At 41.4% G+C, this 133,244-nt stretch overlaps 9 protein-coding genes and 2 non-coding genes across 19 annotated transcripts in view; 8 read left to right on the top strand and 3 right to left on the bottom strand.

Annotated features, from left to right (window-relative positions):
* LOC113018686 (claudin domain-containing protein 1-like) overlaps positions 1-2,693 on the top strand; it is a 5,133-nt gene extending 2,440 nt beyond the window's left edge. The window contains exon 4 of the mRNA XM_026161988.1: positions 460-2,693. Coding sequence (XP_026017773.1) covers positions 460-680 — 221 coding nt within the window. The 3' untranslated portion in view covers positions 681-2,693. The remainder of the gene's footprint in view (positions 1-459) is intronic.
* A 2,099-nt stretch (positions 2,694-4,792) lies between these two features.
* On the bottom strand, positions 4,793-8,979 carry LOC113012274 (N-acyl-aromatic-L-amino acid amidohydrolase (carboxylate-forming) B-like). Its single transcript, XM_026152380.1, has 7 exons — positions 8,828-8,979; positions 8,215-8,513; positions 7,931-8,126; positions 7,760-7,853; positions 7,565-7,672; positions 7,363-7,475; positions 4,793-6,231 (listed from the first exon to the last, which is right to left on the bottom strand). Exons 2-7 carry the CDS (start codon positions 8,472-8,474, stop codon positions 5,986-5,988), a joined length of 1,017 nt encoding a protein of 338 aa, XP_026008165.1. The 5' UTR covers positions 8,475-8,513; positions 8,828-8,979; the 3' UTR covers positions 4,793-5,985.
* Positions 8,980-12,730: 3,751 nt separating this feature from the next.
* Positions 12,731-24,698, bottom strand: LOC113018687 (oxysterol-binding protein 1-like). Its single transcript, XM_026161989.1, has 17 exons — positions 24,313-24,698; positions 22,884-23,056; positions 22,573-22,781; positions 21,315-21,477; positions 20,958-21,069; positions 20,634-20,817; positions 19,348-19,465; positions 18,950-19,007; positions 18,592-18,756; positions 16,942-17,187; positions 16,301-16,421; positions 15,971-16,074; positions 14,442-14,537; positions 14,085-14,272; positions 13,663-13,898; positions 13,501-13,539; positions 12,731-13,320 (listed from the first exon to the last, which is right to left on the bottom strand). Exons 2-17 carry the CDS (start codon positions 23,018-23,020, stop codon positions 13,178-13,180), a joined length of 2,319 nt encoding a protein of 772 aa, XP_026017774.1. The 5' UTR covers positions 23,021-23,056; positions 24,313-24,698; the 3' UTR covers positions 12,731-13,177.
* A 289-nt stretch (positions 24,699-24,987) lies between these two features.
* On the bottom strand, positions 24,988-25,075 carry trnar-ucu (transfer RNA arginine (anticodon UCU)). The gene is given in 2 exon segments: positions 24,988-25,023; positions 25,039-25,075. It is a non-coding gene; the product is annotated as a tRNA-Arg (tRNA).
* Positions 25,076-28,962: 3,887 nt separating this feature from the next.
* On the top strand, positions 28,963-39,823 carry coro1b (coronin, actin binding protein, 1B). The gene is made up of 12 exons (XM_026161990.1): positions 28,963-29,168; positions 29,298-29,448; positions 31,258-31,463; positions 31,659-31,781; positions 33,453-33,582; positions 36,748-36,929; positions 37,040-37,159; positions 37,295-37,399; positions 37,504-37,649; positions 37,787-37,844; positions 37,929-38,267; positions 38,360-39,823. Exons 3-12 carry the CDS (start codon positions 31,260-31,262, stop codon positions 38,480-38,482), a joined length of 1,530 nt encoding a protein of 509 aa, XP_026017775.1. The 5' UTR covers positions 28,963-29,168; positions 29,298-29,448; positions 31,258-31,259; the 3' UTR covers positions 38,483-39,823.
* A 2,694-nt stretch (positions 39,824-42,517) lies between these two features.
* Positions 42,518-46,161, top strand: LOC113018690 (glutamic acid-rich protein-like). Its single transcript, XM_026161993.1, has 3 exons — positions 42,518-42,978; positions 43,300-43,460; positions 44,966-46,161. The coding sequence occupies exon 3, from the start codon at positions 44,968-44,970 to the stop codon at positions 45,589-45,591; it is 624 nt and encodes a 207-aa protein (XP_026017778.1). The 5' UTR covers positions 42,518-42,978; positions 43,300-43,460; positions 44,966-44,967; the 3' UTR covers positions 45,592-46,161.
* Positions 46,162-46,467: 306 nt separating this feature from the next.
* trnaa-cgc (transfer RNA alanine (anticodon CGC)) lies at positions 46,468-46,539 on the top strand. The gene has a single exon. It is a non-coding gene; the product is annotated as a tRNA-Ala (tRNA).
* Positions 46,540-47,067: 528 nt separating this feature from the next.
* On the top strand, positions 47,068-61,559 carry dtx4a (deltex 4, E3 ubiquitin ligase a). Of its 2 annotated transcripts, XM_026161991.1 has the most exons (9): positions 47,120-47,387; positions 47,622-47,836; positions 49,251-50,445; positions 57,965-58,026; positions 58,168-58,329; positions 58,415-58,476; positions 59,261-59,581; positions 59,668-59,757; positions 59,844-61,559. In XM_026161991.1, the coding sequence occupies exons 2-9, from the start codon at positions 47,629-47,631 to the stop codon at positions 60,072-60,074; spliced, it is 2,331 nt and encodes a 776-aa protein (XP_026017776.1). In that variant the 5' UTR covers positions 47,120-47,387; positions 47,622-47,628; the 3' UTR covers positions 60,075-61,559. The 2 variants fall into 2 exon arrangements, with proteins under 2 accessions (XP_026017777.1, XP_026017776.1); XM_026161992.1 differs by having other exon boundaries at positions 47,068-47,836.
* Positions 61,560-62,736: 1,177 nt separating this feature from the next.
* Positions 62,737-68,143, top strand: msantd1 (Myb/SANT-like DNA-binding domain containing 1). Its single transcript, XM_026161994.1, has 3 exons — positions 62,737-64,945; positions 65,068-65,361; positions 67,516-68,143. Exons 1-3 carry the CDS (start codon positions 64,692-64,694, stop codon positions 67,805-67,807), a joined length of 840 nt encoding a protein of 279 aa, XP_026017779.1. The 5' UTR covers positions 62,737-64,691; the 3' UTR covers positions 67,808-68,143.
* Positions 68,144-69,208: 1,065 nt separating this feature from the next.
* LOC113018693 (regulator of G-protein signaling 12-like) lies at positions 69,209-113,379 on the top strand. 4 transcript variants are annotated; one of them, XM_026161995.1, is made up of 18 exons: positions 69,209-69,448; positions 70,210-72,061; positions 73,867-73,959; positions 92,659-92,680; positions 95,175-95,344; positions 96,192-96,284; positions 97,959-98,102; positions 98,724-98,906; positions 98,998-99,145; positions 99,871-99,968; positions 100,189-100,380; positions 103,484-103,557; positions 103,673-103,799; positions 104,231-104,327; positions 104,594-104,649; positions 105,113-105,224; positions 105,462-106,013; positions 112,207-113,379. In XM_026161995.1, the coding sequence occupies exons 2-18, from the start codon at positions 70,274-70,276 to the stop codon at positions 112,488-112,490; spliced, it is 4,233 nt and encodes a 1,410-aa protein (XP_026017780.1). In that variant the 5' UTR covers positions 69,209-69,448; positions 70,210-70,273; the 3' UTR covers positions 112,491-113,379. The 4 variants fall into 4 exon arrangements, with proteins under 4 accessions (XP_026017780.1, XP_026017781.1, XP_026017783.1 ...); XM_026161996.1 differs by lacking the exon at positions 69,209-69,448 and adding an exon at positions 69,563-69,686; XM_026161998.1 differs by lacking the exons at positions 69,209-69,448; positions 70,210-72,061; positions 73,867-73,959 and adding an exon at positions 78,075-78,348.
* Positions 113,380-114,867: 1,488 nt separating this feature from the next.
* Positions 114,868-131,354, top strand: hgfac (HGF activator). 5 transcript variants are annotated; one of them, XM_026162000.1, is made up of 15 exons: positions 114,868-115,492; positions 115,599-115,650; positions 115,991-116,084; positions 119,093-119,166; positions 119,275-119,418; positions 121,168-121,299; positions 123,343-123,453; positions 123,939-124,113; positions 124,847-124,944; positions 125,802-125,843; positions 126,002-126,266; positions 128,196-128,335; positions 128,647-128,787; positions 129,189-129,331; positions 131,007-131,354. In XM_026162000.1, exons 1-15 carry the CDS (start codon positions 115,430-115,432, stop codon positions 131,199-131,201), a joined length of 1,869 nt encoding a protein of 622 aa, XP_026017785.1. In that variant the 5' UTR covers positions 114,868-115,429; the 3' UTR covers positions 131,202-131,354. The 5 variants fall into 5 exon arrangements, with proteins under 5 accessions (XP_026017785.1, XP_026017786.1, XP_026017787.1 ...); XM_026162001.1 differs by lacking the exon at positions 125,802-125,843 and having other exon boundaries at positions 114,869-115,492; XM_026162002.1 differs by lacking the exon at positions 121,168-121,299 and having other exon boundaries at positions 114,869-115,492.
* The last annotated feature ends 1,890 nt before the right edge of the window (positions 131,355-133,244 follow it).

Here is a 133,244-nt window from a genome sequence, read left to right on the forward strand (position 1 = left end):
ACTGGGAACCAAGCAGATCTGTTGGCAAAGTGGACCTATCATGCACATTTTCAGCTTTTATTCTTGGTAACTAAAAGAAACTTGATGAAACATTGAAAATAATCTTTATTTTTCAGTTCAACCACCGTCTGAAACACACTGTTTGCATTAAATTTAACAAGCAGAGTGTTTCAAGCAGTCTGGAGCTCAAGCTTTTAGCTCACAGCGAATACTTTTCCATACGAGAAGAAGGTTTCCATTAATATTATTTCCTAATAGTCGAGCTTTTTCCACATTAACCAATCTAATGTGAAACAAGCAGTGATGCTGCAAAATGATAAATATACTATCTGGACGCTTAGCATTTGACTTATTACGAAGTGAATACCAAACTATAAGCACAAAAATTTCTACCTAAACATAAATTTGAAATCTGATAAGTGATTAAACCCTAACTAAGTGTGTCTGTACGCCATCCAGGTCTCTGCACCTTAGCCACAGTGTGCTGCTACCTGGCGGGGATGGACCTGCTCCACAGGGTGTCGATGCTACCCGACAAAGTGGACGGCTCTCTCGGCTGGTCGCTGTACCTGGTCCTCATTTCTTCACCTCTCCACATGATGGCTGCCGCCCTGCTAGTGTGGGCGGCGCGCAGCCATAGTCAGAACTACTACCGCATGACTGCCTACCGGGTGGCATAAACTGAGATTTAGCTCTGGATCTTAAGCCCTGTTTAGAGTCTGACACCAAGATTCGTTTTCTTAATGAGTTGTGGGGTTTTTTTCCTCTACGTGTTTTTGTCTCTCAAGGATTAAGAATTTTTGCATGTCCTGTACACTAATGACCCTTCTTGCTGCGTTAACAGATTTGATTTTTATCTCCTGGGGGATGGAAATGGTTTGCAAATCAGATTTACCAGAACAATATGTAGTATACGTGTGCTTCAGACTAACTTGAAACGAAGTAGAGAAGCATTAGCAGTGCCCTACTTTCATACAACATAAATTTTATCAAAATCTCCAAAGTGCAGGTCAGTCACATCGGAAAAGTAGATATATTGCGATTTATTTTCATAGTTTAGTTCTTTGGAGGCAGTGATAAGAAGGCATGACCCCATGAACTGCATACCTGGTATCAGAGTGCCAGATAAATTTAAAAAAAAAATCTTGTTTGGAAGAAAAGTAAAAGCAAGTTCTTAAATGACAGTTTACACAGGTTTCATGTGTACTGACTTCAGTTTTCCTTCCTTCTCATCCCATCTTATCAGATTACAGAGATTTTGTGATATTGCTGTTCTTCCTGTTTGTCATAAGGGCACATGCGTACTGCACATTTTTAAACATCTTTGATCTGTTGAAAATTGAACAGGATTTAATTTTATCTTTTAAAAACGTCACAGTTGTTGTCATAGTTTTCTTCAGTCCAATATAAATCTTCCATTGTAAAAATATAATCAAGTCAACTGACGTATAATGGAAAATATTTTAACTTGCGCAATTTTTGTTGATTTTGTTGATGACGTATTTCGCAAAGGAAGTCAAATTTGTAGGGTTTTTTTTAATTTAACCAAAAAAAAGCTGCACACTGACTACTGTTCCTTGATATGTGTGATTTTTATCATTTAAATGGCGATGACAGAAGGCACTTTAGTGATAAGTAAGCACACTTAGTAATAAAAGAAGTACTAGAGTCTGGGAAAAGTGTGTATTTACAGACCTCTGCTGGTGAAATTTTCTAGTCTGCCACACGTGATTGCAGCTGAATGTGATGACGTTCCTGTTCGTTGCACTTGAAGAATGTGGCCACAGGTTTGTTGTATTTACACAATGTTCCCATGACTAGAATTTAATTTACAATTCTGTTTCAAATCCTCTGTTGTTGTTGTTTTTTTACTTAAGTTTATTTATTTATTTATTTATTGTTTATGGTAGTTATTATGTTCAGACTGTGTGTATAATTTGTTTACTACACGATGTATGTATTGCATTGCTTTGTTTGCTTTTTGATCACATCATGTTGTGACTGATTTTTGTAGAAAAAAGTGAAAACCACAGTAGTGCTCATTTACTTTTTTTTTTTTTAGTTGAGCACATACATTCATGAAAGTAATTTTCTTAGTTCATATTTGGGTGTGTTTTGTTGTTTATTTGATCGATGTATGTCCCTCAGCTGACGGATTAATGTGCTGAAAAACAAACAAACTGTTTTAGTCTCATTTCCCTGGTTGGCACTATGAATGTACTTTAAAGGCCATATTATGATAAGCTACAGCATTTCTTTGCACCTAAATTAATTTCAAACATATTCTGACCATTGCTGTAGTAATCAGTAGTGAATTTCTATATTTTTGAAATGTAAATATTAAAATAATTACATTTGGAGAGAAAAAATACCACTATTACCCACAAATTCATGATATCTGTTTGTGAAATATCACTGCTGATAAAGATTTATGAGCTTCATGAATATCTGAAATGATGCACTGTTCGTCTCATTATGAAACACATTGTATTTTACACATTCACCCTTTAAATACTGGAAACTCAATCCCTGAATGCACACTACCATGTGTTGTTTGTGAAAGAGTGCTTAATCCCCCTGTTATGAGCTGCAGCAGTTGATAACTATGTATTTAAATATCGTGTGTGAGTGTGAACAAGCATAACACATGTCACCATTTCAATAAAAAGTTTTGTAAAAACTGAATTCAGTCATCAGTCTCAGGTGGTTAACATCTTTTGATGCAAATTCCTGCTCATCAGCTTGTTGCTCCTGCTCTGCCTGCACTCGGATTGCAGGAATCATCACCGTAGCCCAACTGTCGCAGAGTGAGTCACTGAGTACATCCTGGACGCGGCGCCAGCCTCTTGCACGGCTTCCTTTTTTCTTTTATATTTTGACTTTGCTTGTACAGCCAGTTTCTCCTCAGGAAATAGAAAATACACCGAGATTTTAAAAAAACGACAGCAACGTTTGAAATGAATGTAATTCATACAGTAAATGGAGTTTAATGTGCTTAAACACTGAAATAACTGATCTCTTGTAGGTGCCAAGATGGTGCTGGAGTGTCGAAGTTTCACTCTACTTCAACAGTTTACTCCAAAGTACAAAGAACCAGGGAACCACAACAGCGGGGAGGACATGCTGCACATATGTAACTTCAGCTATACTAGTACATTAATTACATGTGATGTTGAATAATTACCCCAGTCTATGCAGAAGTTTGTGACATGCAGAGGAAGGTACTTAAATGCCTCATTTACTAATAATCTCACATCTCCCTCTCTCTGTATGCGCAGACCTATGGAGGTGCCAGTTTCTGAGCAGGTCTGACTGGATTCTGACTTAGAATAGCAGTGGTTCATCTGCTTTCTGGTAAGCGCAATATTCAAATGTCAACAGACTATATTAGTAAACAGTTTACTAAGGCTTCAGGAATGTGACCTAGTACATCTAAAACAATGTTCCCTCTAATTTTTCATGTGTCTGAGCGAACACACAAACTCCCTGAGCGATCCCTTGGACCACTGTGAGCAACAGCAGACGTGTGCACTGTGGTCACGCCAGCATCAAATCCATCCAAGTTACATGGTTTATTAAAATAATCAAATTACAGCATTTACATTTATGTTAGACTACTTTTAATTAAGTGCTTTAGCCCACTTACAATGAAAAAAAATCTTGTTCATGAACTGTGTAGTATGTTAACACTATTGGAAGTAAAAATATCTTGAACTCCAATTTTGAAAACACAACTTTCTTTTTTTTTCTTCCTATAAAGCTGTGACTTGTATTATGAGTTTGTGGTCTGGGAGAGAGTCCTGTAACTCTCTGTCTGCATAATACAGAATATAATGACCTATGTTGGGCAATTAATTATATAGTTGCTTCTTCAAAAAAGTAACTGAGTTTTGCAAACAACGACGTTTATTTGCAGCTGTTTAACCTAAAAATGCAGCCAAGGCGTTTTTCTAGAATTTACAGCACAATCAGCTGTTCTGCATCAAATCTGATGCCACACAAATTATCTGTGTCACTCCAAAAAATACTTTCTGTCCACTATGAGATGAAGGAGAACAACAGCCTGATACCTGCAGGCCTGACAACAGGAGATGTATCACTCCTGTAACACCTGTAACATTCAGCAGTCACCTCATTGTTCTGACACACACAACAAAACTATTGACTACACTACACACTAACTACACAAGATTTGTGCTAAACGTCGCAAGTCACAAGTCTCTCACATCTCTAAACACTCCTAAACTTACCCCCTTCCTAAACATCTAAATGCCATGTTTAGGAAACCAAAGTAATTTTTTGATTTTGGTTTGGTTTGGTTTTACGTGGCCTATCAACACAATTTAAAAACTGGTGTAAAGTCCACACTTTTTCCGTCAATTGTTCCGTCTGTTCTGCTCACATCTCCAATGGTTGTTCATGTTGTCATTAATGTGGCTTCACTCCACATCAGCCACGCTGCTTTGCTAGCTAAAACACCGGTGTCGGCACATAAGGACGCTGTCATAGCCTGTCAGCGACGTTGATTAGCTGCGAATGTGAATCGCATTATTGGCTGGACTATGGAATAAGGTGGCATCATTCTAATCCCATACGGGAGCAGCCAGTCACTGACTAACACTGCAAAACAGAATTGTTAGAGTATTTATTTTAATTTCAGTTCAGGTGCAGCTTAGAGGGAACATTGATCTAAAATTAGGTTATTTATGTAAATGTAATTTCAGTTTGACAAATACTTTCAAAGTAATTATAACATTGCAAATTATAATTATATTTTGCTTTATACCTGTTTTTTGGGGCAAACAAAATACCCAGCCTATTTTATGTCACAGTGAATTATAGATTTGCCATGCTAACCGTGGCAGCTAACAATATCAATAGTCAAATGTCCATAGCTCCACAGAGTATGGTTCAGTCTGTTGATTTGTTTTACTTTTTAAAACAAAATGTCAAATGGTCTGAAAACTATAATGACATAGCATGGTCACAGTGTCCATCTTTTATATACAGTTTGTGGTTGTACAGCATGTCACGATAGACGGGGAACAGAGCAGAGCCATTTTGAAAGTGGACCTATTGTACACATTTCAGCTTGTAGTAGCCATCTGTAAAAGAATATCTTGGCATGATTCACAGTTGAAACTAATCCTTATTTATTTAGTTCATCCACTTTCAGCTACTGGGCACACCCCGAGTATAACAAAAACGCACATGCTTTTTGTCAGCTGGGCCAGTTGTTTCGTAATGGGTTTTTTTTTTACGTAGCTTCTTTGGAACAGACTGAAAGAATTTGGCCTCGGGAAGAACAAAAGAACAAAGGCAGTGACACTGATTACTGTCATTGCAGTATGTTCCCATGATTTCAGGGGAACATACTTTGCATACATTTCCGTAATTGTTTCACTCAAGTTATATTTACTCATTTAGAATTTATGCTAGTTTTTAGGTTCAGATTGTGGTATAATTTTACCCAGTGTACTTTTTTTGATCATATTTATCATCTTGTCACGGATTTTGTAGAAAAGGAGGCAAATACAGTAGTGCTCATTCACTAATTTGTTTTGCTGACCGCTTACATTCAAAAAGTAATTTTCTTGTGAATTGGTTTTTAATCTGGTGTTTATGTTGTTTATTTGATCTATATATGTTCCTCAGTTGACTTATTAATTTCAAGGAACCTGAAACAGTACAGTGACTGTACTTTAAAGGTCATGTTATTACAAGCTTCTTTGCACTTCATTTTGAACATATCCTGATCATCGCTGTAGTAATCGGTAGTGAATTTCTATTTTTTTAATTTAAATATTTAAAATAATTAAATTGCCTATGAATTCATGCCATCTGTTTTTACACATTCAATTCTTACTAGAAACTTAATTCTTGAATGCACAGTGGCATGTCTGTGAAAGATAACGCATGCCATCATTTCAATGAAAGCTTTTGTAAAAATTTAATTCAGCCATCACTCTCGTGTTGGAAACGTCTTCACTCCTCTTCTTCTGATGCAAATCCCTGCTCATTAGCTTGTTGCTCCTGCTCCGTCTGCACCCGGATTGCAGGAATCGTGATGCGCCTCTTTCTTGCCAGGGAGAGAGCGATGCCCTTCTCGTAGTAAGCGCATTCGTTGATGAAGAAAGGATAGAGAGGTTCAGTGCCTTTATACCTCACTGTTTCTCCTGAGAACGTCTGGAACAGGGGGTCTTCAGGGTGGAGCAGGCAGAAGTCTCGGTCCTGTGAGGACAAGCAGATGGTTTAGGTGCTGAGCAACACCTGTCGGATTTAACAGGATTAACCATAAATACATAAAAGTGCCATAACAAAGCTCCAGTGGCTTAAAGTGCAATATCATTAAGTGATGCTAGGTGCTTATTTTTAAATGCAAATAAAAAATCATATGTCATATGTCAGGCGCTAAATTTAAGAAGTGCAGAACAGTTTAAAAATACAATATACCAGACTGATAGTTATGCAACCATCCTATTCTCAGTAAACATCTCTACCAAAGCCTCCTCAGGTTGGTTGTGTTGACAAATTTAACGAAACTCCCAGACATTTCCAGCACATTTTTATTTTTACTTCAGCTTTTTTCTTATTTCAGTTTTCACTAAAGTTTCCTCAGTTGACTAAAGCTTAAAGCAGTTTAATCTATGTCGTCCACATTACACATTTCCCTTAAAAACCACAGTGTAAAGTATAATGGATAAAGACATTTATTTATTGCGTCTGCCTGTACAGCTGCTTCTGACATTTAGCGGTGTTAATCTTAAATAAATTGAACTGACTTGTTGTTTTTTTACTATCGAGGTTGGCATTGACCCAGTCAGCCTGCCTTTTAGCCACATGAATTAACTTAAAGGTGTTAATTTTTAATCCGGTCACCTTTGGCCATCCTTTTCCGTTTGGATTCCAAATAGGTGAAACAAAGATTTCAACTTAACACAAACCCTTGACAGGTATCATCTCTGGGACAAAGCTCCTTTAATAAAAAAGGCCTCACCTTGTGTTGTAATTGTTTATACTTTACAGTAAAAGAAAACGCACACTGACTGAATGAATCACTTCTGGACAGCAGGTGTGGCGACAGGCTAAATATAAAACTTGATTCATTCTTGCACAAACAGCTTTTGAGTTCAGACTGTGATTATTTTTCTTGGGACAAAGGGCCTTTCTTCTTCTTCTTTGTTTGTGTTTTGTACATGTCTCGTACTTTATTGTTATAAAGTTTGTTTCTGATGTCATGTGCGCCTCTTCATACTTTACAGCCTCCCTGGTTATGTCTAACTTACATAATTGCTTGGCAGTAATTCAGTGTTTTGTTCCGAGGAGTTTTTTGCTTTTAAGTGAAGGTATCTCAGGCCGTACCTGGAGACAAGGATGAATGGCTGCTGTGATATTGCGGGTCTCGCTGTCTCTCGGGTAGTCGATGTGTTTAACCATGGTGAACACGTCCACAAATCCTCCCTCAAACACATTACCTGGTAATAAACAGAGAAGGTGGTTGAAACTGAGAGCCTCAAAGATGCATTGTTTCAGCTCAGCCCGTAATATGTCTATAAAAATGTACCTGAGTTAAAGAGGCGGACCCAGTCAAGCATGTGCTGGACACCCACTTTCATTGCTGTATAGATGTTTGACCTCACCACGCCGTGAGGCTGAGGGCCGATCTCCATGGCTGCAGATCAAGGATTTAAATTGAGAGTTATCACGCACTAATGCCACTTTTGACTAGACTAGATTTATAAAAGCTGTAAAAACTTACCAAAGCCATGTTTTCCCAGTGAATCAAGGGAATAGGACTCTTTGTTGGACACATCAAAATGTAGGAATCTCATTGGTGTATCTGGCATCTCCCTCTAAAAAAACTCAAATTTTAGCTCACAAACATGCAGGGCGCAAAGATTTCACTAAACTAAGAAGCTGGTTTACTCACTTGCAGGTGTCTAAATATGTGCAGGCAGATCCAGTCACAGTCAGAGTATCCGATGAAGCACAGGCCCATGTTGGCAGTGGTGTTGTGGAGGTCGCAGACCAGATCCACTGCCTCCGGACTGCCCTTGGGTCCTAGCAGGGCGTTCAGCTCTCGGGACCTGATGATCTCATAGGGGGCCATGTCTGAGAAGGGACCACTGCGGGATAAAGAAAAATACAAAATAGCAGCACGCTCTTTGATTTTACAACTGACACCATGAGTGTTATCTCTGATTGTTGCCTTACTTGAGGGTGGCGTGGGTAAAGCAGCGGTTCAGATCAGTGTCTACGTATCGGCGACAATGCTGCATTGCCCGCGGGTTTGACAGCACCAGCAGCACCAACGCAGGCTTCGAGTCCTCCTCTTGCTCTTTCTTCATAACTTCTCTCTGCAGTTTCAGCAGCTCTCGCACCAAATACACACCGGACAGCTCATTGCCATGGGTACCTCCACACACGGCGACCCGGGGCAACCTTGGCAAAGGCACCATCTGGTCTACCTCCATCTGACTGAGAGCTGAGAGACTTTCCTGACTTATTGAACACTGTAAAGGGACAATTCCAGCTTAAAGGCACTGTACTGTAAATCAGCACTGAGATGCAAGACTCTTAAGGAGAAGCTTGATGTAAATCAGGGTGAACTGCCAGCTCAATATTCACAAATTATAGATGAATGAACGACAAGGAATAACACTGTACATTTTACCCAGTCTACCCCTCGCTGTTACCTTTCTCTTCCCTCTCCCCCTGCCGTTTACCCTCTTCCACCCTCTCCCAGGCTTTCATGCATTTTCACTGATTCAGCATTCCCATCCCTCCCTCTGTTCAGGCAGTTGCTGCCTGTTATACAAACTCTCACCGTTTCTCAACCACCTCCTGTCCACTGCACTGCACTGTACCACACTGTGTGGTAGGAAAGGGTGTGTCCCGAGTGTGATGGAGTGTGTCGGTCGCTTCCTGTAGTCACAGCATCAGTCAGGTTAGATGAGCTGAAAAGCCCCTCCCCAGCTTTCCCCGTATTCCCTGTTTCTCTTTGCCCCGTGTATAGGATGGTAGGTTCCAGTCTGCCTTTCAAAAAAAAAAAAACTGGCTAAAAATAAATCTGCTGGCATGACACAGCAAAGAGAGGTGCCTGTGATGTGTACAATAGAAGAAGCAACTCCTTTGGAAGCAAGCAGGAGATTTAAAGGGAACACACAGGGAGGCGGACTATTTATAGACAAGTACATATAAGAAGTCAAATAGATTTTCTATTATCGTCAGGTGACTTTTCAAATACATATTTTCTGTATTTCTTTCTATTTTGTAATAGTTTTTACTAATTGTAAAAGTAGCTCAATCAGAACTGCGCTTCAAAGTGTTTCGATCAATCAAATGGGAAGGGACAGATAATTGTCACGCTATAAATGTAATGGATAAATTTAAAGAAAAGACCTTTTGTTGGTGAAAGGTGATGAAAAGTGTAAGAAGTGTACATGAAAACTCCAAAAGCAGGAAAAGCCCCACAGGAGGCTTGTTTTTACCCCCTCTCACCAGCGCTACTATGAAAATATACCAGTTTTGTTAAGTGGTTCATTTAGTTTATTTTCTCAGAGGGCATTTAAAGTCCAGTAACACACATCCATTCTGAGGCAGGAAACGCCATCCTGTGGCTCATTTTGTGGTGAGTAGCACCCTCTAGTGGACAAACTATATAACAGCATGCCTGTACAAAGCACAATTTTTCCATTCAAACATGATATTTATCAGATAATATACTCAGTGTTGACCTGTGAAATACACTAATCTGCTCCTATGACTTTAATTTTGAACCTTTACGTGTAATTTGCGTTGCCATTGTGTAGTATACATTGTGACTGAAATCCAGACTTTGAGCTTTAATTCAAGGGGTTTAGCAAAGTTTTCTTGTTTAGGAATTACAGCCTTACATATAAAACACAAAACGTTATATAGTAACCTGGTCAACCGACTGGCCAGCGATTTCATGGCCCAATGAAGTCTATTCCTGTATTATTTCTTTACAAATTAAACACATAAAAGATTTGGAGCTAAGTCCAAGTATTGAACTAGTGCTGGGTAGCTGTTCACTGGAACTTTAAATACACTGAACAAAAATATAAACGCAACACTTTTGTTACTGCTCCCATTCCCCATGGGATGGACGTAGAGACCTAAAATTCATTCCAGATACACAATATAACCATCCCTCCCAAACAGTGGTCACAAATCAGTCCAAATGTGTGGTAGTGGGCACATCTGCTATATTGAGATAATCCATCCCACCTCACAGGTGTGCCACATCAGGATGCTGATCTGACATCATGAGTAGCGCACAGGTGTACCTCAGACTGCCCACAACAAAAGGCCACCCTGGAATGTGCAGTTTTGTCTCACAGCAAAATGCCACAGATGCCACAAGCAATGAGGGAGCGTGCAATTGGCATGCTGACAGCAGGAATGTCAACCAGATCTGTCGCCCGTGCATTGAATGTTCATTTCTCAACCATAAGCCGTCTCCACAGGCGTTTCAGAGAATATGGCAGCACATCCAACCGGCCTCACAACCGCAGACCTCGTGTAACCACACCAGCCCAGGACCTCCACATCCAGCAGGTTCACCTCCAAGATCGTCTGAGACCAGCCACCCAGACAGCTGCTGGAACAATTGGTTTGCACAACCAAACAATTTCTGCACAAACTGTCAGAAACCGTCTCAGGGACGCTCAACTGCATGCCCGTCGTCCTCATCGGGGTCTTGACCTGACTCCAGCTCGTCGCCGTAACAGACTTGTGTGGGCAAATGCTCACATTCGATGGCGTCTGGCACGTTGGAGAGGTGTGCGCTTCACGGATGAATCATGGTTCACATTGTTCAGGGCAGATGGCAGCTGAGAATGTCCCAGTTCTTGCATGGCCAGCATACTCACCGGACATGTCACCCATTGAGCATGTTCGGGATGTGCTTGACCGGCGTATACGACAGCGTGTACCAGTTCCCACGAATATCCAACAACCTCGCACAGCCATTGAAGTGGAGTGGACCAACATTCCACAGGCCACAATTGACAATCTGATAGACTCCATGCGACGATGTGTTGCACTGCATGAGGCAAATGGTGGTCACACCAGATACTGACCGGTTCTGGGTCCCCAGACCCCCAATAGTGCAAAAAACTGCACATTCCAGGGTGGCCTTTTGTTGTGGGCAGTCTGAGGTACACCTGTGCACTACTCATGATGTCAGATCAGCATCCTGATGTGGCACACCTGTGAGGTGGGATGGATTATCTCAATATGGCAGATGTGCCCACTACCACACATTTGGACTGATTTGTGACCACTGTTTGGGAGGGATGGTTATATTGTGTATCTGGAATGAATTTTAGGTCTCTACGTCCATCCCATGGGGAATGGGAGCAGTAACAAAGGTGTTGCGTTTATATTTTTGTTCAGTGTAGAAAGTTCAAAGAGATGCAAGTGGAAGAAGCGTCATTGGACTGAAAAACCCGAATAAACAAAAACACCTTCAGGATCAGCCAAAGCTTACACTGTGCACTTCAGTCACTTCCCCTTTCATTTAAAACCCACTGTGATAATGTACATTTAAAAATTACCAAAAAAAAATTAAACTATGTATCAATGTGTTTTAAAAACTAATTTAGTGAACCTTAAGAATGAAAACCTGGAAATGCAGATTAAAGAAAAACAGTATAACAGGTGCTGTTTGACATTAGAGCATTTATTTCAGTTTTTCTCTTTGTTAATACAAAATACTGAACAATGCCACGTCCCTCGCCCATCTGAGTCAAGTACTGAAACTCCCTTTTTTTGGAAAATGAAGCCTACCAATATTATGAGGAACCAAAAATACAAGGGAAAAAAAAGTCTACCTTACTACTACAATATGAATTTCTATACATTTATAAAATCAGTTATTTGCAATGATTTTCAATTCTTTATTCTTCACTTTTTAAGTACACTTACAATCAAAATTATGAAATGCACGCACACACACACACACGCACACACACATACATATATCCTGTGTTTTTGGTGTCAACATGTAGTTGCATATGTATGAACATGTTTTTTTTTTTTTTATGTTTTCTTCACTCATTTGTCTGTTTTACAGTCAATACAAGAGCACAGCAAGTATCCTGCACTATTTAAAACCATTTTTTTGTTTTGTTTTTTGTTTTGTTTTTTTTTACAGTAAATTTGGTTACCGTTCACTTGATTAACAAAAATGTCAAAATATTATTCCAGCATTGTGGGGAAAAAAAAGGGGGTAGTTTTATTATTTATTATTAAGGTAAACAGTTATATGAGACAATTTGCAACAACAAGTGCAGGTTCTTCATTTCTAAGCCAAAGAAAGGTTTTGTTTTTTTTTAGGCCTTGCCACACTACAATTTTCACTGTCATACTTCCCACTAGGCCTTGGTAAAGAAAAATAACCTAATTATAAACGTGATAGTGTGAAAGGTCATCTTTTTTTAAAGCACACTGCACAGTGGCCCTGTTGTAAAGTGATGGAAGAGCAGATAAGCAGTCATACATACGAGCACGCTACAACTTTCACTTCATTACGTTAAGACACTAAATCAGAGATTAACAAAAGAAAACTTGCTAATGTCTTGAAGGCCACCAGTTGACAGTTTAATGAAAATTACTTTTAATCATACCTGTATATAAATGTATATATTAATCAGGTTTTATCCCCCCCCCCCCTTTATTTTTTTTCTAGAGTTATTACCAAAGCAGATAATGCTATGGGTGACAACAGGAAAAACAAGAAACAAAAAATAAAACCCGAATCACCTCAATCAAACACTCTTGATCTGAAAAGACTGAGCAAACTTGATTTGGAAGCACTGCTCGTTTCACATCCTCCCACTCATGCTCAGCGGGACAAAAGAAAAAACAAACAAAAAAAAAAAAACTCAAAAAAAAAAAAACAAAACACAAAAGCACCCAAACAGCAAAGAAATTTTCATTCCAGTCCTCTCAGATATGTGACAGCAACGAGGGGGAAACCAAATATGGGACGAGGGAGAGAAAACCCTGCTCTCCCTGTGGATCAGACAGCAGTGACCGTCCTGGAGATCTCTTAGAACAGAGAGCAACTGGAGGGGAGCAGCCGTCAGAGAAGGGGAACAGCAGGCCTTTGATGGTGTCTCTTCACGGCACTTTGCAGTCAATGCCAAGATCAAAAGATGTTGGGACAGCTCTCCCAGCTCCCGCGCTCCTTAGCTTCCCAGTAGCCTCCCTTATAGATGTGAATCTCCTCACCTGTGATTGGGTCCTCGCAGCGCTCGAACCAAAGTGCAAGATAGCTGTCATGAGGTGCGCCTGAAAGAGAGGGAAGGACAGAGGGGGGGAAAGAAAAAAAAAAAAAAAAAAAAGATCCCCAGAAAGTTAATGAGCTGCTCACTAGAGCAACATGAATTTAAACATGAAATGGAGACAGTTTAATCGATTTTTATCTAAAAAAGAAAAGAAAAGAAAAAAAAAAAAAAAAGGAATACTTGCCTTTCAAGGAGGGATCGGTAACCGAGTCCTCATCGACAGCTTTGGAAGACAAAAGGGGATCACAGAGAATCGTTTTACCCCTTTGTTCCATGATTTTCCCCATGCAGAGAGGAGAGGAGTACGGTAAAGAAAAAGTGAAGCACAAACAAGTTCGATTCTAACCTTCTTCTGATTGACTCGAGGTGCGTTGGCTTGCGGCCTCCCTCTCTCTCTCACGGCGGGCGGTGCGCTGCTTCTCCTCCAGCCGCTGCTTCTCAGCATTGGCCTCGTCCCAGCGACCTTCCTCCATTAAGCGCTGGTCAGGCCGCCGTCGGCTGTCTGTGGGAGCCACGCCCTCTTCAGGCTCGTTCAGGGTCAAGGCCAAGGCAGTAAAGTAGTACATGGTTTCTGCTCCATCGCTGAGGAGGATGACGGAGCACAGCACAGCAGCGCTTTCAGTCACACAAAACTACACCCTGATACTGGCATTGATGCCATCCATGTTTAGGTCTAATGTTTATTTCTGCTTCAGAAAGCTATGTGCGCACCTCTAAATCGTAACTAATGCAGCACAGCCCGGTTTTACTTTTTAGAACAGCACTTACGGTAAAGGGTTTCTTCTCCACAACTCTCTGGCTTTAAGGGTCTGATAGACTGTCTTCTGTTTGCCCTCAGTGCCGTTCTCGCCTCCTCGGCTGCTCTGCATCACCTTGGAGAACTCCATCTTCTCGTCCCATGTGCCCGACAGCACGTAGTGTGCCTTTCCATCTTTATCCATTACCACACCTGTAACCTAAAAACAGAAGAGAGGGGAGGTTACCACAATACCACAATATACCGCCTGTATATTAAAATTTGTCTGTTGGTTCAAACTTGATGCACCTACTGTGTGTGAGTTTTCTTTCATAGCAAGTCAGAGAAAAACAGACTACATTTATTCAGGTCTTCTGCATCTTTCTCACCTTTCTGGCTACATCTCTGGAGAAGTAGCTGTAAGGAGCAAACTTTAAGTGGCAGCGGTCTCCGGTGGTGTGGTTTACTACGTCTATCTCACCAGACTGGAAGGGAAACACAGGGATACACAGTGAGGAGGGAAAAAAAAAAAAAAAAAAAAAAAAAAAAAAAATCACAAGTGGGGATGATATCGACTAGATAAAAATTTTACTTCACACTCAAGTTAAAATGCTGCAACGCAATGCTCTTACTCTACTTTTTATCTGTAGAGTAAAAATTAGAACTGGAAGCAAAGAAATGGGGTATTTTAATGCTATGTGATGGCAACCAGCCATGGCAAATTCATTTATATAGCACATTTCATTACATGTGAACTCTTTGCGATTAACCAATAAAAAAAACAAATCAGACTTTGCAAAGGAATAAAATACACTGTAACACATACAAACACACAGAGTAAAATCCCGAGTCTGTCTGTGAAGGCAGGCATAGTTGCAACTGACCTTTAGGTCAGCAGGCAGCTTGTTTCAAAGAACAGGCGAGCACTAACAGAAAGCTCCCTTAGCACACTCGAATCTAAATCTGAGAGGAGTGAGAAGAGCTGCCCCTGATGACCTGAGAGGTTTGACCTTGTTATAGACACTAAGTCAGAGGTGTACCGGGAGGCCTAAAGACAGAAAGCTATATTAACAAAAAGAAGGACTAAAAGGTAATTCTGTACTGAACTGTAAGTGAACTAAGTGACCGCAGTACAGATTCCTGGGTTGCTTGTTGTGTTTTAGAAAACTAGTCTCTGACAACAAATATCTTCAACACCTCTCTGTTAAATTACAAAAGTTTTTAGACATCCAGTCTAATCAATCATTAGTGTGCATAAGAATGATATTTCGATTCTTTAAGATGGGACCAAGCAGGAATACGTAAAGGTTAAAGAGTAATGGACCAAGGACAGAGCCCTGAGGAACCCCAGATGCTACCAAGTGAAACTTGAAAACTTCTAAATTTTAGATATGAGAACCAATCGAGAACCTGACCTGTTAAAGTGAGTTAAAGCTGTTAAACAAACTGCCAAATAAATGGGAGGGCAGTAGTGGGAAGGGCACCCTGCGTAAAAATCTGCACAGAATGAGTTATGCAGATCTCTGATGACTAACATGTACACGTGTACGTGCAGGAGATCAGATAAGTGTACGGATGTGCTGAAGTACACCCTTTCAAAAGTTTTCTTTGTGCGTTTTCTTTTTGGTATCCACCCTGCATATTAATGTCATTGTGAATCACTGAAGTGATTAAAGGCGTCAGTAACTCTAACAAAGAAGTGACATTTGAATAATGTTACTAGCATGAGAACTTGTTATTGTCTCTCCATAAAAGACATCATGTCAATCATATCGTGGCAAAGCTGGTTGTAAAAGATAAACCCATGTTTATTTTTCCTTGTTAGGAGCGTCATAACAGATCCTTTCTTGCTCTTCATTCCTGCCTCCTCTGCAGATCAGGCCCTGTGGCCCTGCAACGACGTGTCCGAGCGTCTCACCTGATCGATCCAAAGTTTTCCGACAATGATGTTGTGCACCGTGGTGTTAACTTTCTTCCATGTGTAGTGATTATTGCTCTTCTCAAAGACTGCATGAATTGTGCCTGTGACGAAGAAAAGAAATATGAAACAAACTAAAAAAAAAACAAAAAGCAAAGCAAAACCTTTGTTCATTAGTAATTACCGTTTTATGGTTCAACTAAAGAAAGGTGTGGGCTGGTACACTCTTTAGTCACTTATAAATTCTGATGATAGTTGTGTGTACATCTTTTGTCCTTGACACTATGGAAGAATGGTATGCTTTGTTTTCTAACCTAGCTTGCCTCTTACCCAAAGGCATAATGGAGAGGTATTTCCCCCTGAACTTGCTCGCAACTGTGATTTCTTGTCTCAACGTCCAGCCACGATCAGAGATAGCATGATGTGCAGCAGCAGGTGGGTGGTGACTCACCTGGAAAGAGAAAATGTTTTTCTGATGCAACAAAACATCAAGTCCTATTCTTCGTGAGTCTGAGTCATCCCCAATAGATGTGACTCACATTTAGTCTCATAAATCTGACATGTGACATGACAGCTTTTACACACACACACACACACACACACACACACCCTCCATTTGATTTCCTCCTCTACAAATAATCTATTCAGGATCAACCAGTAACTTTAGATTGTTTTAGGTTGGTGTATTTTATGACAAGAAGGGGCAGAAATATGACACTTTTTGATTTTTTTTTTTTAAAAAGTCGCCACTTCATGTCTCCATATTAAAAAAAATAATAATAATAATAATAATTCTGGTTCCCTGCCAGCATGTTCAACCCCAACTGCGCAGAAAAAGGAAGCAAGATTCTCTCTTAATGCCAAGTCAGTGGGATTTTTTTTAATTCCTCCTTTCTGACATTCAATCTCTCTCTTGGGTTACAGTTCTCGGTTGGAAAACTTCCATTCTCTTGGTTTTTTTCCTCCCTCACCTGCTCACATAGAGAGCGGTAGCCACTTTCTCTCTTGCGGTCCAGCTCATACGTTTCTCCCAGCAGAGGGTTGAAAGGCTTTCCCGTGCGGTAGACTGTGGTGGAGTAGGCAGACACTGCGAAGGCGGCCACGTAGCACATCTGCTCCAAAGAGTTCTGACACTTTGCGGCCTTATCCAGCAACTCGTGGTACTCGAGGTCCTCAGACAACCGCTGCAGCATGGAGATGGGCTCATTGAAATTAACCTAGAAAGCAAAATGTTTGAAATTTACTTTTATATTTGTGTTATGTATTAATTCCAGCAACAAATCTCACACATGGCTAAGACGTGGATCTGAACCTGATTCAAAAAGCTAGACTGGGTAGAAGTGACCACAGGCTGATCTGTTCAATTCGGTTCTATACTGTCCTGTGTGCATCTGCAGCAGTGCACTGCTTCCTTCTGGGAGAGCTTTGTTAGCACAGAGGAAGCTAATAGCAAAGAGTCAGCAGTTTTTGAGCAATTTCACACTTGCTGCAGTAGTTTGTGACTTAACCACAAACTGTGGTCAGGTTTGTGTTCCCTCTTCACTTCTTGGAAAGTTTTTATTACGCTTTCGGTGACCTTAAGAGTTGTTGTCAGCATATGCATCTGTCTCCACTCTGCTACACTCAATGTGAGCGAGGCCCATCACACACACACTGACACTTGCTATGTAGTGTCACTTCAGTAAAAGTATATATGTGTAGATTGTTAGATAGGTACAGGTATGGTTTGGGTAACGTCTTCTGTTTGGAAAGACCAAATAGAAAAGCTTTTAACAGAAAACCTGTATTGCCAGTTTCTGAAAATCTGCTAATTTAGCCTTTTGCTTAAGCAAAGCCCAAGCCATTTTCTAAACCACAACCATAGATGGGTCAGCAGTGACCTGGCGGGTAGTGTTGCTAAGCTACAGGAAGTCGACATGTGTCAATGTCAAAGTATCTCTGTAATGTGGCAGAGACAAAACTCTTTATTGTTAGAGTGGGGGCAGGGCGACACAATGGCAGTGATAAGTTGACAGAACAAAGCCAAATCAAACACGTGACCATTTATCTCAGCAGTGATCAGTCTGACAAATCAGTTTGTCTGGACTCCTATAAAAAGCCGTGATGGTAGCTCATTTTAGACAACTCTGCTGACCCACATCCTACAAGTGACCTACAGTCGATTTCACAAATAAACAAAATCTGGGCAGATTTGCCGATAAACATCTTCAAAAGCTCTCGCAGAATGCTGACAACCCTTACAGCGGAAAAAGGACAGGGATCAGTATCTACGCTCCAATTTCGTCACACTGAACTGACTGCTGCCACATTCTGAAGGCACTGCGGTGGCATTTAATGATGAGCTTATCATAGATTTTGTATTTTTACTGTAAACGCACACAAACCATATTTCCAATGTGGTTTTAACTTGGGGTAGGAGGGGTGTTAAAAGGCACCCAAATCTTTCATTAATTGAATATTATGAGTAAGACACAAATATTTTAACACTCAAACTCTTTGAGTCTGACTGTCCAAAATGAAGCTGATCAGACATCTTTTTCAACAGGTGAACAACGAAGCACACATGGAAGAACAACAAGCTTTCAGTAACTCTGACTGGACGTTCAGTAAGAAATCCTTACAGGCATCGGGATCTTAGACAGCTCTTTGCCGATGCAGTTTTTCATGATGCTCCAAAGGTTGAGGGAGTAGTTTGGTTTGTCTGGGATGCGTGTCCGCCTCTTCTTTAAGGGTACCAGCTCCTGGGAGGGGGACTCCTGGTTCATCGCAAGAGGCTCCTCGTTAAGCTAAGAAGCAGAAACGTTTATCAATATAAAACGGAAATGTTTTTGATTTATTACCATAGCAACAAAATCATGTTTAAAGAATATCCATACAACACCCGTCCTACTGCAGCTTTTCATTCAGACTGTGTTATTTTAAAAGATGGGATACAGCATTATAATAAGATTTCAATGATTCGGACAGAATGAGGCCTACCGACTGATCATCTGCACACAATTCACTATTGAGGCCGCTGATATTACTGCTTGACCTTCTGTAAGAGATCAAAAAAAAGCAAATAGATTCTGTTAGTGACGTGAACGTTACTAGTTAATCAGGTATTTTCACATATGAGAAAAGAGAGGCTTAAAAAAAAAGACCTGATACACACACACACACACACACACACACACACACACACACACACACACACACACACCAATCTGTCATTACACAATTTGATTGACTTAAGATAAATACATACTGGAATGTGATACAAGGAAGTGGTCTAAATATATAAAAACAAAGACAAGCCACACACAAAGTCTTGGGGAAAACCCCCAATTAACTCCATCTGTCAATCTGTACCGACGGGTAAAGGGAAAGATACCGACTTGTGAAACTGGGGGTCCGCAGGTACAGTGATAAACTCGGGGGCTTCTTCCATGGCATCAAAGAACTCATTGTCATCATCCTCATCACTGGCCTCACCTTTTCCAGGCCCAGCAGCACCTTAACACAAACAAACATCTAAGTTTTCCCTATACAGAAGCTTAAAGATGATTCTCCAGGTATCACAAAAACAATAAAACAACATGTAATATAGAGCAGGTGTGTCGAACTCCAGGCCCCGGGGGTCTGTGTCCTGCAGGTTTTAGATGTGTCCTTGATCCAACACAGCTGATTTTAATGACTAAATTACCTCCTCAACATGTCTTGAAGTTCTCCAGAAGTCTGGTAATGAACTGATCATTTGATTGAAGTTTTAGATCTCACCCAGGGTGAGATCTAAAACCTACAGGACGCCGGCCCTCAAGGCCTGGAGTTTGACACCTCTGATTCAGAGCATTTAAAGTGTTAAAACAAAAATTTAAAACAAACAAACAAAACAGGAAGTTGCAATTCCTCACATCTGGTTACATGGAATCAGAATCAGGTAATCACAGGTACTGCTACTTGTAAAACTTGACTTCACATTTACCTGATAATTGCCAAGGGGATTTCAAATGGGGGTTTAGTCAATAACGGAGTAATTAAAAAGTTTGATGAGACTGAAACTGATAATGTTCTTTTAGTTTCACATCTTGATTCTATTTTTCTTGCTAAGTGCTTGATCACAAGGACTCTCGTATGTCAGCCACAGAAAATCTTGGTCACCCAGGAGTTAGCATCTCCCTGGTTCCCCTGATAAAAAGCCAATGAAATTTTTCGCAGGCTCTTGGATTACCACTGAAAAATATCTCTGTGGGAAATGAGGTTTAATGAGTTTTGTTCAGAAATCGAAGTCGAATGCAAACAGTTGGTGGCCCCACATCTTTGATTTCGAAAGAGTTGTACGCCACATGTACCTGATAAGAGTTATAATAGTTTAGTATTTTATTTTCATTTCACTTTGACTTTTGGTTTTGAATTCAGTTTAATTTCATTTAGTTTTCAGAATCGATTTTCATATTTCAGTTTAGTTTTTGTTGTTTGAAAAATTAGTTTTAGTTTAGTTTTTATTATTTTCAGGGTTAGTTTACTCTTTTTACTTATTGTATGGAGGTCAGAAGTAAGATTTACAAAATAAGTGCTGGTATTACAATAAAAACTTTCTGAAAACATTAACTCACACTCTTGTAGAATGTCAATGGACATGTGCATCATCCTTCATTGTTATCTTGTCAGAATCACAACTTACCTTTATTGTCTGGACTAGCATTAGCCTGTGCGGCTCCTCTGAATGCTCGCTCGAGGTGATTGTGCTGTTTGGCCAGTTGCTCTAAAGTCTCCTCCAGCCGCACTCTCTGCTCCCGCTCAGCCTGCAGGGCCTTTTGCCATCGCTTGCTGTGAGTTTGTGCCAGCGTCAAGAAGTCTCGGCACGCCTGAGAAGCATAACATTGAAACACTTTTCAATGTGTTTCATTGAAAAGCTGCGCAGTAATACGTAGACAAGGTCTTCTCTGGTATATATACATTATATATTAAAAACTCAGAGATCAACACACAAGGATGTCAGACTTACATTGATCATGGCGTTAGAGGTGATGCGGAACAGAGTGGCTCTTTCTGTGACTTGGCGAATCTTATCCCCAGCCTCTCCAGTCAGACGTAAACCATCCAGTTCTGCTAATGACCTGAAAAAAATATGAACTTTGGATGTTTGGACAATATGTAGTCAATTTACACATCAATGATTTTATAACAGGACTCTTCTGCAAATGGTACAAAACATCTGAATATGGCACTGAATTACCAAACCTACAGAATTATAACTTCAAATTATAGCTCACATAGTAGACTAGTAGAGACATGAGGCATAAATGAGACTGTTGCCTGAAGATTAAAGCAAAGAGCAAGGCAAAATGGGTTTAAGTCTGACCTCTGGAGGGCAGAGCCATGCTTTGAGATCAGATCGTTGCAGGTGCTCAGATCCTCCACTTTGTTGCTCAGGGTTCTGAGAGCAGACTGGACTTCTGAATTTTGTGACCCACCACCTTGTGTGATGCGTGGTGACGATGAAGGGAAGTCATCGCCCGAGTCATCTGTTAGGAAATCAAACAAAAGGAAAGGAAAATTAAATAAATAAATAAATAAATAAATACACTTGCTAGCCACTTTCTAAGGTACACTGTTGAACTGCTTGTTAATATCAAATATCTAATCAGCCAATCACATGGCAGCAACTGAGTGCATTTAGGATTGGTCAATGCGACCTGCTGAAGTTCAAACTGTGCATCAGAAAGGGGAAGAAGTGTGATTTAAGAGACTCTTAAAGTGTCATGGCTGTTGAGAAGATATTCAGTGAGCAGCTGTTCTCTGGACAAAAAAATGCCTTTCTGATGTCAGAGGTCAGAGGACAGAGGACAGTCAGACTGCTTCATCTGACAGGAAAGCAACAGTAACTGAAATAACTACTCTTTACAAGCCAAGGTGTGCAGAAGAGCTTTTCTGAAGGAACAACACGTCCAACATCACATACAAATGGACTCCAGCAGCACAAGATCAGGCCGGGTGCAACTTCTGTCAGCTAAGAGCAGGAAACTGAGGCTCCAATTCACACTGGCTAATCAAAGATTGGGACAAACATTGACCTGATGAGACTTGATTTCTGCTGCAACATTCAATGTTTCAGGCCGCTGCTGGTGTTTTTACTAAAGGTCCCAGAGTGTGTCCACTCCATAGTACCAACTGAGCATCATTCAAACACCACAGTCTACTTGAGTATTGCTGCTGGCTATGTCCAGCTCTTTATGACCACAGTGTACCCATCTAGTACACTGCCTGGCAGGATAACACAGCATGTCACAAAGCTCAAAACATCTCAAACTGTTTTCTTGAACACGACAATGAGTTCGCTGTGTTCAAATGAACTCCAATCACCAGATCTCAAGCCAATAGAGCACCTTTAGGGTGTGGTTAAACATCATGAATGTGCAGCCAACAAATCTGCAGCAACTGTGTGATGCTATAATGAAAATACAGACTAAATTTTCTGAGGAATGTTTGCAGCACCTTGTTGAATCTTGTTGAAAGGAAAAGGGCGTCCAGCCCAGTAGACACAAGGTGTACCTAACAAAGTGGACATGCGTGTAAATATGTACAGAAGCACTAAATAATTCCCCTGAAGTCTGTTTTACCTGACTCTGCCTGCATGCGGACAGCCTTGGCTTTGGCCAGCTCCAGGGCAGTGATCCATCGCTGACGTTCCACCTCACAGCTGGCCTTGAGGTGATATGTTTGTGCCCCTCCATTGGAGATGACAAAGTTGCAGGCATCATCCACAGTGATAGTAGCTGTAGCCAAGTTGATGGTGCCCCGACACGTGTGACCCATCTCTGCCTGGGTCCTAATAATCAGAAGAGCCTCATTTGACTTTGGGAATAAAAAGTAACTAAAAAGAAAAGAGAAATATCCTTAAACTATACCAGTGTTCTACAGAAAGGTGTACCTGTAGTATGACAGCAGCCCATTGCTCAGCACAAACCACCTCCGCTGATAACCTTTGATATAATTTGTCCACTTGAACACCCATCCTTTGTATGTGTCTCCAGGAGGGGTGGGAGTGGGGGTCTTGGCTTCTGACATCACACCCCCTAAACTTAAGCTACAGACTGGAGGGACCTTGAGGGGGAAGATGGAAAGTTGTATCATTTACATAACAAGACTGGCTGATACAGTGATTCGGTGAATCAATTAGGAGCCAGTTCCTTGAATTCTCAGGTGTGACCATTCTCGGCGTTCCCCAGGCGAGGCTTTAATTTAACTGAAATTGCTTTTGCAATGTGGGTGCACTGGGTTTGGAACAATCTGGTTAAGGACTAAGGTTGCAAAAACAGCATCTTGCTTTAAATCACATGCTTTCATCCTGTTTTTTTAGGCCCGCATGTGAAGCCTTCTGGTTAAGATGTTTGCATTTCATTCACCTTCTGATTACCTTCCCCCCCCCAGCTCTCAATGTCATTTGTCAACCTCTGCTTTCAAAGGTGCTATATAAATACAGTCTTAGTATTGTGACTTGTTTCATCAGCACAACAATGGACAGAACACGTTTTTTTTTTTTTTATAAAAAGTTCCACAAATGTAATTCACTGAGCTCTTACAAAGTAAATTTTAACAGTTGTTATATAACCTGAATATATAAAACACCTGAATATCTCTGGATTTTAAACCAATGGTCCAAATTTAATGTTAGTTTGAACTGTGTGAAGTCAAATTCACATTTTCTGACATTCTTAAACACAAACAATTTCACTTCTTTTCATTGACTACAACCCTACTTCCAAGCTGAAAGTCTTTAATATTGATTATTAATGAGTGTCAACACTGATCTTTGAGTGTGCAATGACAGGTCAAAGGTCGGCCGAGAGATCAATACATACCGACTACTCGTGACACGTTTTACCAAAATTAATTATTATTTTCGCCTGATGAAGAGATTAATAAAAACTTTTAGTGTTATTTTGTCTTCTTACTGATAAATAGTCCAAATATTAACAGTTTTGAGTCAGATTTGAGTCTAATTCAGTCCAATTCTCTTTTAGGGAAAATTACTGTAATTTAAGGGGCAAACAGAACAACAACAACAACAGGTTTTAACAACAGTAACTGGATAAATAAATCAGATAAATCTGAACATACTGACGAACTTGACAACAGAGGTTAGCCTACATTAGCCCCAGTTAAGATAAATGACAGTGTCGGTAACAACAATTCATCGCTGATAGGAGCTTAAAGTGAATAAACTCAATCTGACACGATTGTTCCAAGTTATTTAGCTAGTGTCTGCATATTTAAAAAGCATTGCGAAGAAGAGCAAATGCTAAACATTGGCTTCATCACTAGCTAGCTTTCAAACTCGCCGATGGCTAAATGTTTACCTTGACGTGTCCAAAATGAAAGATCAGGCAACCAGCAGCCGGGTGAAGTCACTGCTAACTCTGATACCCATACGACACTGGCTAGCTGAGGAGGCTAACAAACCAACACAAGGCAGCTAATGGGGCAAACAAACAGACCGAAGACGTCGACGGCAACAACAGTGCAACTTTAAAACGAAGTGACAGCAACACGTTTTATTGCTGCCCCTCAATATTTGCGTGTATAAGGTTCATTCTACAGCTGCGTACACCCACAAATATCTATAGCTAGCTAGCTACATCTAACTAGCCTAATGTTAGCTCGCTGGTTACACCCGGTGCAGCAGTGCTGGGTCTCCGTGTGGAAACACGCAGCTATGGCTAACTACGTTTAGCATTAAGCCAAACTACACATCTTGACACATTTAATTCATTTATAAAGCAACAGTCGCTACACTGTTCACAGTTAAGGTAACTACGGTTAATACTTTATTCCACCAACAATGACTTTACATGTTAGTGTAACGCAACTGAGAGGAAAAAAATAGACATTTACCCGTGAGGCAATAAAACATTGCGATTTTTTAATAATTACAATCACTGTTTTGTAATCGCTTGACACTCGTGACATGTAGTGGTATGTAATACAGGTGACTATAAACATGGCCGAAGTTTTCCAGAAGAAGTACAAAAATGCGACTCCGGTGGGACTCGAACCCACAACCTTTGAATGTCTGCATCTATGCCTAGAAGTCCAATGCGCTATCCATTGCGCCACGGAGCCACCTGTTGCACATGTTGAACACTATGGTATTTATAGTGTAAATAGGTCGAACTCAGGGGTGATATTGTCAAAGGTTTTAGATTGTGATTTCTGGGGTTGTGAATATTGTAATATAGCGTACATTGTGTATAAATAATGTGAAACTGAGCCCTTACTTCAGAATTGAAACATCCTTTCAGACAATACCAAGCAATAAACGTTCATTTTCACCCTATCGTTTTAGAGAGGGCTTTCTTTTTTCATATTTTATCATGTTTTTAGATTTGTATGCCTTCTCTGCATGTGGGGAACCTAGGGAAACACCTGGGATTTTTAAAAAGAAAATGATCTCTGTGCGTCAATATGGTATATCAAACACTGGATGGCGCTACAATGCTGCATTAACCTGAATAACCCTCAAAAACCACCACAATTTCTGGTGACAATGAGAAGCCACTGGATTTTAACCAAATTTACTTTGACAAACACAAATAAAAATCTCTGTACTTTATTTGCAAATAATGACAAGATCTGTTAAATGCAATCTCTAATTCTACTAAAGTACGGCTTCACCAAAAGATAGATTCTGTTCATCTGGACGTAGCGTTTTCAGTGGGAGAAATGTTTCCTCACTCATCCAAGTGACTTCTTCAGTCTCAGCTGACTGCAGATTTCCCCAATTTTATAAACAGTGCATTTGCACAATTACTGAAACTAGCACCACTGAAGGAACAGTGGGCTTGGAGGTCAGTTCCTTGATCATTAATATGCAGATTCTCATGACCATTGATCAACAACTACTGATCAAAGACCACTGATCAATGGCCATGAGTACCATTCACAGATTTGGGGAATGGCTGCAATCACAGCATTGGAAGATGGTGAAAGATGCCCGCCTCCTCGATTCAGAGATGGCTTTCCATTTTCACATAAATGCTCTCCTTGATTCCCCACTCAAACCAGCGTTCCTCCCTGTCCAGGATGTGTACATCCTCATCATTGAAAGAGTGTCCACTGGCCTGTAGGTGTAAATAGACTGCAGAGTCCTGGTCTGACAAGGTAGCTCTTCTGTGTTGTGATATTGGCTTCGCTAGAGGTTGTTTGGTTTCCCAGATAAATAAATCATGGCAATCCTCTTGGCACTTAATACTATATTACTCTGTTTGTGTCTGGGGCCCGATCCTTGGGCAATAGGCTCGGAGGTCAGCCCATTGTTCCTTCAGTGGGCTGGTTTCAGTCATTATGCAAATGTAGATTGGGGAAACCTGCAGTCAGCTGAGACTAAAGAAGTCACTTGGATGAGTGAGGAAACATTTCTCCCACTAAAAACTTTACATCCAGATGAACAGAATCAACCTTTTGGGGATTTACTTACCTGGATAATTGAGCGTGCATCAAGAAGATAAAATACCCCAACAATCAGATGAGTCGTTATCAGCAAGCACCTCCTGACAGGGGGAAGGAAAAACTCCCTTTTAACAGGAAGACACCTCTGGAAGAACCAGGCTGAGATAGGTGCAGCTCTTTGCCTGACTGGTTGGGGGTGAAAGGAGGGAGAATGGACAAGGACACGCTGTGAAGCCAGAGATGAATAATAACTAACGATTAAATTGAGAAATTGGTTTATAAACACATAATGAGTGAAAAAGGGTTAATGAAGAAGAAACAATGCATCATGGGAAGCCCCAGAAGGCTACACCTATTGCAGTGTAACTAAGGGAGGATTCAGGGTCCCCTGATCCAGCCCTAATTATATGCTTTATCACCAAGGAAATTTCAAGACTGATCTTGAAAGCAGAGAGGGTGTCTGTCTCCAGACTAGGAGCTGGTTCCACAGAAGAGGGGCCTGAAAGCGAACACTTTACCTACCATTCTACTTTTAAATAGTGTAGGAATTACGAGTAAACCAGCACTCTGAGAGCAAAGTGCTCTGCTGGGGTGATATGGTACTATGAGGTCTTTGAGATGATATGAGGCCTGATTATTTAAGATTGTTTGGGGGCTTTAAAAAAAAAATTTTATTATTTCAACAATTTTAGAGTGCAATGTTTACAAATTAAAGCCATATTTTCAAATGCATTTTTAAAATACTTATTAAAACATATAAATTATTCCGTGTTTTTTTTTTAACTAATGGGCCCCGGGGTTGGACATGAATTCCTTTGGAGTGTCTACAGGAACGGCATCTGGCGTAAAACTCTGATAAATATGTGGAATTCGTTGTGGCAAACCTTTGTAATTAAGAGAACAGCCGAAAGTTTTGTGTTCGTTTGTTTGTGTAACAAGTCTGACCTGGCAGTTTGCTGCTTTTGCTGGATATGATGTTGTGCAGCGACGGTTAGAAATGCAAAGGGTTCAGAGAGATTTGAATTCCTCTGATAAATGATAAAGTGGAACAGATGTTTACAGAAGAGGGAGATGGTGATTCTGTGGTGTTAAAGGAAGGGATGTCAAGTCTCACAGATGAGAGTGTGCCCCATTTGGATTCTTATGGGGACCAAGAACATGAGGTGGGTGTAGCCAACTTGGCTCGATAAGGAAGACTGCTGGACAGCATTCAAACCCATTTAAATGGCCACAATAGACTATAAATAAATAAAATTTCAAGTGTGTTCCCTTTTCAACTCATTGTCGGGTCAATAATCGATAATCTTGTTTGTGTTTTGCAGCTGTTGTTGTGCTGCTTCTGCTGTCCTTTTGTTGTTCTTTTGGTTGATTTGTAACTTTGTATTGGTTAGTCCGTCCAGCCGTAAGGGCTGTTATGAATGATTGAGAGTGAGTCTTGTAAGGACGAACTAACCTCTCTCTTTTTCTTTTTTTCCGTTTATTTGTTTGTGCCACTTCCTTTATAAACCCAGGTTGCAGGTCATAGCGCTGCTTCCCAGCTGTGCAGAGGTCCAAATTGTTTGCAGTGCATGCCCATAGGTAAATTGATTGCAGTATCTCTAGATTGGGTTTGCAGTGTAGCGCTATTTGCTCACACCTTTGGTGTGATAGGTCTCATGTGCAGCTTGGATGTTAGTAGAATGTGTTATAAGTCCTGTCTGGGAATGAGTGGGAAAATGTATATTTAATTGATGGAACAAATAAATCATGAATTTATTTCTTTGACATTTTATTCAACACCTTAGTGCTCCTTACATTTGTTTTAATTGACTTAAGACATTATACTTTAATTATACTCCAATAATCTTTTAAATATATCTTTCTGAATAATGTTCAGCTAAAAATACAAATAAAATAATATTAATAAGCCAAGAATAAGCGGAATACAATAAGTGTATTCCAGTATGTACAGTATATATGTGTATAATGGGCAATTGCAATGTAAAGGGGGGGGTTAGGATGAATAAATAAATGCACATTTCCTTTAAAACTTCAAGTTCTTACTCTCTCATTTTTCTGTACATTAGCCCTTACACTTTAAATTTAGAATAATGACAAAGATTTGGAAATTACGCCATATTGTATTACAATTGCACTGTATTATAAGGTGCTACCACAACACGAGACACAGCTCTGAGTAGTGAGCACAAAGACTATTTAAAAAAAACCCTCTGCGTATAACGATTTTTTAAAAGACCGGATGTCAGCAAAAGGTTTTAAAATTGTTAATTGTCATCATTATCATTTCAAATCATCTTCATCTAAATTTGAGTTCAGATATCAGTTTGGGAACACGCATAAATCCTCCGAGAAACAGTCGATTAGGTTTTGAAACCCCAAAATTGATATATTACTCCACATTTAAAGCCCTAATTAAAAGTTAAGTGCTTAAATGCTAATGGCTTCAATTGAGGTTTGCTGATAGTTTGAGCTAACAGCGTACCCGTAATAGCGGTCTGTTTTCCGTTTTTAGGTCTATGTAGTACACATCCGGTCTGGCCGACGGGAATGTAGACGTAGACGGAGGATATCTCTCTTTACTCCTGCGTGTCTTTGACACATCCTGCCTTGAGCGGAAGTGTCTGGGATTCTGCTCGAGTCGTCGCTTCAAAACAGTCGTTTGTAAAGGGAGACGGGGACAAGCGGTGTCCGCATCTCTCCCTCCACCATCACCGGCAGCCGGGCTCTTTTTAGCGTGGCTTTATGAGCGCGGGACATGCTCTGTCAGGTTAGACCTCTGCCACAGCAGACAGGCGCAATTCCTAGCAAACTAACGAGAAGACAGCTGAGAATTGGGTTAATAAATAAATAAATAAATCGGATTTGCCCCCCTCTAATGAGCACGTTTTTGTTATAGGTCTGCGCAATCTACGTGAACGCTTGTCTGGACACAGGAGAGGATTAAGTTACTGCTGTTGGCGGCGGATTATTTTATTGGCCTCTTCTTGTCACGCCCGAGTCTTTGGTGATCCTTCTTCCAATTAAGAGAGGTCTCTCAAAAACCGCAGGTATGTGCGCTTTTGGACTGGAAAATAATAACGCGAGATGTGTCATTGTGGGACTATCTAAAACGGGTCCTTTGTTGCTCATGTCTGCATTTGTTTCTTTGCAAAAAAAGAAGAAAAAAACAACTGCTGTCTCCTCACCTCCTATTGTGAGCAGACAATGGGAACACATAGAGAAATGGTGCAAGGATGCAGCATATTTACTAAATGGGTATATATAGAAATGAACATTATCGTGCAGTAAGATCGCGCTGTTTAATAACACAGGTTTAAACGCAGACTGGACGTAGTGGAAACCAGCGAACTGGATTTGGGGCGGTTTTATCCTCACGCTGGAGCCCTCTGTAGGCTTCATACCTGCTGATATGCCGTTTGCTTTGACCATTGGTATATGGCATATAGAGTTACTGCCTCCTCTCACAGCAGCTATGACTGCCCAACCCCCTTCTCCTCCCTGCACGGCATGTTTTGGTTTCAGGCAGATCATGCCCTTTTGTCCACTGAAGCCTGACTGTACTTTTCAGGGCAGGCTCCCAGTATGAAAGAATTTGTCCACTGTCCTGGCTGCCCCTTCTTTTTGTTTGCTTGTTTTTTTCACTGACCATATGAAGATGGTGAGGATTTACTAAACCAGCTGTACAGCAACATTAGCAGCATTAGTGCAGAGTTTGGGGATTCAAAAGACTAAGACTACAGTTTTAATAAAGCATGCATACTCAGCCAGTTTTTATTTCTATGCAATTCCAAATATTTTCCCCATCCCAAGTGGGAAAGTGTAACTAAGTGTTTCTTGGTAACTCATAAAAACAAAAAGAATCTGTTTTGTTATGTGACACTCAACTTAAAAGAACAGGATCTTTATTTTTAAGTTTTAACACTTTATTGTCATTGCACATTCATTAGTTGTAGTACTTGTCCCACATTTGTGCAAAAAGAGAGCCAAGCAGATGACAGTAAATAAATACCATATATACAGAATAAAATATATATGATATATGCAGACAATTAAATATGCATATAACAGCATTATATTTTCGGAGGTATACAGTGGGGTGTTATAATTGTCCATTTAATTGTCCTAAATATGGCAAATTCTTATTATTTTCACTGGAGCTTAATTATATATTGCTGAGAGCTGATATCAGATATTTGCTGATATATCAGTATCAACATTTATATCAGGCCATAAATGAAAATTTAAAAAGTAAAGAAGAGATGAGAGAAACACCCTTCAACTGTGCTATGAGTGCTGATGTTGCCTATTTTGTCCACCAGTGGGCACTCTACAGCTTAACTAGAAGTGAAAACACAAAAACGGTAAAGTACTTACTGACTATATACAAAAGAATATTTTTAAACTATCGTGAACTTATCAAGGACCAATAATATTATCGGTATGTGTATCGTTCTTAAAAATCCTGTAACAGTCAAGGTCTATTTTCCGTCATGAAATATACTGAAAAATGGAGATCTGAGTAGATAAAGAAGACATGTATTGTTGCTTGTTTTAGTTAACATGCATTTTAAATAAGATATAGTCCATTTTAAAAGGTTACAATATTTCATTTTAGCCATATTTTACTGGGGAAAATATCTTTTTTTTTCACAGTCCAAATGATTAAACCAGAATTTATTTTTCAAGCTTATTGGCTGTTTGGTTAATAATTATCCTGCTTATTTGATTACTGTTTGCTGACAGAAGCTTTTTACTTTTCAGCTGATGAGTTAATAATTTACTGTCATTCAGCAGCATCTGTCCATTTAAGGTTGCTGAATTGTAACTGTTCCTCTGTGTAATCTTAATCTCCTCAGGTATGTCTTTCCGGCGAGGTGTGGTCAGGCAGAGCAAATTCCGCCATGTTTTCGCCCAGGCGTGGAAAGCCGAGCACTGCATCGATGATGTCAGAGTGTCCCGGGTGACGTGGGACAGTCCACTCTGTGCAGTCAACCCCAAATTCATTGCTGTTATCATTGAAGCGGGTGGAGGAGGGGCCTTCCTCGTGGTTCCAGTCAGCAAGGTTCAGTCTCCTACATTACAGAGTATCAGATAAACAGTAGATCGATGTTTCTTCCACTCTCCTACTAAAAGCATTATGTCACCAACTTTTTAACAGCCTGCTGCATGCCTGACTAAAGTACTTTCTACACTTACGAGACCATTAGCAGGACTGGATAATGCATTAATGGTTGAAACACTCTGTTTTTCTCTACAGAGTGGAAGAATCGACCAGTCCTGTCCCACAGTCTGTGGTCATGCAGCACCAGTGTTGGACATCCAGTGGAGTCCTCATGATGACAATGTCATTGCAAGTGCCTCAGAAGATTGCACGGTGAAGGTAAAATTTTCAAACCTTGTAGAAGTTCTGTGCTGGTGGTTTGTGGTCAAGTTATCTGTAATCTGACGTCCGTAGGCATCAAACCCGCCACAACCTTAACCCACTAAAGCTGTGTTGGTCCTTCTTCTGCTGCTAATGAAAACACATCAGACTTCAGGGTGCAGACCTTGAGTGTGCTTCAAACTACTATAATAATTAACATTGTGTATTTAACACTTTCTTTATCATATTGTATGACTTAATTTTACTTATAATTGTAAAATTATGTCAGTAGAATTCAGTTGAGAGGTCTTTGGTGCCCTGGGTCCGTCCATAATGCCAGTGCTGGTGTGAATACAAAACATATGAGGGTTTCCTGTAGTGTGTGGTGTGGGGACAGAGGTCGTGTCATTTCTGAGGTTAGGTTGGAGCCTGGATCAACACTTTAGGTGCTTTGTCAAGTCATCCAAGAAATTCCAGAGCTTTTTTTTTTTTTAAACAGTGATTGTTCAGCTGAAGGAGACGACTGCCAGGGGTGCGTGCTTGGTTTGCAGCATTTTTTAGGTGTAGGTAATATTGTTTCTCTGATCACAGCTGTGTAAACTTACGGCGAGGTCTCTGTGAAACAAGTTGGCATTCCTCAGCTGTTAGACACGGCTGGGCGAGGAGGGGGGTTAAAAGAATGTCACTGATTCCAGATAAATGATTGACGAGCACCCATAGTCTTTTCTTCAGGCACACCTTACCATTTTTTAACAGAAAGTAAATCACTTTTGATACTACTAAAAAGCTATACTGGGATATAGATACTGTTTTAAAAAAATACAAATATATATTAACTAATAAAAATCTGAAATGTTGAAAGAGAACCTAAATGCATATTTAGTTGATATCGATAATTGGGTAGTAGCTAGGCTAGCTCTGACCAAACGTAGCAAATTAAGCTATGGAGCTACTTCAAAGGTCACTTCCTAAAATGTCAGCGCTTTTTTAATCTTTTAAAAGGTGTATTGTGCAGGACTAGCTTAGCTGGCTGTTTTTTTTCCTTCTAACAGCCTTACTATTAAACAAAGCCAATCATGTCTTGGCTGTAGCTTTATATTTAACAGGTAAAAATAAATGTGGTATTGAGTAAATTTGGATGAAGAAATGATGATGTACTCCAAGTGCTGTCTGCGTTATTCTTGTTAAAATGACATTAGCGAGTTAGCGCGGATTGCCGTGTGCGTGGGGCTGCATGGCGTCAACACGTTAGCACGGCTAGATTGTTAACGTGTTAGCGCCATGCAGCCCAATGCACTCGCTAACAGAGATTTGCCTCGTTATTGCGGTTGTGACGTTACAGTCATTTTAACGAGATTAACGCTGACAGCACTAATCTATCTATCTATCTATCTATCTATCTATCTATCTGTCTGTCTGTCTGTCTGTCTATATATACACATACATATATGTATAAACTGGCAATAAAATAACCAATCTAAATCTTATATACAGAAAATGCAGGATTGCAGAAATGATACCACAGAGTGTGCATAAATTGCTGTTGCTGTCTAGCAGTGTGACAGTTCAACTGTTTAGGAGGGAGATGGTGAGGGGAATGAAGGCTCTGATAGCAGTAAAGTTAATAATATGTCAGGAAAACTGTAAAAATTATACGACACACATATATATGTCTGCTTTATGTTGAAGGTGTGGCAGATCCCAGATGGTGGGCTCACAAGTCCAATGACTGATGCCACTGTGACCCTTGAGGGACACAGTAAACGAGTGGGACTCCTGGCTTGGCACCCAACTGCCTTCAATATCCTCCTAACTGCAGGTAGGACCATCTGTAGCATTGTAGTGCTCCCATTGTTCTCCTATAACCAAACATGGTTCACATCTGTGGAAAATAACAGTGATAACTGGCTATGACTGGTGTGTTTTTTAAGTGTGTTGTGTAGAGAACATGGTCTAAACATTAAACTGCGCCACTGTGGAAGCAGGCTGGTGTAGTTTGTATGTTGCTTTACATATATTTCCATAAAAAAGTGAACTAAAACAAAGGGCTTGTGTTTGCACACTGGAAATGTATTGTACTTGAGTTTTATATGGTGAATTAAGGTAACCTTTGCCTTGTAATAAACATCCAGGGATCATTTTACCTTTTAACAAACTCCAAATATGGTGACAGTGAAACTCGAGGCGTAGCTTCCCCGTGCTAAACATTCCTCATTATCCAGATAAAAGTGACATACACCCGTCCATTTGTAAACAGTGAGAGTTGAGGAGCAGCTCCTGTCTTACTATGTTGGTGTTCAGTGACAGCCAGTTCAAATACTGCTGCATAATACAAGTATGGAGTAGGATTTCCCTCCTAGGCAACTCACAGCATGTGATTAACCTGAAAAATAATTACACTTTGCTGAAAAGCTGCCAGAGCTGGTTTCCATTGGAAATGTAGCCTACGCAAAGGAGGCACTACTATACGCACAAGCACATAAAGTAATGTTTGGCCTGCGGGATCCTCATGGCAGTGTAAGAATGTAAGCTGCCCACTTATGTTAATGCATACTGAGAAGAGTGCATATTGTTCACGCTGCATTATTTTACCACCAGCTTTTTTAAGCAGCTCTGCAGGCGTTGTTGCTCCTCAGTATAAGTTAGCGTTAGCGAGGAGAAAGGCAACACAACAACACAGTTATACTGTGCTAAATTTCCATAATGGAGTGAGATTAGAATTGTATTCAATTATATAACACTTTCAAATCACTCACATTAACTGCTGGTATCGTGATATAGCATCAAATACAGTGTATTATGTTATCTGTGTACAGTTATCATAATTATTTGATTCTTGATCGTGTCAGTGAAGTGGCTCTGTTAATTGTTCACTTTGTCATATTCCTTTTGGGATCCACTGCAAGGACTCAATCAGTTGAATAACATTGATAGGGGAAACATGTTTAAGTGCAACTGCTTGTTTAAATGAACATCAATATTTGCTACCAGGCTATCATTAATTGTACTGTAAAGGGGAATGAATCAAAAAAGAATATTGAGGTACTGACATCATGTCACAGATCGACTCCCAGCAAACAGCTCCACTGCTCTCACTCCATTTCAATTAAAATATTGGCCTGAAGTGCAAGGAATCGACTCGTCTTTCCACTCTAGCTACATCTTCTTTAAACTAACAACACAAATAAATGAATCTTTTATGTGAAAGATCAACAACAATGACTTGTTCAAAATTAGGCAGGAAATGATGTGATTGTTTGTGACATTGCCACTGATGGAGAAAAGTAACTACACCAGCAAGACGGATTCAACCATTTATAGGACACACTCCATGTACGACACATGTAATTAGAAGTTGAGACTTGATGCAGAACATATCAGGGAGAAGGCAGAAAAGCCCAGTTTGGAATCACAGAGCGAGCCGTGATACAATACGCTGAAAACGACACAGATGGTGTTTCGATTAAGCAACTTTAAACTATCAGGGAATTCCTTTAAAGATGCAAAAGGGATTTGTTCACTGTATTGTGCTATTGTGTGTGTATTGTCATTATTATTCAGTTTTAATGTGTCAGATCAGTTAATACTTTGCTTCTTTGCTTGTCTCACCGCGAGTTCACTTTACCAATATTTACTTTGATAAAGTTAATGACATACTGAGGTAGTGTGTGTAGGTAGTATCTGTCACAGGGCTAACACAGAGACAGACATCCATTCACACTGTTGTTCAATTTAGCATCGCCCTAACCTGTTGTTATTATATATTGATATATGGTGTCATAATTAGAGATGGGTATCGTTTAGGTTTTATCCGATACCGGTGCCAAACTGGTACTTTTGAAACGGTGCCGGTGCTTAAACGGTGCTCGAACCGGTGCTTAAAGAATGGAGAACACAAAATTGGTCCAAAAACCTCTCATGTTCAGCTGTTTTTTTTGTAAAAAGATAACAATGTTAGCCTTTTCTGCAGCTATGGGGCATATATGGTATCACTCTTGGCTGGAAGCAGTGCTTAAACAATGGAAAAAACACAAACTTTGTCCAAAAACCTCTCATGTTTAGCTGTTTCCCTCTTTTTCTTTGGTCATTTTAGCCTTTTTGGCCAGGGTGAAGGGAATATCTGCCATCAAACAAGAAGACAGCTGCATGTAACTACGACGGTGTTTGCTAGTTCACCTTACATGCATTAATGTAATAACGTGGTTAGCCTACTCAACGTAAATTACACACAAACAACGTTAAGTTACTCACGCAGAGAAGAACGGCTGCTGCTGCCATCATCATCCGTCATCATTTCTGCTACACTGGCAGGGCTAGGGGCCAGGACTCTCCTCTTCGGGTTTTTGGGGGATGTTGCTCCGGGTCCGATAACAGGCACCAAACCCGCAGTAGATGTGCTCGGTGTGAGGTCTCGCAGCAAGCTATCAAATACGGCGCATTTCTCGGCTTTTAAAAAAACCGCTATGCGTCACCAGGTGTTTCATCAGATTTGAGGTGTTACCTCCTTTGACAGTATCACAGTATCAGCTTGAAGCACTTGTTGCAGGCTGCTGAGTTTGCATCTTTTGCTGTGAAGTACAGCCAGACTTTTGACCGCTTCGCCTTGGACATTTTTAATCTGTAGCTCTGCTCTAAAAGAACGTACGTACCTGGGCCCGCCTACTATTCTCGGAAACGTAAAATGATTGGCTAGAAGTGTATCACAGCTCAGGAAATAAAGCACCGAAATGTGCGCTGCTTTTCGGTCTGGTTACTACCGTTTATGTCAGATGATGGCACCAGATACCGGTACCCATCCCTAGTCATAATGCATTCATAATACACCTGCACCGATAACCTGTCACTTTCTCAAGACGAACAAGAAAAGCAAATGAATTTATAGGAACATCGGCAACATCTGCATCTGTTTATCCTCACATCCTTGCCCTGTACAATTTCAGGCTTCACACCCTCTTCCTTGGATGTTGTCTTTCCCTCTCTGTAGGCTGTGATAATGTGATCTGCGTGTGGAACGTGGGCACGGGGGAGCTAGTGTACCAGCTTGATGACGCCCACCCAGACTTGATCTACAATGTCAGCTGGAACAAGGACGGCAGTGCGATATGTACCGTCTGCAAGGACAAAGCCCTCCGAGTCATCGATCCGCGAAGAGGCGCCGTCCTCAAGGTGATTTCACATTCATGCTGTCCGTGAAGATGTGAGCAAAGCGTGGAGCACGGCTCGGCTCTCATTTCTGGTATAACGCGTCAGTGATCAGCTTGTGACTGCTTTCCTAGGTCAGAGAGAAAGTCCATGATGGTACCAGGCCCATGAGAGCCGTGTTCCTCTCTGATGGAAAAATCCTGACGACAGGCTTCAGCCGTATGAGCGAGAGGCAGCTGGCTTTGTGGGATACTGTAAGTTTCTTGTTAGACATGTGGTATAATGCAGGTGAACTGAATTTTACACATGGAAAAGGTTTGAGACACAAAAAACATGTGTGATTGTTAAAGTAGGCATTCTAGTGATGTGAAAATGCTTTTATCTTACAGAAAGACCTCTCAGAGCCAATGGTAATACAGGAAATGGATACGAGTAATGGAGTTCTGCTGCCCTTTTATGACCCCGACACAAACATGGTCTACCTGTGTGGGAAGGTGAAGCCTTGGCATCATGTGGCAAATAGAAATTTAGCTTGTTCTATGCAGCGTCAATCATCGTGATTGTTTTGTTTTTTTGTTGTTAATCTCATGGCTTTCAGGGGGACTGCACCATCCGATACTTTGAAGTGACTGATGAATCACCGTACGTTCACTTCCTCAGCTTATACAGCAGCAAAGAGCCTCAGAGGGGTGCAGGCTTTCAGAGTAAAAGAGGTGTGGATGTCAATAAGTGTGAAATTGCCAGGTAAGAACAGTATGCGTACCCGTAACTAGTAAAAACTACAATACACAGCTACTTCAGGAACTGACCAGTCTCCTAAAAGTGGGAAAGAATAATGCAGAATAACGTCAGACGGGACTTTGTCCTTGCTTTTTCGGCAGGTTTTATAAGCTTCATGAGAGGAAGGTGGAACCCATTTCTATGACTGTACCAAGAAAGGTAAGGCACACACATACTTTAAAAGTGGACTTTATAAACTGCTTTTTTTTAATAGCTAATGAAGTTTCCATATTTCCTCTCCAGTCAGATCTGTTCCAGGGAGACCTTTACCCAGACACAGCCGGCCTGGAGCCAGCCCTCCTGGCTGACGAGTGGATCGCGGGGCAGGACGCGCCACCGCTGCTGGTCTCCCTGAGTGGTGGCTACACAGCTCCTCCATCCAAATACAGAGACACTCTCAGAAGCAAGCCCAAGCTCGTCTCTCAGGACTCTGGGACCGGGGCCGTCCCACCTTCCGCAGGGAACGTAGCAGCTCCCACGTCCACACCTACCTCTGCCGCCAAGGAGACAGAAGAAGAGACGCCACAGCCGACAGCGGCCACGAGGGAGACGGATGGAAACGGCGATAGGCCAAAGAGAGAGGTCGGTCAGCAGCAAGTGAGATGCTGATTTAAGATTTTTTGAAGCTATTTTTGACTTGCTTTTTCTCTCTCTCTCTCTCTCTCTTCTTTCAGGATGACGTGTTGAGCGAGCTGTTAGCAGAAATGAAAGCTCTGCGGGCCGTCGTGCTTGCTCAGAATCAGAGAATTGAGTTGCTGGAGAGACAGCTAGCACGGATTGAAGATGGGGATGTATGAGCAAGCGGAAGATTCACTACATTCAGATGGCTTTTTTTTTTTCCCCTTAAATCCATAGACCATAGCCTTACTAGAGTCAACAGTACCTTAAGCAGTGTGGGCTGAAGAATGTAGTGTAGAGCAGCAACTAATTGTGAATAAATAGGAGCTTACAGCTATTGTTTCCAAGACCACAATATGTGGGTGACAACTGGGTAAAGGATATCGTTGCCGCTGTGTGACGGTGCATATAATGCAGTTTTGATCTTTAATTTCGAAGCACCCTAAAGGAGTTGCATCGGCACAGTTGCCTCAATTTGACGCACAAAGTTGTGTTGAAAAGGATTATATTGGAGCTAACGAAGGCTGACAGTCTATAGCAAAGCTATTAAGTACCTCCTGTACGTTTTTCTCTCTGACGCACTAACAAATGTAACCATTAGGGCTATTTAATCAGGTAGATTAAGCTGCTAAACTGTGATTTCATATCAAACCCCCGGTTGTTATCTCACTGCGTGACTCGTGCTTTGTTTTACTACTCCATAATAGAACACCACGTGTAAAGTTAACTGTCCTCGGCAGCGAGAGCTGTGTGAATGATGGCCGATGAGAGCGTAGCTGAATATTTATGTGTATTCGTAGCTGTGTGTAGTGTTTGCAATCAGTGAGAAGGTGACACTTGTGATTTTGTACCTCATGTTGTCAGACGAGAACAGCGTAAAGATAACACTATGTTACACTGTAACCTGTCATAAACACAACACAGAATTTCTTTTTTTCTTTTCTTTTTTAAGCACGCGGAAATGCCGCAGTGTCACACGACCACTCGAGAACCAATCAGGATCTGAGCAGCAAATGTCACATTTTGTAGTTGTTGCTTCCAATGATATGAAAGACCTGCAGACTGGGCATGGGACGGGAACCTTTTTTTTCTTCTTTTAAATATTCAACCTTACACTACAGTGACCGTGCAGCTAAGTCTGACTAAACTGTTCCAAATCTACTCCGGATTGCAGACCAGATTTGGTAGCAGCAAGAAAAAGGTTCAAGTGTAGAGGCTTTTCTACGTTTTTGCGCTTGTATTTGTGTTGATGAAAAAGCACTTTTAGATTCGTGTAGTTTTGTGTTTTTTGCTATTACATTTGACATTTACATTTAGAGGCATTGATCTGTTATTAATCTGTTCTTCTTACAAATGTAGAATAACATTGGTACATTCCACATAAAGACTACCCCTTTATTACTTTATATATTTCTTTATGCACTGATGTAACATTGACTGTAAAAAAAAAAGAAAAAAAAAAGTAGCAGTTTTAATCAGACTACATTGTGAAAGTTCAATAAACATTAATTCTTACTTTATGTGAATTGGCCTTTTTCATATGAAGTAGTCAGATCACGGTGTGTATGTGTGATCACATTCTACCAACAGAGAGTGGTCTGAAAATGAGAAAATACTGAGTGAGCAGCAGTTCTGTGGGTGAAAATGTCAGAGGAGAATGGCCAGACAGTAGCTCAAATTACTATTCATTGCAACCAAAGTGTGCAGGAGAGCGTCTCTGAATGCACAACACATGGGGGTTATAGTAGCAGAAGACCACACTGAGTGACACTTCCTGTCAGCTAAGAACAGGAAACTGAGGCTTACAGCTTACACAGACCAAAGTTGGACAGAAGACTGGAAAAATGTTGCCGGATATTATGAGTCTCGATTTCTACTGCAGCATTCAGATGCTAGTCTTTTAGCATAAACAGCGTGACAGCTCCCTTGTTTCAACAGTTCTGTGTGGGATATTTTCTTACCACACTTTGGGTTCCTTAGCACCAACCAGGCATTGTTACAGTGCACCCATCTTCTGCCTAGTACACTATCCCTAGTGGGATAACGCACTATTTCACAAAGCTCAAATGACCTCAGACTGGTTTCTTGAACATGACAGTGAGTTCAGTGTACTCAGATGGCTTCCACAGTCTTTAAATCTCAATTCAACAGAACACCTTTGAGATGTGTTCTCAAAGGTTTCAAGGTGGCATGTTCCACCCTAAACTGATCCCTTGCCACCCTAGTTTTGCATATGACAGTGTTGTTTATTAAAATAAGACAGCATTAACACTTTGAGCCTAGCTACAGTTAACCCTGAAATACACATTCTAAAACTGAATATATTGCATAGTGTTACCCCCCTCCCACCCACTGTTAACAAATGGTTCAACCCATAGCACAGACCGGCTTTTTTTTCTTGTTGTCAGTAGCAAGTGATGTGCCAAAGCACATTTTAAATCAACACCATAGTCATTTCAGATTTTATGTGTGAAACTTAAGTTAGACTTGTGTTTGTGAATGAGCCACCCCATGGTGTGTATACTTCATCCATTTGAATCATTTCAACCATATGTAACACCTGCGTGCGTGTGTGTGTGTGTGTGTGTGTGTGTGTGTGTGTGTGTGTGTGTTTTTGCCACCCCATTTGATTTTCATGCCATCCTAAGAAGGTTTCTCTAGATCCACCCCTGACACAAGATGAACATCAAGGACCAAAATCTGTGAGGAATGTTTCCAGCACCTTGATGAATATGTGCCATGAAGAATTAAAGCAGTTCGCAATGCAAAAAGGGGATCCAATCCAGTATTAGCGACGTGTACCTAATAAATGGCCAAGAGACTATGGTATTTGGGTTTGGTAACCGTGCCATCGCCTGCTGCTTTGTGCATTTAAGCAGATGCACAAAACACAAACAAAACAGTTTAACGTGTTGTACTTGACTGCTCGTCAGATCAATTAAAATTCCTCACACCCAGCAAAGGCCATTTTATCTGATTTGTACTAGAAAGCAGCTGGAGGCTTGTTAGAAAGGCTTATAACAACAATAAAAAGAATAACAGAACAACCTGTGATCTTTTTAGAATGAAAATCAAACCCAATCAACCATGCAAAAGCCTAAAAAGAGGCCACCCAGTTCCTCCTCTCAAGTCAGCGTAAAAGTAACAATGTGGAGCTTTAGTACCATTCTGAAACACAACAGCTCAAAGTGTTAATAACCCAAGGTTAGAACAGTAGATCACTGAATTATGTAAACAACACAAGAGTGCTTAACCTCCCCCTCAAAAAACCCAAAACAACAGAGTTATGATTAGAGTTGTATAGATATGGATTTTCAGGGTTAACGGCCAAAAAATATCAGGTGCATAATAAGATAGAAAGATAATAGAAAAGTGAAATAGGAAACAGATGTAGGCTGGCTTTAGAGTGTAGTACAGTGCAGTATTACTGTACAGATTTGGTTTAGCTGTCTTTGTTGGGTGTAGGGGCTGTGGAAGGCAGGCCGGTGGAGCAAAAACAGGATGTGGCAAAGTGGTTTCATATTCAGCACAGCTTTTTGAACATGATGCACTCTTTTGATAGGTTCAGATATCACTGTTGTAATATGTAATTAAGTCCTTCGTTTGGGGGTTGATTAAAAAGAAATATAGATCAGGGTTTAGCTCTTAGGCTGCCTTCGGGTTCATGTACACCACCAGACTTGTTTTGTTGGTTTATATGTCCAATAAAGCAAAACCAAACCAAATTAACAAACTTCCAACTGAAAAAAAAATGAAAACTATATATATAAGTTCATTCACAGACCTGTGCAACAAGTAATGAGACATGCATGTTCTGCACGTGTACTTCACAGACTTCACACCTGCAGTTTCCAAGTGACTTGTCAACCTCGCAAGGAACAAATTCAAATTTGCACCTTCCTCTTTCCATAAATAATTGTGTGTTTCCTTATCTGTGCTCATCACCACACCCCGTCAAAGTCTCTCTTTAATCTCTGCTCTCACCACCTCCTCGGAGGGCTTCAGCGAGCACTTTCTGCATCACATGTCATGCATCACCCCCCTGCTGTCTCTCTCTCTCACTTTTTTTCTTCTTCTTCTTTTTCTACGCACTCGTTCTAACACACCCTAAATGACACAAGTCAGCCTCTTTGCCATTCTTCGCTCTCCAGCAACACAAACAGTATCTCTCACTCACAACTTTGGTAAGTTTTTCGGGTTTTTTAAAAAAAATGTCTTTCCTGTTTTTCTCTTAAGCTCATTTTTGCTGCGCACATCTTTTACACTGAAACTGCTTTGTCTGCTTTTCCCCTGTTGTGATTTTTAATACTTTGGATTTTGAAGTACTTGAAGCATTTATTTAATCTATGCTAAGCTACATTTGAGGTACAATTACAGCACCTCAGGCAATAATTTGCAACTTAGATCAGTTATTCTGATCCATTTTGGCTTTAATTGCTCTTTGTAAGTGGACCTGCTTTAGTTCTTGATTAATTTTGCAATAGTTGATGTCGGCTCTCGGTCTGATGAACTCCGAGTGAAAAAGTTTCCACCCATGGCGGGCTGACTGATGCTGTTCAGTTATCATTTTGACAGGAAACCAGCAAACGCTCTGAGCGGTCTGCAAAGCTTCCTGTCATCCTAGTGAACACAATTTAGAGTTTAACAAGGGCAGACTTCCTGTAACATCTCCAGTGTGAGTATGTATATAACTATAACCTGTGAGCCTGTGTTATGTTTTGGTAAAGATTGATTTAAAAAAAAACTTTCTAAATTTTAATGTGCAAAGAACACATTTGTATATGGAGAAAAAGTTTCAGGTTAACGCTGAGCAATGCATCAATGTTTCCTCTCGATTTAGAAAGCTACAATTAGTGATGCTTCATCATAAATCGTGCAATATTGTGCACTTGCTGTTCAGATGATAGGTCATTTCAGTAGTACCACTGCCGTTTTTGTGCAGTGTTGTGCATGCCTTAACTTTGTCAATTTACCTCTTTTTTAATTTCATGTTTAGATCCTGAGTATAAAATTCACCAATGGATCTCCTGATGACAAGTTCACAGCTGCTTTGAAAGCACCAGGAGTTTGTGACTGTAAAGTTCAGCCTGTAACTGAGACTCCAAACCATCCAGGAATTTTTTTTCTTTAATTCAACTGTAACTTCTTCCTAAGGAGGTAATGCACATTTTTAATTACATTTAATTGTAGCAAAGTCAGATTTGTGTCATTGCAACGAGTTAAAAGTGGACTGACAATGAGTTCAGAAGCCCTACACAAAGTCTGTGGCAGACTCTCAGTTTCCATTGTTTAAAAGTGCAAAGAGAGAAACAGCTTTCTGCTTTTGTGTTCCCTCAAGTGCACACACTGCATTGTTTTAAGTGATAAGGCACACCCTTGCTAAAATAAACAGTGAAAGCTGCTCTTAAAGCTAAAAATGTACCTATTTTTAGAAGTGCTTGTTTTGTGTGTGTGTGTGATAAACAGTGTTAATGACTTTCTTGCCAAGAGTTTGATAAAAAAAAAAAAAATCATATTACTGTCATATGTAGAAATATGAAGATGATGCAGACAGTTAGCTTTGCTAAGCAGTGTTAGAAAAAAACACACAGCTTTTGTGTTTGAAAAAAGGCCTAAAGCAGCTGTAAATCTTGCTTGCTTGCTATTTCTTTTTTTAATTTGCACCACAACGCAACTGTCAGATTTAGTTTGTTGTGTCAGAATGATTCTTAGCTGGTGTTCTTGGGACCAAAGCAAACTGTAATGCAGCAAACGACTGAAACAAACTTTCAAAAGTGGATATAAGTGCCAAAAATTGCGTGTTTGTCACTCTAGAATTTTGAAAATTTCTAATTTATGCAATTTGATCATCATTTTCGGCCATTTCACTGCAGAATTTCAACTGGTGGATAAAGTTCACAGGTTTGTCTCTTTTTGACTATAAGAGAGTCAAATTTATGAGTTAAAAAATGTCTTCGGAGCGCCTTTGTAAAATGAAATAATTGCAATGACACATGTTCATCCAACTTTAAACCACCAGCTAACCTGACAAGCAGTTTTGCCCAGACCCAGAACTTGCTTACTGTGAGGTGATTAATGCGCAGCTATCCGTTACAATGGGTCTCTCATTTAACAAATCAAGCTAGACTATGAAAGGGACAAGGTTAGTTAGTACTTGACCACGGTTTGCTCCTGCTAGACCGAGCAGTCTTTCCACTGAAAGCTCCACCCACAGACACATTTTAATGCTCACATACAAATCCAGATAAATATATATCACACCTCACACCCTGTTGGCAAGTTATTGGTTGAATGCATATGATTTCACATTAAGATCATTCAAAGAGACAAGGCTTGCTTGAAAGAGAGTTATCTTCAAATGCCTAATGGGTTTTATGAAGAAAAAAAATCATATAGGAATTTATACATCAGCTTTGCCCCTTGTGTCCACCTGTGACTGATTTCCTTGTACTGCACCCTTCGTATTTCGCTACTCTATCAGATTTCAGGCTTCAATTAAATGAAACGAGAATAATGTAAAATGTCATTTTTCTAATCTAACTCGGCAAGAATGTAAACATGTGTTTTCTTAAATCCTACATCACCAAAACATTTATGAAAATGAACTGATTCCCCATGTGTGTTCATACTAATTCTGAACCTCTTCTCTGTCCTTCCTTCAGGGATGGGGGATTCTGAACAAAACAGCACTCCATTGGTGCTGGGCCTTTTGTTCATCCTATTATTCCTCCTTGTTGTGCTCTTTGTACTGTACAAGAAGCTGAACAGGGAGGCTGAAGGGGAATATACAGTCCGACGCATCGTCTACAAGGAAGGAGGTCTCAGGGACCAGGCGAGAAGTGCAGCGTTAGCTGTGGGGGCACGTCTTGGGGTCCAGCTGTGGCCTGGAAGTGATGAAGAAGAGGAAGGGGAGGAAATGCAGGAAGTCCAAGATGAAGAAGAACAGGTGGATAGTGGTGGTAGTCAGGAGAGTGACACAGAGGGAGATGAAGAGGAGGAGGACAACGACACTGGTAATGCTAAGGAGAAAGAAAGTAATACTTCAAATGATGACTCAAGTATTGGGAGTTCAGAGGCAGGAGAGCAAACCAAACTTAACGATGAGTCTGAGCCAGAGGGAGAGACGGAAGATAAAAGTGAAGAAAAGGAGGAGAAAGTGGGAGAAGAGCAGAGTAAAGCTGAGGCAAGTGGAGGGCCGGGATTGCTGATAGATCTAAAGCAGTTCTCTGGAAGTGCGATCTGGTCTGAAGAAGGTGGTGAGGGTAAAGGTGACGTGACGGCGTTGTGAGAATCAGAAATAATGAATAAGACTGAGGAAACTGCCAAATCAGGATTTCACAAACATCAGCTTCATCCCCTAAATGTCTCCCCACTGCAAATTCCTTCTATTAGTCTAAAAAAATAAAATAAAATAAAAGATACATGCACCCACCCATTAAACCCAAAGAGCTTTAATCTTTCATGACCTCACTGACCTTGCTTTCCTCTGGTCAAATTTTTTTGATGAATAAAGCAGTTATATAAACATACAGGGGTACTCTAGATTGTAACTGTAAAGTGTAAAAAAAAAAACCAATACTTGTCTATACTTTTTTGCTTTAAATGTTTATTTTAATCTACATAAGAAATTGAAAACTGGAAACTTTTTTTAGTGTTTTCTGCTCTGTTTTTTGTTGTTCTTTATGCCGTTTGTAGAAATAAAAAAAGAGTAGTAATTAAATATAGTGAGAACAAAATAATGCGTTATTTGTTTTATTGAAAACAAGTGAATGTAACCGATCAAACTTTAAGTCAACATACATTTTATATGGTGTGTAAATGGTTGAAAATTTAATAAACCACATACTGAAAATACGAATGAATTGTATACTTTAAAAATATATAAAACATGCAGTAATGCTATCAGCGGAAGCATGTGTACATAACGTGATCATAGCATGACGAAGCTAAAATTCTTCCGTGTTTTACGTTTTTAGGGTTTTAGAGAAAAAACATGCTAGCGGTACGCCACAAGTTTCCTGTTGTATGCATTAACCGGAGCAAATACATATGAATAACAATATAACTTTCAATATTAAAGTCGTAATTACACCAAAATCAGCCACAATAGCGGTACAGCCATGAGTTACAGATAAATCCTCTCCTTGTTGATCATTCAGCCAATGGGGATGTAGCTCAGTGGTAGAGCGCATGCTTCGCATGTATGAGGTCCCGGGTTCAATCCCCGGCATCTCCAAAGATTTTTTTTTCAACTTTTATTTCCGTATAAGTTGTAAATGTTATAAAGTGCAATATTGTCACAGAAGTCACAGAAGAAGAGGTAAAAAATTTTAAAGCAATACGGCATAACTATATAGCAAACACCGTCACCTCAATGTGTGCGCGAGGTGAGGTAGGTTTGCGATTGGCCCAAAGCAGCCCGTGCTCGAATGTGATTGGACGGTGGATGCCTTGGAGGCGTGGGGGTGTTCATACACGCGAGCCTCAAAGATTTATTTTCACCCGTCCAGTACCTGATAGTTAAGTGAGAGCTGGTCGATGGAGGCATTTTGGATGAGCCAATAAGTAAAGCTAACTCCAAACGTAGTGTTCCGAAAATTTATTAGAGCGATTATGTAACACGGACACGGGATTTTACCTCATTCTTACAGTTATATTGGTGGATCAATACTAAACAAACTACTCTACAAAGCAGTGTTGTTGTTTGTTTGTTTTTACAGGAGGAGACGATTTAACGGGGTAAATATTAAAAATCTATTTTTAAAAAAAATCCTCCGTTTTTTGTCTGATTATATATATTTTTTTAAATCTTACAGTTTACTATGAAAGTCGGTTCATGACAGTAACCTAGTTCACCACCGCCGCACCACCGTGAGCATCCAAGTTGCATTTTCTCCTCTCACCCAAACTTGACTGTGGCTGAGAATTGATTTCGGTAGACGTCACTCATCTGCATAGGGAGTAAAATGCAACCATCCTGGAAGGCTTCTGTTCTGTCTTTGCTTCCACGAAACGCTCTGTATCTCCCCCGTGCAATAAAAGGACCTAATAATTGCTGCACCTCCGAAACTACAAACATGGAAGGTACGGATTGCATGTGCTGTCATCCCGAAAGATGCACTTAGAAGCACAGATAGCACTGAAAACACATCTGGGTTGCAAACTGTCCAAGATGGATGCAGCGCCGCTGTGCGCAGGGCTGCGCGGCGGAGAGGCATCAGCGGGGTACCTTTAAACACCCGTCGCCCCGGCTTCTCCTTCATTTGTGCCTCGGTATTGTCATTTTTTGTTTTTGTTTTTGTTTTTCTGTCTTTTCAGGAGTAGGATGTTACTAGCATCCGCCGTAGTGGTATGGGAATGGCTGAACGAGCACGGACGCTGGCGGCCCTACAGCCCGGCTGTCTGTCATCACATCGAGGCAGTCATCCGGAGCGACCCGCGCTGTGGTAGTGTCGTCCTCGGCCAGGTGGACTCTCGCCTCTCGCCCTACATCATCGATTTGCATTCCATGCACCAGTTCCGACAGGACACAGGTGAGAAACGGGAGGGGGGAGAGGGGCGAGAGGGAGGGTGTGTTTGAGAGAGAGAGAGAGAGAGAGAGAGCGGTGGTGGTGGTGGTGGGGGGGTGTAATGCTGAAGCTGAGCCTGAGGTGGAGGCCTTTTTTTCTTTTTTTTATGCTGGCGGGTTGTTATTGATAATCATCATGCAGAAGCTGATGGGTTTAGTGGTCTAAAGATCTCACTCAGTGACATAAATTGAATCATTTTCATCTTAAAATCTCAAATCATTGAATTGCCATCTTCACCAGTTCAGTGACACCCCCCTCCACACGGCCCCTAGATTTGTGCACTCCAGCATTGAAGAGGTTGGATTTTGAAAGGTGTCAGCTCTGAAGTGAGTCATTCCTGGCAGGAAGTGTGTGCTTGCCCATGCATGGGAAGGTTTTCATTGCAAAACACGGCCCTCGGTATTGTCTTCCAGGAGACACAAGCGGTGATCTGCCACAACTTCACCGAGCAGGCCAGGCAGGGTGGTATAAGACAAAGAAGGGGATTGTCAGACCCCCCCCCCCCTTTTTTTTTCCCCTCTTTTTGGCAGACACCCCAACATTGGCCTTTTCTCAGCGCTGGCTGATAAAAGCTTTTGTCTGGTTTATTTTCTAAACCCGAAACCAGGCTGAAATGAGGGAGACAGGCAGGGTGCCCCAGTCTGAGGAAGAAAAGCAGTAGCAGCAAGAGAGGAGGAGAGGAATTTCAGGAGTGCGAGGACACTGAAAAAATGGGGTTGACAGGAGCAGAATTCGTGAACGAGCCCATATTATTATGCGTCTGTGCGTGGCAGGCCTCATGTGCTCAACAGTGCTTTATGTTTTGTGTGTTCATTAGTAGTGTGCAATGTTAAAGCTCCAGAGTCACAGTTGCGAAAAGTGTTATTTCACAGAATTTGTACGGTTTTCTGTTTTTCCCTGTTATTATTGCCAGTGAAGAGGCTCAAGTGTGAAGCATCCTTCTTAACGCAACGTATGCAGTGCTATCGGAAGCCGGGATTTGATGTGGGGAGCTTTTACAGTATAGAGACTCTGTGGAGTTTCTCTAGACACCCAGGGAAAGCAAACACAGTCAGCTTTGGGTCGGATCAAGGCTGCCAGCCAATCGGAATTCAGAACACCATGTGCTGTTACCAGGGGCAACCTGTTTGCCCAAATTCTTAGCAAGCAAACACAGACATGTAGAATTTGTTATGGTTGTAATCTACTTTTCCGCAGCAAATTGTAGTGCAGTCGCATTCCTCGTCTCGCGTCTACTTCTCATCGCCTGGCGTCATGTTGAGCAGACTCAGTGAAAAGTCGCTACAGAACTTCATATTCACAGTACAAGTCTTCTTTTTAATGTATACTAATATAGTTTACTGTTCAGTAATTCAGTCCATTGTGGCGTGTTCTTCAGGTACCCTAAGACCGGTGCGACGCAGCTTCTACGACCCCACATCAGCGCCAGGCCAGGGCTGGTTGTGGGAGTGGGAGAACGACGCTGGCAGCTGGACGGCATACGACACTGAGGTGGGCATTGCAATCCAGGCAGCGCGCGACCGTCAGCAGCCCTGGCTGGACCTGGCGCCGCTGGGTTTCTGCTACCTCATTGACTTCGAAAGTATGACCCAAATCAATGGGCAAACGCAGCGCTGCAGACGCATCCAGCGCCGTTCTGATCTGGCTTACCCGCTGGTATCTGGGCCACTACCCAAGTCTCACCATGCCTGGGGGCCAACGTCCATGCCTGGACACGGAGGACTTCTAAGTGTTGATGTATCTGGAGTGGGCATGGGGATCCGGATGAGCAGCAGTGGGACTGGAAACGGGAGTGCGTACCCCAGCGGGGCGCTCCCGGCTTCAGCCATCACTTCCTTGGGACAGCCATGCGCCTGTCAGCAGTGTATGCTGGTGCTAAGTGTCAAAGCAGGCACTATGTCGACCGCTCACACTCTCGGTCGAAGACCACCACAGACTAAACCACCAAGTCCCAAACTAAGCAGCCTCCCCATCCCAGGAGGCTCTTATTCACTAACCCTCCCTCGGCCTCCAACCCTGTCGAGGTCGCTTTCCCCCCACAGGACATCCATGGTTGGGGCGACAGGTGGATTCAACATAGGTGGTATGGGAGGTGCAGGAGGTATGAGCATGGTTGGTGCTAGCAGCGTTGGCACTACGAGCCTTGGCTACGGAGGAGGCTTCACCCATTCTCTTTCCCTTCTTGGGTCAGCCACAGCTGGTCTCTCCATCTCCTCCACAAGGCCCCCACCTCCTCCTCTCCCACCACCGCTGCCACCGCCCCCCCCGCCCTCCACTACGCTATCATCTTCCACCACCTCCACCCCTCACCCTTCCACCTCTGTCTCCTCTCTCTCCATTTCCTGTTCTGCCCCCGCAGCACCTGCCTCAGGGCCACCTCTCATCTCCACAGCTACATCCACCTGCACCCCATCACCTTCTGCCCGTGTCCTGGGTCCGGTGTCTTCATCCGGCGCTGCCGCGGCTGCTGCCTGCGCGGCGCCCCTGCCACCTCGGTCTAGCCTCGCAGGGCTGAGCCGTCCGGCGCTGCAGCGTATCGCCATGGCTCAGTCGCGTGCCCTTATCGCCTCTGGGTGAGTAGAAATACGCTGTAATGTTTCAGCACCTGTCTCTGTACGCAGAACCTGCTCGTATCCTGCAAAACCTATCAATGATGAGAACCCTCTCACTCACTCCACACTTCAACACGTCAGCTGTGAAATTAAACACGCCTTCCACACTTCTGAATGACAGGCTTATGTGTTTTTCTGAGCTTCTCTGTCATATGCTCTGTCAGCAAAACAAAGGTTGTAAAGTTCCTGTAAACCATGTTTTCAGTACATGGAAATTTAACAAATAACTTTCTAAGGCACTTGTATTTTTGTCACAACAATTTCACATCCGTTTTTTCACAGCCTGCAGTTCCTTGGTGTATTTTGCCTCGCATGCTCTCCTGGTATATCATGTGAATTGTTTCCAGATAGACCAGCAGTATAAAAATGCTCATATGATATGAAAGGTACCTACAAATCATGATCCAAGCACTAACACTATGTAATACTAAATACATGAAATGTTTCTGGGCATAAGATCCCATGCCAGTTCACTTTACACAAAAAAGCCCAATCAGGCATCAAGACATGTAAAAAGAAAACATTTTTAGACAGCAATTTCCTATTTGTTTGGGGCTGTCATTACACCGTGACAGCCCCAAACAACCATGTCTGACATCGATGCTCATTAGTATTTCTGAGCCTTTAATCTTTGTGACAAAGTCCACCAGGCTCAATTACTTTCACGGAAATACAATGAAGGGCATTCATAGAGAACAAAGTGAGCTCTCTCAAGTGTTTGCACATTCCAGAGATTAATCACGCAAACAGCAAATGGTGGTAAAGCTCTACAAACACACAGTAGCACAAGTGTCATCTTAAATCAAAGTAAAGTGAGGATGTTGTCAAAACAGCGTCATGAATAGTTCGTATCTGTCACTTAAATAGAAGAACTCTGGTATTCGTTGCTAGTCTTTCAATGAATGATGACCTGATCCAGCTTTTTTTCCTCGTTATGTGTAAAGAAACATCAGGCTCAACTTAAACAGCTTTTAAAACTTTGTAACATAAAATTTAAGAAATCCAGAATTTACTGAAATGTTGTCGCTGAGGACAGTTGTTGACTCTGGCTATATGGCTGAGCTTGTTTTAAATGTACAGAGTGAATGTAGGACCAGGAACCTGCCTGGATGTACTCATGATGGATAAAAACTTAGTTTGCAAGTACTTAACTCTAAGAGATGGGTTGGTAAGATTTACTGAATTGTCTGGGTAACTTGGTTAAAAAAAACCCTTTGGTACAATTAAATATAAAAAATGTGGATGTGGTGTAATGTGATGTAAAGATACTCAAAGATGCATCAAGAAACATTTTGAATGCTTGTAAAACAAGTCAGGGATGTCCAAAACGTGTCACTGAAAATCTTGATAAGAATTTAGAAATTTCCACTAAGGAACATTTTAGTGTACAGACATCAGCTGTGTAGCTGCTAAAGTTGTAATTTTTAAATTATTGTAAAAACAAATTTCTATAGTAAAAAATGAAAGTAACGTTTTGTCAAGTCACTCTACTGCCTGTAACTGTGCATCAGACAACATCATGGTGACCAAAGTAATTATGGTAGCTAGCAGCCACAGTTATCATTAAAATAAAGGCCCTTGTATTTTGACTGAAGACAAGGAGCTCCCAACTGCTGATTGCACTCCTGTTTAAAATTAAACAAAATAAATAGATATATACATACAACCAAATGTTTTCCTGTAATATACTAAAATCCATGAATCTACAGCAATTTCTATACATGTCATCTGGAACTTTTTGCATGGTGTTAGCTGTAACTTAAACTAAAAATGCCATGCAGTGGGAATTTATCTAAATATTTGCTAATGAATGCAATATATCAGGAGGATTAATGGCATAAAAACTAGGATTTAAAAATAGGCGTTCATGTTGCTTTTACTGCATATTCTGCAGCACCAGTCAGCAAAGAGTATACATATAATTAACAGTAACATGCTGTAATTCATATACAACAAAACTATAAAGTGTAACATTATATACTTCATTTTGCAGTCATCCATCACATTCATCCAGTTCCTGCCATGTGATTGCTGTGATTTGAGTTGGAATACGAGATGTTCTTACCTGCTATAACCTACAAAAAGATCTCCTTTTATTAGGGAGAAGGGTTTGATGTAACAGAGAATTTTGAAACTCTTTATCAGAGTGTCGCTTTATGACCGCGTGATCTTCCGGTGTTGACGAACTGAGTGCATGAGGATTAATGAAGGAAGTCGCAGTATCCACGTGTCGGAGCCAGAAGGCGCTGGTTAGTTGGATGTCTGGTCATGGTCAGGTGGAGGTGCACTGTTCTTGCTGTGTAACTAGAATTTTTTTTTTTTTTTAAAAACACAGTTGTTGTGTTTAGTTTGCAGCTGGAGTTGTTTGTGGCGTTCACTGTGACTGAGGTAGCTGTTTTATATATAAAACTGCAGACATGCAGAGAAAATGCATGCGTGCATACTGCTCTGCATAGACCTAGTTTCTAGTTCCAAACATTAGACACATAACCATACACTGAAAAATAATTTCCATGTCACCTAATCCATTCGTGCCCCAGCACGGTGACCCAACTGTCTGAATCCTGGCATTAACTGAAACAACCTCAGTGAAACACCAGTTTTTACACCAGCTAAGCCTCAGATTAACACCAATCACAGCAGGATTAATATTTCTGCCTCGTTAATCTCCTCATTTTGTGTCAGGTGAGCTGCATGACAGAGCAATTCTTTAAACATATCAGGTGAGAGTCCAGCAGATGGTCACACCTGCTGCTGCGGTAAAACCACCGACGTCACCGATTCAGAATCGCTCTGATCCTGCCAGCCTGCTCACTGCTTTATCCCCATATCCATGCAACACAAGCGCGGTCACATCCAAACTGTTTTAAACCCGCTGAAACCAGTCATTATTTAAATCCATTGAAATGTGTGGATAATTAAGTTCACCCTTTTTAAAAAGTAAGTAATTAAGAAAGTACAACAATCAGGAGTTATTGCCCCTGTGAGGCATTTAACATCATTGAATTGCTGCTTCACCTTCCAGTGGGACCTTTCACCTGCTGTGCAATGATGTTATTCACAGAAGGAAATTACATGTAATTATTTTTAGCAAAATGAATTCTGCTGGGGGATTAGGGTAAAGCCTTAACAGAAATTACTTCAAATTGTAATTTTTCTTATCATTCAAAACCTTAAACTGTTACTGTTTGACACTACTCGGCGCTACGGTCCTCAGTTAATTTTAAGGTTGCATTCATTGTATAGAGTAAACTGTCAACCAGGCTGTATATGAAACATGGGCTTATAGTAGTAAATTATCAGTCACAGAGTAACCACACTCTAAATCATGCCCATGTACAAAATGATAATGATAATAAAATCATGTAAGAGGATATTTTCCAGACTTGTATATAGTCAGACTTCCAGTTTTGAAGTCTTAATTGTAGCGTGTTGGCCCCAGCAATAATGTTTTCCTTTATTCTTATTTTTCTTTTTGTGGCAATGGATGGTGAGCTAAATTATCCACTGATGTTAGCAAGCTGCATCCAAAAACTGTAAAGGTGTAATGCACAGAAACAGATAGCCTGCTAAATAGTAATGAGTTAGTAATAAGATAGAAGTTCACTTATTAAGACTTGACTACAGACTTACTGGAATTTCTGTTAGTATGATTAGCTACTATTTTCAGATAACTGCATTAAATTTTCTCTACAAATGCACTTGAGATACCAGTTCAGTGACTCAGTTTAGCTGAAATGACGATTAGCAAAAAGCTGCCAGTGTCACCATCCATCTGTTGCACTTATACAGTTTAGTGGTTAGTGACACAGACCTAGCGACCAGTCAGTGAGCGCCTTGGCAACTTTTGGCCGCTAGGGAAAAATATGTATTGAAAAATGTGACTGGTTACTGAATGCTTGCTGCATGAAACAGTTGTAATGAGTGTGTTGCACCAAAACCATCCTTGCAGTTGCATTGGTTGCAAGCAGATTGCCACGGTCACTTATAGTTTGCATCTAAGACACCAAATTCATTGACTGAAAGATGTTGACTGCAGCTGAAACCAGCACCTTTCCAAAGGCACATTTTTCCATTTCTGGTTTGCATTGCACTCTTCAACCAATTTCACTGAGTGACAATGAGCAACCTGCAGCAATCCCCCACCAGCTGGTTGGCCAATACATTTTCCCTAGTGACAGATATGACTGGGGCCTTCTGAGAGTGTGTTATTAAGAGGAAGATTAAATCGAGTTGCCCAAACAATTTCTTTGTACCAACTAGTAAACATTCCTGTTCTAAAGCTGGTAAAACATTAACATGGAAGTCTCTGGGCTGTTCTCCCTTTTGGAGCCAGCGTGAAAAGGTATGTGGGTTATCACTACACTGATGACTTTTTGCCTTGCACATATCCTCTTTTGCTGTCAATGGGTCCAAAATATTTATGTGTTGAGCTTTAATTATTCAAATCTACAGAAGAATTCAAGCTGCAGTGAATTTAACCAAGCAGCTCGCTTTTCCTTTCTGGAGAGGATCAAGTAGAATTTCTTTAAGACCACAAAAGATGAGCACATGCTGCAGTAGCAAAGGAAGCACAAGACACATGTACATACAAACTGTAGCAAGAAAACATGATGACAAATTGAGGAAGTGTGGTACCAGAAGATGTTAAAGAACTCTCATACTGGATTTAAACAGTCTGCTGAAAAAACAAAAATATTGTAGCATTTATGCGGTTTAGTTAAAAAATAGTACTATGTAAGTTTGTTATGTAAAAGAATTTCCTTTAGTAGATGGATTGATGAGCTGTTGTTGAGAGTTTGCCTGCAGTGAAATTGAGCAGATGGTTTGTAAGTGAGGCGTTAGCGTGTCGGGGGTCTTCAGCGTCACAGATGCATCACAGTGACGAGAGTTTCCATTGGTCGGCGCACCTGCTTTTTCTGCACTGCCTATGCTTGTCTCCATAAAAAGTAACCCGTCATCATTCGAGCCCGATGACTGGATTTACTTCTGCTTCAAGTTTTAATCAACCAATTTGTTTATTAGATTTGATTCAGGGTGTGAGCTTGTGTTGCCATATGCGGTGGCTTGTGCGTTTCCATCATCCAGCGCTCCAGATGGACTCCGCTCTAATGCCGATAGCTTAACCGAGATCAGAGAAACGTGACTGGCCGACACGCCCCGGCTTGTTTTCTTAACCTTTCTCCACTTTTCTTCCACCTCATACTGCTCACTTATTCCCGCCGGACACACAAATAAAATGCCAGTCAACATTTACCCGTTAGAGATCGAGTCGGTCGGCTGAACGTTTTCTTAGTCACGTAAGGAGCATGCTCAGACGGAGTTAATACCACAGCTAGGACACTTTGTTGGTAAACAAACAAATATAGAGCCACAGCACCGTGTAATCAGGTTGACCAGTACAGGAACCTGAACAGTCTAGTAATTCCTTACTGTGAGGTTTTCCATGCCATCGTCACATCATTTACTTAGAGAGGGAAATTACAGGGTTTTTTCTTGTCTTTTTTCTTTCTTTTTTACATTTTATTATGTATTCTATTAACTGTAGAATAGTCTGAGCTCTTCTAGTCACACAGGAGTCACTGTTCCTCAAAAGCTCAATTTTTCTTTAGTGACTTCAAGATAAGCAGGTTCAATTCTGCATATGTTAAAATGACTCCCAGATTTGTCATCGCATCTATTTAAAGCTCTGTCCAAAGCTAAGTCACGATCACAAATAAGACATTATATGAATCTATAATAAGTGAAGAAAGTATCAGTCATTTATCTTCAGCTCTAGAAATGCATTTTGAATTTGATGACTACCAAAAACACAATCAACTTATACAAAGAGAAATAAAAGTACTCTCAGTTTTTCTACGTGATAAAGGAGTATAATTACAGAAAACGTTCTGCCCAGACTGTCCTGTATTTATAAAACAACGTTTTTGTTGATTGAAAAAAAAAATCTTTGAAATCTCTAATAGATGAAATAGATGATGAGAAACAGGAACTTGTCTGTCACTTGATTGTTTACACTCACTTAACTACTTTGGTGTAGTATGAATGGCTGTGGGGGAGGTTTTTTATCAGCAGGAAAAGCTTTAAAACTTAAAAGTACAGTTAAAAATCCAAAATGCATGCCCTCCTTCATATATCCAGCCGGCCGGATTGGGGTCTTTACTAGGCCAATTCTAGAACCAGGGCCTTATGTTTGCTTTTGTAGTCTTACTCGAAACACTTTAGACTAGAAACCACATTTTCAGTCATACATAGAGTCCTTTATTTTACACTCTATATCTGCTGTGTTTACCCCACATGTAAACCAGTCACCCTAACATGCATGTCTATTTTGCTGTGGTCGAAGCGACCTGCTGAACTTCAAACTGAGCGTCAGAATCAGGAGGAAAGATAATTTAAGTGACTTTGATCATGGTGTGGTAGTTGGTGCCGGACAGGCTGGTCTCAGTTATGTTTGTGATTTTCAGATTTAGTACATGTTGATTCACTAACGACATCAGAGTACTAAATCAGCTTTTTAAAGTCAGAGGGATTCTTTTGTATCGCCATATTGTAACTCGTACAGTCACCAACCTGGTGCTGCCTTATGACAGCCTGGCAGTGTGATGTAGCATCTGACAGGTAATCCCTGCTGTAACGAATCTCTGGCCTACAACCAGAGTTTAGCCACCAGATGGAAACAGGTGGATTAGGCCTATAAAAGAGGAGAGCGATCTAACACCGGCACACAGGCAGAGGAAGAGGGAGACGGGGGCAGACACACTGACACACTAAAGAACAGAAGAGTGAGAAACCAGTGGAGAGGAAGCTTAAAAAACGTATCATCTGCATATCGCTGCTGGAATATTTTTGACTCGTATCTGTGGTTTTTGGCACTTTCGAGCAAGAGCGATGACTGTTATCAAAAGTGGCAGACCGTAAGTACGCTCGTCTGATGGGTCAGACACAGCCGTGACTCTCCCTGTGTGCTATACACATTACAGCTGTGCTTAAAGTTACTGTAGCATTTCAATATGTTCATAACAAATTTGACATACTAAACAGCATTTTTAAATATCTTGAACAAAAACTGGAGGTTAAAATGAACAATCATGTCACCTCCTTGTATAAAAATCAAAGCTGCTTTTGTTGGAGTTGATGGATTTTAGCTTAAAGTGTTTATAATTTTGTGATCACCGACCCTGGGATATTACAAGTATTGTTACTGAGAAAATAAAGCAGCCAAGGCTCTGGTGCTGCCATTTAATCCCAAACATATGTGGCAATTATAGGGCAGCATGTCAATCCGTGTTTGTTTCTCCACTTGACTCGGAAAAAGCTCCTTAACCTGCTGACTCTAAGTAAGGTGGAGGCGAGCATCTGCTGTATCTAACTGCACCTGTTCACAGGTGACTCGTCAGATTTCTTCAGTCTGCGTGGAGGTGACCTGGCCTGTGTCAGCCATCAGTAGATTCATACAGCTTTGTTTTCCTTGTTGCAGAGTGCCAACAGTTCCAGTGAAGAACCTGAATGGATCCAGTCCTGTACATCCTGCACTGGCAGGTAACCTATGCTAACTACCTGAATCAATCCAAATGATTTAGACTGGATCATTCTCATAACACAAGAGCTCATCCAGCTTTGTGTATGCAATAGGAATGTATGAGTAGTATGTCTCATGCCCCCTCTTCTGGCTATATTCAGGTATAACAGGCATCTTGATGAGCGCAGCAGGGCTTCCTGTCTGCCTGACCCGCCCTCCCAAGCTGGTGCTTCATCCTCCACCTGTCAGCAAGAGCGACCTCAAACCTGTCCCGGGGTTGGGCCACTGCTGTCGCAAGACCACAAAGAAACAGGCCCGGAAAGGTGAGCTAGTTGTGATTTGAAGAAGAGCAAATGTGCTTTGTGACTATAATGAAATTCTCACTGAATTTTGTGTTTCTGTCTGTAGGCAAGACTCCAGAGGAAGTGGTGAAGCGCTACCTCCAGAAGGTGCGAAACCCCCCAGAGGAGGTGAGTTCTCTCCCTATGGAGGGCATTTATCTAGCAAGTCTATTTATGATGGAGACGTCATAGCTTCCAGCAACATCTCTTAGAAATCTAACGTATAAAACAGAGCCCGTGTTTGGGACAATAATGACCAGTAAAATGATGTTGGACTTTGATGGGATTCATTCTTAATAACTTTTAAAATACTTTCAGAGCAAAATACAGCAAAAACGTAAAATATTGGGCCAAATTTCTCTCTTTGAGGCTCAGGACTTATACTCCTGATTATATAACTGAAAAAGGTGGGAGGGAAAATAACCACATCTGCACTATTCTCAGTTTCAGGAGCAAATTACATAGTAGAATTGTTTTGGTGTCCATATTTTTACGTGGTAGAAGTGTAGAAGGTGTACTAATGCTGCTCAAAGCCATGACACGTGCTGAAAGTTGTTGGGAGGTGATCAAACATTAAAAAAGAGCTGCACAGTGTAGCCTCAACAATGTGTCGTGATATTTTAGGGAAATTTGTGACAACGATATTTCTGATGACATAGGGAAAGATACCTGAATAACATTTTACCTTTAATTGCAGCTTGCAGGGAGCAGCATTTATTGTAGTGCAGTAGTAGTGACACAGCGCAAGTCAAATGTAAGCACTCCAATGTCTGGAGTCGCTGGATTACAGATATCTGATAACATAAAATACCGGTATTATCTCAAACAGCATGATGTGGCACGTGCTGATAATTTGAAAATCTCTTTTCTGCAGTGGACAGAACTCAAACTGTCCTTTATCTTTCTATGTCAGGATTGCACCATCTGTATGGAGGCCTTGCCCGGACCATCGGGCTACAAAGGTCCTGGTGTGGGTGGCATCTCCAGGGCCGAGTCGGTGGGTCGTCTGGCACAATGCGGTCACCAGTACCACCTGCAGTGCCTCGTTGCTATGTACAATAACGGCAACAAGGACGGCAGCCTGCAGTGTCCCACCTGCAAGACCATTTACGGAGTAAAGACTGGCAACCAGCCACCCGGCAAGATGGAGTACCATGTCATCCCGCACTCCCTGCCTGGCCACCCAGACTGCAAAACCATCCGGATCATATACAACATCCCTCCTGGCATCCAGGTACATTCAGTATATCGGTGTTTATGTGGTGCTAGCAGCGTCTCTTTTTGAATGAAGTGACAAACTGTTCTTCTTCTGGTCTTCAGGGCCCAGAGCACCCAAATCCAGGCAAACCCTTCACTGCACGTGGGTTCCCCAGACACTGCTACCTTCCTGACAGCGAGAAGGGACGCAAGGTATACATAGAAATGTCTCTTCTTTTGAATTTCAGATGGGCAAGATGGTCATATATTAACACGTGTTCTTTATTAACCCTTTGCAGGTTCTGAGGCTGCTTCTGGTAGCGTGGGATCGTAGGCTCATTTTTTCTGTGGGTACGTCGAGCACTACAGGTGAGAGCGACACGGTCATCTGGAACGAGGTGCATCACAAGACCGAGTTCGGCTCCAACCTCACGGGCCACGGGTACCCCGACCCCGGCCACCTGGACAATGTCCTCGAAGAGCTCAAAGCTCAGGGCATCACCGAGGAGGAGTGTCTACCCAGAGACTGAGCAGAGACATTCACAGCACTGAAGACACTAGAAGATACCAGGCGTGAGTCTTTAAACACAATCCTGGGACGGGGATCCGCAGCTAGACGGACCAGTTCTTTTCAAAGTGTGACGAAACGAACAGAGGAAACTTTTACACCAGATGATGGAGAAGGACTATAAAACAAAAGCCCCAACTGAAATAGCTTCAGCAGAATTTGCTGCGACTCAATTTTTTTTTTCTCTTACGACTGCATGAGTCAGTTTTGATACGTACGTGGGGAATCATTTTCTTTCCTGATGCAGTAATGGTGTCAAGGTTGCCGATGTTACTCAGTGAGACATTTGAGACCACTGTGCACATACGAGTCATTGTTAGTTTGTGGGGGGGGAACAAAAACTGTCATTTATACTGTCAGACTTCATATCAAGAATGTAACTAACTGATTTTGTTTTTCTTAAGTGATGAAGTGTTTACCACTCCTGCTGCTGCTGAACCGAATGGAAGTGAAATTTAAGAAATTAATGTGGGTTCGTTTTTAAAGTGTTAGTCCACAAGCAGAAGCATATAAATCCTCCAAATGTTTGACTGGATATCTGAGCATGGATATTTGCTGACCTCTAGTGGTACTTTTCCAGAACTACATTCCTTTTTAGGTTTGATTTTTAACTTGTGTTCTTGTATGTTATGAATACTTCATATATTATATGATATCGGTTCCATTAATCCATGTTTTTTATACTATAATTTCACATTTTGTTTAATATGCTGTGTTCCATTGTATTGTTTTTGGGTTTGGCTTGACAGACAAAGACATGGGAGGGAAGTTTAGATAAGCTGTTGGTGTACCAGAGTTTGCCTGATACTTTATATGCCATTTACCAGCCCCTTTCTTTAAAAACAATCATTTTTTTTAGTATTTTTCTATTTAAGAAATAAGCTGACATTCCTGAATCCTTTGGCCCTGAGAGCATGGGTGTATTTAACAGCTTTCTATGTCTTCTTGTATCTGCATTAATGTTAATGACTGATAGAAGAAACCCTATCGTGGATTAATCCATTACCCCCCTAGGAGGCGTAAATTCCCCAAAAGCTAGGATTGGACCTCCTGCCTGAGCTCAGATTTGCACAGTGTTTTTTACTTAGTGTCAAAAGGAAACAGCTTGTATCTACTGTATTTTTTTCCTTTTATTGTGTAGGATACACACCAGCCTCAAATGCTCTAATCACACTACAGAATGTGGTCAGCGGTTGTATTTGTCATGTTTTGTTTTTTGCCATGCGCTGTCTAAAAGACTATCTTGATGTGGGTCCAGCTTGGGCCAAAGTGGTCCACTGTGGACCAGGTTGTTATGTTAAAGAGAAATGCAGCAGTATGTGTCAACATACTAATGTAGGCCAACATCAAAAGCATTTTTACTTTATGATATTTTATGTATGCACTGTATTCTATGTATATGTTTTATGTGCATAAATTTGCATTAAACATTTTTCTAAGGTTCAAAGAGAAAGCCTGAAGCCTCAACTTTTTTATTTTTTTTTATTTTTAAGAAGTGATGATCAAGTCTGACTATTTGACTTTCTTGGAAGGTAGCTCTTTAAACTTTTGTTTTGCTAAGATAAAAACTTATTAAAAACAGGTATATTCAAAACAAAACAAAACAAAACAAAAAAGCAAATGATATCGGGGTTAAATTTTAGTGGCTTTTGATAAGAAGCAGTCCCGGTGTGTGACCAAGCACAGTAGTAATGTCTGTGTTGAGTCTGCTAACATTAGCAGTGAGTTGTAGCACTGACGCTATTAAAAAGTTAGCTAGATATTACAGCTTTACTTATTAAATAAAGTAACTTGTTATTATAGTTATTTTTGTGATAAGAAAAATTAACACCATATTTCAAACATTTGTTATATTGCTCAGGGGAATTTAGCTTACTGTAAGTCTGCTTCGGGATGCGTTGACTTTAGCTAATTTTACAGCTAGTTGATATTGGAAGCATTTATCAACTTTCCCACAAGATTTGGTGCCAAACAATTGTAAGTGAACTAAAAGTTATCCTAGCATTAGCACCATTCTCCTCCTTGATGTGTCATGAAGGTTGTAGAGCTGTGTTTAGCTAGCAGGTATGTCTGCTCTTTGCAGCTAACAGGTACTTTCCACTCCGGTACAATTTACATGATGCTTTTTTTCAATGCTACCAATAGCAGGCCACATGATATCACTTAAGACAAAAAGTAATCTGAGCACTTCAGTAAATTACCTGTTCCACCACATCCCTGAGTTCCTCTGTTGGATTGAGAGCTGGTGACCGTGAGTACATTTGAGTATAGAGAACTCATTGTTATGTTCAAGAAATCAGTTAAGGGTGATGTGAGCTTTGTGTTCCTGCTGGAAGCAGATATCAGAAGATAGTTACACTGCAGTCATAAAGGAATGGACAGGGTAAGCAACAACACTCAGGTATGCTGTGGTGTTTAAATCCCTGCACCATTAAACCACTGGCAGCCTGAACTATTAAGGCAAGACCATCTGAATGCAGCAGAAATCAAGGCTCATTAGAACAGGCCATTTACCATTTACAGAGTGCATGAAAAATAAGCAGCATGCTTATTAAGGAGACTGCATGTATTAGATTTTAAGTTGTTCAGTTTCTCCTGAAAACCTTTGTTAAATCGGCTGATAGGACATTTTAATCCAACAGTTGATCATTTCTGAAATGCTTTGTGTGAATACAAACTACACTGTGAGTGAGGTGAAATTAGAAATGAAAGATTCCTTAACGAGATCTCCGAGTATGCGTTGTTTACATATATACAATTTATTTATTTATTTCTACCAAGTGGCTCTATTTTACTGATCACTCACAACGGTGACTTCTGCCTGCAGACGTGAGCAGTGCATCAAACAGTTTATCCGCAGATTAGTCTGGCTCCTGGATTACTAGTCTGGATTACCTCCACCTTATTGAATGAAAAAATGCACAACGGTAACTAAAATGCAATCCTAAAGGACCGCAGAGAAAAGACAGAGAGGAGGGGGCGGGGCGTGATGCTGAAATAAGCCGAAGTGACAGATTATTTTTAATATTTTGAGACTCAGTCAAAAAACGATCAACTGTTTAATCCGGAGCAAAAACGCGACGTGGTAACGATCGCAACCCTTTCAAAAAAATCTTTTTAAGTGTCAGTCACATTTCTTCAAGCACACCGAGAACCTTTCACGTCAACTTTCGTTTGCGTTTCCATTTCTGCAACGGCAGAGATTTATTTTAAGTGACAGATGTGATGGATCGGGCAAAGCTGCCAATTAGCGGTATGAACATGCAGCGCCCGCCTGTCAGGTTAGTGGGGAGCAGATGGGTTAAAGATCTAATCAGCCTGCAACTGAGTTAAGCTGGACGCAATGCAGCTAATGGCACTAATGCACCTAAAGTGAGAATACATGATGGTTATTGCTGCATTGCCAGTTTTAAGGTGGCAAAAGTAAAAGAAATTTAAAAAAAATGTGGGAGACAAAGCAGGGGCTGAATTGCTGCCAACTCGCTGTCTGTGTGTGAACGACGGTGGGGCTTCAGTGCGTAAATGCTACTGAGAGAAACATGAGACCAGGGGAGGTAGAGGGAAAGGAAAGAAATATGCACATAAACTGGTTAATGCGCACAGGGGCAGGGGAGAGCCGCCCTTTGCAGAGACTGGAATGGGGGTGGGGGGAGGGAGTCCCCAAATGGTCAGAGAAACCCTTTCTGCAGGGGTCCATTGTCTGCTGACCATGACTATGAAAAGAAAGCTGATTACAGGAGACAGCGTGTTGTGTTGCTTCAACGGTTGCCTGCAGTTGATCACTACACGTTGCCGTTTCGTCTGATGTCTCCCTTTTGTTATCCCCACCTAAAAAAAAAAAGAGCTTCACAGCTTTGCGGTGCGATGCCTGGGCTTGCTTTCTCAGGTCTGAATTGCAGGCTGCGAGTGTTTCTGCTCTCTTTTTCCCCGCATCCTGCCAGATAAAGCAAATCCTCCCTCTCCTCATCTCAAAATGACTTGTGTATTATTAAAAGCTTTTAAATGGAGCAGAGTGCTGGCTGACTACCAAATCCACTGCCTTGTTGCCAGGGAAACACATACCCATGGTCTCCACTCCTCCTCCTTCTCAGTGCTTTTTTTCCCCCTCCCACCCCTCCTCCCCTCCCCGGAGGCTCATATTTCAAAACCATCAGCAGTCTTGTGCGCTCACACTGCTGCCTTTCAACTAAAAGCTTTTTGTGCTTCCAGTGAAGCAGAATGGAGGGGAGAGAGAGCAGATGGGAGTGGTTAGAGGAGAGGGGAGGGAAAATAAAGGGCCTCCCTCACCGTTGCCAGGGCAACTTGATGTCACGGTGACATCACGCACCACTAAAAGCTTTTAACCGGATTCCTCTCCTGCCTTAGGCCCCATTTTGAGTCCTCTTTCAGCTAGACTAGGGGGAAAGGCACAGGCAGGGTGGTGGTGTGTGTGTGTGCCTTCCTGCTTCTATCCCTCCATTACTGGAGACTCAACACGGCTCTTTAGCGAAGTAAAAGGCTTTCAAAACCAACCTCTAAAGCTCTGCAAACAGAACCAGCACAGGTCAAGAGAGTCATTTAAAAAAATTTAAAAAAAAAAATGGCATCAGAGGATGGTTTCAGCTACCTGATGCCAGGCCACAGTGAGAAACACAGACGGGCCCCGAACTGGACCGATGGCGAAATGAAAGCCCTCCTGTACGTGTGGGAGGAACACCACAACGAGCTGAAAATGAGCAAGAGGAACGCTAAGGTTTACGAGAAGATGTCCCAGAGGTTCTTTCAGCTGACAGGAGAGCAGCGCTTCAAGGAAGAAATCAAGATGAAAATCACCAATATGTCTTTTCAGTACAGGCAAGTGCAAAACCCCGGTCCAAAGTCGTGGCTCCAGCTGCTGCATGACCAACCCCCCCCCCCCACCACCACCACCACCCATTTTTTTTTGTTTTTGTTTTACATTTTCTCTGCTTTAACAGGCGACTGAAAGCTACAGTTGGCGAAGGCAGCGAGGCGCCGGATTGGCCGTACTACAAGGCCATAGAGAAGATCCTCTCCAAGCCGCTGGAGAACGGCAGGGTGAACTCTTTGGAGTTTCAGGCCTCTGCAGCGGGTCCCTCCACTTCCTCCCAGTCGACAGACAACCTGGTGCCACAGTCAGACGAGGGGCTGATGGGATTCCTGCCAGAGTACACAGGCTCCTCGGACGAGATGGAGATCAAACAAGAGCTGGACTCGCTGAGCTCTGATAGTGAGCACACACAGGGCTCCAGGTAACAGGAAATAGAGGAGACACACAGTGCATGTGTGTGTCATAGTGAATATGTGCACTTTTGAAACACTCATAAAGATAATAATAGATGAACTGACCTTTGTATGCTATTGTTTCAGAGAAGCAACCCACCAGATATACAGTTTTATGCAGTTTTCAGCTTGCCAGCTATAACTGAAAGTGACTACCTTTCCTCAGCTGGGTTACTTGTTGCTATGCTTTATTTAAACCTTGAATGCTAAAATTACATACACGATTGCTTTTTTCTCTCTGCGTTTTAACAGTTTTGTTAGTTTCTGTAAAGTATACTTACTTTACTTACTTACTAATAATCTGTGTAGGTCTGTCTGTTCCTCTGATCCACTCCAGACTTGGTGAGTCTGTCGCTGGGGACTCTGGCAAGGGCAGTGCTCAATTTTGAGGTTGTTTAGATGAGCGGTTCTCTTTTTTTTTTGGGGGGGGGGGGGCTAAACGTAGTTCCTTGTTAAAAGTGTTTCCACACTGACAGACACACACACTATCTTTCTGGGGACATTCATGCAATCCCAAGCCTCTTAACTCTACGTTTAGCCATAACAGCTAAGTGCTAAAGTCTTAAATTCACCCTAATTCTTTAACCCTAAAACCAAGCCTTAGCCCTCAAATCAACTTTTAATGGGCTGAAAAATGAGTCAAAAAGTTCTGGCTTTAAAAAAAACCCCTCATCACTCTGATGCACTAAAATTCAATCTGGATGTGTTTTCTTGTCATTATTGTTGTTGTTGGCATTAGTTTCCTGTGGCACACCACAGCAAACGCTCACTCATGCTTAGGGATGGGTATCGAAAACCGGTTCTTGCTGAGAACCGGTTCCCTCTGTTTCAATTCCTTGGAATTGTTTGCCATTTTTGCAAACGATTCCCTTATCGATTCCCGTCGCCATGAATTACGTCATTTACCTGGCAGGAAACATGGCGGCTCAAACGCTCAAAAGTTTGGTTATACTTTACGAGAACGGATGACAACAGGGTAACTTGCAATACTTGAAAAGTAGATATTTCATTTCAGGGAGGAAACACTACGAATATGCAAAAGCATTTGCTCACAAAACACACGATAACCTTAAATGAATGTCGTGTTTTTAATTCCGCTCCAGACTCGTTAATCTCAACCCAGCAGCAGCGGTAACGTTTGTACGTCCTCTCCCGTTAATCAACTAACAGTGCATATTATGTTAGCGCGATCTGCCTTATTACAAAACCTGCCATTACTGTGCATTTAGGTGACCATGATGAGACAGACAGACAGAGTCTGGCTCAGATGCTGCCAGTTCTCGCTGCAGTCTACTGGTAGCGTCTCCTTTCAGGCCAGGATAGACTAATGTCACAGAGCAGTGTCTAAGTTTGTGGTTTACACCCATTTGCCACAGCAGATGTGTTTAATTGTAGGCAGGGACATTACTGGATATTCTTGTGTAATTGTAATTATTGCTACAGAAGAATATTTATTTTATTATTTTACATTTACAATTTTTTTCCTGGGGACCCTGTGACACCCCATTGAAGAGCCGTAGGCTGTGTATCTCTTAAGATCTCACTGTTGGGTTTGTAAGGCCATGTTACTCCTAAATTTCTATCTTGTTCAAAGAGAAGATATAAAACAAAGTTCTAAGCTAATCGACCTTAGTGTTCTCCTTTTTTAAAAAGAATCGATAAAGAATCGAATCGTTAAACAGAATCAAAATTGGATCGGAATCGTGAAAATCTTATCAATACCCATCCCTACTCATGCTGCTTCTCCAGAAAGCTGCAGCCCACAATCTGCCTGTACTGGTTAGGCAAAATCAGAAACATGCATCCAGCTGATGTGTCCTCAGGGCTGTCTTCTTATTAAAACTGTGCCTCTCAATTGTCTGTCTTAATTGTCAGAAAAATCTGTAGATTGTAGCTACCAGTAATAAGCCATGTTTCACTCCCTTTAAATGCCGTCCATAGCATTGTAAAACACTTGCAATGATTTACTTCTATGATTTCTGCCTTCGGCGCGAGGAGCCGATGCACACAAACCAATGTTATGTTGAAGGTCGTGGAACTAACCTGTGAAAATGCGAACCCAGTGTGATCTCTTTTTACTAGGCACTGCCTGCTCTGAAAGGTTCCCCTCTCTGCTCCCCCAGCTCACATCCTATCTCGGCCAGGAAGAGGAAGGCCAGCAAGCACCTGTCCTTGAAGCGGAAGAAACTGCGAGTCTTGCAGGCTATGCTGCAGCAACAGAAGAAGTCGAGCCGGGCCATGGAGGAGACGTGCAGGGAGGTGCGTCGAGCCGTGCACCAACAGAACCTCCTCCAGGTCCAGTGCCTGCAGCTGCAGGAGCGCATGATGAACCTCCTGGAGAAGATGATCCAGCTTCCCGCCACTGCATCAGCCACATGGGGTCAGAGCGGTGTGAAGGATCCGGGAAAACCATAAAGTGTATATTTTTTGTTTTGTTTTTTATTGGGGGGCATTGCCTCACCTATAACCTTGTTGAATACAAAAAAATGATGTATTTTATTTTGGCATTCCAGGTTTATCCTATTGTGAGTAAAGCTCTGTGTAGAAATGGTAGAGACAGGCATGAATACAGGCTTTTACCATTTCTGGAGGAGTATCATTTGTAGAAGATAAACATGTTATTGCATTTGTTAGCACTTTAGCATCAACATTAAGTCAGGCTCCACTGTACATTTTCATTTTAGGAACAGTTGTATAAGATTTCTTGATAATTTGCCAAGTACCCTAATAAAAATCACTGTGGGAACAACAGCCATCACTTTTTATTCTTTGCCAGGATAATTACATGTTACATGGGAGGTCTGATGCCAAAACAGGGCAATTTGATATATATGGAAGCTTTCATTCAAGGCAGAAACCCGCAGATTTGTTTCTTGAGAACTGACAACTATGCAAAGATAACCTGCTGCTGTCTTTCACTCTAACATCCCCCATCTCCGTGACTCTACGGTACAATTATTGGGATGCAAAATACACAGAGGGTGGAGGCTGACGTTAGCTGAAATATTAAGGTCTTTGCCTTTCAGCCCATTTTAAGAGGATTTAGAGAAATAGGGGGGATTAGGCTAGTTCCATCACACATTACACCAGCTCAAAGGAAGTCACTCCTTCATGAAAATGAGAAAGCAACATCATTTGTTTCCTTATAACACACTGAACTGTGTGGCCTGTGTTTGCATAGTATGCTCATTGCTCACAGCCGTAATAAATAAATCATAAAGTGCAACGTCATTGCATTAGACTTCTAATCCTGTTGTTATATAGTGGTTTGTCAAAACGGCTGTCAGCTTCTTGCAAATGAGTAAGCTACACCGCACATGAGTAGTAAGGCCAGGGGTGAGGCAACCGTTGCAGCCCTTTGACCAGAGTTAGTGTTTACACACCATCCGCCGTAAAGAGCCGCAGTCGAGTGGAGGGGAAGGAGTTAACCAGAGGCAAAGTGGATGAGACATACTGCAGTAACCGCAGTCATATGGGTAAGACCTTTTTTATTTTTACTTTTTGGTTTTTAAGTGATCAACTTATCACCATTGCATGGGCAGTGCCTTTTAAATTTCATTATATTCCTCCTTTTAGACATATGTCAGGGGTGATTACAGAGTCTCCAGAGAACTTTCTGTGCTCTCACTTGTATACTTAAGCAGAGTTATTTATTAAAAATATCATATATAAAAAAAATAAATATATACATACTTTACTTTACTTAAGGGAAAAATGAAGCTTGTCAACTGCCATCATTGTCAGCCAATAGCGTCACTCCCACTGTTTGAATATTGAACGCAAAGGAGATGCTGATTGGCCAGTGGGAGGAGTCACATGTTCCGGAGACGTTACGCTGTCATGGTTACAGTGAAAGACGCTTTGTGTTTTCCGTGATGAGTGAATGGATGGAGGTGGTGCCCTCGAGCTCTGCCATATGGAATACCGAATCACTGCAGGGAGAGAATAGAGAAAAAAAATGGACGCGTGAAGCGGAAAATGTAAACGTGGTAGACTCGTGTTAACGTAAACGTAAAACCCGTGGGCTTTTTTTTTCTGGCACAACTTTAAAAGCAGGTACTGTTAATTTTTTTTTTCCCGATAAGGCCTTAATTGTTGTCAAAGTTTCGAGCTACGTTAACATTTTTTGTCGCTTTAAAGTTGCCAAAACTCTAAAAAAAAGTAAAGCAGGAGCTAGCTTTCGCTATTTTTGTTTCGGTTTTTTTGCCCTCATAAAATGACTCGGGCGGTGACTTAAGTGTTGGAACATTTAAAAACTGGCTTACCGACACCAGAGTCCTTCATTAAAGTGGTGGTGAGCAGGGAGCCAGCTGGCGGTGTGTTTTGGGGAGTGGGTGGAGGGGTGACTGGGAGTAATATGCGAGCCGTGTTTGCACATAAAAGCTGCCTCTGTTTTAGCTCTGACAGATAATTGCAGATATAAGATTGATGTGGGTTGCGTTACTTGGTTATTAAATGAAACTGATTAAATTAAATTAATTTGTTGACTAGGTGAGAGCAAAGAAAGCTAGAAAAACACCCTGCTTTTTCTAACACTGCTTAAAAAATGTTATTCTGTTTTCAGTATATGGTCTTTACATTATTTATTAGCAGTATTCATCAATAAAATAACCATTTAATGTAATTAATAAAATGTGCTGTAGAACTTCTCATTAGTTTTCACAAAGAACTTTAGAGCTGTCGTTTATTTGCAAGTATTTTTGACATTTTAATGCATGAGTTGTAATTTATTAAGTCTTTGAACAATTTGATGTGGTGGAAAAACATGTCGTCTTCTTTACTTTTTGTCCTTGTGTTTTGCTTTGTGTTACCATAAGACGACAACAACACAATAGTGTTGGCAACGGACAAGTGTTACAGTTCCCACATGCGGCAACAAAGATGAGGATACAGGGACAGCCTGAGGGCGCGAGGAGGCGTCTGGATATGAATGCATCCGGTGAGTTCAAGAGCGTGGAGGTCATCCGTGGTCGGGCTGGATATGGCTTTACTATTTCAGGACAGAGGCCGTGCATGTTGAGCGGCATCCTGGAAGGAAGCCCGGCATACTTGGTGGGGCTCAGACAAGGAGATTGCATCATGGTCATCAATGGAAGTGACGTGTCTACTGCTTCTCATGAGGCTGTGGTGCAGCTGATTGGCAGCTGCAAAGGACCCCTGTGCTTGGTGGTGCAGGCTGAAGGCCGAGTGTTGGGAAACCCAATCCTTAATGATGTGAAATTTGGGTTTCCTCAGAAAAGTGGCGTTTTCCAAAAGGCAAGTGTTTTCCGCACAGTCTCAGATGACTCAAGCAACTCCTCCTTTAACGCGAGTTGTTCGGTTGCCGCCAAACAGAGGCCGGTTTCAGAGCCGGATATGTCACAGTGGTCACAGCAGTGGAGTGCTTTAGCTGAGCAGCCAAGGGAGGAGACTTCCACGTCTGGGGATGCAGACTCTGTTATTACAGACGAAGCCAATCCAGACTGGGGTGTTTTGAACATGACTTTGGTGGTTGGCTACCTGAGCTCCACAGAGCTGATTTTGAACACTAGTGAATCAGAGGACTGTTCAAAGGCCATTCTGGAGAGAATCCGACAGCTGGGCACTGAGCAGGACACCCATACCCTTGTGATGATGAAGATCATGTTTGACTGCATTCGTCTTTGTGACGACGCTGGAGCTGTTTTGGCAGCTTTCCCTGCTGAGAACCTGGTCTTGGGGGCTGTGTGTACTGAAGACCCACGTTTTTTTTGCCTGGTCACCACAGGGCATATTATTAATGGCCGTGTGCCAGAAGACAGTCCTCTGCGTGCCTCCTGCCATGTTTTTTTCATTGACCCAGATCTGGGAAATCACAAGGATCACACTGGGATTGCTGGCCGTTTTGGTTTCAACTGCACTCCAGATCCAGATGCCTCGGGCTGCCTGGAATTCCCACAGACTCCCCCGGATGTTCTTAACTTTGTAACAGTACTTTACAGCGACATGGGGGAAGCTGTGGAAAGACTAAGAGTGAAACTGGACGCAGAAGCCCAGGAGCATGCCAAGGAGAACGTCAGCACTGCCAAACGTGGCAGTGCAAGCAGCAATGGGGACAGTGGTATTGGAAATGTTTCTCCCCCTGAGGAGAGAGCGGACAGGGATTTCCCTTCGGTGATCCAAAACCATCCTGGGGCCCACCTCCCCAGCTGTCCATGGGATTATCCTCCGGCTGAGGGCCTCACCCCAATAACCCTCTCCAAGAATGGCCAAAAACTTAATCCAGAGAACACTACCAGCACAGATTCCCTTTCAGAGTCATTACCTGGCCCAGATTCTTTAGTTAGCTTTTATGGAGGACCCCCACCCAGACTACAGTTCCAGTTCAAGCCCCCACCACCTCTTATGCGTTTGGATAAAAAAACAAACTTCTCTGGAGATCCTCTCAGAGGGAGCCAACGGTGGTTCTCAAAGCCAAAGTGGCCAAAAGTCCTGAGTAGTGATCCAGCACTATGTGAAACATCCAACAACAACTGGCCCTCACACAATAGTCTTAGTGCCAGCACCAATAACCTGCCACCTCCAATGAGCCAGATACCCTCGGAAAGATACCAGTCAGCTGAAGTCATGATGCTGCCTCCCAGGGAGGAATGGACCAGAAAGTTTGTAGAACAGAGACAGAAGCAGCAAAAGGATGGCAGCACTAGAAATGTAAGTAAGACACTCTTTCTTGTTTTCTATTTTTTTTTTACTTTAAAGCTGCAATCTAAAGAATTTAAAAATAAACATTTCTTATGCTGCCATTGAAGTAGTTAATGAGGTTTATGAGTATGTATAAATAACCTGTGATCTGAAATACAGGTTTCAGGCATTTAACTTCCACAAGAGTCAAATATGAAAAATCATATATTTATCATGTTTTTGAACCCAAAAGGTTAAAATTTCTTGATAGTTATTTACAAAAAAGGGCAAAAATGTTAGAAAATATTTTTTTAATTTCACTTGTGAGGGAGCCATTATATGCTTCCCCCCCCCCCCCCCCCCCCCCCCGTTTTTATCTCATATGTACTTTTAAAATTGCAGATGCTCAAATTAAAAATGGCACACAGCAGCCCAACTACCTGCTCTTTGTATGCTGCAGCATATCCAAGAAAGTAGTTTTAAAGGGGAGGATGTAAAATAGTTTATTTCAGACTGAGCAACTGCACCAAGGCCCATCATCAAATTAATAAGGATTATTTTGAGGTGTGAGTCATGCAAAGCTCTAGCAAGCTAGAATACAAGTCAGAAATGACGTCCCTGTAATAGGTCCTTAATATGTCCTCTTGAAGTACCTGGTGATGTTTATAGGATCTTTATAGGTGTCCTGACAGAGACATTTTATGTGATCAGCAACAAGCATGAGGTGTCCTGTCTTTCACAAACTCTTTAAAACTTTTTTTTTGTATTCTTGTTGAATTAAATGCTTTTACTTAAGTGCTGTGCAGGTTTCTTTGCTAAAATGTAAAGTTTATTATTCCTGTCACCTTGAGGCAAGAGCATCTGCTTCTGTGCTTATAGTGGCTCTTGAACTATTAAATGCTCAGAAAGAATTGAATTTCCCGACATCAAGGGGGTGTTAGTAAGTCTGTTTTTGGTGGCACCTAACATGAAATAAAACACCACTGCTCAACGCTCAGTTGGTGCAGTGTGTCAATTGAGCTCAGAAAACACCTGCTGAAAGTTAATGTGCAACTCTATAAAGAGGTTTGTTTTACTGTTGGTTTCCTCTTTGTCCACAAGATGTCCCTGTGTATCCATGAGCTCCAAGAACCACAATTACACGTCTAAAGTATCTCTGAAGTCGGCTTTTTCACTAAGCAACAGACTCGAATTAGTCAGCATGTAGGCGAGCTTGTGTTTGTAAATAACTTTGTAATCAGGGACACGTGCAGCGGGCTTTAGATTAAGTTTGGCTACAGAATAATCTCATGTGATATATTTTTTTTAAGTTTATTTCTTTAAGAGAAGCATTGCCCTGTGTTTCCAAGTCAGAGCTTGATTGCATCTTTTCCCAGCAGCTTGCATTAGATCAGAAAAAAAGACTATCTTGAACAGGAAGCCAGACAAATTACAGGGTAGAGCCCATGTCATGCAGCAGTAATTATCTGCAAGCAATAGACACAAAACCTCTCCAGTCACAAGAGTATGCGGTGGCTGGTTAGAATGCAGTATCTTTAAGATATTAGCGATTGTGTTTCCATCTGCAGTCCGAGAGACTGTGACATTAGTGTGCAATTATATCTGAATGTAGAGGCACCAGGAGAGAAATCTGTCAGATCTCGCGGATCATTTTAGATTCCCAGAAAGATGTGTTTGAACAAACTCATTTTAAATTCAATTCTCACTTTGCTTATACTGTTACATTTTCATTTTCTCCTATCCGCGAGTAACTCCATTATCTTTGACTCTCCGGGCAAAAACGTGTCACAAACACTTCAGTTCTCTGAAAATTATGACATTACTCTTGCCTTCAGGGTTCCAGGTTTTGGGGTATAGGCGCTATTCGTGCGTCTAAACGTCGTTCTGCCAAACGTCTCAGCCTGGCGCGATCGCTGGATGACCTTGACGTAAGTTCTTTTTCCTTCCTCACCCTTTATGCTATGAATTTGAAACATGGAAAGTGTTTTTTCATTTTAATGCTCGGATGCTCTTCTGTCCTTCCCATTCTGGTTGGCCTGTATGTACAAAAATTACCTCATTAATGTGGACGTTTGAACCATACCCCCTCCCTTTTACACTTCAGCTTTTTTTCTCTTCTTTTTTTTAACCTCACATTTCCGTTGCCTTGAACTCTGTGTTTGCAAGGGATGGCTCACAAAGTGGTCTTTGTGTAAGCTAGAGGCATGTTCCTGTTTGTTTGGTGTCACTAATGAGCGCTGCTGCACGATGGAATATCATGCTCACATTTTCTCATATTAATGTTTCTGAGGAACCCTCTTTCTGCAGTGGGTCTGTGCATGCACGTATTACTTAGGCACACTGATTCTGATTCATATTCACAAAACTACACACACACGTGCTCTTATGTCTTGTAATTGTTCCGAATGCACACAAACAGGCGCAAAAATGATCCAGAAAGTGGCAGACTGTATTGTGGGTCCACATAGGAGCACACTTGCAGGATCCACATTGCACTCAAAACATCACACCACAAATCTGCTTCTCAGGAATGTCTCAACACACACTAAAGAGCACTGTTAATAATAATAAAATGTTTACCCCAAGATGTCTTAAGCTACTTTCTTAATCAGCTATAGATTATAATACCCCCACCTCCCACTTCATCTCCTAATCCTCACTGTATGTTCACATGTACGAATCTGAGTAGCTTTTGTTTTTAAGCGAGGTTACAAACTTTTACCAGTAAAAAAAAAATTGAAAAAATTAAAAAGTGTATTTTTATTTTGTTTCATAACTTCTTGTTGGCTCGTGTGCAAAGATTTCCTCACTGTGCGTGGGTCTAACGGTGTGTTTCATTGTTTACTTTTTATGACTTACCAGAAATAGCTAATTACTTTGCATCAATCAAGAGTAAAATTGCCTCTGAGTATGCCATCACCCCTAGCAACTAAGACATCTCTTCTCTAGTGCTGTTATGAGGTGTCTATTCCTGCCTGCTGTTAAATTTAAAAGGGGATGTTTTGAGCTGTCATATACTCTGCTTGTACAAAATAACATTGGCTGAATAGAAAGGTAGGTGTTCTCATGCTTGAAGCAGTCTGTGAAATTATCTAATCTCTTCCCCCCCTTGTCTCTCAGCGTTAGTTTGATCTGTTACATTGTTTTGTAGATCTTTGATATCTTTGTTTTATCATCTCTATGCTGGTGGGACCTGCAGTGGCACAAACAAAGAGAGGCAGGCTTAGGCTAGTCTCAGTTGGCTCAGTTAAATACAGCATATGTTTTGATACTAAGTGTTGATTATCTACAGACAAGAGTACTACATGACTTCTGTTAGTAATTACATGCTATCTAAAAGATAACTATAGCTTCATTGTCTGAAAAATGAAGCCATTGTAAAAGAGCTTTTAAACTTGCATTCAAAACAGACAGCGGGCCTATTTGCTTAAATGCTAGTTTCAGGAGATTTCAAATAAAACAAGGTTTCATTTTGTAAATTAAGAGTCAGACTAACAGCTTTTCAGTCTCAAGTAGTTAGTTTTTCTCAGTTTTGCACTCACATTTACGTGCCCATTACTCCTGGTTTCAAAACACCAGCAGTGCCACAGTGAAAATAATGAGTTGTGAGTATCACAATGAGATTTCACTAATTAATGGGTAATCTTATGGTGGCTGTGTCCATGTTTTATATATAATCTATGTAGGAACACTATAAAATGACAGAAAAATGGAATACAATGAAATGAAAAAATGTAACTTTGCTTGTTTTGAAATATAGGGCTCATTTTTTGTGCTGTGCAACAATATAAAACAAAATGGACAGTTTAACGATTCTTTTAACATCAGTGTGAGTATTTCCAACTGACGACACTAACGCCTGTAGCTTAAAGAAAAATATTGCTCATCCTTGCTTAAATTAGAGCTGAGCTTCATAACAGGTTGATGTATTGTGGGTTTGTTTGTCTTTGTTTCATAATGTGCTACATAATGTGTTTTCAGCAGGTGGCAGTTTAAGACCCAGACTCTGTTTTACAGAGCTGTGCTTCTACATGTAGAATGCGGTTTGCATAGGCCCTCCTTTAATAAGATGTCTATATGATGATATATAGCTGCATATATTGTTCAGCATTAATGGTGCCTTCACAAATGTGTATTTTACCCATGCCACATGCACTAATGCACTTCCACAGATCGAGCCGTATGATATCACTATTCTTTAGTCAGTATGATGTGGTGTGTGTGATTTCCAAAAATCCCAAATTCAAATTTTCAGTGATAAAATCTGTTTTTAATCTGCAGTATTAAGTCACGGTACTGCTATACATTCCAAATAATAAGAGTTTAGGGAATTTATGATTTTCAGAGACTTTTCAGTGTGCACCTCGGGCTCTGCTCTGGATTTTAATTTCACAAGCTTTCATCTTGCAGTCATGGCCAGATATCAGGTTTTCTATAAGCAACTCTGTTCTCCCATAGCAAATTAAAGCCATCCAATGGCACCAATTTGGTTCTTATAGACTTACACATATGCAGAATTGGGTGGTGCCTCTTAAGCACCAGATTTGGAGAATGACCTGTTCAGGAAATGATTTTTAGCATGGGAATCTTTGAAGAATGAAGTGAAATTTAAGGACTTGTTTCCCCCCTACTTTGAAGGTTGTGGTCCCCTTCAGAGCAAAAATAAGTGACAAATGATGGACACAGCAAGCTGATGCACTGTAGTAAACTCTTTACCTCAGAAGACTCTTTAACCTCCTAAGATCCGAGCTCTTCTACGGCATGCATTTTTAATTTCTCTTTGATATTTGGGCATATTGGGGCCCGATGAATTTAAAAACAAAGAATTACCAGATTTTTTTTTTTTTGCCTTATTTTTGTTTTTATGAAAAATTAGAGCCACATATGAGGATATTTGTTTAAAATCTTGATAGAACAGTAGCAGTATAATGTCTTCATAAGTGGAAATAAGGCCTTTGTAGAGCAAAATTGAGTATTTTGGTCTAAATGACCCAAAATGTGATGTCCAGGTTAATACAGGGAGAAACTCCTGTCCAAGTGTTTGGTTTCTGCAGGATTTTCTGACTTGTGTATAGTTGTGAAGGACTGTTCTCATAACAAGCCTTTTCAGAAAACACACGATAAGCTCTCATTCAGTGCATCTGGACTCACAAGGACACTGTGAGGCTCTTTACGAGTTCCCCCTCATGGATAACTTCTGTATGCGTTCTTGTAGCATTTTGTGTCCATAACAATCTGAAACTATGGGTGACACAGTGGCCAGAAATGAGCATACTTCTGGAATCTTTCCTCACACGGCTCTGACATGTCATAGTAGTAGTAGTATTGTTGCTTTTCAGTGTTTGCCTTCCTTCTTCACCAGAAGAAGAAACTGCTATATAACCCTGTGCTTGTGTATGTAGTAATTCATTTTTTTTGCCCCTGCTGCTTTTCCCTCAGAGAGTACTCCGATGCTAAGCTTTTCTTCGTGCTGAAGAGCGTCCTGTTTTGTACATCCTTGTATTATTTCTCATTCAGAGCCCCACTGCAAACCCCCACCACCCCACACACCCACACACAGCCCCCCACATCCCACTGCCCCGGTGCTGTAAGCCTGTGTCTCACTCATCACACACTCAGCTGCAAACAGATGCTTTGCGCCCTCCACGCTCAGCAGACGACAGTGTGTTCAACTTTGCAAAGATGACACCATTAGCTGGCTGCTGCGACTGTGCTCAATCTGACTATGTTCGGAGGTGTTGCGGCATTTGAGAACATCTGTTCCTGCGAGCCGTTAATGGTTAATGCGTGCCGTTTGATTCGGGTAAATTTGCTGGGGAAATTTTTTGCCTCTTTGCTCCGTGCCTGAAGTTTCTCCCTCTCCTTTCCTTTTAGGTGTGGAAACATTAGCGGCTTTTGTTTACATGATTGTGGGTAAGAGATGTATGCTGTGGGCGTAGCAGAAACCCAGACAGGGCATGAAGACACAGACGGAGAGGGAGGTAAATAGAGAAGGAATGAGGAGGAATTCACAGCAAAGAGAGCGAGAGAGGGAGGGAGAGAGAAAAGGAGGGGAGGGATATTGATAGAGAGAGAGAGAAAAGAGAGAGGAAGAGAGGGGGAGCTTTTGAACTCTCAGTGGCTGTCAGGATTTTCGGCTCCTCTGCACGCTCTCTCCTCCCTCGCTCAGCTCTGCCTCTCTGCACTGCAAACACAGACACGCACCGCGCGAGATCCAGCGGATGGACTCTCTTACACACACCAGGCGTGTGGAGTAGCGCTGAAGACGGGCAAAGCACACAGCGCCATACATGGAGCAAACTTTAACGCTCAACTCCGTAAGTCACAAAAATCCTGCCACGCGTGCTCTTTTTTGCCCATTTGGTGATGGCACCTTCATCTTTCACACTAGGGATGTCTTGGCTGCCACACTGTTACTTCTTCTTTGGGCTCTTTGTAGCTCCTGTTGTAGCTTTCTGAGCAGCATACAGTGGTTAGCTTGTGTGGTCTGTCAGAGGAATGTTTTGACCAGTGCCAGCTGAGACTCCCATGTGCTGTGTGACACACACTACACTGCTGTATGCAGGAAAATGTGGCATTGCGTCTAGATCAGGATGCACGACGACTTTAAATTAGATGTCGTACTGAAAGAGTTTTGTTAAGTGACCCGGAGGCTTGTTATTGTAAACTGCATGGGGCCTTTTCAATGAAGCGCGCTCTGTTGCACTTGCCCCGAGAAATGACCCTTTCCGCAGCGAGTCGGCAGCACCGGGAGAAGTTCGATTAGCTGAAGCGACGTTGAGATCCGGCGTCGTCGCTGTCGGATGGTATTAAATCGGTATTGAATTCTCTGTAGCTTTTTATTCTGAGGGAGTCATCTAACAACCACAGTTTAGTCTGAACTTGAAATGGTTGCCTGTGGTTTTACCTTGCCCTTATTTGCTTTGTGCAGGCATGTCTTCGTGTTTGATTCACCAGCCATCTCTATAACATATCTTTCCTAACACATTTCACAACTACTTTCTTTGGTAATGTGGAATCATACATGAAACTAAGCTTTAATGACTAGTGATTTAGTCATAGATGCCATACTTCATTATGTAAATTTGTGCCCTATTTTTTTGGTTATTATTTTTTAATGCGGATGTTGGGACTTGAGAAGATGAGCAGGTATCGAATCTTCCTGTGAATTAGCAGTAGTGTAAGGAGAACACGACACACTTTTATGTCTCTGACATCACATGGCCAGCTCTGTTAGAGTGGGTGGACAGCTGTGCTCACGATATTTGTCCTTAGGCTACACACACACACACACACACACACACACACACACACACACACACACACACACACACACACACACACACACACACACACACAAAGCCACAATAAACACAATAAAAGTTATTTTGCTGTCCAGCTGCTCTGTGTTGGAATATGCAGCGGCCTTTAACCAGCTGAACAGATGTGGCTGCGGTTGCTGACTTTGCTGTTTGACCCAACTGTAACCACGGAAAATACCCGCTGCCTCACCATCTCTAAATGCAGGCGTACTGCTGCTCCACTCTTGGCTGTTGTCATACCAACATCACTTAGCGACATTTGAGACTATGGGAGTTTTAAAAAATTGTTTTTTTTAGTTAACCACACAGCCCTTCATCAATGCCTGTTGATTTTGTATGCGTGAATCAGAACGCTCTGAAGCTCATACATTCCCCTCTCTCTGTTTACCTCGCTCACTATTACTATTATTATACTTATCTGCTTCACTGAAAAGGAACCTACTGCCAAGGGTGTGGAGGTTATTCAATGAGGAACGACTCTAGAGCTGCCAGACTTTTTTTAACCTCCTTGGTAACAGTTGAAACATGTCTGGTGTACAGTGGACTGCTCGTTGTGTTCAGCTTTTTACCTCTCGCATGAAGCTCAGATAATGCCGGGGCATGTTTACTTCCCGTATGAGACGTTGAGCAAGGCTGCAGACAGGCTTGGAAAGTTAATATTGTTGGCATCTTTTTGGCCTTGTGTTGGCGCAAGATGATGCAGAACCAGGCCAAGGTCTTGTCGATATTACACTGTGGGAGTCATAAACATGGCCCACTGGTGAAGCCTAAACACTGACTTTACCTCTTAAACATTTTTTTAACATCATCTTTCTCTGGTCAACATCAAATGTGGTATTTCCAAAGCCTGGTTATTGCCTGATCTTGTTATTTTTGGCTGTGTAAAATACCACTTATTACTCAGTTTGCAACCTACATGTGTTAGGATGTTTCAAAGAAAAGGTTAGCCAAATTATGTAGTGCTAGATCATTCTCATATTGTGTAGTAAAGTTGACTTACTGTACCCTTTCTCAGTGTTTTCCTTTTTAAAATGTGTATATTGTTGCAGTGGTGGATGCCCAAGTTAAATATGGCCAGAGTATTGAATAATTAGGTCAGGGTACATACAAGTAACCTCGGTGAGTCAAAAGCTCAGGCTTCAGGCCTCTATAAAATGCCCAGTTTGAGAAAGTTTTTCAACTCTTGGCTCTCACTGATGTCACAGAGAGGGGAAAATCCCTAATATAGTCATCTTCAGAGCACAGCTTTTCTAGTTAGGAGGGGCAGCCAATCAGAAGAAAGTCTTCCAATGATGTCTGCATCAAGGCCCAGTATAATATAAATAAGGATTATTTTGAACTGGCAGTCATGCAAAGCTGCTCCAGTAGATGCTGCAGTTAAATGATGATGGTGATTGTTTTTATAGGTCACCTTTAAACAGAAGCTGACTGATTGTTTTCAAAACAGAAATAACTGTCTGACCTATTTGTAATTTTACATTGTGAGCTTTACCATACATCCTTACAATCTACAGGACATCTTAGGCCTGAGTGATAAACATTGGACCAACTTGCCTTCACTTCTTTCCCATTTCACTAAAGTGGCTTTGGGTTCCCAGCATGACCAAAGGGATTAGACAGAGGGGTTTAAGGTCAGTAGGACTTAAAGAGGAAGTAAAGAATTATGCTACTTCTTGTATTCTGCAACATATGGCCTTGTTACATTTCCAGATGGCAAATAGTATTAGTATAATCTTATCGTCATAAAACAAATGTAGCCATACACCCAGACTTTTCAGAAAACTTTAAAAAAAAAATTCGTTTGGTAAAAAACTGAAGGGACTGTGAGCTAATTATAGGTGTCTGGTTTCAGGTTGGAAAGTCCATTTCTGGTGGTTTTTCTTTCTTTCTTTCTTTTTGTGGAAAAGAAAGGGAGCAGCAGGAGGGTGTGGTCGCGTCTTATGTGGTTTACTCACCTCCAGCCCTCCAGGCTCATGTGTACACAGCCCTTTCACTGTGATAATAAACTGCTGTGGGAAAGGTCCTGATCACTGGTTTTGGTTGCCTTCTCTGAAGTTGTTCTGTTTTTGTGGAGTTCAGCTGTGAATTATAAATCGAAAGGCTTCTCATTTGTTGCTTATTTTGTATGCGGCCCTGCTTTAACACTGTGTTACTTTACAACAAATAGAGTTGAAGTCATGTTTTCATGTATGCTTTTAGGCTTGGTGGTCAGACCATTTTCACACATGATGGCAACCTGTGTAATTAATTTTATTACATTTTCATCATTACACAGTAGCTCTGAATATGAGAATGCAATGTCATGCATGGAACTGTATTTATCTCGAGTATAAGCCAGTTGATGATCTAATGGTTAAGGATAAAACAGGTCATTGCTTTCATTGCAATTGTGTGTCTGTTTGGTTTAAAGGCCTCGTGTCTAAATCAAACAGTAATTTCAGTAGTGAGAACTGATCTGACAACACAATTCTGACCATCCAATGAGTAAAGCAAAAGCAAAGCAGTAGAGTAAACACATCAATTTATAGGAATGCTAGAAGTACCTTTCAGCTTTTTAAAAAATAGCAACAAGCGCACAAGCACACGAGTCGCACCACACAAATCATACAAATGCCAGTTTAATCCAGACAGAAGCAGAGCTTTACCCATCTGCTCTGACTAACCTGTAATTATTGAGGAACAGGCAATAGATTACTGCTGATCATTGGGATTAAGAGATGAAAGGCAGCGTACTGACGGTCTCTTCCATGTAAATCACTCATACAAGTCTTTGAAGAGATAATTTGTTTACTAAATGGAAACTAAGTGGACCCTTCATGTGGCTAATAGCCAAAGGCCAGACATGTGACATTTCAGCAGCATTATACTGTTATGGATTGTTATCTGTTTAAATAAGAAATCGTTTCACTTAAACTTCCCAGAGGTCAGTAGCACAATGGAAATGTTGGCTTCCTACTCACGCTGGAGGATGAAGTGATCTTTGTATGCATGAATAACACAACAAGCTTAGATCAAAATTTCTAAATGACATTTACAGTATCTTCAGCAAGTTTTTTTTCCATGTATGTTTTTGTTTTGTGTTTTAATCTAAATTATTTCTGTGGAATAAGCAGATGGCGAGATGAGATAACAGTCTTGATCAAAAAGACGATGCTTTTATTCTTTTCCACTCCTCTGTCAGTATAATGGAATAATTACACATTAACAGAGACCTTTTGCTGTAATGGTTTTGCCAAGTTTATATCTAGAAATAGTGGGGAGGAAAACCAAAAAACATTTTATTTTTGTCAAATTCAAATGCTGAATGGTTTGAGCAGTGTTTTTTTTTAGCGATGTCACATGCCTTCTAACGTCATGCAAGAATCAACAAGTTTCAAAACTGTCACCGTAAAATCAAAACTAACCAAGAACATGTGAAGCTCAGTTGGATCACAAGTCCAGCCTTCATTTCTGGGCCTATTATGGCAAACAGCATTACTCAACAGTGCATGACATTAAGTCACAAATATGACTGTTTGCTCTGTACAAGTCATCAAATATCTTCTTCTCCGAAGGGTCTGAGTGTGGTTTCACAATCCTTGAACCACAGACATAACAGCGATACCAGATCTTACGAGACGGTCATTGTGTTCGTGTTTTTCCCATTCCTGCCCCTTTTGCATCACATAACCATGCTGACCTCATCAGATCCTCGCTAATTTGATAGGACGGCCTTGCAGATTTGTCGTGACAAATAAGATTATCACAGTAAAAACATTGGATCCTCTAAAAATCAAACACAGTGTTGCCTGTCAGGAGTTTCATAATTTTCCAAATCAGTCCCCTTTCCTACACTCCTTGCATGTTTGGAAAAGAGATGTGTCTTCCCTCTTATCAGCTGCCGCACCCTCAACCTCCCTCCCTCAAAAGGAAGTTGCCTTCATGCAAGGCGCTTTCTGATGTTATTTTCAGGGAATAGTTTGTCGGCAGCCACAGATAGCAGGCCTAGATTATTTTCCGTCTTGGGTCAGGATTGGTTGTTTGAGAACTTACCATGCAATTAGTCTTGTGACAAGCAGCACTTATTGCTGTTGTAAAGCCTGTCTAGAAATCTTTCGTGTGTTGATTGAATTAAGTAGAGGCTCAGCACTCACACAAAACCTATTCACTTTGTGGCAGCAGACGGCTTCTTCAGCTGTGAATGCTGAAGCAAAGAACAGAAAAAAGCTCTTTCTCAAGGCATTTTAACATGCTTTGCTCTTGTTGTGTGCTGAGACGTGCTCACCTGGACGCAGAAGGTTTTCCGCCCGAGGGAGGTCAAAGGGCAGGAGTAGACTTAAAGGGCTGAGGAGGGCTGTTCTGTGTCCTTTGTGACAGGAGCTATGGATGACTCAGCTCTGCACCAAAAATAGCTTCTAATTACTGCATGACAGATTTTATCCTTGCTTTAAAATAGAGTCCCACTTATATTGTTTTTTTTCATGCCACTGCTGATTTCTAGGGAGCAAAAAAGTTCCTGATATCTCTCTATGTGCAGATATTCTTGTACTCTTATACTGTATTTGCTCTCACGACAATGAGAGAATCTGGTGGCTCTGTTAAGTTCTTGTCCACTTAGATGAAAATGCAAAATGAGTGATCAACTTCATCCTATGTTGAAACATTGTGGTCTCTTCTAGAACCATAATGATATATTGACATGCCAATATAGTGGTCGATATTAGCCGTTTTGTAATATGTGTAATTGTTGTCTGTTGTGGTTGTATTGAGAGTGTCCATGTGAGGATAGATAAATGACGACTGCAGAACAAATCTACCTATGGGTACAAAAAAGGAACCTGAAACTGTTTGGCGATAGATGGGTATCTGTATTTATGATGGACAAATTCTAAAGTTAAAAATGTAAAAAAAAAGAGATGGGAGACGCACCCTTTAACCAGATTATGAGTATTGACATTCCATTTGTACACCAGAGAACACTCTATGGCTTGCTGTAATAACAAAGCAAGATTATGTTTAGACCATATTATAAGGATTCCTAACTAGCTACACATACCAAATGTTTAAATCGGATTTTGTATTTGTTAAGTAGTTTGTTGTTTGGGGTTTCACTTGCCCAATAATGTACATTTATTTAAGAAGAATGGAAGTTCATACATTTCAGTCAAATAAGGCAACAACTAGGGCAGCCTCATGTCACACCATAAATTTCTAGGTAATATAAAAATCTCATATCATGACATCAATGATAAATCAATGTCACGCATTTATGTTTGCTAGTGCCCACAACAATGAGACAAGCCCAGACATGTCTGAGAATGAGAGGCCTTTGTCAGCCTCCGGTGACAATTTAGGACTGAAAAAAAGGCAGCTTAAATAACCTTAAATAATAAACTATACTCTGCAAAAAGTAAACTGTAAAATGTTTTCACCAGCTGAGTCAAAAACACAATGTCGACTCAAATCCGGCTATGAAGGCACATGATGAGGAGAGATGCTAGTAGCTGGTGATGTTACTCAAATGTTCAGTATTTGTTTTTGTTTGTAAATGTATGTAAATGTCATATGTCATCATTTCTTTGAGACATTGCAATCTAATGTCCCACTGCTAGTAACGATGAATGAGGGAAGGCGCTATAAGCATTATTTATACTGGCTAGCAAAGGTTGACTCACTTAGTTTATGGTTTCAATCGCTACTTTTAAGATTTCCTGAATACAGAATGAAACTTATAGTTTTGGGTGATTTTATGTTATCCAGCACTTGCTTGGTTTAAAACAGCAGCCAGAATACCAAACTCAAGACATTAAAAAAAAGTCCGATAAACCATTTTCACGCTGCCTACGTCCATATTATACAGTTTCTAGTTCTATCCTTCCAAAAACAAACAAAAAATAAGAGTAAATTTAAAGTAAGATGAACTGACAAAGAGTTGTAAAAACAATGCCAGAACACTTCATACAGATGGCACTTTTATGTTGGTTTCTAAATTCATCAAACAGCTCTGCAGGATAAAATGTGTAATACCACAATTTTTACATTATGTTTTGTAAAACTAAAGAGCAAGCACAAATGCTGACATCAGTAAGATAGACAAACCCTCTCCAGCTGACATATCAGCGTGGCTTTACATGAAAGCGTACACATTGAGCCTTTTAGTTCTGCGCTACAGTGTAAAGTACAAGAAGGTACTTTCATCTGCTCTGTTATTTCCCGTGGGGTTACCATAGCGGATGGATCCGCATATTTGATTTGGCTCAGTTTTTTACACCAGATGCCCTTCCTGACGAAAGCCTTCCATTTATCCGGATTTGGGACCGACACAAGGACACAAGGACTACACTAGCTTGTGATATCCTGAGGTTGGGTTTTGTGTCCCCACCATCATGGCACTGAAGTATACAGAGAGATTATTGTGCTCAAAACTTACAGCCCAAATCTTAGTTGTTTGAGACGTTCCTGGAGCTATGTCAGCCCAGTCTAAAATCATAACAATTTTCACCTGTGAGCGGCTTGTCTTATACAGCTCCCTTTTTTCTTTAAATTTCTGGATAAAAGCAAGCTCTAGTAAACAGATTTATTAAATTACGGGCAGACACTGTTGCAAGATTTATTTATTTTTTGTGCAGAATCCTTTCAAAAGATCCAGTCTAAAGCACAGTTTGTTTGTTTCTTTGGGAAGTGTGAAGTGCACACCAGATGATGTAAGGCTTTGTTCAGACCAGTAAATGTAGTTCCCACATTCACTTCAGGAAGACAACTTCATTAATGCAGAGGGCTTTACGTAGCAAGCTCTGGCAGGAAAAAAAGGACCATATTTACAAAAAACTTAACTAAATGACATTACGTGTAAGTGTTTTGCTACAACTTACAGCGAGAGGGTGTTTCTCTTAGATAAATGAAGAGATAAATGAAGGTGCGAATTCCTTGTGGATTAGTTTGGAGCAAATTGGTAGGTCTTGGAGGCATGCACTGCGTGGGTGTTTTTCTGCTGCATCGGTTCACAGTACCAGGTGCTAAAAGCCTGGGTGAAACGGGATATAAATTGTAGGGTTTGTGATTAAATAAATTCACTCTAAGCCTGTTAAGGCAGTGACTGCTTTGAAACAACAACTCAACAAATGGATACACAGATTTTCCGGGATTTGCACTTTAAACACAATGAAACGCAGGATTGATAATAACATACCAGCCTGGTGCGTGTGGCACTGAATGGGGTAAATGGGGTAGTTTCATTTGCATTTGAGTTAATAAACGCAGCTGAAGATGTGCATGATCTCAAAGCAGATTCATCAACATGTGCTGCTTTTTATTTCCTGCCTCAAGATGCCTGAAAAAGATTTAAAATGCAGAAGAAGGAGCTTTTTGCACAGCATAAAGCAGCTATGGGCAACAGGTACTGCTATGTTGTTGTTGTTTTTTCTCGTAGCAGACTGTCACATTGAGTAGGTTTGCTTTAGTCTGAACATCTACTAAGACGGCCTTAAGCTCCCTGTCTGACAGCATGTCAAACCTGAGTTTGACTACTTCTGAAACTTTTAAAAAAAAAACATGCCGGGTGTGTGCAGGTTAAAACGCACAACTCAGGTTTTGATACTACAGGAAGTGATATATGTGTATATATGTGAGAGCCTGCAAGGAGAAACTGTCCAAAGATGTGCATTCTAGTGTATTTGAAACAATACTCGGCAATTTCTTTCCCTCATTTCTATTTGTTTTTAAATGCATTTACATACATGAGCGCACACCCACTCCAGATAGCCACAAAAATTCCACTACCACCCCTAACCCCACCCCCAAATAATCAGCACAGCCATTCAAATGAGATGTTTAACTTCCAAAGCGATCGAGCATGCGGAGATTTAATAAATAGGAGAAATCTACCATGCAAACCAAGCTGTTAATTTTGCTGAAATGAGTGGATGAGATACAGTGTCTATTAAGTCCGACGAATGCTTGGTCATTTGCCACAGGAAAACCTCAGAATGAGCAACCCCTGCTTTAAGAATAATAGCGGGTCTAAAAACAGTCGACATGTTGATTGTAGAGATTTGCCAGTTATGTGGAGGCACAGTGTTGCAGCAGAGCAGAGAGGAGTGATGCCAGATTTGAAAGGGGAAAAAAAAATCTTTTTCTGGTACATGAGCTTTAATAGCCAGCAGAAAAACGCCAGTTGACACGGCTGCCATTTGGAGTTTATGAATAGCGCTCTGTGACAGCGGATAATGAAGCTCAGGATTTGGCTTGTGGACTACAAACTTTTATTTAGATTAAACAAAATTCATATGGTCTCAATTTTAGCTGACTGGGTCATTCTTGTCTCTCTCTCTCTCTTTTTTTTTTCTTGAGTGAATTGAGAGAGGGAGCGAGAGGGAGCGAGAGGGAGTAGTGCCCCAGCTGGAAACAAAAGAGGGGGGAAGGCCGGTGTGGTTTTCACATAGCGAGCGCGCGTTTTTGCAAGGGGAATAAAAGGGGGTTAATTCATCTGATTCCTTCATGCCACTGTGGCAGAGGCTGTATGTATTGTCAAGCGGGTTGCCGTAGCAACAGCTGCAGAGTAAGGAAATCTTTCTTTCCTCTTTTTGCACCCCCCCCCCCCCCCCCCCCCCACACCTTCTTTCTCTCGCTTTCTCTCTCTCTCCCTCCCTCCAGTACCTTGTCAGATTTCTTCCTCATCCTCCCTCCCTTATTCCCTCTTCCCAACTTGTACAAACATGCTTTGCAAAGTTTTGGGTGGGGAATGTTCAGGTATGCGTTCACACACACACACACACACACACACACATATTTTGTCTGCGTGCCGCTGGTGTTGCAGACTAGGGAACAATGAGTCTCAAAAAGAGACTTTCCTTCAAGAGGACTTGGAACTTCAACACTGTAAGTAAACAGTGGCTTGCCGGCTGAATCTCCTCTTCCTCTCCTCTTCCTCTCCTGTGTGAAATGAGGAGACTACTTGTGTTCACTCAGCTGTTTTTGTCATTAATCTCCCTCTTTGTCACTCTTCTCACTCTCTCAGTCAGAACAGCTGTTTGAAGCGGCAGGGACTTGTCGGCTGTTTTGTTTTGTGGAGTGCTGGAATCGGCCATTATTTGTGTTAAAGTTTAGACCAGGCTTTTTGTACAGAAGTGTGAGGGATTTCTGGAAAGGCAACGTCTCGACCTAACTTTTTGAGGGCAGAGACGTGCCTAAACAAGCTCAAAAGATAAAAGAAGTCACTTTTTAAACATGTGAAACACACTCTGTGAGAGGTGATAGCGAGTGTGATTAACTAGGTGTTAATGGAGTTGGTCCTTCAACCATTTCACACTGATAAAAGTTTCAGTTGTGGTAGATCACAAACAAAGATCTGTCGGTGTGATCCTCTACGTTCCTTCAGCATGTGGTGTCTTGAGATGCCAGACTGTATGGCGTGGGGGGCTGTACCCGAGTAAAGCTGAAAGAGTGGTTTCCAGCTGGAGAGCCAGATCGTGCTTTGTTTAGAGCCAGCAAGCTCGCCATGACTTCAGTTGTGATATTGGCCATTTGGTTGACAGACTTGCAGCTTTTTAGGGGAATTCCATTTGGGAAATGGGGTATTTTCACTTTTGACTCTATAAAAGGGATCAAAGAGGGCCTGCAGTGCTACTGCGCCACCCACAGTGCTCTTGCTTGTCACCAGAGGTGTCAACAGAGGAAGGAGGTGTTACTGACTAGAGGTGCCAGGGTCATCACTTTGGCCTCATTGTTAGAGACTTGTGGGCAAGGAAGCAATAATGAGTTGGAAAAACACAACACACTGACATGTGTGCTTGTGTGTGGTCTAACTCCAGCAGCAGATATCATTTTGGCTTCTTATCTTGCCAACTTTTAGAAGTACACATTTGTACATGTGTCTTTGTATTTGACAAAAAGCTTTTAGATAATAAGTTAGTTTATTCATGTATGGAACCACTTCTGCAGAAATCATTATATTTAAAAAGAGGAACAAGCTGAACAGCCACATATTTGGTGAACCCATGGATGAGATTACAACTCCACTGAAGAGATTGAGAAAAAATATCTTTCAATCGTGTTATACATAGTTGCATAGTCTGCCCACCAGAGAACACTCTGCACCTTCCCTGTTAAAAGAATGCTGCAAAAACCCATGATCTGAGGTGAGTTGAGCAGAGAGTGTATATAAGTAATCAGCTAAACATCCAAATTTTGGGAAAATCCTTTGATGTTTCAAGTGTCTGAAAGAAAAACAAATATCAGCCAGTATATAGCAGTTTTAAACCACCAAATATCGGTATGTGTCTTAAAAATTCTATATCAGTCAGGCTCTAGATGACATGAAAATTGATGACATGAGCTTCCGAGTCTGTAAAATGAGACCAGTGCAAACCTTCATAAGTTCTAATGGCCAGCAGGGGGGTGACTCTTCAGCTTGCAATAAGAAGTGCAGTTGTATAAAAATTGGAAATACATGTGTGGAAAAATGACACAATTGCTTGCATATGTGTAACATCAGTAAGCACTTTCCTGAACAGTTTATGTTGTCAATAATTAGTTGCCACTCATAGCACATTAACACTAAGCTGTATCAAGTAAAGTGCACTCCTATTTACAATAAAACTGAGCGTAAAGCAGAGTATGCTGTAGGGTGGAACTGCTGTGTGATTAAAAGGGGTAGGACAGTAAATTGACAGGGACCCATTTATGTCTTTGTTATACTTTAAGTGACCACAAGTCCGATTTGGTCTGTTTGGGTCCGAGTGACACAAACTTCGTCATCACACTGTGAGCCTGAGGTTCCTGTGGATGTCCGTTTGACCACGTGGACTTTACATTACAATGCTTCGACCTCAAAGACTTATAATAAGTATGACTAATCAGGTTGTGGTGTCTGTTCGTGCCAGCAACAGCGTATAATCAAGACTTAACATACAGGCATGCATGCAAAAATAATTGCTATCTCGGTTTAAAGTTCGCTGTCTGGGACCTTTCGACCTCGTGAGCCACAGCTAACCCCCAAATCACCGATGTAAGAACTGCGTAAAGAACAGAGAGTCCGTCGACTTCTCAGTGAGTTACTCTCCTCCTCGCTCGTCACATCCGGTTTTCAGACGATCAAAATGTGGCTAAATGTTCAACTTTGCTGATGAACGTTTGGTGGTTGAAGGTGGTTATGGCACAGTGATGCAGTCTGTGTATTTTTGGGACGATCGCATAGACAAAACAAGACATTTGAACCCACTGCCTTGGGCCTTGGAAACGTCTTTATTTTGATAACTCGCTGTTCCATTTCAAAATATGACATGAATTTTAATTAAATTGGATAATAATTTATCATGTGGCTGTTAGTCGGATAAGATCAAATAATTAGGGTTTTGCAACATTTGAGTTTATTTGGGTGCTTTAAGACATTTAAGACTTTTCTGTCACTAGGATAAATCTGTCATGATTGTGGTTGGAACCAGGAGATTGCAACAAATGTCACAAGCGAGTGATTTATCGCTGCTCTCCCACTTTTTGTGTAATTTCTGCTCTTGCACAACATGGATAGTTATCTAATTTGTCATCCATATAGATGTGAGTATTGAAGCACCGAGAATAGCTAAAATGCTCTTTTCAGTATTTAACCTTTTGTTTGGTCCAAACCAAAATTCACGTCACAGTTTTTTTGGGGGGGTTTTCCCACCTTTTTTTCTTAAACTGGACTCCAGCTGTGGTGCACTATATATTTAAGGTTTGAGGTTTAGCTGTTTTTAGACCCATAGGAACAGACAGATGGAGTGGGTGTTCTCTCTTTTCTCTCTTTCTTCTGTTTTGGCTTCACGTTGGTCCTCATCCTACCCACCCATGATTACTGTACACATGCAAGCCACCACAGAAGGGGTGGCTTTTTTGGGTGTTGACGATATAGGGGTTGGACTCAGCAGCAGCAGAGTTGTAAAGAAGGCTGTGATGGACAATTAGTGGTTTAGCGGTCTATGTCTGATAGAGCTTTTACATGTGGTCATTCCCAAAATGGAAACAAGCCGTCACGTCGGTGAGCATGACCGATCCCCCTAGTCTTTGTGCATAAAGTGAATAGGCTGCCATCTGAGGTTGTGCTGAAGCTGACTGATTTAAAGCTCCTAATTGAAAAATAAGAGTTTATATAATGAGTAAAATCAGAGCGGGGGGACAAAAACAGTCGATGTTCATTGTTTTCGTTGTTTATGTCATTCCTCTTATGATATTACAGCTCCACAATACAGAATTACGTGAGTGTACCAAAGCACAAAGTCTATTTGCTGCTGAAACCAAAGCTGGAGCGTGGCAATGAGAGCCTTGTTTAGTCGTATTTATCAGCTCTGAGTATTCACACTTTGAAGTGGCAGCTCAGAAAACACTCCTCTGGAAATAGTGCCTCCTTTTCAGATGAATCCTCCAACGCACACTTTTTTTCCTTCTTTTTTTGGAGTTTTCTTGGACAAAGCCCTAAGATTCTGCCTCTCATATCCTCCCCTGCATGTAAATATATATTTATGCTGTGGCTCTCCAGTTTGCACGTTAAATCTTTCTTTATTAGTGGGGTTTACACAAGCCTAACGCTGAGGCAGTGATTTTAAATTGAAGTATTGCCAAGTTAATATTCACTTATCCATGTTAAGCTCAGACATGGGTGGTGTTTTTATTGAGCCTTATTCTCTGGCTGTAATTACACTCCAATTAGGGCTCTGAGTACAAATGATTTCCATTGTGAATTAATCCACATATTATTTATCCCAATCAATTCATCTTGCTTTGTCTCAGCTGAAAATGTGAAGATAGTCAGTCAAACCAGTAATCAGCTGGGGATTCCTAATGATAATTTCTCTCAGTCTGTTTTCAGTGTATGGGTTAATTCCTGCAGCTCTACATAAACTTCTAAAAAGACGTCCGTGCCCAGTAGGGGAGCTCATGTCATTTGCCTTTCTTAGGGACATCTACACATGCATAAAACTGCAACTCTCCGAATTAACAAGTGAAAAGCTCATCGTTAACTAGTCTGCCTTGATGACTCCTGATCCTGTGACTTCAGTTAGCAGGAATGCGCACGTTAGTTCAGAGCTGTGGGTGGGGTACCAGTGTGGAGGTGTGAACAGCTGTCCATGGTACGGGTCGAGAGCCACCCACATAAAGTAATTGTGTAAGCCCCCCCCAAGGTCCAACCCTTTCCAAGCAGCACACTCAGTTTTACTTACAAACCAGGAGGACACACAGCTCACAGGGATGCCTGAATGGACAGTGCTACCAGCACAGCATTCAGCCTCTTGTGTCTGCGCAGGAGGTCACGAGGGCAACTCCTCACTCATGTCTCTCTTTGTTCTCTTCCAGTCTGCTGCTTCATCAGATGGTGGTAAGTGCAACTCTTTTTTTTTTTTTTTATGAGAGTGTGGAGAGGAATTCAATCTGTGTGCTTATGAATATTTACAATCTTAAAACTGAAGTCTTTTCAGCATTCATCGTTTGGTTCATTTTTGTTGCTTTTTTATTTCTCATTTTATATTCCGCCCTCAACACAGAACTTTGTAGCTGCTCAATAAAGTGACCTAATAAAAAGTCTTTTAGCAAGCATGATGTATTCGCTGTAGGCAGCATGCCTCGTTAACAAATGTTGTTTACCCAGCGTGGTTGGGTTGCTTTCATGGCTAAGCTTGGATGCTGTCTGGTCTTCCCTTTCATAGCAGTTTTAACAGCGCTTGCTAACAGGCTGACCGAGGCTGTGTTGAGGAGTGCAGCTCCGCTTCTTTCACAGTTGATGTGGATCAGACATGCACGGCTGTTTGCTTTCTAAAGCTGTCTCATTAGCTGAGCAGCCAACAGTGTAGTAAACATAGGCCCTCAGTCCTAATACAATAAGCCAAGTCCAAACAAATAGCTTGTCAGAAAACCTCAAACCAGGACTAATTTGACCGTACTGTTAAAAGAAATATGTTTACTCATAATTAATGGAAAACTAGTCTAATTTTAATTGGACATCTACTTTAACTAGGATGTGGTGTAGGCTTGGAAGGTCATACAGAGGCCACCTTATGTTTCTTTCCATTTGAAATGGGAATTTCCGAGTTCCCAGTCAGAATTTTTAATGGGAGCAACAGCCTCAAGTGGGACTTCCAACTCAGAAAGTCATACCTCCATTCCAGACACCTAGGAACCCATGAGTGACACCACTCCCCAGTTAGCTTGTTCCAGTTGTAATGTAATGTTAAAAAAAAAGAAAAAGGAAAAAAAACCATTTGTTTTGGTTCTTAGCACCACAGAGCCTGGTATTGCTAACAATACAGCACAGTACTTGTTTTTGTGTGCTTAAAAACAGCACGTCCTTGGATAGAGACTTTTCAGTGGTCTGCATATGGCAAATTTAGTGAGTCACAAATACACAACAGTGGCAGAAAGGATTAAAGGTTTTACGGGTTTACTACTGTTTACATTCACTGCTACTATCTTAGATTGTTAGCTAGCCGTGGGTGGTGCTGCCCTGACTTAACAAATTCAGGCGGTGTTCCACATTCAGATTCCAACTGAGAACTTCCAGCTTATTTTGGAACGACCCATCAGAGCGGCACCATTGAGCCCGACTTAACAATCCAAGATGGCGGCTGTGCTTTTAAACATTGGTAAAGCAGTTTGTGCTGCTGTACTATTTGTACGTTTGCAGTCAGTGCTACCACTGTTGTGTATTTGTGACTCGACAAATAAGCTACATGCAGACTGACCTGTGAAAGCACAGTTTTTAAGTGCAACAAAAAAAAAAGTACTGCATGGTTTTGCTAGAAGTGTTCCACCTCGCCAAGGAGCAAAATAAATCCTCGGTTTTCCGACACATTCCAGCTACTGGAATGTGCTCAACTTGGGAGTGATGTCACTACCCGAGGTAAATAGAACGCAGCCTTACTCACAGTCAGTGATGTCATCTGCTATTTAGAGTTCTTTTATTTTGTTTGCAGATCTAGCCCACTCATGCAGGTGGATTGGCAAGATAAAGATATGCAGTACTACACCTTACTTGCCCCTGCTACCATTCCTTTCTGAAATGTAAAAACAACCGCTTAATTTCAGTTGCCTGCGCCAGCGAATTGACTTTCCACAGAATGACAACCGTGTATGTGTAACCAATTTGGCTGAGACCCTTTTTGTTCTTTTTGTTTTTACTGTGCGCTCCTCACTCGATCTGCTCACAGCTCTAAAGTGGCCATCTGCCGCCATGATAGCAGGTACTGTGTAGGCTGAGGCCACCACTTTAGCTTTGTACCAGCTCCTGTATTGTCACCCACACTTCCCTGTGGCCTTCCCTGTAATCAGCTGTGTCGCCTTTCTTTCCTCCTTTTTATCCTCTGCACTCTCTTTCTGCTGCTCCCTCGTGCAATGTGAGCAACCTCTGCTGTGTCTTTGTGCACTTCTTGCCTTTCTAGTCTAAAAAGCTTTAGGGTAAATTTTCCCCTCTCTAACAGGATCATTAATTTTCTGACAAATTGTGTGTTCTTTCCTTTATTTTAGATTTGCTTCAACTAAAGGAAAGGAAATTATTGAACAGGTTGTGAGAATTTTGAGTGGACTGCATGAATAGCATTAGCACGAGCGCCAGATGTGATTGATGTACCTACCTTTGGAAATTTCTGATTAACGAGGATCTCATTTCCATTTGCCATGGATTTAATTGCAGTCCAACTGTAGCTTTTGTTTTAAAAAACATTCAGTGAAGTTAAAACTGCTCAAAGGAAGTAAAACATACAAAACACCACTGTTATATTTAGAAAGGGTGAGAGGCCACCGTGGAGAATCTAGATCTGGTACCCACCCTTTAGCATCAGCGCTCTCTAACCTTTGCACTGCACTCTCCTGTCTCGCAGACTATAGTGGGATCCAGCTGCAGAGCTGCTGCAGCCAGAGCAGCCTGAACAGTAATGGCAGCCTTCCAGGAGCAGGCAGCAACCGAGGGGCTCCAGAGCAGCGTGTGGCCAGCTGGTCCTCCTGCTTTGAGCGTCTCCTCCAGGATCCCGTGGGTGTGCGCTACTTCTCGGTAAGCTTGGAGAAAGAATCCTTTCGGAGGTTATCAAGAGTGTTATTAAGGGGTTTGCTGAAAGCTTCTCTGTGCTTTAGATTTGAGTCACTGATGTAGATCAAAGTCCTGTAATTCCAGATGTTACTTTTGGAGACTAATGAGCAAAAAAGGAAAGAATATTTTGAATACTTGAGGCATTATTTAATATTTCTGAGATTAATAGAAACTAGCTCCAACTGCAACACGGACAGACGTGTTAGCAAACACTTCCAAATTATCTCTCTGCCAGTTTATTTTAGTTCTGTACTTGTTCAACTGATGACTAATATGCATCCATTTTAGCTCAATTCAGAGCTCCACTGTCTTCAGAGGGAAATATTTACATCCAGATGTACTATTAATATTAGTATTAAAGAGTTGATATAGTGTAAAAAAAAAAAAAGCTGTAGTGTGATATATGAATGAATTCTTTTCCGTCTGGTTAAAGTGAAGAGCCATTTACCAACACTAAACCCTGGTGAGTGAGTGAGTGAGTGAGTGAGTTTATTGTCATGTACCATTTCCTCCCACATAAAAGATGTGCTTTTGAATTTAGCCCACAACACCTTCAGAAAGCTCAACATTAAGTTCTTCCATCCCAGAACCACCTCCCTCCTCACCTTCCCTCAGTACTGATCAGAGCTGCGCTCGCCTACACCATCCTGCGCCTACACTTACACCAATCTTGTTACATTACACCCAGTAATATCTGCCCGCTCGACTGGTCTCAACAGCAGCAGAACTGGAAAGATGAGAATGTGATCACCAGTTGAGATTACATAGACAGAGGAAAAAAAAAACCCTCTTTTACTGTGTGTTTCCACAGGAATTTCTCAAGAAAGAATTCAGCGAGGAGAATATCTTGTTCTGGCAGGCCTGTGAATACTTCAGTCATGTCCCTGCAACAGATAAAAAGCAGGTAAGCTACAGTGTGCAGCTGCAGATCCTGTGACAGTTTTGTTTGGGGGCCCACTGTGAATTGTTGGATTATCCCCTTTAACCAAAGGTCATACTAAAAAATATGAAGTGTTTAAGACCTGAGTTTTCTTTTTTTCTGTAAATCATTTGTCACACAATTAAAATAAGTATTATTTATTTATTCTCTTTTAGCTTGACAGTCTAGCATACTTTAAAGCACACTGCTAATTTCCTATAACGTATGTGGAGCTTTTATTTTGAATGGTAAATGGCCTGTATTTGTATAGCGCTTTTACTAGTCCCTAAGGACCTCAAAGCGCTTTACACATCCAGTCATCCACCCATTCACACGCTGGTGATGGCAAGCTACATTGTAGCCACAGCCACCCTGGGGCTACCGGACGCTGGCGCCACCGGGCCCTCTGATCACCACCAGTAGGCAACGGGTGAAGTGTCTTGCCCAAGGACACAACGACCGAGACTGTCCAAGCTGGGGCTCGAACCGACAACCTTCCCATTACAAGGCGAACTCCCAACTCTTGAGCCACGATCGCTTTGATCTACATCAGTGACTCAAGATTCAGCTACTCTAGCTAATCTACCTACTTCTCTCTAAAAGGTTCAGACTAAACCGAATCTGCTCACTTAGCTGATGTAGACTCTTAAAATGTACTTTTATTTTGAAAGGGAAACCAAAAAGAGGGGGAAGGCTCTAACATGGTGTGGTCGTATGCACTGCCTACAGACGGCTTTACAGTTGAATCTACATCATAGTTAGGTAACCCCCCTGAGACCCTACAAAGTAACTTACGCCATGACCTGATGTGCACGTACCTGGAAATGTAACTACATCAACGCATCTACGCAACCCGCAACTATTGCACTTTTATTACTGAGATATTATCAACAATGACTTTAGTATAAGGAAGAAGTCATACCCTCATTATGAAGGCTCACAGGGGGAAAAAAGCACAAGAAAAAGTGAGGACCCCGGAAAGAACAGTGTCCCGGGATTTTGATTTGTTTTTATTGTGGCTGGCGCTGCATATACAACACTTGGACATAAGCACAAGGTCATTAAGAGCGCGCAAAAGTATAAATGAATGCTGCCAAAGACATAAGCCACTTACCCAGGTTACAAGAAAGGTTCTAAAAAGAGTTGTGCATACGTCTAACTGTAACAGATATCGCTTACATGTTGTAGCTGATTACTGCACTAGGGGGCAGTGTCACAAACAGCCAGTATGTGGGCTAAGTAAAATTTTTGGTCCTTCAGCCAGCCATAGAAAAGGGCAAACTTATAACATGCGAAGAGCTGAAGTGAAACTAAGTGTTAAAAACAGTCAAAAAAAGTGCTGCGGCCACCATCTGTGCTTCTCATGCTTTATTTTGGTCTTATTTTGGATTTTTTTTTGTGCTTTTTCCCATTAACTCCCCTGTTCCTGTTTCCGTCCACTTTTTCAACCAATCACCTTCAAGCTATGTAGAGCTGCATGGTTCTGGGTTGTTTAAGGACTGCATGCAAGCATGTTTCCATTAGATGCATACCCTTTTTTTTGGGGGGGGGGGGGATCGCTAAACAAACCATAAAACAAGCATGATGGTGTTTGCGTCACTGTGGCATAGCATAACACACACACTCATCACAAATTCTCAACAATTCTCTTTCCTGCAGCTGTCCCAGAGAGCAGGGGAGATCTATAACAGCTTCCTGTCCAGCAAGGCCACCATGCCGGTCAACATCGACAGCCAAGCCCAGCTGGCCGATGACGTGCTAACCTCCCCAAGGCCTGACATGTTCAAGACCCAGCAGCTACAGGTAGCAACGAGACAGCTGTTGAGTTTATTTATTAGTGTTCCAAATGAGGCAGCGGATAAATAATGCGGTGCTCCCGCAGTAATCAAAACATTCAACAAACAGTTTGACTTTTAGTGACAGGCCCTTTGTGAGAACCTCATTTGAATTCTTCAGTTGTTCGGTATCAAGCTGAGGATCAAGCTTTTTCTAGACAGTATTAATGGAGGAGGGATTCTGCGTGCAGTAGGGGGTTCTGTTCTCATCTAGCCTTTAGTCACTTAGCACAAGCATATTGGCTTTTTTTTTGGTGGCCATCTGCATTTGTTTACAAAAGGGCTCTGAGGCTTTACCAGAGAGATAAACACAAACTGGCATACACCCACAGAGAACCTAGCACATACTGTACACACAGCCCCATAGACACACAGTCAGAGATCTGTATATTTTCAGTGTGCACATGAGTATGATTAAATTTTAACCGTTAAGGCTGCTGTCAAAACATGAGCTGTAACCATATGTTAACACTAGCAGCTTTTTGTCTATTGCACATCTTCTCTTCTCTTTTTATTTATTTATGTATTTTTTTGGTCAAATCCTCACTTGCGATGTCTTACTCATCGGCCCCTCTCACCACGTCCGCAGATCTTCAACTTGATGAAATTTGACAGCTATTCGCGTTTCCTCAAGTCCTCCCTCTACCAGGAGTGCATGCGTGCTGAGATGGACGGTCAGCCGTTGCCGGACCCCTACCAAATCCCCTGCAGCCCCGCCCCCTCAAAGCACAGTGCCAGCTCTGACCGCTCCACCCTGTCGACCCCCAAAAAGGTATAGCATTTATTAAAGACACTTCTCACGGAGTTGTGCGGTTGTTGTCCAGACTGACTGATAACGGGTCTATTTGCCTCCCAATCCACAGGACGTCAGAAAGCAGCGCTCAGGGAGGTCACTGAATGAAGACGGCAGAGACGAGAGCGCCGACAAGAAACGTGGCTTCTTCTCTTGGTCGCGCAACAGGAGCTTTGGGAAGGGTCCAAAGAAGAAGGACATCGGAGACATTAACCTCGGTAAGGAGTGAACTGACAACGGTGAATGTTTCAAACGTCCCCGACACAAACGTCTGCAGTGCTCAATTGTCCTTGAATAAGACACCAAATCAGTGCCAGCTCCAGGGCTGGAGTGAGATACATGCAGGGTAGAAGTGAAGAAACACAGCTGGAAGTCTCTCACACACTGAGAAACACACAGACATACCACTGGTACCCTGGCAAAAACATACTTGTTGCGTCCTGACACACTGAGGAGGCCCAAGGAAGGGTTTAAATGATAGTCTTAGTGTTTTTTTTATTGTTTTGTTTTTAAGTTGTTATTATGTTTTGGGTTGATTTTATTTAAGACTGGCCATAAACTTTAATCTACAATTCCATTTTCTGACTTTTAGGCTTACATCCGTAATGATTACTTGTAGTTTCTTTCTCATGCCAGTTGTGTGCAAAAAAACTCGATTCTGTTCTTACTTAATGTGACTAAATATACATTTTACACTCTCTCTAAATGCATTTGTCCTGAAATGAAACTCCAACTCCCACTCATATCCTTTATTTATTCTCTTTGATAAAACGCGCCTTTCTGTTTGCCAAAATCTTCCAGTGACCAACTTCGATACTGAAACACTGTTATTAGTCATATTACACGTCGGTGTTGCATATTGTAAGTGTCATGTAAAATGAGCAGTGCGCTCATGTCTCTCTGACGTGCACTAATCTGTCGTACTCTGCACTGCGCTGTGCAGATTACTGGGGCAGTAATGGGAGGAGGGAGTCCCAGGGCTCCTTGTCATCCGGTACCAGTCTGGAGATGCCCATTTCCTGCTCCGCTGGCAAGATTGAGGTAAGACTCCTATGGACAGGTCACCATGGCAACACAGAGCTCAGTGTCTGGTGAAGCTATTATAATAGGGCCGCAGCAGTTTTTTATATACTTCTCAGACCATGGAGTTTTTTTGTTTATGGGTCACATGGAAGAAAAAACACACACATATATATATATATTTATAATATTAAAAAGTATTTATTTATATATGCGTTTATTTTTAATTCTTTGACCATAGTCTGATAATCGCCACTCGGTTGGAGCGTGGGAACGTGCTCCCAAACAGTGCAGCGTGCTGCTACCCAACGGCTCCTGCTCTTCTGTCAGCCTTCGGCCAGGTGCCTCCATCAGGGAAGTCCTCCAAGAACTCTGCCAGAACATTAGTGTCAACGTTGCCGCCGTTGACCTTTTCCTCGTGGGAGGAGACAAGGTGAGAACAAACTGCTGTCAAATGCTGCATACCGTACATCTGCTGCTGCTGTCCCAGTAAGCTAAGCACTGCTACAGAAAGAATTTGAGCGGAGTTATTCAGCTGTGCTTACACTAAGAAAATAAAATGTAGCCTTTAGGAGTTGCTTTGTTTCATTAGAGGTGAGGCTCTCCCAAATAGAGACTTTTGAGTTCTGTAGAACTTATCAGAAGGAAAAAGACAAAGCTTTGGTTACAAAAAAACTATCTGAGAGTCATCAAAGAAAGGGTAGAAGAAACACAGTATCTCACATAGGGGTCACATTCTGTTTACTGCTTACTCTGACTGATATAGGATTTTTAAGAATGATACCAATACCAATATTCGGTTACTTGAAAAGCCAATATGTTGGCAAATATTTCTTTTTAATTTCAGATACATGAAACAGATGTATTTCCCTAAAATTTGTTATGTGCAAATATTTGTGATTCCTTACTGACATAATATGACAACGCAGTTTAAACGTAATCTTGTTACAACGATTCACAGATTACTCATTTACACTCCTTGTTTTGCTGGGATCAGCTGATCGTTGCGTTTGTGGCGTTCTAAAATTGTTGCCAATACGGATGCTCCAATGTGTCCTCTGTGGACAAAGTGTGTAACCTCTTAAAATTGTCTTTTATTGGCCTTTAGAAATACTGATACCGATTGATCAGAAAATGATCGGCCTTCTGAGAAGCTCATCTATGCCAAAACCCAGTTTTCAAAAATCTAATTTTAAGATAAAGGATTGCTTGTGTCATGCTTAATAATATAATGAAGCAGGTGTGCTTCCAGGAACCCCCCAAAGAAGTATTAGCCCTATTGATATATCTGTCAGGCTCTCTCTAATATAAGCTGGGGCACCCATAATTATTCAGTAAAAGCTGATGAAGTTTGAAACAGTGAACATGATAATCATTACTTTGAATGAGGAGAGTGTCAAGCTGACATTTTTCACAATTACAAAAGCAAAACAAAACAAAAATGCACATAATTACTAGAGATGGACCGATCCGATATTGCGTATTGGTATCGGTCCGATACTGACCTAAATTACTGGATCGGATATCAGAGAGAAATAAAAAATGTAATCCGATCCATTAAATATCAAAAAAGCACCTCACAAAACTTGCGACATGGTGTAACTCGGCTCATAACATGTCGGAGCAGTGTGCGTCACGTGATAGAGCAGCTGTGTGTATTTGTAGCCTCGCTAGCAATCCGGCATTTCATCTCCGAGGAAGTTAACCCAGAGAGAAGTAAAGCAAGTGAATGTTTGTAAAGCATTCCCGCGTTAAGCTTAACAACCGATATATGGAGCGACTGCCTCTTCTCTCTCCCTCCCTCTCCTGCTGCTACTTCAATCATGAAACTGATTAATGATCAGCTGATCGGCTTTTCTGTCGTGAGTCCGTCTCTCTTCTTTGTTTTTGGCCCACTTCGCGCCAGAAAGAGGAAACCAGCGGCTGAACAACAGCAGCACGTTTAATCTGTTGTTAGAATGTATTTAATATTACTTTCTACTCGAGGATCTTTTTCTATGTACCTGACGGCTGGTAACTGTGCAGGGGCGGATCTAGCAAAGTTTAGCCAGGGGGGCCGATAGGGCATGAACAGGGAAAAGGGGGCACAAAGACATACTTTTCTTTCTTATTCTCATTTAAGATGTCTCGCTTTTAATAAATAATTATCTGAATCTTACACCCAAAGTTTTAATCTGATGTAAAATGTATAGAAGTCCATTACTGTATATAGTAACTATTAAGTCTAATATATATATATACCCTAGTAAGCTATAGTACTTTTTCCTTTGTGAAGGTACCATCTGTGCAGTCTGCAATTATGTTGAAGAAAGATGTTGAATCTATTTAATATTTCTTGAAAAATAATTGATATCTGTCCATTTTTTTTTTTCACACTGCATCAAATTAAAGTTGATTACATCGATTAAGCATCATGAGGTGGGGGGGGGGGGGGGGGGTCATCAGTTTCTCACCCCGATGACTAACCCTATTGGTTAGGTTGCTTACTCTTTAAAATACCAGATTAGGGAGGATGGTGCAGGTTTAAGTTTATTAGATTGATCAGTGTTGCTGAACTATGAAATATTTTGGGTGCAGTGTATTTTTTGCATACAGGTATAACAGAATAGCTTTAGTGTTGTTGTTTATTTAAACTTGAGTATTAACTTATACAAAATGCAGCAAGATATAAAAAAAACCAGTTTTATTGATTAAAAAACACTATATCGGATTCATATCGGTATCGGCCGATATCCAAATTTATGATATCGGTATTGGTATCGGACATAAAAAAGTGGTATGTGCCATGTCTAATAATTACCTTGAAAAAGGAACTTCAGCAGGCCGGGGTGTGTCTTGTGACTTTATAATTTTTATGTCATCTTGACAAAATTAGTGTACACAGTTTAATGATGATGGATGTATAAATACCACATACTGCACAAATGTATGCACATTTTATGTGTTTTTATTTGATGTAGGTTTGGGAGAGAGCAGGGGTGGAAGGTGAGGGGGGGAGTGTTTTTACTACTGCTGCATATTACTGTGAAAACAAATCTTTGTATGCTGCTGCAAAAACAACAAAAATATTGTTTAAAAAAAGATGATGGATGTGCCGCGATCTTGGCCGTGTGACCTTGTAAAAAGATGACGGAAAGAGAAAGAAGCAGAAGATTTTTCACTAGGCAGTTAATTTTAACAGCAGCTCATTAGAGGTGCATGAAAAGTCACTGATTCTAATAACGGCGAGAATGAGGTGAAGTGAAGTGTGATGATCAGTGCTCAGTGTGAAACAGAAGCCTTGTACTCGAGCTAAGATGGCAGATATTTTTCATATTTACAAAAAAACAAATACTTCCAATATCCAGACACTTAAATATCTGGGTACAGCACACCTGAGGAGTCCTTGTTAGCAAATATAAGTTGTGAAGTGAATCAAAAAGAGAATTACAGATAATTTGTTTTTTTCATTGCTGTTTATAGCGCTCAATACTGTGTTTGATCCTGGCTCTTTACGTACTGCTAATGTGCAGTTTTATGCTTTTTTTCCCTTTTAGCCTTTAGTGTTGGACCAAGACTGTATGACACTAAGCTCCAGAGACCTGAGACTGGAGAAGCGCACATTGTTTAGGTATGAACAACCGATCAGTGTTCCCTTGAGTCTGTTAATCGCCTTCAGTTTCTCATTTTGCGTTTCTGCTTTCATTGCTGTCACATTTACTTTGATGCTCTCGGCTCACTGGTAGGTTGGATCTGGTGCCCATTAACCGCTCCGTGGGGCTGAAAGCCAAGCCGACCAAGCCAGTCACTGAGGTCCTGCGGCCCGTGGTGGCCAAATATGGTCTCCACCTCGCTGATCTTGTGGCCAAAATAGTAAGTTGTCTCCAGTGCCTTAATCCTTTTGAAGCTCCCGTGTGTCCAGACAGCAGCCTGTGTAGTGTGTGACTGTGCCACAGGGTGGAGTATCATGGTTAGGGGGGTAAAACGACCGCATCCTTTTCCATCTCTACACAGTGGTTAGCACTCTGACTCAGCCCAGCCTGCTAAGACGAAACACCGGGGCTATAATTAAGAATGACGACACTCCTCAAACATGCCGACTCTCTACTCCTCCCCCTAAACCCCTGTCAGATTTATTTTAGTCCTGTGGGTTTCCAGGCATTATAACTGTATTATACAGTAGACCAGAGCTGAAAGGTGGTTTATAAACTAAGCAAAGGAACACGCGCAGCAGCAGTATTTAGATTTCCGCACAACAGGTGAGGATACTAACATGTTGACCTTCAAATTTTATTTTATAATAGAGCGGCGAGACTGAGCCTCTGGATCTGGGTGCCCCCATATCGAGTCTGGACGGCCTGCGAGTTGTGCTGGAGCGAGCAGATCCCTGTTCAGTCAAAGGTAGAATGGAACAAGAAAACAAAACTGGTTTGTCCTTTCTCATCAAGGCACCAGAAAAATGTAAATCACGCCCACCTCAGTCATCCTGCTGATTAACGTGTACGAGTTTTTGCAAGACGTCTCTCTCATTACGCCTCAAGCACCCTCTCCTCCCCTCTCTGTCTCACGCTCTTCCTCATCAGTTTCTCACCCCGATGACTTTTTCATGTACACATCTCTCTGTTTCTCTCTCTCTCTCTCTCTCTCTCTCTCTCTCTCTCAAATAGACAAATCCAAGTCTTCCTCCTTAAAAAGTCACCCAACCCGGAGTTTTTCTGCGACAGTGAGTACTCGTCACATCTTTATTCTCACACAATGATAAAAAGAGTGGTGTTTTTGTCTTTTTCTGCTGCTGCTTCTGCAACATCATTTAATAACATTATTAACACTGAGCCAATGCTAAGCTATCAGTTGGTGTTTACTTCCTTTTTTTTATATTATTATTACTGTTATTTTGGGGTCTTCCTCTCCCTAACACTGCCTATGGCTGACTCACTCGCTCCTGTTTTCTCCGCTCGAGTTATTGCACCATATGAAGGCAGATCCTGCTTAGTCTGGATTCTATCAGGGTCCTTAGACACACAGCCGACAGATGGACCAAGCTCATCTTTACCTGAAGGTCTCAGTAAATCTGGACAAACTGCTTAGCTTCGCCCCCATCCCACCCCACCCCTTACGACCTCCCCACACACCACATCGTCCCTCCATCCCCTTAATAGAGTGCCTTGTTATTGTTGAATCTGCAGGGAGATGAGAGGTCAGCACCAAAGGACTTTTCTGTGAGGCCAAGTGGACCAGACTCAGCACTCCCAAGGGATAAGAGAAAACAGAAAAAGATTAATATAGATGAAGCTGAAGGTAAATCCCCCTTTTTCTCCTTATTTGTCTTTCTTTCTTTTCTTTTTTTCAACTTGTGGTGGAATTCTTAGCTTTGCTTTGCCTTTAAGACTAACTCGTGTCTTTGTTAGTTCCACGAGGGTTCTTTTCTCTTAAGAGGAGCGAGGTTGCTCTGCTGCACGTCACACCCAGCTAATCCTTTTCTTGCGTGTGTGTGGAAACTTTCAAGTGAGGAAATGTGCTTGAACTGTTTTCCAGAATTCTTTGAGCTGCTGAGCCGGGCGCAGAGCACCCGAGCCAACGACCAGCGTGGTCTCCTGAACAAAGACGACCTAGTGCTTCCCGACTTCCTGCGACTGACTCCGCCCACTTCCTCTGTCTCCGTGTCCTCCGACCTGGCCTGCTCCACCCCCAACTCCCTGAAGCCGGTTCGAGAGAATGGCATTCCCTTCCGGAGCCCCCTCACTTCCAGCCTACGCTCGGAGAGCCTCGACTCCTCTCTTAGCTCCAGTGCGAACGGACACTCCAGGCGGTGCCTCATGCCCCCTCCACGCCACCCAACCTTCGGCACTCACATGTCCCCCATCCTCCGGCCCTCAGACACCCGTCCAACCCTCCGCACCGTGGAGGAGGACGCCAACACCGACCTGACTCTCATCGGTGAAGGCGACATCAGCAGCCCCACCCTGCTGCCTCCTTCACCATCCCCTGTGTCGTCCTTCGATAGCAGCCTGCCGGCAGCCAACTTCACCCCGCCACCGCCCTGCTCCCAGGCTAAAGACACGGGTGAAGAGGGAAAGTCCAGTTCAGGTATTTCTACAGTGTAACAACCTAACACTCGGTGTGTTTGCGTGTGTGCTTGTGCGTGTGTGTGTTGTACATGCATGTGTGTGGTCAGGAACAGGACCACTTTGACAATAAAACTCCCTCTACACTGACTCTGATGCACTTTAATGACAAATTGATATCGACTCTTTCTCAGTTTGCCTGATTCGTCTTTATCAAGCTCAGCAAAGCATGTGTGTGATTGATCATGATGATTACACTACTCAAGATTGATCTGTAAATAATGACCTGTGTATTTTGTTCCGTGAGTAACGTTTACTTGTATATCACCTCCCTCGCCACAAATTGTTGAGTTGAACATGTGACTGACATAAGCGGATTTCCAGTGATATATTTTGTCCTTTTGGGTGCATGCAAAATGTGACTGATTGCAGATCTGTTGAATATCAATGAAATATACACAATGCGTAGAGATTAATGATCAATATTTGACAGTTATGTGGACGCTAGATGTTGTACCGAAGATTAGAAATCAGAGGAGAAAAAAAAGATCAGCTTTCATGTACAAAAAAAAGAAAATTGAGCCAGACTGCTGCACAGTGTTGGACCTGCAAATACCTAACAGTCGGTACATATAAATGCTGTATCCCTATCCATCCCACCTCCTCTACTTAAGAGCAATTCAACAATGTCCGTGTCAAAAAGCTAGATGTTTTTTTCATTCTCTTTTTACGCAATGCTACAAATCCGGTGAGCCATTAAACAGCTCATGCTGTAGCAGTTTGAGCAACGGTGAAAAATTATTAGTCATTGGAGGACAAGTGCTCCTTGGCGCTGGTGACATTGTTGAAGTGCCTGTCATTCTTTACCAGGCTCATTCGCTCTCTAGGTGCCTGTTTGTAGATAATCACTGCCAATAATCTCTGTACCTGTGATTGAATAGATCTAATAAATGTTAGAATTGGAAATCACTCTCGTCTGTCTTTTTACACGTTTGTCAGATCAGTCCCTCCCCCCCACTCCTCCCCTCTCTCTCCCCGCCACCCGCCGCTTGTCCTCTCCACCTCCACATGCCTCCTTCCGTTCTCTCTTAGCTTTTTTTGTTTAATTAGTTTTTTCTTTTTCTGTTTTTTGTTGTTGTTCTTGTCTAGTGGCTTCCTCCTCTCATCAGCTCCCACTCCTCCGTGTCCTTCCTCGTGCGCGCTCATTTCACAAGTGTCACTGCTCGCTGGGTGTCTTTATTTTTTTTACTCCTAGGATCTCTCGGTGTGTGTTTATTCTGTGTCGTTGCTCAGCCGACCTGCTTCTTGTTGTTGCTGTTGTTGATGATATAACACATATTGCTTTTATTTCTTTAAATTGAGCCACTGCTGTTCGCGCGCGTGTGTGTGGGTTTCGCATTGGGTTTGCAAAGCTTTGCCTCGGCATTGGTTCATCGTGCTCTGAGTGCATGGCCATCTCTCGCACACATTTCCCGCCTTTATGTGTTTTTTTTTCCCCGCTCCTCCGTGCATATGTGTGTGTTGTCTGTGATGCTATGTGAAGTGAAGTAGTGATTTGATCTGTGACAGTGTTGCTTTGATATCCTACATGTGATGATCGCGGCTTCGAGTTGAAGCCTTTCCTGACACGCTGTGAAGTCGTCAGAAAAGAAGATAACCACACTCCTGTGTTCCAGCTACAGAGCAGCTCCGGCTGCTCTTTTTGATGCACCTCAAAGCACTTTTTTAAAGGGGCACAAACATGACCTTATTGCCTTGTCTTCATATCTACGCTTTTAATGCAAAGCAGGGCTTACCCACACAAGACGAGGAGGATAAATCGAAGCTTTTTCAGCTTTCATACAGCCTCATTCCTCTTTTCTGGTTGCTAAGCACATCAGGCTGATTCTTCCCACCACCGGGCGCCATGGTAACCTTATCCACGAGTTGTCTGAGCTACAGATAGAAACTGTCACTACTGGTTTTCATCTATCTCCCTGCCTCTTTCTCTCCGTTTCTCTTTTCTCTTGCTTGCTAAAACGGGAGCAGAGCAGTGATTCGGTATGGCCACGCTTTAAGCGCAGTTTGCCACCTTGGTATCACCGAGGCTGTGCTGGGATCTTTACAGCGAGCTAAAACGCCTCCACTTTCTCACTTTCTCACTTTTTGGACTTTATGAAGTTGTTACATTTGAGTTTGGGTGGAAAGTTAAGCTCGCTGGCTTTCTTTAGTTTAAGACAAAGTAAACCACCCACAGAGTACAGTTGCATCTTTAATTCCAACTGCAGCGAAGCCAATGTTGTGCAGTAGCAGCGTTCCTCTTCTTTTATCTGTCATCCTGCTGACTTCAGGCACTGCAGAGATGTCTCCTCGCTTTCTGTATTACTGTTAGACTGACGCCCTCTGCTGTTCCGAGAGAATAAGAATACAGTAATTGCTGCTTTGGTAGCTTGACATGGATCTCATTTTAATGCCATGCAGAAAGTCAAAGACATCCTTTCTACAGCAGCAGAAGTGCATCACGCGGTACCATTTTTCACATTTCCTCTAATTCTACTGGAAAGTCACCAGTGTGCACACATGACAGTTACACAAATATCTTGAACTGCATATGGTTTGAATCCAAAAGAAGGCTAAAGTTCTTCAGTGATCTGAAGCTTTTAGTACCTTTAATGGGTACTAGTTTTATAGTTTAATAGTTTTATAGTTTAATTAAAGCCCTAATTAAACTATAAAAGACAAAATCAGAAAGGAGAACCAGGGCTGAACTTGATGCTCCCTCTTACTCCACGGCTCTGTGGGGAATAGAATGCCCACTAGGGGGCGACATTACACAGTGTATCTCTACACAGCACTGATTCAGACTCAATTTAAAGTGTGTTTAGTTAAGTCAACAATAATGCTGCCCCCTTCATAAACAAGAACAGGCGGCCATCTTTGTCTGAATACTAAGCAATAAATTACAGAAGTGAATAATTCAGCAAGTTCACGACAAGAGCTTGTTTGTCTTGAGTTTTCTATTTCTTCTTATACACTCATGCTGAGGGAAGATTAAAGGATTCCTTGGGGTAATTGAGACTCTATCTCAGGGCATTACAAAGTGCTTTGTAATGACTCGATTTCAGCTGCCTGCACCTGAGGCACCATGCCACTGAGCTGTCCTTCAAGCCCGCTTCACCCGTTTCTTCGTCTTCTGTCCTCGAAGCAGACAGCTGCTGATCCCCGGGCCTGCCTTAGCATCCATCTGGCGGTCAGAGGAGGGCTTGATGTGGATCTTTTGCAGGGAGACTAAGTGAGGACTGGAGCTGGTTCCGTTCTGTTCTGGCTCTTGAGCTCAGCGTCCTGCTGCCGCCATGGCTGCTGAAAGGAGTTGCCACAGGAGGAATGGCCATGTTAAACAGTTGTGCCTCATTATCACATGGTGCAGACCAATCAGCAAGCACACCACTGAATCCATGCATGAGAAGCGTGTATGTGTAAATGGTAGAAGTGCACACACCAGGTCCAGAAATTACATTTGAGTAATGGCTACATGAGTTTGATCTCCCATGACTAAGCAAAGTAAAGCTTATGTTATAAGCAAAAACCATATTTAAACCCTATCTTGTAGGTTTATTGTGAGTAATATTAAAAGGTTTACCATATCAGTACAAAGCCAGGTGGCTCAGTCAGTGGTCTTTAACGAACTGCGATATTAACAACCTCACTGTGGGAGTGGGGGCTGAGAACAGAGAAGCCTTTCCCAAATTTTCTAGTTTGTGACTAGAGCTAAAACAAACTGCGACTTCATTATTCTTTTGACATGAATTAATTTTTATAGTTGATTAATTGTTCCAGCCAGGCTAAACTTTATCTGTAGGTGTGAGGGTTTGCTGCGTTCCTCTTCTATGATTGTGGACTGAATTACCCCCAAATTATTTTGTACCAACAGAATAAGACTTTAATTAAAGGTAGGGTTTGTGAAAACCTATGTCTTCACTATTTTCTCTCACATTCTATAGATTGCGTAAAATAGCCATTAACTATTATTTAATAATTGGCCTGAACATAATCCACTTGTATTGCCCTGTTAGCAAGCAAAGCAAAATTCAAGTAACACTAGAAATGCTTTGTAAGCAAAATGAGGTAAACCAGCAAACGCAAGTGCTGGAAACTATTACACAACCGGAAAAGTACTTGTAGGTTTTCTCCCTCACCCCCCAAGTATGATTGTTCAAGCTGTTGCAGGATAGATAGGTTTGCTGGGTCTACATAAGGTCAGCTGTTGGAGCTCACTGACAGTGTTTACATATATATCGGACAGCAACGAATAACAGCCAGTCGAGTTCAGAGCATCTGTGTGTTGAAGTGTAGTGCTTATGTCCGTGTGTTTACAGTCTCTGGAGGCCACATGGTTCACATGAGATGTGGAAAGTTTATCACCCATAGCTGTAACACCAGCATCAAAAAGAAACGCTGGCTTTGTGGCTTCTTGAGTGCGCTTGCATTAGCGAAGAGAGGGGAAGTTTGAGCATGTTTTATTTATTATCCTGTAGGGGTATTGCGATGAAGTCATGCATCTCTGGGGTTAAAGGAAATAAAGACAGTAATGTTCAGATGTGTCGCATCAGATTTTATTGCACTGAATTACTGTACAGCATATAATCCTGTCAGTTTTTAGTCCGATCTTTCTGACGAACCAGCTATAAAGTTGAGCAAGTTTAAGCAGAAGTGGTTATGTCATCAAGTCTATCATGACAACAGCTGGGATGATTACACAACTATAGAATGCTTAAAATATAAAAAAACAAGCCCACTATTCAACTTAAAATCAAGCAAAGTGGAGTTAAAATGTGCACTCGCACGGTGTGACAGATTTTGCTTGAGTGCTTTTGAAATCTGGCATTGCTGTGCTAAACATCTGGCCGTCAGCCAGTGTAATAAGAGGTAAAAGAGATGTGAAGGCCAAGAATGAATAGTTTTGCACATCTGTGCAGTCACTCCTGTGTAAATGAACATTTTTGGAAACCACATTGATTATCTAAAGCTGCACTCAGTGTTTCTGTTAAACAACAGATCAACATATAAAGTATAAGGTAAGAGGAGCTGCACTGAGCCCGGTGTAAACGGACTGTAACAAAAAGATGGAAGTAGCTACCCAGACAAAACAAATTATCAAGTTATTGAATATTGGTTAACACCGGCAAGCATGGTTGTCAAGCTGCGAAACTGCACAAAATGTGTGGCTGCACATCGCGCTAATTAGATAGCTGCTAATTAGATAGCTGCTAATTAGTGCTAACATATAAGTTAATACTTGAAATTTACCCACTGAAAATGGAGTGCAGTGTTTTCAGGCCGGCTGTTTGTACATTATTTGTCAAAAAAACAAAAAAACAAAATGAAATGCTGTCAGGAAGAGGAAATTAGCTGAGACCAAATTGTTTAACATGGCAGTCTCTGGGGATTGGAGTCAGGTCCAAGTGGCCATTAATGGAACTGCGGTTTTTTAGCACTTCCTGCATTGACTTCAGAAAGAGGGTGTAGCTTACAGAGTAGTAGGATTTCTCAAGCGTGATTATACCTTCTGCTTGGATCAGACAGAGTGATGGTCCGTGTGGACATCCATGTGTCTCCCCTTTTTTTTTTTTTTCTTTTTTTTTTTGTGGCTCATCCATCTACTGCTAACTACACGTGCGCCTGAGGCAGTGGACTTCAAAGAAGTATGATTACTTGGCTGTTGGGTCTGCTTATTCATTTCCCAACACCATCCTGCATATAACGTTAGAAAACTATTCCCCAGGATCTTTTGTTGGTGGACTTGGTGGACATGGGCGCTCACACTAGAAGCAATTTGCCTATTGGCTGCTTTTTAGTTGACGGGTGATCACTGGTGGACATTCCAGGCTTTGGTTGCTTGTCCTTCATTCTTATTGGTAATCTCACACCTCAAAGTTGAGAAAGGTTTAACTTGGCATCTACCTACTTTTTGCATTCACTAGCAGAAATTTTGCTCTCTGTCGCTTACAGTTACTGAATGTCACTTTTGGTGGTCTGTGGTTGCCATGTTGGTGCTAGTAACTTCCTGGGTGGACAGCCCTTTAAAGTACAGTGAATGGTTCCTTATGATGTTATATCATTTGAATGCAGAATGGGCCATCCCACCCATCATCTGCAATATCCAAGTATCTCTTGTCTCTAAATCAATTTATCTTATATCTTCCATGTTTTGCTTTGTTTTTCTCTCCCTTGCACAGAGGCGACAGAAACGATACCTAATGCCAAGTCACCTCCTAAAAAAGCCAACGCTGCACATACCATTCAGGAGGTGATGGATGTGGAGGGAGTACATCTAGAAGAAGGAACAGCGGAGACATCCCAGGGTGAGGACTCTGAGTTGAGTCTGAGTTTTCAGGGCTATGTCGCCGAGCTGCGACAGTGCCAGAGCAAAATGAGAAACGCCCAGATGCCCCAGAACGGCCGCAACCCACCGGAGGGCCAGGACTGCAACACAGATCTTTACAAGGCCACCATCGTCTAAAGGGACCCCCCCCCCCCCCCATCCCCACTGCTGCACTTTTAAAGCCTGAGCGACTGTTGTTTGAGGAGATGTAGTCGAACAATGTGCTGCATGTACAAGTTGTCAGTTTTCTTTACTAAAGCATCAATATTATGGTGATGGATATTGTATATTTGTTTAAAAACAGTTCAGGCATCCTGTTGACTTCTAGTACCGGTTGTAATTTTGGGACAGTGATATGTTTTGTTATTGGTATGCTTTGATAATTAACTATTTTGAGCCATGTTAGGCTAAATAATAATACCACAGAAGAAGCCTGAAACTCACTTTGGGGTACCAGTTGATAATAATTGTACACAATTTAAAAAGTGGAAATGACTGAGAAACAGGACACTGCTTGATAAGAAGCTGCTTAACATCTTCTAAACAAAAAAACAATGTAATAACCGGCAGCCTTCTGGTGGTGGAAACCAAAAGGTTAAAGCTCAGGAAAACGCTTGTTCAGGTTCTTGATAACAATTTCGAAACCATCACCAAATGATTTAATAAGCTGTTAAGCTGTTTGGGTATATTGAGTTTTACATTAAAGTCCCAATTAACTGTCCACCCATTACCTTTTTCTGCTAGTCTTGCGCTGAGAAAAGTTGTGAGATGCAATTGAAATAGCAATGATAATTTAAAAATCTAGAAAGTAAAGCTTGACTTTTGTTTTACGTGTCCTGATTAGAAAGTAGGACCACATGCTAGGAGAGGACTCTTAGATATTTGACTATTTCTTGTTCATATTGTCTTCCTGTGTTGTACAGATGACACATAACAGTACCTCTATCGTCTGTACTTTCTGCTTCTGTGGTTGTGAGGTTGTCCTAATTGTTGAACAATTAAAAGGCTTCGATGGCTCTACTTTCAACCAACTGTGTGTCTTTGCTTTTGTGCTTTCATCGTGTAAACGAGGGGGGAATACTTCAAATGTTTCTTTTGTTGTTGTATCTAATGCAAAGTCTTCATTTCATACTTGGTATATTTGACCAGCTCGATGTGTTTGCTAAGTTAGTTAGAGCTGTCAATAATTAACAACGTAGTCTTCAGGGCTGAACGATTTCCCATCTGGAAAGTCCACCTTCACTTGCTACTTATGTGCTATTTAGAGGCCCAGCCTCCTCTTTGTATTTTTAGCCCAACATCTGGAGGAAGATTATTACAGCTGGTGAAAATTAGAGGTTAGATTGCATGACTGGGGACTTTGACTTGATACAGCATGTCACTGCTGGAATGCTGACAAGATATGAAACTCTTACTTAGTTGACTTCCATGCTTTACCTGATTTCAGAGGTATTTTCTTTAAGGAGTTCTTCTTAGGAACAACAATTCCTTTGAGGTCCCAAATTATCTTCCCGATGAGACATTTCCTTATCTTGAGATGTTATTGAGCATAACACCTGTGAAAGACACCACTTTTCATAGTCACACACACTTATTTCACTTGTATTTTGCAACCTTCAACTCCAGATTTAGAAAACTCATTGTGTACATTTCAGGACAGAAACCTTCTAGATGACAGATTACCTGAAGAGAACTGCAAACTGAATGAAGGGAGTGCTGACAGGAACAATAATGCTTGAAAATGCACATTAAAGGTAAATGCGCCTTACTTCTTTGTCCTTGTATCCCCTTGTATCCCCAAGGCTTGCTGAAGTTTAATCTGAGTATCAGAATGAAGAAGAAAATTGATTTAAGGACTTTCATGGTTGTTGATGTCAGATGAGTGGAGCTGAGTATTTCAGAAACGGCCGATGTGTTCCTGCACTCGCTATGGTTCATAGAGAACGGTCTGAAAAGAGAAAATATTTGTAAGTGACGGGTCTCTGGGTGGAAATGTCTGGAGAATAGCCAGACTGGTCCAGGTGGATACTAACCACTCATTACAACCAAGGTATGCAGAAGAGCATCTTCAACAACACTTCCAGCCTTGAAGCAGATGGCCTATAGCAGCAGAAGACCGCACTGGATGCCACTCCTGTCAACTAAGGAACTGCCAACAGGAAAGTGATACTGCAAACAATATCTCACCACAACTATTGGGACAACAGAAGATTGGAAACATGTTGTCTCGTCTGATGAGTCTCCGTTTCTGCTGCGACATTCAGTTGGTAGGATCCGTATCTGGCGTAAACATGAAATCAATCCCGAATTGTATCAGCGGTACAGACTGCACCGCTTAGTGAGCACCATTGAGAGACCACAGCCTACCTGAGTATTGTTGCTCTCTATGACCACAGTATGCCCATCTTCTATTGGCTGATAATGTGTCGTGTCACAAAGTTCAGATCATCTCAAACTGTTTTTTTTAAACATGACGATGAGTTCACTAACTCAAATGGCCTCCACAGTCATCAGATCTCAATCCAATAGTGCATCTTTGTTCTCTATTGTGGTAGCACGGAAGATTGGCATCGCGGATGTGCAACCGAAAACCTGCAGGTACCGTGTGATGCTGTCATATCTCGCGTGGATATGAAGCAAAATCTCTGTTAAGTACAGAAACGACGCACACCTACACCACAGGTGAAAGAAAAGCTAAAATTGGGCGACTTTAGGAGAAAGCAGTGTTAAACCTAAAAGGGGTAAGGATTGAGCGGTATTACCTCTCTGCCTGCCTCTGCCTCAAGAAACTTCTTGTTTCTTTCGTGAGTCGATAAGTCGTAATGATAAACCGTGGGCGAGCGCAGAGGGGGAGCTGGGGGAACACCAGCCGGGATACAGGATGCCTCAGCGTCAGACAAGCCTAATGACGCAACGGGTTTACTCAATACAGCTTCAACTTGTGAGGGACAGGATAATACTTGCAGGATTTCCCACGTTTCCTATGACCAAAAACGGGCTGAGGACTCTGACACTGACAGATATTACGTGACAGGCACACGGGAAATAAGCTTCTCGGGACACCAGGGAAACATCAGATGCAAACTTTCGCGATGGCACACGCCGTGATGCTTTTTCTCTCGTGCGTTTTCGCAGGAGTGGTAAGTTTTAGCCACACTTCTCTACTCAAGTGAGTCTGTGCTTATTGTTATTGCGTGTTTTTGAGAGCGTGAAAGGAGTGAAATAATGTCTCTCCCTTGATTTCAGCACACATTAGCACCTACATATGAAGCAGAGGCGGTGAGGGAGAGCCATACAGGCGAGTTTCTTTTTGTTATTGTTTGTTTGTTTGTTTGTTTTTACTCTGGTCTTAAAATCATTTTCCCTATATTATTATTATTATTATTATTATTATTATTATTATTATTATTATTTTACTTAGTTGGTGGTGCTGCACTCTTAAGTCCTGAGTGAGCTGATGTTTGCATAGGTGTTACCTGTAGGGGAGGGGGTGTAGCTTGCTTATGGATTTTTGTACATTCATTTGAAGTGAAAGGGGTCTTTGTGTGTGGAAACCAGCGAGAGAGTGGGTGGGTCGGGGTTTCCAAGACAGTTTCTGCTGCTAATGTTTTGTATTTTCCCCTTTACGTCCTCTGCAGTTGTTACCACCACGGGCAAAGAATGTAAATTCCCTTTTCGTCAGGGTGGAAGGATTCATCATCACTGCATCACTGTCCTCTCCTCAAGACCATGGTGAGTCCTTATTAGCCAGCCTGTCTGTCTGGATCTACTGTTTTGGTTGCACAAACAGTCTGTAATGTGTGTGTAGTCAAGTCAAAACACACTTCTGACAGAAGTGTCAGTCCTCTGACACACACTGACAGATCTCTCTCTTCTCTCTCTCTCTCTCTCTCTCTCTCGCTCTTACACACACACACACACACACACACACACACACACACACACACGCACACACACGTTGTTTGATACGCATGATTTGAAACTTTTATTCCACAAAATGTAAAAAAAATCATCTTTGGATAATTTACAGATTATTTGATTGCATGGTTTGTATTGAACTTATTTTCTTAATACATCTTTTATTTTTTTGCTGTCTTGATGATGCGTGTTTATCATTGCCTTTGTCACTTCCCACTTAGTGTTGTCACTGTATATTTTATTCTACCACAGCGACTTGAAAGCAGCTCCCGCTGCTTTTAAATGTGCTAATTAAATAAAAGCAACTAGCCTTGACTTGACAATACCCTTAGCACGGTCAAGGCACATGTAGCAGAATAGCATCGTGACTGATGGAGCGGAGTCAGGCTGTGTGTTTTGATTGCTTGATAGTTAAGAAACAATGAGCCATAATCTTCCCTTTTCAATCTCAAACTTACTGTATACACACAGGTCAGACAGTTAGCTACACATCCATGATGCAAATCTCTGTGGTGCTTAAATGATGCTCATTTAGTACTAAAGGACCCAAAGAAAATATCCGGTCACAACATTACACCGCCACCACCATCAGCCTGAATCATGGACTCGAGGCACAGATTCATGCATTCATGTTTTCTACACCAAATTCTGAGCCTACTCATTAGACCAGACAGCATTTATCTTCTGTTGGCAGGCGTTTGTAAATTGTAGCCCAAGTTCCCTGTTTTTAGCTGACAGGATCATGTGTTTTTTTTCTCTTGTTGTTTTCCATCTGCTTCAAGGTTTGACGTGTTATGCGTTCAAAGCAGTCTGGCCATTCTCCTCTGATCTCTGTTATCAACAACACAGTTTCACACAGAGAACTGCCACTCAGTGGATATTTTCTGTTTTTCAGGCCATTCTTTGTAATCCCCAGAGATTGTTGTGCTGGGATATTCCCAGTAGATCAGCAGTTTCTGAAATACTCGAGCCAGCTGGTCTGGCATCAATACCATGCCACATTCAAAGTCACTTAAATCACCTTCTCCCGATGCTCGGTTTGAACATGTTTAAATGCATTGAGCTGCTACCATGTGAGGTGGGGCAAAATATCGATATTTTCATATATCGTATACCGTTTTCTTGTAGTACATTTATTGATGTACTGGTTTCAGATATCAATATATGTATTCATTATAGCAGACACTACTTCAGTCTTTGTGGTGGCAGTTATCAACTGAAGAGCTTAAAATGAGCTTAATGAGCTGACACTGAAGAAGAACAAACTCTTTACTTCTTTAAGTATAGTTCTTCTTGTTAAGTCACACAGATACGGTGTCATAGATGACTGTCTTACAGTGGATTACAGTATCACTGGAATATATATATACAGAATATGTCTGTGTAAAAAATAAAAGGCAATATATTTATATCAGACTTTTGAATTTTATAACTTTAAAAGAAAGCACTGGAAACAGTCAACCTTTGTGGGGCTGGAAGATACAAAGTGCAGCTTTCTTCTCAAGGGAGAAATGTCGAGTTAGTGTTCTTATTTCTAATTGGTTGATAGTTCCTGGCTTTTTGCATGCCCTTAAAAGAACAAACACACTGGTGTTTTCCATCACTGCTGTAATAGCAATGATTTGTACACTGATGCAGTGTGTTTGGGGTGTGTAGTCACACCTAATTACAGCTCGCGGGGATGAGGGATTTATGCGACAGTGCCATCTGATCACAAATTTTAATGAGGTAATGAGCGAAAAAGCTTTAATAAAATGCTCATTGCTCAATTGCTGCTGGGGCCTGTGATGATTTTTATCATAATACAGTGTTATCATTAATAACTGTGAAGATAAAATGCAGAGGTACTCTGTGAAACTGCAACTATAGCTGAAGTTTAGCCGTTTCACAGCGTTTATCCCGAGGGTGCATAAACAGCTGCCTCAGTAAAACCATCATGGTGTAATTTGGTTTTTTTTAATCGCTTCAGATTGTGACACAGCAACAATCATCTTTTTATGATATTGGAAAAAAAACCCAAAACAACAGGAGACACGCTGGCAGGGTTTCAGTCTTCACTACTTGGAAATGATGCAGAAAGGGTGGATGCCAGTAAGGTGGAGCAACGTTTATGCAATTATACATGGGCCAATATTTTCTGGTCCACCTACATGTAAAGTTGCGGCGGTTTGACCCTGCTTGTTTTTGTGATGTGCTCATCAGCTCACCGTCAGAATGGGTTTGTCATTGAGTGTTGTAGTTACAGTGAGTGGAGAAGAGGTATGTTAATGTTACGCAGGTTAGATTAGTGGATGATTGACAGAGTTAGTTAGTGTGTGTTGGCAGAAGATGCAGCGTTCTGGAGCAGGGTGTCAGTACTTGTGGGTTTGATTAAGGGTTGGGTAAAATCCTCTGCACATGGTTTACGCAATTTTATGTCACAATATCTATATGCCCAACTCCAACAGTATAGCATGACTAACCGTCAGCGGGCACGCTAACTTACACGCTTAGTCAGGATATGCTTACTAAGGTTGTAATCAGGGTGTGATTTGTGAAAAAGACGTTTGATGATTTATTTATTATTTATTTATTTATTTTTACATGAAAAAAAAGAGTGGTCCTATATACTCCTTTATACAAATTCAGAACAAAAACATCCAACCATACTTAAAGAAATTACAGAAACTTGCTTAAGAGAGTTCAGGTTATGTTGAAGAATAAAGGTGATCATACCAAATATTAACTTTCAAGCTTGTTAGAATTGTGCAGACTCTGTTTTTGGCATATTTGCTGCATTTGCTGACTTGCAGGTGACTCTCTTCCTGTTTCCTTTGTCCCAGGTGCTCTCTTACACACAATTTTGATCGGGACAGGAAGTGGGGTTTCTGCGCACCAGAGAGAAGCCATCCAAATGGTTAGCTCACCAAACCAGCTGCAGATTGAATTTCCACTGCTGTTTAATTAGAAACTACAGTGTTGCGGTTGTTCTCCTGCTGATTATGTTTTGATGTTTTGATTTCAGTTTTTGTCCACACTTCACGCAGAATCACAGATCCGTGTCAGGCGAACCCGTGTCAGAATGGAGGCGTCTGCACAGCGATCCCACACAGACGCACATTCGAATGCTCCTGCCCTGAGAGCTTCTCTGGGAGAATATGTGAACAAAGTAGGCACCTTTATTAATATTCTATGAATTAAAGGTATAGTGCTTGTCATCCATTCATATTTGGTTTTGTCAGACTGTCTTTTTTTTGTCTGTTCCCTGAACATATTCACATCAAAGTGCACATTAGGCAGCCCATTGTCATTCATCTGTTGTCCACAGATGTAAACCAAAATCAAAAGCATGCCAGCTAAAAACTCTGTAATCAAATTCATGCTTAGTGAAGGCAGTTGAGTGTGAAGAGTTAACTCCTTCTTCTCTGGGGACCAGTGAGCCACATAGAGAGGCTATATTTGTTAAAAATGCTCAACTGTTGACTTTTCAGAAAGGTTGCAGATTGTGGCTCATTATGCAAAGAGGCCACTCATCATACAATGACTAAATTGGTGTGGCATTTGACGTGCTTCATTTCTGCTACATCTGCTACATTCAATAACGTTGTAGTTTACTGGCTCACTGGTAAGTGCTGTTATTTACACTGATTTACAGCTTTGATTAGGAGGAAAATTGCTGTCAGTAATTGTTGGAGGTTTGAAAATTTCACTGGTGACAAGAATAAGGATACTTTTATCCACAGAGCCCAACGCTGTTCTTTGTGAGCTTACCTTTTCCCAGCTGTGAACAACTAAATTTGGAGATTTTTCATAGATAGAAAATTTACATTATAATCTGGACTCGCTGTGCTTGCACAAGGTTTTCTATGGGAGTCAAAGAACATGCTAGGTTATAAGGCTGCCTGTATGGTCCCAAAATACACTCGCAAAAGAGACTTTTGATCTTAATTTCCTGCATAAATAAAGGTTGATTAAAAAAAGGAAACAAACCGTGAAGACAAACAAAAGCATGACAGTCTAAGTTCACTCTTGATTATCACAGTAGTTAAGAGTCTGCGTGGCTTTCAACCCCACCTCATGTAACCCTGTTCTGCCGCTGCCAGTAGCACCACCCCATCTGTTAGTTCCAGAGATTTACACATTTACAATAAAAAAAAGATTGTGGCCGATGCCAAAAAGCTGCCACTAGCAAAGCACCACAAAGTTGCCGTGCCCAAAGGTGGAATCACTGATGTCTGATGCAATAAATTCTCCAATGACTGGCAAGCTGTGATTATCAATTTTTGTAATTATTGGTTCCCAAACTTATCTGGGCAGGAGCTTCATATCCTGAAGGAGTTAAGGCAGAACTGGTTACAGACCAGCAGTGACACAGTGATTTCGCTCTTTTTTTAGCAGCAAATGTAGTTTGTTTAATTGACTTTAAACTGGTTTAGCTGCATTCAGCTATAGCCTCACACGCCACTGACAGACGTGACCTGATGCTATTAAGATGACAACTGAGCAATCTCTATTTGCTGATATAGACACTGAGATGTGATTGAAAGATCTGAGTGGCAGTCTTATGTTCGCCACAGTCCTATAAATGCGGCATACGCTTCACAATAACGTGACGTGTATAACATTGAAATGACATGCCAGTTTCATTTAATCTGTGTTTTCCGTTAAAATGCTGCTGAAATTTCGCGTGCTTGCCTTCAGGCCAAAATAATGGCAAATCAGTTATGAGTTACCTGTAAACAGGTTTCACTTTTCAGCTGAAAGCAAAGCAGTGAAAGAAGATGGAAAAACACAGAAAAATGGATCCGTCGCAGCAGCTCAGCCATCGGAGATTTGCTCCGTACGCTCCATTGAGCTCTTCAATCTGCTCTCCCATTTCAGCCCCGACGCCTTTCATGTGTTGTGTCGGCTTTTTCAGAGAAGTGCTACGAAACCGTACACCTGCGCTATTATGACATCGGAGAGTCTTGGGGACGAATTCACCTCCGTAATGTGGAACAGTGCACATGTGTGGCAGGGGAAATCAAGTGTGAGAGAGTCCACTACACGAGTAAGACATGCTTTCTGCTTTTGTTGTTCTGCTCTGAATGTGTCCAGTTGTTTTTTTCTTGGCCATTTTTTGCTATTTTCGGGGTGATGAGAGCAAAACTCAATAGGCTGCAATGACTTCAGCGCTATTTGCTTTGACAGCTGCTTGAATTGATGCTCAAATCGGCGAATGACAAACGAAATATTGCTACATGTTGGAATGTTTTGGGGTTTGTTTGTTTTTACATTAAATAAACATAAAGATAAAAACCTAGCAACCTTAGCAACTCATATAATTAAAAAAAAAATAGTATACAACTTGATCTCAGGCCTCCAAAAAAGTATCAGATCTCCTCTTAGCCTGAAGAAATGTTTTTTTTTTCACTCTCATAAGAGGGGGTTTGAAAGACGTGCCCTACCCTTTCTTTGATCACAGCTCCATAGTTACAAGAGTAACTTTGCATTGAAGAAAAGGCAGATTATATGACTCACTGTGACTCAGGAATGGTGTTTTAGGACACACCCCATGGGTCCATAGGGTGCTTTCATCTCAATGTTCACGGGCGTTTAGCAGATTCCCCTGGCATAAAGGAGATACAATCAGAGAGGTATTTTCATGCTTCTTCAGCTGAAACTGCTTTTGTCATGATGATAGGGGCTCAGCTTACAGGAGTCGCAAAACTAAAAAAAAAAAAAGTTTTCTAGCTTGAACCTGACCCTTAATGTGCTTTACATTGTTTTTCTTCAAAGCACATCAGGACTGCTCACTTTCAGTAAAACCCAATAAACTCATGGCATCTCTGATCCCCAGCATATTTTCTGTATGTTATATTATTTCACAAGAGGCTGCTCAGACCCAGATATATTACATGTACATAAGAACACAGATGCATGGGTGAGAGCGAACCAAAGCCAAAAAAATGAGACCGGAAGATGTTAGTAAGTCCACCTGAGCGGAACTGTAGAGTCAGGTTAAAATACTCAGAGGTTTCTTTTGCAGTTTTCTTTTGGTAATCTAAAAATATTAAAAATTACATTTAAAACCTGCGTGGGAAAAACCATGATGGTGTAGCAATGCTAATTATTGTTGAATTATTGTCTGTTATAAATGTACTATTACAGTGATTTCCAATGATTGATGCCACAATACAGAAGTTTTAAATAGCGAGGTCAGTGTATGTCAGACTAATCCCTGTGAGCCAAAAGCTCAGGCTTCATACTGCTGTAAATGCTCAGTTTCACACAGTTTTTCTTTTCAGACGTGGTCATGCATGATTTAATACATATAGTACATACATAATACATATATATTATATACATATATAATTCATACCTCATACACAAAACAGCAGCAACCACCTAAGTGCTGTTTAAGCTTTCTCGTTATGAGGGGCAGCCAATCAGCATAAAGTTCCCTTAACGCCCCAGTCGCACACGTCTTCAAAGTAAAAGTTGTACAACTTACGTTCTCTGTTTTACTAACACTTCGCAACTAGCTGGTGAGTGTTTGCAGATGAGTCTGTGGCTACCACACAAATTACTTGTGACAACAGCAAATTGCTAGTGTCCAAAAAGAATCACAAGGAAGCTTTAATGCATCAACAGCAAGCAACAGGTCAGTCAGGCAATACACTTTTTACCTTAGCAACTGGTGGTTTCCTTGGTTTAGTTCAGACCGGTTGTTCCAAAGTGTAAAAATTGCAAATGTCTGGCCATTTGCTACAATTTTGTTGGCATCTATAGGAATTCTACTTCAGGACTCTACATTAACTGCTTACATTCAGAATTCAGAATCTCATAGATTTGAAACAGAAATTCCTCCAAAGACAGTAATGTAGGAATGGCAATTTTAATAGTTGCAATTTCCCAGCAAAATGACCTAGGTGCTCGGCAACCATTTTATTTTATAGAAATATAACCAGAATACAATACTTTTAAACTGTGCATAGCGACTATCATAATGGGTCCGTTAAACAAGCTAAATGTTAATAAAGTTTTGCTGAAAAACAAGCATTTTAAAGAGAATGGCATTAGGATGTGACAGTGTGTGTCTTGATGTGTCCAGTGTGCCGTACAAACCCATGTCAGAACGACGGAACGTGTCGACTGATCGTATCCACCGGAAAGGAAGTGTGTAACTGCAGGCATGGCTACAGTGGACCTCACTGTAGTCTCGGTAAGTCATACGCTGAGTGCTACGTTCCCGTTTTCCTCATTCAAATGGAAATGCAAAATTTGCTCTGAGCAGAAAGCACAGTTGACATGAAATGATGTTTGTATTGGGCTAAAAATAGCAGAGGGCAGAATTTCTAGTCACTGCAGTCTGCATAGAGCCAGAGTCTTTGTCATATGCGAGAGCAGATGTATGGAATCCTCATTGTGTCACGTATGCACAGACGCATGCTCGTGCATGTGTGGATGACAATAGTTTGATTAATGGTCACAGGTGAGGGCGTGCTGGTGAGCTTGTAGCCAGCTGTCATTGACGCGTTCAGAGAGAGGTTTTAAAACGTGTCATCGCACACACATATCTGCTGCATCGGGAGTTTGTGTGATCGCTTTCATATTGTTTACATACCTGTGTTTCACTGTGGTCACGGCTGGGATTATTTCCATGTCTCTCTCTCTCTCTCTCTCTCTCTCTGTGGCTTGTGTGAGCAGAGCCAGAGCCAGAGTGCTATAGCAGCAGGGGCACAGGTTACAGAGGCCTGGTGGGCACCACCGTGTCCGGCGCCCAGTGTCTGCCGTGGAACTCAGACCTGCTGTTTGATGAGCTCCATGTGGGCACAGTGATTGCATCACCTGTTAAAGGCCTTGGGGAGCATGCCTACTGCAGGTGTGTGTGCTAAATCATCCTGCCTTAATAGCAGCTATGGTAGATTTTCTAGTAGTTGTTTCTCCAACAGTTAATCAAAATGAGATATTAAAGCCTTTGTCGCTTGCTGTGCTGCAAACAGTCTTATCTGGGAGGCCACATTTCTATACAGTTTGCACATAATTTCTGTTTTAAAGCTGCAGTATCCAACTTTTTTTTTACCCTGAGCTAGCAAAAGCCGTATGCTCCTTATCTGTCAATTCCATGTGTCAACTCTTGTCATTCGTGTGACTTACGAGCACATAGCTACTGAGGGGGAAACCCTGAAACCATCATGCCAAAAGGCTTATCTCTGGCACATTCACCCTTCCTGCCTTCTTCCATCAGCTGATTTCTTACTATGACTTCTCATGAGCAGGAAGACATACTGACAGCAAATGGCACGTTTCCCAAATTTTCCCAGGCCAAAGCAAACAATGGGACTTAGACTTACACCCAGGCTCGGATAGATCATTAATTATTGGTAAGATTGCATATTGCAGCTTTAAAACTAAAACCTGAATCCTGGTTGTTAAAACGTGAAACGAATGTAGAAAGAAAGCGAATAATCTGCGTGTGAGTGTGTGGATTTGAATGGCAATGGAGCCCCTGTGAGACATTCAGCTAATGAAGCAATATATAAAGATAGGAAGCAGCGAGGCTACACGCACAGAAGCACGCACACACTCTGTCCGTTGTGTATCTCTGTGTGTAGGAACCCAGACGAGGACAAGAAGCCTTGGTGTTACACAATAAAAGACAACGCCATCTCCTGGGAGTACTGTGACGTCCCCTCCTGTGTGATGGCTGCGTGTGAGTAAGCAGGACGCAGGGAAGGAGTTTGTGTGCAGAATGTAATTATGTTGTAATTGAGGCGTTATATTGGAGTGTGGATATGCTTTAGCATAAGATTAAGGCATACATCTGTTAGCTTGACCAGACACCTGAGCTGTTCTGCCGTTTAAATCTATATATGTACATATTCTAATACCCCTCGTTTGTAATAATGTTCATATCCAACTCTTGGCTTAATTTTGTTTCCTCGTTAAGAGTATCAGATTTATTTAGCTGCCACTCTCTGAACATTCATTCCATCATTACAACATGCAATAAGTAATGATCTTACACAAAGGTCACGCAGTGCAGCAGCGTCTTCTCTCTCTCTCGGCCTCGTTCATATGACATTGACACTGACGCTCCGTATTCGAGAAACATTTCTCGAATGTGGAGGCTTATTAAATGCCTTCACATTTAATTAAAATCCAGTTTTAGATTTAAAAACAAAAAAAAAGTGCAGAGAAGGCAGCTAATCTGTGCCGCTGAGTCACGCTGCTCTCGAAAGTTAAATTCAGCCAAGCTGACTGGTTTAGTGAAAGAGCTTTTTTTTTTTTTAAAGGAAAAACATTGGCTAGGTTAGATATGGGGGAAATAATAAGACATTACTCACCCTGAATCAACACGTCACGTCAGGTGGAGCCAAATGTTGATGTGGTGAGTGGGGTTTGCAACAGCTGTCTATCTGTCTGTCATGATGCCAGGGGTATGCACCGAATTCATAATCCTCTTCCTGATCATCCTCAACACATGATTTGCAGCCAGAGGAAGCTTTGCCACACTGAACATCATCACCTTATAGAAATGACTATTTTTGTTTTTTGTGCTTCTTGCAGGGGGAAATCAACCAGCAGTAGATTCAAAATTATTCAGAGGAGGTATTTAGGAAGCTAGTTTAAAAAAAAAGTCTAAATCTAAGCTAGTTGATTGATTTGTAGTTTCTTATCTGTTAGCGTCTTTTAGCTCTTTTTAGAAAGTGGCATTTTGCTGTGTCCAAGTTAAGCTGAAAATATTCCTCTGTTTGAACTTTTCTCAGCTTCTTCTCTGAGGTTTACTCCATTCAACGTCCTGCCCACCATTGAAAAACCCAAACCCTCCAAGCCGGCCAAAAAACCCTTATGCGGGAAAAAGCACAAGAAGAGGTTATCGACAGCCAGAGGGAGGATAATGGGTGGAACTTCGTCTCTGGAAGGTAGTCATCCATGGATGGCAGCCATTTACATCGGACAGTCAGACTTCTGCGGCGGCACTCTCATCTCCTCTTGCTGGGTCGTGTCTGCGGCCCACTGCTTCTTCAGCAAGTATGTATTGAATTCTACCGCTGCAGAGGATGTTACACACATTAGTGGAAAAAAGGCAACGCTATGAGTTTTTCCAGCCATTTTTTCCCCTCTACACAGTGTTATCTCTTAACCTTGGAAAGTGTGAGTCTTTTAAGAAATCGTATCCCCTTTTGAGTCAGTCTATGAAAGACTATAGGAAGCTTGACAAAAAAAGTCACATTTCTTGAATTTTAAACAGTAATATATTCTCTCTGTATTATATAACAAACGTGTCTAAATATGCATGTTGTAATGTTTACATGCAAATGTTAGCACCTTCCTCTGATGTCAGTAAAACAGATGTCTGTTTACTGACATCCACAAGTTTAAATCTTTAGCTAAAGCAACTGAATGTTGCACTGGACCTACACAGCAGAGTGCATATAGGAAAATACAATATATGGTATCTGCAAGGCTTTCTTTTTAAGCCCCATGTCTACTGCTACAACTGTGTTTTAGTACAGTTGGGGCATGATTGGATTTCTTATTAGAAAGTATTAATTAAAATTCATAATATAAAATAGCATTATCAACATCGCAGGGGTTTAACTATCTTATAGATAGTTGGTGCTTTAGGAAGGAAAATTACAGAATTAAGTGGATTTTTTTTACAGCACAAGTGACATTAAAATCATTAGATTTTAATTATTAGACTTTAAAGCAGTGTAATAAAAATTAGACTGATTTTTAGCCCAAGTGACGAAGTGGTAAGAATGCATGCCACATGGCTAAAAGATCGGTCAACCAGTCTGACTCCCTTTGTGTGTCATTGTTCTCTTCCTGTCTATTGTTGCTACTATGGTTCCTACAGGTGTAACAATCATGATAAGAATGGTCTTTTTGCCATCTTGAGTGACCACATTTGGATGGTAGGACGCTGTGCTAAATTATCAGCTAATGATTGGTTGGTAAGCTTGGTTAGCATCCTGTAGCTATTTACCGCTCCTGGAAAAGTAATGGCTAAAGCCCCAGACAAACAGGGCTAGAGACCAGTCACTGAATCCTTAGCAACTGCCAGTCACCAGCATAAAATGTGAATTAATTAGTGAAAACCTCTTTGTTATTACTTTGGTCGTGTTTTCAACTTGTCTGCAAACACTTTCCAACTACTTTGCAAACAGCAGTAAGATTTTACAAAGTGCGATGCCAGAAACGGAGACTGTTTCTGGTTTGCGTTGCACTTTCTCCAAGTTTAAGTACCGCTTTGCTAGCAGTTAGCAATTATACAAAATGCTGTCTTTCATGCAAACTGCAAAGAATCTGCTTGCAGCCAACACGTTTTTTGATACAGCATCGTCTTTGCAACTGAGTTTAGCTAATGAGGGCTAGCAGTCTCCAGCAACCACTCACCAAGTGGTCGCAAAATGGACAGTTTTCCTGAGTGACATGCAGTTATATCACATCCAAAAGGGCAGGCAACTCTCAAGCAATGTAAGCATAATGCCAAGCAAGGGCTGGTTTAAGGCACGTCTGCATTTGCTTCACCTTTTAGACCTGGAAGCTATATTCTCTTTAATAATGCATAACTTTAACTTTTGGTATTGTTTTGTTTGCTAGCAGATTCATGCGTTCGTCCATAGTTTGCACTTAATACTCGAACAAATACTCATCGACTACTTTCCAAATGGCAGGAAAAACACCCGTTTAATTGCAGCATTTGGAAGTTCTGCATTGGCTTCCTTTTTCACCCCCCTTAAAGGCCAAATGTGATTGACTGTGCTGCTAAAAGCTCAAACAAATGTTCTGTGAAGGTATTTTGGGTTCTCTAATTTTCCCACCAGATTTCACGAAAAACAAGGTGAAGTACTCCAGTTACCTCAAGTTTATTTTGACTTGATGAGCTTTGTGAGTGTGGACTTTGGTATACTGGTATACTATAATGAATTAATTAAGAATGTCTTTCTTCAGCCCCCTGAAATCTCAAATCCGTGTGGTCCTGGGCCAGCATAGCTTTAATACCACCAGTCCCAACACGAGGACATTTGGAGTGGAGGACTACATCTTTCCAAGGCACTTCTCAGTGTTTAACCCAACACTGCATGACATTGGTAATTATTTAATGCATACACACACACGCGCACACATATGCCAGTGACTCACATAAACTGGAAGACCTCTTGTCCCTGTTCAGAAACACACAAACCCACTTAAGAACCCAGTCTGTATGCACAGCTGTGCTTCACTGAACAGCTGTGTCCCTCTGCACCCCCGCAATAAAAACACGCACAAACACAGATGCACACATATATGTATATTGACAGTTGGGTGTGGCATTTTCCCAAGGCGAAGTCAGCCACTCGCTTCATACCTTTGCTTCATTTCTTTTCCTGTTTCATAACATTTCATTTCTGTTTGGCAGTTCTAATCAAACTGAAGAAGCAGGACGGGCGATGTGTGAAGAAAACCCCGTTCATCAGGCCCATCTGTCTCCCAGACAAAAGCATGACGTTCCCCGATTACTACTGCTGCACCATTAGTGGCTGGGGACATACACAAGAGAGTGAGTAATGAGGAGGTCATGGCAGAGCTGTGTCATTTCCGTTTTGTCACGATGACAACTATTTACATTCGTGCATTGATCACAGGGAGCACATTTGTCGTGCACCTCCAGTGAATTATTTATTTGTTTACACGCTTAAACCGTGAGGGTGGGGCCAAAATTGTTTGCGCTGCTATGTGTCTTTGAGAAAAGTTTCAGATTTATTTTTAACGCACATAAAAGAAACATTTTGTCACTTTGGAAAATAATAATTTGCTTTCATCTTGAGGGCTAAATCTGTCACAGCCGGGAGACGATTAGCCTAGCTTAGCTTAGCATAAGGACCGGGAAAAAATATGGGGTGACAGCTCGGTGTTACTGGGCTTTTATCTAACACGACTCATTTGTGTTTTATTTGACAGAGGGAATGGGATACTCCACTCTGCAGGAGGCTGGAGTAAGACTGACTCCTCACGATAACTGCAAGAAGCCAGAAGTGTATGGCAACCATGTCACTAGTGACATGATTTGTGCAGGGATTAACGGCTGCGTTGATGCGTGCCAGGTAGGGAAGCATTTTGAGGACTGTCGTGTTTTGATGTAATTCTGCCAAGGAAGTGCTGATGTCCTAAAACAGAGTCCCATGATAGAAACATCTTTTTTAATTTTAAATTAGCTCCTGGCTCAATGTTCTATTTGCAGTTAAGACACCAGATTCACCAGCACTACAGAGCTCAGCAGTGAGGTCCTGGAAATAAAACTCATAGTCACGTTCTGATTATGAGCCATAATACTAGAACTATACATAGTAGAGCTGCTATGACATTGTGAAATGATGATATGTGTCACAAGAAACCATAGGTCTATATGATAACAACTTTGTTTTTGGGGAAACAAGTTTTATTTACTATGTCATGAAGAAAATGCTGAATTTAAACAGCGGTATCTCTCGTGGTTGGATATGAAGGTTACCACGGACATATCTAAAGGAAGGTTAGAAGGTTAGAAGTCGTTTGCTGTAAATTCGATGAATTGCAAAACATTATGGGTTTTAACTAATCATTTTTTTCTTTTTATTTCCCTTTAATTTTTTTATCTGTATCTTTTCCTTTATAGTCATGATTCACCTCATAGCTGGTTGGCTGGGTTAAAAGCTTAAAACTCTATATAAGGCTTTTCGGAAACATCAGTGGAGTAGGCCCATCCATCCATTCTCTTCCACTTATCCTTATCAGGGTGGCAAATTCACTTGGGAAAGTGGGCGATTGAGCGCAATAGTGACAATATTATCTCTTATTATCAAGTTATTTATAAAGAATATCAATAGGACTTTAACTTCAGGAACTTTTTTGCGATTTAATCTCTTTTCTGTCATTACATTTTTTTTTTTCATTTCAGATTCTGCTTCACTTATTTTACTCTCAGCCAGAACCAAAAAGCTGAGCATACTTTTTACATTTTTTTTATTTTATGGTATATTTTTGTTAGTTTTTTTTCTTTAATTATTTAACAGTATTTAAATTAAGAGTTAGATTGTATTAATAGTTCTAACTCACAGTGTTAATGCTCCTGCTCTCAACTACACTCTTACACGCTGCATCAAACAAACTTTGATGCACAGTCATGTGATCCCGCTGCAGGTCATTGCATTTATATGAAGCTGCTGGATGTTGGAGATATGAACTACTTTGCTTCATGAAGATCACATTTTAACCAAAAATCTATTTTACAATGACAGATTTTAGAGTTTAAAAAAAATCAACGTTACCTTTTCAACATCTCATTTAATGCGTGACTACACAAACTTAAATACACGTGAATTTAAGAAAGAAGAAAACAAATGTCTTTATTTCACTGTGGCTGGGACGGTACAGTACTTAACCCGCCGCCTTGGCTCTGTTGGGGATGACATCAGAGGCCAGGCTCGAGGTTTCACAGTAATGGAACAGCACTTAAGATGGCAGGAGGGATTCCCCTGAGTGAAATGTTGGGGGAAGGCAACGAGGGTCTCAGTGATATTCAGAGATGTCTGTGGTGTGACACTACCCCCTCATCCTGCTGTGTAAAATATTTGAACTCCTTCCTGTTAAATGAAATGAGACAACTGACTGTTTAGCTCATAGGTAGAGAGCAATTTTGAGCAATATATTCATTTTTAAGTGTGTGACTCAGCCGTTTGTGTGCCTTCACTGTGATCTGCGTGTATATTCATGTGTACATCCACTTGTGCGTTTCCTCAGGGCGACTCCGGGGGCCCGCTGGCTTGTGGGAGGAATGACGTCAGCTTCTTATACGGGATCGTCAGCTGGGGGGAGGGCTGCGGCCGCTCCAATAAACCCGGAGTTTACACAAAAGTAGTGAATTACATAGACTGGATCGATTCAGTGATCAAACGCAAACCCAAGCCTTCACCAAACGACATTACCTGGAAATAACCTTTCCTGCATGAGATGTTTAGAGATATTATAATGAACTTTTTTACAATTTTTTTTATTATTGTAAAGCTTCTGGAAGTTTACAGGTTATTTGTTTAACTGTGAAATATTTTGAGACTGAATAAACCTTCAATGACTTTCAGTGACATCAAACTTTGAGTGTCTTTGTTAAAGAGCTGTGATATGTTGTGAATGTAATTAAAACAAGCCAGTCTCAAGGTTACCATGATGTTTTTCTCCAAGTGGACTTTTCTCTGTTATCGTGAGGCTGGATTTTCTGAGATTTGATATGTATTGCTGTTCAGTTCATTCATCAGATATTTCTCTCTTTAGTTTTTTTTAAAATTAAGTATATAAATGGGCTTTAGAAATAATAGATGGATTAAAAATAGCTCATCTCAAGGTCTTGAGTCCTTTTACTGTACTAGTTAAGCACATTAGCTTTGAAACAGTGAAACATCTCTAAGAAAATAACAGAAACTGGGTAAAAAACAATATATATTTATTGCTGATATATGTACAATTACATAAAAAGACTGTATAGACTTGATGTGGTACTTTTAATATGCACAGTTCAGTTTTAAGGTTGTTTTGTGGATAAACTTTCCAGATACCTAAAACTATGAAGCCAAATATAGAAAGTAGCTCCAAGAACAACTGAATGTAAAGATAATAAAGGGGTATTAAAAGCTTAAAATTACCTTAATAGGTCCAGAGACACTGAGTGTATGTGATTAGCTCCAGGGTCTGGGAGACCTTGGGTGGCACCAAACACACCCCTGAAGTTAGACTGCCCTGCTTTGGTTCTCAAATCAATGAAGTGCATGGATACAAATTACCTCGGGGTGTGGGTGACCTTTTTTCTGGAAATTCTAAATACACCTTCATGGTGTTTAGTTGTTTAATCCGTTTAAATTGAACTTCAGATTGCTTTCCGCCCTTGGTGTGGTTCTTTTGCACAGGTGTGCAGACTAAAACAACTGTACCAAGGCCTTTCAGAGGAGGCGGACCAAACAAACTGCAGAGCAGTTCGCTGGTGAGAATGCGATCTCACCTCGATGCAACCCAGTTACCAGGTATACACTAATCAGCAGAGTGCCACAGAGGTACACTGAACATTATTGGCTGAAATAATAATTAACAGAAAAATATGAATGTTAGGACTGAAGTCTCCATGTTACCACTCGTCCAGAATACACAGCTGTCTTCCTGTTTTTGCTCTTGCTGCTCCCACTGCAGATGTGTGGCCGACAATGAAAATGAAACTTTGCATTTTTGCAAACTCATCAGCTGATAAGTGGGCTAGAGTAAATGAAGTAGGTGTATCAATGAGTACCCCTTCACACGGTGAATCAGTGCCTCCTGCCTCTTTTACTGTGCAAAGGTTTTGTCCATTTTTTGGCCACATCTACTAATGTACATTTACACAGGCTGGTGATATGTCCACAGTTAAAATCCTTATAACTTGTTAATTGTCAAACCTTTTTCCAGTTGTTTTGTGTTTTGTTCTGGTTGCTTTCCATTGACTTAACCTTCAGTCCAGTTTACTTCCATTTGATGCAATTCAGAATCAGATTTATTTATTTAGTGCCAAAACACAGCAACACCTCAAAGTGCTTTATACTGTAAAGGACCTACAGTATTTTGAAGAAAACTCCAACAATCCATCACCACTTTGTGATGGTGGGAAGGAAGAACTCTCTTTTAACAGGAACAAACCTCCAGCAAAGGCAGGCTCAGGAAGGGGCAGCAGTCTGCTACAACCGGTTGGGTGGAATAAAGAAAAAGACAAAAACAGAGCACAGTGAGACAAAAACAGACAAACAAACAAACAAAAAAACAACCCACGAATCCTGGCAACTGCTTAGTTTAACTCGTTAACATTTTGACCCCACATGAACGCAAAAGGGTGGTGCTACATTCAATGGCCACTTTATTAGAAGATTAGTACACATATTGATCCATACTGATATGATAGCATTACACATTTGCTCCACATGCATCTCCACAAAGGTGCACTGCTGGATTGAGATCAGGTGACGG

The sequence above is a fragment of the Astatotilapia calliptera genome, chromosome 3 (genome assembly GCF_900246225.1).
Source record: "Astatotilapia calliptera chromosome 3, fAstCal1.2, whole genome shotgun sequence".
NCBI classification, from domain to species: Eukaryota; Metazoa; Chordata; class Actinopteri; order Cichliformes; family Cichlidae; genus Astatotilapia; species Astatotilapia calliptera.

Bases quoted from the DNA above. Each gene is read 5' to 3' on its own strand.
- dtx4a (XM_026161992.1), top strand. From the start codon at position 47,629: ATGTTACTAGCATCCGCCGTAGTGGTATGGGAATGGCTGAACGAGCAC. The intron at 50,446-57,964 runs GTGAGTAGAAAT...TCCTTGTTGCAG, and splicing joins CGTGCCCTTATCGCCTCTGG to AGTGCCAACAGTTCCAGTGA. The intron at 58,477-59,260 runs GTGAGTTCTCTC...TTTCTATGTCAG, and splicing joins TGCGAAACCCCCCAGAGGAG to GATTGCACCATCTGTATGGA.
- coro1b (XM_026161990.1), top strand. From the start codon at position 31,260: ATGTCTTTCCGGCGAGGTGTGGTCAGGCAGAGCAAATTCCGCCATGTT. The intron at 31,464-31,658 runs GTTCAGTCTCCT...TTTTCTCTACAG, and splicing joins TCGTGGTTCCAGTCAGCAAG to AGTGGAAGAATCGACCAGTC. The intron at 37,160-37,294 runs GTAAGTTTCTTG...TTTATCTTACAG, and splicing joins AGCTGGCTTTGTGGGATACT to AAAGACCTCTCAGAGCCAAT.
- hgfac (XM_026162000.1), top strand. From the start codon at position 115,430: ATGCAAACTTTCGCGATGGCACACGCCGTGATGCTTTTTCTCTCGTGC. The intron at 121,300-123,342 runs GTAAGACATGCT...TGATGTGTCCAG, and splicing joins TGAGAGAGTCCACTACACGA to TGTGCCGTACAAACCCATGT. The intron at 124,945-125,801 runs GTGAGTAAGCAG...TGCTTCTTGCAG, and splicing joins CTCCTGTGTGATGGCTGCGT to GGGGAAATCAACCAGCAGTA.
- LOC113012274 (XM_026152380.1), bottom strand. From the start codon at position 8,474: ATGGAGGTAGACCAGATGGTGCCTTTGCCAAGGTTGCCCCGGGTCGCC. The intron at 7,673-7,759 runs GTAAGTTTTTAC...CTTGATCTGCAG, and splicing joins ACTGGGAAAACATGGCTTTG to CCATGGAGATCGGCCCTCAG. The intron at 7,476-7,564 runs GTACATTTTTAT...GTTTATTACCAG, and splicing joins GGTCCGCCTCTTTAACTCAG to GTAATGTGTTTGAGGGAGGA.
- LOC113018693 (XM_026161995.1), top strand. From the start codon at position 70,274: ATGAGGATACAGGGACAGCCTGAGGGCGCGAGGAGGCGTCTGGATATG. The intron at 96,285-97,958 runs GTAAGCTACAGT...TCTTTCCTGCAG, and splicing joins CTGCAACAGATAAAAAGCAG to CTGTCCCAGAGAGCAGGGGA. The intron at 99,146-99,870 runs GTAAGGAGTGAA...TGCGCTGTGCAG, and splicing joins CATCGGAGACATTAACCTCG to ATTACTGGGGCAGTAATGGG.
- LOC113018687 (XM_026161989.1), bottom strand. From the start codon at position 23,020: ATGTCAGAAGCCAAGACCCCCACTCCCACCCCTCCTGGAGACACATAC. The intron at 22,782-22,883 runs GTACACCTTTCT...TCTGATTATTAG, and splicing joins GGGCTGCTGTCATACTACAG to GACCCAGGCAGAGATGGGTC. The intron at 21,478-22,572 runs GTAAAACAGACT...ATTTCCTAACAG, and splicing joins CCGCATGCAGGCAGAGTCAG to ATGACTCGGGCGATGACTTC.
- msantd1 (XM_026161994.1), top strand. From the start codon at position 64,692: ATGGCATCAGAGGATGGTTTCAGCTACCTGATGCCAGGCCACAGTGAG. The intron at 64,946-65,067 runs GCAAGTGCAAAA...CTGCTTTAACAG, and splicing joins AATATGTCTTTTCAGTACAG to GCGACTGAAAGCTACAGTTG. The intron at 65,362-67,515 runs GTAACAGGAAAT...CTGCTCCCCCAG, and splicing joins GAGCACACACAGGGCTCCAG to CTCACATCCTATCTCGGCCA.
- LOC113018690 (XM_026161993.1), top strand. From the start codon at position 44,968: ATGGGGGATTCTGAACAAAACAGCACTCCATTGGTGCTGGGCCTTTTG.